The 134,123-nt window shown below is 37.9% G+C and overlaps 2 protein-coding genes across 2 annotated transcripts; both read right to left on the reverse strand.

The window, feature by feature from the left end:
• Window positions 1-10,881: 10,881 nt before the first annotated feature.
• On the reverse strand, window positions 10,882-77,563 carry ZCCHC4 (zinc finger CCHC-type containing 4). The gene is given in 21 exon segments (XM_043973175.1): window positions 10,882-11,222; window positions 11,225-11,251; window positions 11,254-11,270; window positions 19,866-19,910; window positions 19,912-19,937; window positions 19,939-20,011; window positions 21,964-22,003; window positions 22,006-22,018; window positions 23,127-23,159; window positions 23,161-23,203; window positions 23,458-23,506; window positions 23,509-23,563; window positions 23,565-23,582; window positions 37,261-37,361; window positions 39,859-40,009; window positions 51,947-52,019; window positions 66,597-66,677; window positions 67,276-67,551; window positions 73,178-73,260; window positions 76,050-76,168; window positions 77,427-77,563. Coding segments are annotated over 21 exon segments (1,545 nt in total). The 5' UTR covers window position 77,563; the 3' UTR covers window positions 10,882-11,136.
• A 35,418-nt stretch (window positions 77,564-112,981) lies between these two features.
• Window positions 112,982-114,706, reverse strand: LOC122731559 (ubiquitin carboxyl-terminal hydrolase 21-like). The gene has a single exon (XM_043971750.1). The coding sequence runs from the start codon at window positions 114,653-114,655 to the stop codon at window positions 112,982-112,984; it is 1,674 nt and encodes a 557-aa protein (XP_043827685.1). The 5' UTR covers window positions 114,656-114,706.
• Between the last annotated feature and the right edge of the window lie 19,417 nt (window positions 114,707-134,123).

Consider the following 134,123-nt stretch of genomic DNA (forward strand, 5'->3'; position numbering starts at 1 on the left):
GTTCTGTGTATATGTTTTCATATTGTTTCCTCATTAGTTTGTAAGCTCCTTGAGGATAGGGACTTTCTTTTGCCTTTTTTTGTGCTTAGCATAGTGCCTGGAACATAGAAGATGCTTAATAAATGTTGAATGAATGAATGAATGATACCACCATTCACAAACTTAAATGTTAAATGCCTTGCATGTCAAACTCACAAAGTGTGGAGAATTATTATGTACCTATAAGCCTGCTGAAAGAGGTGCTTTTTTCAAAATAACAAAGTATATGAGCTGACAAGTTACTGCTTTTGGAAATTCCATACAACTGGTTAGCTACTGTACTACTGAAGTAGATTGTTTTTGTTACAACAATGAGTATGGGGATTAGGCATATGATGTTATTCTAGTTCAGAGATTCTTAACTTTTTGTGTGTCAAGAAAGCCTTTGGTAGTTTGGTGAAATCTATGGACCCCTTCTCAGAATAAGGTTTTTAAATGCATAAAATACATAAAGTATAAAAGAAACCAAATATATTGAAATAAAGGTGTAATTTTCCCCCATCCAAGGTCAAGGACTCCTTGAAATCTCAACATAGATTTTTTTTTTCGGGGCAATGGGGGTTAAGTGACTTGCCCAGGGTCACACAGCTAGTAAGTATCAAGTGTCTGAGGCCAAATTTGAACTCAGGTCCTCCTGAATCCAGGGCCAGTGCTTAATCCACTGTGCCACCTAGCCGCCCCCTCAACATAGATTCTTGATGGGTGAGGTCTAACAAAAGACTGCCCAGATCAAGGACCCCCAGAGTCAAGAAAATGTCCTTTCTATTGAAGTAATGTGGACTTTACCAAAAGGCTTAATTGGATGAGGCACATTGACAATAAATTTAACTAAGACAATACAGAAGCCAGAGTAATGAGGGCTGAACCCTACATGCAGCATATGTACCATGGGGGTGTCCTGTGTCTTGAAGGGAAGCAGAAAAGACATCTCTAGCCTCTTCTCCCACCCTCACCCCAAGCCCCCTTTCCACTCTTCAAGATAATTTTCAGTTCCTTCCAAAAGGGGAAGCAGGAAGCTGGGCCAGAAGCTTAGCTTACTATTTTCAGGTGATAAACTATACAAAGCACATTAGGAAGAATTGCATGGAGAGTGAGGTTTTCTTTCAGGAGAGAAAGCAGAAAGATTTGTTGTTACCTCAGAATCAATCAGTTTCTCCAAATTAAACAATCAAGAGCAGTTGCGAGACTTCTAGGACTATTTGCATGCTGGAAGAGTTGCACTGGGGAAAATATAATATAGGAGGATTTAAAATAGGTCAGGTTATCGACAAGAAGAATTGTGGATATAATAAAAGTTTACCTGTTTTGATGTCACTTTCATTCTTAGTATTTGTTTTTGTAGTCATAGGGTTAAACTGGTAGCATACTGAGCTGAGAAACATCAGTGAGTAGTGTTAGAAGGATTTTTATATTTTATATGGCTTTCTGTTAATTTGGGATGGAGGGTCAGGACTGTTTCTCCTAGGTAGGTTAATTGAGTTGAAAACTGTCCATAGGATGTGAAATTTTACTTAAAGCGTAAAACGTTCCTCAGATAAGCCAAAAAAGGCAGTCAAGGCTTTCTGGAAGTAATTTGACTTACCGTATTTGAGAGAGAATTCACTTGACACTGACTGTGGGCATGTAAAACTCTCCCCTCTCAATCAGCCCATTGTGAACCCTCTAAATGTGGTTTAATAGTCTGTTAGACTAGTTATGTTTCCTGAGGGACATATGAGAAATATAATTCTGCTGAACTGTTTGTTTAACTTTTTTTTTTTTTTGGCGGGGGCAATGGGGGTTAGAGACTTACCCAGGGTCACACAGCTAGTAAGTGTCAAGTGTCTGAGGTCGGATTTGAACTCAGTTACTCCTGAATCCAGGGCCGGTGCTTTATCCACTGATGCCACCTGGCTGCCCTGTTTGTTTAACTTTTATGACATTTCAGGAAGCATGGGATTATGAATATATATTTTTTAACTTTTATGGCTCGAGAAGATGTATGAGATTGCAAATATGTAAAAGAATTATTTCTCTGTCTCTGATGTAACTTTGTCTATAAAAAGCCTTATTAGAATCCTAATCTTTGTTCAGTGTTATTTTTTTTAAATCCTGAAACTGTGCTTAAACATAATAAAAGTAGGTTTTTACCTTTATAATTTCTGTATTATGGTAGATTTATTTCAGCAGCAATAACTTAGCCCATGAACTCAGAGGAGATATTTCTTGTGTAATAGAATGGAGTCAGGCTCCCCGGATATAAAAGGTCCTCACAATGATATTTGTAAAATACCTTGGTAGCTGTAGTTTATCTGGAGGGAGGGAGAGAGAGAGAGAGAGAGAGAGAGAGGGAGCGCGCGAGAGCGAGCAGGCACATTGGATAGAATAGCAAGCCTCAGAACCCTGGGCAGGTCACTTAACCTTGTTTGCCTCAGTTTCCTCACCTGTCAAATGAGCTGGAGAAGAAAATGGCAAACCACTCCAGTATCTTTACCAAGAAAACCCCAAATGGGGTCACAAAGACACAATTGAAAATGACTTACCTACAATCTATCTTTGGTCTGGACTTGCGTTTTCATTAGTGTAAGGAACTCGTCAGGAAATTCTAACTACCAATGTAGAGCTGCCACTGAATCTTTAGGACATTTTAGTCATTGAAAGTTGTTTGGGGGGCAGTAGGTGGTGCAGTGGATAGAGCACTGGCCCTGGATTCAGGAGGACCTGAGTTCAAATCCACCCTCAGACACTTAACACTTACTAGCTGTGTGACCCTGGGCAAGTCACTTAACCCCAATTGCCTCAAAAAAAAAAAGTTGCTTGGAGCACTAAAAGGTTGAGTGATTTTCCCAGGAACATGAGGTACCTGTCATACCAGGAAGAGTTATTGTGAGGATCAAATGAAATATTTGTAAAAGCATTTAGCACAGTGGTACAGTCTATACAAATGTGTATTCTCTTCCCTCTGCTGACCCTTAATGCAGTTTGAGTGAGGTTCAGGATCCCAAAGGGCAGCACAAAGAAACCTCCCAGTAGAACAAAATTGGCAGCGTGCAAAGCTTCTCTCTGAAACCAGGACCCAATTTTTTCAACGCCACAGTTCTACTTCTATATGGCAGCCAATGATGCTGCTTCTGAGGAGTTAAAGACAAAGGTCGCCCAAAGAGCAATGGAGAAACACCTGGTGGGTGTGAGTAGGCTGCGATTGGTTCTTCTCTTGGGAGAAGTGGTGTCAAAAATGCTGTTGAATGATAGGAGTAGGGCTGTTATGTAGCAAGATGGCCTTTGTCTTGTATCCAAGCAGTATCTGGCTTAGATAGCACATGTGTAGGGGAAGCCATGTAGTTTTCCTCTTCCAGTAGACTAGTTCTAGACTGGAAGTCAGAAGATCTAGGTTTGAATTACTGGATCTGCTGCTCTACTCCCTGAGTGAGCTTAGACAACTTCACTTCTCAGTTTATATATCCGAAGTGGAAATTGGACTAGTATGTACGACAGTGCATATAAGAAGCTAGGTGGTACAGTGGAGAGAGCATTAGGGCTAGAGTTAGAAAGACCCGAGTTCAAATCCAGATTCAGGCACTTGCTAGCTGTGTGACCTTAGGCAAACCATTTAATCTCCGTTTGCCTCCTTAGCTGTAAAATAATAACACCTAGTTTCCAGAGTTGTCGTGAGGATAAAATGAGAAAATAGTTATAAAGCACATAGCATAGTGCTTGGCATATAGTAGGTGCTATGTAAATGCTAGCTATTATTACTAATTAATGGCAGGCTTGTTTCCTAGAGAGATAAACTGAACCAAATTGGACTGAGCTAGCTTGGGATTCCTACCCTTCATTCTGGTCTCCCTTACCCTGGGGAGATGTTTGGGTGTGGCTTCGGCCTTTGCGTTCTGAAGAGGGATCTGTAGCCACCCCTCACCCAATTCCCCCAGCTACCACCAGTAGGGGATGGTCCTCTCTCACTAAAGGAACTTTTCACGGGCAGATGGTCCACCCCCATCAGTCCTCTATAAAAGTACCTTCCAGTCTCCTGTTCGAGGAGATTTGGTACCTCTGAGCCATGTGCTTTATGCCAAATCTCCCCATGAAAAGTCCAAGGATTTCTTTCATGGTTTCCCTCCCCCCACCCTTCCCTTCCCTTGCTCCTAAATAAACTATCACCTTATTCTAACTAAGTTTTGTGTGCAAGAGGGTGTAATTCTTTAAAGAGGAATTCCTAAGAACCCCAACTCCCACCAACCTGTACCCCATTTCCCACCATTACAATTACATAAAGTTGAAAAGGGTTTGCACAAATAAAACTAATCATTAAAATTTATTTTTTAAGATTTTTATCTATTCTGAAATTGAATGCCAAATCAAACAGGCATTTTCATCTACGTAGGTCCTGCTCCAGGTGATCATGCCCACTTACCTTGAGTGTCCCAAAGGGTTCGGTTCTTAGTTGTCTTCTCTTCCCCCTCTATCCTACTTTACTTGGTGACCTTAATCATCTCCCATAGATTTCATTATCATCTCTATGCTGATTCTCGATCCACCTAATCAGCTGACCTCCTTTCTGACCCCTTCTGTTGACCTCCAATTTCACATCTCCAGCTGCCTTTCAGACATCTCAAACTGGAAGTCTCAGACATCTTAAAACTGAACTTGTTATCTTTCTCCCTAAACACTACGTCCCACCCTCCTATTAGTGTCAAGGGTAATATCACCCTCCCAGTTCTTAGGCTCACCCCCCAAATCCAAGCCTGCCAATTTCCCCTCTGCAGCACTTCTCATATATGCCTCCTTCTCTCCTCTGACACTACCACCATTCTGTTACAGGCCCTCGTCACCTCAGTATTCTGGACTATTGAATATCATTGTTGGATCTACCTGTCTCCAGTGTCTCCTCACTCTAATCCATTCTCCATTCAGCTGCCAAAGTGCTTTTCCTAAAGTGTAAGCCTGATCATCTTACCCCCTATTCAGTAAACTCCAGAGGCTCCCTATAGCCTTCAGGATCAAATAGAAAATCCCATTTGGTGTCTGAAGCCCTTCAAACTGTGCCCCCCTCCCCACCTTTCAAATCCCCACCATCTACTCTCTGATACAGTGACACTGGCCTTCTTTCAGTTGCACCAACATCTCCTGGCACTCTGGGCATTTTCTCTGGCTGTCCCCCATGCCTGGAATGCTTTCCCTCATCATCTCCACTTAATGGCTTCCCTGACTTCCTTGAAGTCCCAACTAAAAGCCCATCTGCTACAGGAAACCTTTCCTAACACCTCTGAATCCTATTGTTTTCTCCTTTTAAATTATTTCCTGTTTTTCCTGTATGAAGCTTGTTTTGTGTTTGTTGTGTCCCCCATTAGACTGTGAACTCCTTAAGGGCAGAGACTTTTGCCTTTTTTTGTATCCCCAGTGCTTACATGATGCCTGGCACATAGTAGGTAGTATTTATGGACTGACATAGTAAATGAAACCGCAGATCTCTGTTATGTACAACTTACTTTTAAAAATATACAGATTATACATGACATATGATAAATTCAATATGTAATTTTCACAATTGTCCTATTGGTGATTCTGTTCTTCCTTTTCTTTGGGGCACTTTGCTTAAAAGATCCTTCAATGACCTTTTCTTTTTTGTGACCCTACCCTAATCCTTTTTCTCCCTCCTATTCCCTTCCCAAAGGAAAAGGAAAAGCATTTTGTAAATTGCTAAGCAATTTGCAAATGTAAAATGGTACTATGGGTAATGGACTCAATCAACAAAGTATGGTGTTTTTCAAGAATCACTGTTCTGAGCCAGATGAATGGATTGAATTTACCTTTCAAAATGTTGAGGTCAGATATGCTTGGTTTACATTGTTGTATACTTCCTACAATCTGTATCAGACCACAGTTATCTTGAATTGCAGGGGTTCAAACAGTACGAATAAGTAATTGTCTGGTCTCTGCAGTGACTCTTGGGGAGGAACCTTATGTGATTTATCCTAAACTGTCCTGACTTTCCAATTAAAAGCCTCTCATTTAAAAAATGAAGTTGGTTTTCCTTTATGTGAGAGATTTTCAAAGGGTGTGCCATGCATGAGTTATGTTAGTTGTGCTGTGAATTTGTGGATTTTGTCATATTACAAAAAGTATAAATAATTTTAATATAAATTTTACTTATCCAGCATACATCATAGGGTGAGAATAGTTTTCACACAACAAACAAAACTTGCCTATTACACTAACCTCACAAAACATCAGACCTTGAACTTACAAAGACCTCAACAAAACCAGCTGCTATTGTTGAAGGAAAACTGCAGATGTTCCAGTCTCATTATTCTCCCTAGCGTTACCAACTTAACTGTTCAATGTGCCGTGATTCCTTACTACAAAGAATACTGCACCATGAGCAAAAAGTTTGAGAACCATTGTTTTACATTCTCTCAAGTACTTGCTAGCAGAATTAACTTCCCCATTCAATTTTTTTATATATGTACAATCATGTTAAACATATTTTCACATTAATCATGTTGTGAAAGAAGAATCAGAAAAGGGGAAACCTCAAAAAAGATAAAACAAAGTGAAAGCTTCATCATTCATAGTCCATGAGTTCTTCTCTGGATGGTGGAGAATGGTTTTCCATCATGAGTCTTCTGGAATTGGGGCCTTAGATCATTGTATTGCTGAGAAGAGCTAAGTTTGATCACATTTGATCATCACAGTGTTGCTGTTACTGTGGACAGTGTTCTCCTGGTTCTGCTCACTTCATTCAGCATCAGTTCATGTAAGTCTTTCCAGGTTTTTCTGAAATCTGCCTGCTCATCATTTCTTATAGCACACTAGTATTCCACTACACTCATATACTACAACCAGTTCAGCCTTTCCCCAGTTGATGGGCATCACCTCAATTGCCAATTCTTTGCCATCACAAAAAGAGCTCTATAAATATTCTCGTATATGTGGGTCTTTTCCCTTTTCATGATCTTTTTGGGATACAGCCTTAGCAGTAGTATTGCTGGGTCAAAGGTATGCAGTATTATAGCACTTTGGAATAGTTCCAAATTTGCTCTCCAGAATGGTTGGATCAGTTCACAACTCTATCAACAATGCATTAGTATCCCAATTTTTCCACATCTCCAAAATTTTTCATTTTTTGTCATGTTAGCCAAATATGATAGGTGTGAGGTGGTACCTCAGAGTTGTTTTAATTTGCATTTGTCTAATTATAGTGATTTAGGACATTTTTCATGACTATATAGACAGCTTTAATTTCTTCATCTGAAAACTGCCTATTCATATCTTTTGACCATTTCTCAATTGGAGAATGTTCCCCATTCAATTTTTTTTTTTGTGAGCAATTGGAGTTAAGTGACTTGCCCAGGGTCACACAGCTAGTATGTGTTAAGTGTCTGAGGCCTAATTGAACCAGATCCTCCTGACTCCAGGGCTGGTGCTCTATCCACTGTGTCACCTAGTTGCCCCCCCATATCAAATTTTTTTTTTTTGCAGGGCAATGGGGGTTAAAGTGACTTGCCCAGGGTCACACAGCTAGTAAGTGTCAAGTGTCTGAGGCTGGATTTGAACTCAGGTACTCCTGAATCCAAGGCCGGTGCTTTATGCACTGTGCCACCTAGCGGCTCCCCCATTCAAATTTAAAGTTGTTAGGATTAAAATTTCCAAATTGTAAAAAAAAAAAAAAAATCAACAAATAAAACCCCAGAGAAACAAAACAAAAATTCCAAATCGTGTAATTTTCACAGAATTATAGAATTTCAAGTTATAAGGTACCTCCCAGCTATCTAGCCAAAACCATCCTTGACAAGAACCTCAACTCTGCTTGAAGACCTCCAGTAAGGAGGAGCAAGTTTCAGATAAGTATTTATATCCGAAAGCTAGTTGTTAAACATTCCCCAGCACTGGGGGGGTGGGGGGAGAAGCCCGTGGAAGGCAATCCATTCAGCTTTTGGACAGCTCTAATTGTTAGGATGTTTGTCGTTTTTATAAGTTTAAACTGCCTCATTTCCATGTGAAACCCCTTCAAATACTTGTATCAACCTTCTCTGACACTGTATCCTAAAGTACTCTGGGACTTACCACCTGCATTGCCCCTAACACACCTCTGGCTCCTGGCCACTGTCATTTGACCTGTTGATGTGCCAAAGGTCCCACAGTGAAGACTTCAGCATCAAATATGAAATCCTCTGGCATTTGAAGCCCATCAAAACCTCTCATCCCCCACCTTTCCAATCTTCTTATACCTTCTAACACCATCCCTACCATCTCCTCTTTGATCCAGGCAGCTTTTTGCCTTTTTATATGTGTTACCTCCCCAAATTAAAGTGTACTTCTTAGAAGTTCTTTTTTTCTTTATCAATCACCAGGGCTTGTCACAATGCTTGGGGCTGTAAGCATTTAATTTACATTTTATTTCAGGCACTGTAAAAGCCATTGGGGCTACAAAGACAGAAATTGAAAATTACTGGCTTCAAGGAGTTTACATTTATCCACATATCCATTCAGTTAGCACATCTTGCTGTTTTCACCTCTGACAAGCATTTCCAGCATCTACTCTCTACTAACAGAGCCAGTACCTTAGTTTAAGGATATTATCATTTCTTTACGGACTACTGAAATGGCTTCCTAACTGTTCCCTGCTGCAGGCCTTCTCTCACTCAAGTCCATCCTCTATGATTTTCCTTAAGCACAGATTTGACTATGTAGAGCTATTATACCATGGACATGTATAACCCACAAAAGAAGTGGGCTATTCATGAATGAAAATGAGAAATAAACATGCTGATGGGTAGCCTGCATTGGTAGCCAAAAAATTTTAAGTGAAACATAAGATGTACCAATGCAAAGACAGATCCTCTATGGACATTTTAGAGAATGGACAAGAATTCCACTGATGAGAAGGCATGGTAAGGAGTTATTATTGCAAAAAGGCATAACCATTAAAGTAAGCTCACAGAATTTCCATGAGAATATAAAATGTTGAGGAAATAAAATGTATGGAAAACTTGAATGAATCCTAGGAAGGTAAAATGATTTTTTAAACTGTTAACAGAGATACATTCAGCCATAAGTCTCTGGATTTTCTTCCATTGCCATTTAGCAGTTATGTTGTATATTTCTTGAAAAGAGTTCTATTCTGGTACCACATCATACAGTGGAAGAGGCTTCAGGTTTTTGAAGCCTATGTCAATAAGTTGCAAATTCTGGTGGGTCCTTCACCAAGTTGCAAAGGTTTTAAGTTTGTCCCTCTAGTCTAGCAAAGTTTATTAAGGCTAGTCATTAGACTGGCCAGTGGTTGAATTGTGGACCTATAGCAGCCCTCAAAAAAAGTTGCAGAACTGGGCAATCCTTTGGAGTGAGCACCTATTTTGATCATATCAAAACTTCTTGAAGCATGTTGCTTTGATATGCACAGTAACTGGGGGGAGGGGGGAGGTACCCAATTTCTTTATTTTCATCATGCTTTGCCCTTTCCATTCCTTTTAAGTTTTTGGTGTTCCTTGAAGAAAGGGGGAGACAAGGGCTATGGGGGACATGATCATAAATGGCTTCTTTTCAGGCATGAATGAATAAATGCATTTATTAAGTTCTTACTATGTGTAAAGTACTGTGCCAAGTGGTGTAGCTATAAATAGAAGTCAGACAGTCCCTGCTGTCAAAGAGTTCACATTCTAATTGGGGAGACAACCCTCCACATATGGAAGGTTTCAACTGCAAGTCAGATGGAAAGGTCCCTTAGTCCTTAAGGTGCAGTAGCAAAGAAGATGGCTATGCCTCTTTTTAAATTTCATTGACAGTTCCTAGGCCTTTAACGGTGAGATTCTTCTCTTCTGGGCCTTCAGTAATGTCACTGACAGTAGCTGTGACTGCAGCACCCACAGAAGCAATTGCCAGGCTGCATCTCCACAGGGGGCTGCTTCTCAGGAACTTGGCTGAGGGCACTGGGGCTAGAAGCGTTGTTATTCCCAAGGCTCTTAGTTTCAAGGTCCTGAGAAGTCTTTATTAGGGTCTACAGTGAGATGGTGGTCAAGATGGTGCCAATGGTGTGACTTGCCTGGCATATGCCATCTTCTGTCTCCCTATCAGGATGGTTTTGTTACTTTGCATATCCCTGTGGGTGGGTGGTAGGGATAGATGGCCTTTTCTACATCGGAGATACTTCCCTAGATGATGGATCCGAGGGCTGGGCTGGAGGCCTGACCAGCTGTCTAGGAGATATGGGCACTGCCGGGGCTCCTGGGTCTATTTATAAAATACGACAAAAATGCCTCAAATTGTACTACTCCTCAAGCAAATAAGTACTACTAACTACTACTTTTGGCAAGATAGCTGGTGGGACCATTATGTATAAGTTTGAAAGGAAGACGTGTTTCAGTACCAATATAGCAGACATCTAAAACCGTTTTGCTTTAAAAATGATATATTAACAAGATAACTACTTCAATCTTTACCATTTTTTAGAATTCTCATTCAAAATATTGAGTCATAACAGATACCATCCGAAAACAATGGTATATGCTCATTGTACTTTTCAAGTGAGCTTTTAAATGCATTGTTGTTATTGTTATTATTTCATGCTTTGGGTCAAAAATTTGGGGAGGGGGGGGAAGACCCAACATTCACTATTTCAAAATTTTATTATTACACTTTTAATGGCCATTGTGGACAAAATATTATAGGCTTTCACATTCATCCGTATATAGATTCTTCTGTACAGGAATGCTATATCAATCATGCCCAACTAAAGTAAGGGGGCTTTAAGTACTATGATTTTTGGAAATAAAGTGACCAAGAGAACCCAACCAAAGAAGAATCCATAGCCTTTATCTCCTAGTTGAAGTGTTCTTAACCAGGCATCTGTGAACTTAAAAATAAAAAATCTGATAACTATATTTAAGTATAATCAGTTTTTAAAAATAATTTAAGGATTTTGTTTTATGCATTTAAAAACATCATTCTAAAAATGGGTTCATATTAAGAACACCTATACTAGAGAGAACACTACCTGACAATATTAAGTTTCTCAAGGTGCACGTCTTTCAAAGTAACAGAATTTAAGTCCAGTATAGCACTTTCAGAAAATGGCTCCAAAGGTTAAGCTGTAAATCTTATTCTCAGGTCACTGGACATTTAAGAGCAAGGATATTGATGTCCTCTTTTCTTCTTTTTCTTTTTCCTTGTAACAGTTGCATGATTCATAGATTGTCCTTTAGTGTCTCCATTTTCATCTTGTTACTTTTTTTTGCTTCTGTTTTCTGACAGCCCTGCAAAACAAGGTGTTAAATTATGTTATAGAAAAAGCACAGTGAATTACAAATACGTTGCCATCCAATTAACCAGCTAACCAAATAAGCAAGTACAAGAGTTGAAAGAATTTACTGTACTATATAAGCCCATAAAATTCTAACAGTAATAACAAGGAGTTAGAGGCCTGAGCAAGCAAAACGTTGTTTGGGAAAACAAATTTCTTTGAAAGATGGTTACTAGTGATTCAGATCAGTCTACCCAGGACAAACAGCACAGAGTTAAACAGACAGGCCAATGAAAAACTATTTTGAACATCCATACTGCTCAGCTCAGCACTTCAATCTTCAAATCCTTGAATTACATTTTCTTGAAAAAGGACTAAGACTTGGGAAGTTAGCAGAGTGAAAAAAAATGCAAAAGCATAACAGATGGGGATGACAATTGAAGGGCCTATTTTATAAGCTCTCTAGTTAATTTTCCATTCCTTATTAAATCCAACAACTCTGACAAATGCTACACAGAATGTATAAAATACATGGTCACTGTCTCCTAGAAGCTTGCCATTAGTTTTAAACAATGAATAATGAATACCAATGACCTAAAAAAGAATTAACTTGAAACGTGCCCTATCAGAATATGAAACCACAGTAAAGAATACTGAACCCCTTCACTCTAGTATTCCCTGAATTGACATTAGATTGTTAAGCCCTTTGAGGGCAGGGACTGTCTTTTGCTTCTTTTTATATCTGGCATAGAGTAGGCAATTAATACAGGTTTATTGATGGACTGACATGAGCCAATTAGTGGCTAAGAAAGATCTCACACAAACACAAAAGAACTTTGTAGCTTATTATCGTATTTCTAAAGAAACTTGTATATTTATGAATTTGTCACTAGCACAGTCTAAGAGCAATGTTCCACTTCCATGGCTATCCTATAATAAAAAGAATTGGATTCACTTTTCACAAAACACAGCAAGTCCCAAGATAGCAAAAGCGAAGCCTTTTCTGGATGTGTCCAAGGTGGTAACACCTACATCAAGGACTCAAGTATATTTAAAGACTTCACAAGCTTGTCAGCTACTCCAACTCAACTCTGTATCGGATTCCTTTATCTCCTCACTGTGGTTTTTCCATCCTTCCTTAGAAGTGACGTGCTTTTGTTTGAAAGGGTCTAGGTCAATGATAGAAGGTAAGTGAGGAAAAAGGAGAAAATGAAAAAAAAAATAGAAAGGAAATAGCATCTTTTACTTTAAAACGACTTAAGATTTCTTAATAGTGTAATTTTTAAGCAAACGCAAAATTTTATGAATTGCATTCTAAATGTATATTAACAGACCTTCTACCTATCCCCCAAATCTGAATATGAGCCTCAAGAATATACCAGTGAAGATCACTGCTATAAACTGCTAGGGGGAACCCCAAACATTCTGCCGAGCCAATGTTTTCTGCTCAGGTCATCTTTGTTACAGGTCTCCAGGAACATACAGAGGGTTCTTACTGCTGTGCTGCTCGATTTTTAAAAACACCTTACTGCATGCAAAAGCTTTTTAAGCTTAGAAACTTTTATCCTAAAACACTTTCTTCTGTTGTTGTCGTTCAGTCATTTCAGTCACATACAACTCTTGGTGATCCCATTTGGGGTTTTCTCGGCAAAGATGCTGAAGTGCGTTGCCATTTCCTTCTCTAGCTATTTTACAGATGAAGAACTGAGGTAAACAAGGTTAAGTGACTTGCTCAGGTTACACAGGTTAATAAGTGAAGCTGGATTTGAACTCAATCCCAGCATGGTGTTCTTTCCGCATCACCACCTAACTGCCACAAAAAATTTTCTATTCTAGTGAATACAATGAATGTCCTGAAAATGCCTAGCAAAAATAAACAAAAATGTCTAGCAAGTACCTATAAAAATCACAGCTAGTCCTCCTCCCATTCATTTGCGTAATACTCTGCCTCCTGGAAGCACACAGAGGCAAACAAAAACCATGGCAGTGGAATAATGGTGAGTTTGGTGCTCCAATATTGAAAACATGTTCTTCCCCTTTAGGGTTGGTCATTGCCATGGAAAATAAAGGATCAAGAGAAGGAAAATGTTAATGGACTGGATCCACTGCATGGTACACAGTGTTGGCCTTGGAGTCAAAAAGACCTTAGTTCAAATTATGTCTTGTGAAACTTACTAGCTATGTATCATTGGTTAAGTCACTTCATCTCTTGAGACTCGGTTTCCTCATGTAAAAAATAAGATAAAAACTATATAGTACCTACATAATAAGTCTGTTGGGAAGCTCAAATAAGGTACGAGATGTCAAAAACTTCTGGCAGCTAGGTAGTACTGTGTATAGAATGCTGGGCCTAGAATCAGGAAGACCTGAGTTCAAAACTGGCCTCCAATACTTCCTAGCTGTGTGACCCCGGGCAAGTCACTTAGCCCTGTTTGCCTTGGTTTTCTCATCTGTAAAATGAACTAGAGAAGAAAATGGCAAACTCACCACAATATCTTTGCCAAGAAAACTCCAAAAGGGTCACAAAGAATCAGATACAACTGAAATGAATGAATAGCAACAACCAAAAGTTTTGTGAATTTTAAAGAAATATATGTCAATAGATATTATTTTCTTATTGTTGCTCTCCTCATCCACTATCTGAGGAGTTCCGATAGAGGCAGCCCTATGACAGGTTACTATCTTACTTTTGTTCTTTTGTATTTAATGTTCAAAAAGGTAGATAAATGATTGTGGTTTGTAACTGGATAAATGTATTGGACGTAAGCTTATCTTCTGCAGGATCACCGAAAATATCTTCAAGATATTTCGACTTGCAGAGAGAATGACAGCAGAGTTTTATACTTCATCGTCTTCCCAAGTGGTTTTAATTTCTTCCAACAGGTCATTTATATTGAGAGCTTTTCATTCCCTTTAGTTTAGAAATTATGAGTATTTGGTATAGCAATATTTATTAAAAACATTGTTTTTCTTTATAAGTTGATTTTATTAGTTCCCCCCACTCCCTGCAGGACAATGAGGGTTAAGTGACTTGCCCAGGGTCACACAGCTAGTAAGGGTCAAGTGTCTGGGGCTGCATTTGAACTCAGGTCCTCCTGAATCCAGGGCCGGTGCTTTATTCCACTGTGCCACCTAGCTGCCCCCAAAATATTGCTTTTCTTAATAAATGCTCCCCAGAAGCTAGTGGGTAGTTAGGGAAGATTTAAAGAATGGGGTTTGAGATAGGAAATGTGTCTGTTCAAAAGAAGAATGGGCCAAGGTCATTGTCAAATTGCCTAACATCCAGTTTTCATGTTGTTGCTGTGTGTTCCCATAAACAAATGATTTTGGGTGCATTGTGTATGGCTAATGGTGATACCATTGTATTAAAGTATTACCATTTGATCTAAAAAAACCACACACAAAACCCAACCCCACAGCATTTACTAAAAATACTAGCTTTCCTTAAACTTTTAAAGGTCAATGTTATGTCCAAGTGACTGTGGTTTAACAATGCTGTCTGACTGTGCTCTAGTTCCAATGTTTGCTAACTCTCAAGGCTATTTGGGGTTTACATTTCATGGAATCAAGAATTTCAGAGGGAAGAGCCCTTGGTGGCATCTCGTACCCTGACACAAGGAATCTTCCCCTAGACCATACATCTGAGGTGGCCACATCTGGTCTCTGCTTGAAGACCTACAAGAAAGGGGACCCACCATGTCTCCCAACAGGCAGCTCTGTCTCCACATGAAGCCTAACTCTGCCTCTTCCCAATTTACACTCACTCCTCCTGGTTCTGACTGCTGGAGCTAAAGAGAACACGTCTGATCCTTCCTCCTCATGACAGCCCTTTGGGTACTTGTACACGGCTTTCATCATCCCTTCCGTCTTCTTTCCAGGCTAAAAAAGTCCAGTTCTTTTAGCCAATCCTCATATTGCATGGATTCAATGCCCTTCATCACCCCAGCTGCCTTCTTCTAGATGTCTCCTAGTTTACGAATATCCTTCTTAAACTGGAATGCCCAGAAATGAATGCAACACAGACAAGAGCAGAGTTTAGAAAGCCTATCACTCTTTGTCCCTAGAAGCTATACCTCCCTAAATTCAGCCTAAGATTCAATTAGGTCTTTTGGCTGCCACATCATACTGCTGACTCATATTGAATTTGCCATGCACTGAAACCCCTCTATTTTTTTTCAGATAAACTGCTATCTAACTCTTCTTGTACTTGGTAATTTGGTTTTTGTGTGCATGCCCATGTATAAGACTTCCTATTTATCCTCCTTGAATTTCATCTTATTAGATTCACTTTAATGCTTGTATGTCAATTTTTTTTTTAGAATTTGCTTATCTAGAGTGATAGTTGGCACACCCATTTAGTGACACCTGTAATTCTGATGTGTCCAGAGTTTTAACAACTCCACTCTATATTTCCTCATATTTACATTTCATAGTAAAGTTCAGGAGAAAAAAAACCTCTTTAAGGTTTTTAATGTCAGTTATATAACCACTGTCTTGCTTATTTTTTTTAAACAAAATAGATATAGGACAATTTTCCTAATTAAAAAGTAAAGATGTGGGGGGCGGCTTAGGTGGCGCAGTGGATAAAACACCGGCCCTGGATTCAGGAGTACCTAAGTTCAAATCCGGCCTCAGACACTTGACACTTACTAGCTGTGTGACCCTGGGCAAGTCACTTAACCGCCATTGGCCCATCAAAAACAAAAGTAAAGATGTGGCAAAAAAAAAAAAAGTAATGTTTTAGCAAACTCAGTGATACACTGGAAAAAAAAAAACTCAATACAAAATTTATGTGCAAGGTAACAAAAAAAAAACCAAAAGCAGATCAAAAAATTTATTTTAAAAATATGCCTAGTAAATGGCCATCAAACAATAAATTTACAAGTGATAAAACAAGATTTTTCAGAAATAATTATGGAAAAAAAAGATAACAAATAAGCTTATATAATTAATCTTTTTTTCCCACATATCCTAAGAATCAATATATATTCAATATTTCTTTCACATTCTATGATTTTAGGGGTAAAGTTTAAAAAATTGGATAGATAACCACAAGAGGGAGTCAGTCTCATTCCAGTTCATCACAAAAGAACTTAGTAGCTGTAAAAATGTGTTTGCTTTTTAAAAAGTATAAGGTTATGTTCATAGTAAAAAGGCATGAAAATTCTTGCTAGAATGACAGAATCTTTTAAAAATGTTTCAAAAACAATCGCTTCCTGTTTTAGTCTAGAAATCACTAAAACTCAAGTCAAGAAACATATATTAAACTCCTACTATGAAGAAGGCATTGTAATTTCACTATAATTAAAATACTCTGAAAGCAATACTTAGGGTTAATTGGGAACAATAACATAAGCAGGAATCTTCAGGGAGAACAAAAACATAAAGTACTATTTAGACTTATTCAAGCATATCACTTCCCACAGGATTAATTCTTTATATCATACTGAGATGATGAAATCTCCAGCAATGAATAAAATTGAGTAATCTGAGTTACTAAATGATGTACCTCAATTAAAGTGCTATGTACTATCATCAAACAGGCCACCTGGGAGGAAATTCAGAGAATAGAATGATTTATAAGACACAACAAAGAATGAAAATTTGTTGTTAATATATATATAGTAAATTTTCAGGCATCCTGTTGCTTAGAGAATCACAGAGTTGGAAAAAGTGCAGACCAGTCAGCCTTCATGCAGGACTATGTTAAAACTATCAGATAACAGAATGTGTATCTTATTCTTAAAGAGGTCCAAGAAAAATATTCTAACGTCGTTTTGTTCAGTTATCCTGAAGTTATCATGACTGTGTGACAAGAACACGTTACTTAATCTCTCCAGGTCTCAGTTCCTAATATGTAAATTGAGGGACTTCTACTGGATGACCTCTAAGGATCCCTTCAAGCTCTAGTTATGATTCTGTGTTAATTTAACAAAAGAAACATTAAAATGAGTGAGATGGGGCAGCTAGGTGGCGCTAGTGGATAGAGCCCTGGATTCAGGAGGACCTGAGTTCAAATCCAGCCTCAGACACTAACAATCACTAGCTGTGTGACCCTAGGCAAGTGACTTTACCCCCAATTGCTCACCAAAAAAAAAAAAAAAAAAAAAAGGTGAGGAGTAAGAACTATTAATGGAGGAGATGAAGGAAACTAAAGAAAGATAGCTCACATATATAGAATGCTTTTAGGGATACAAAGAAGTTTCCCTGGAACAACCTGTGAACTAGGTTAGCATAAAGGATACTTCAGTACTTCAATGAATCAATGCTGTCACTTATGAAGGTGTTCTTTGAATGATACAGATTGCAACTGATCTGTATATGTCTATCACATGGCACTCTCTTTACCGTCCTCCCATAAATTTGCCATAGGAAGCCCCCCCAACATTCTGAGAACCTTTCTTAAGTTCTTCTGATACCCTGATACAAGCTGTCAGTCAGTTAGGGTTGTACATTTCTTTGATGAAATCTTTTATGCTATTTCTTCTTCATAACTCTTGCTTATGATGTATTGCATAACTGCTCATGCCAACCAAGTACCTCTCCACTGCCCTCAGGATGATGTTCAACTTTAATGACTCACAGCCATGAAACAAAATCAGAATATGGATGTTAAAAAGATGGGGAACTGGGCAGCCTAGGTGGTTGCAATGGATAAAGCACCAGCCCTGGATTCAGAAGGATCTGAGTTCAAATTTGGCCTCAGATACTTGACAGTAGCTGTGTGACCCTGGGCAAGTCACTTAACCCTCGCTGCCAGCAAAAAAAATTAAAATAAAAAGATGAGGATCATTAAAAGAATTTAGCAATTTCCTAAAGGCAATCTAGTAAAATTATCCTCCTTCTGTTTAATTCTGGGCCTGACTCATTTATACATTTGCAGTGTCTTTGAAAGAGATTGATAGATAATTAGATATAGACAGATGTATCTCTCTAGAGAAAGAGATATCTACATACATAGATATAGCTACTTCTCTAGAAATAATCTTGCCAAATACTTTTAGATGATTATGAATTTCATTTAAGGAAGAGGATCAGCAATGTAAAGGGATTTGATAACAATCAACATAATGTCAACTAAAACCAGGAGCATCTGGAAGACTTCACCATGTACAGGGAATTCCTCTTTGATTTGAACTCTGATGCATTCTCTTTTGCGAAAATGATGAAGACCTTTAGTGAGCATAAATCAATAAATCAACCTACCAAAGTGGTAGGTACTATGCTAAGCACTGGAGATAAAAAAACAAAAAACAAAAACAATCCCTGCTCTCAAGAAACCTTATATTCCATCAGGGGAGACTATATGTACAATTACAGAATTAAAACAAATAAGTACAATATAAATACAAGGGGGTTGGGGCGGGTAGTTTACTGGCAGTTCAAGGATCAAGAAAGACTTCTTGTAAAAGTGGTATTTGGGCTGAACAATGAAGCAATGAGAGGAATTTTTATGAAATAGAGATAATGAGATTGCATTTCCAGGCATGGGGAATGGCCGGGCTAAAGGAACAGAAATAAGGCCAGTTTGGCTGAATTATAGACTGGGAAAGGAGTAATGTATAATGAGAAATCCACAGGAAAACCATGTTGGCAGCCAGATAGAGTATAGATTGAATTGCTAACAGACTTCAGGAAGGGAGACCAATCAGGAATCACTGAAAGGCCAGAAGAGGGGTGATGACGGGCTCGAACTAAGGCAGTGGCCTTGTAGTACAGGGAAGCAGACAGGCAGAAGTGATGTGATGGAGGTAGAACTTTCCAGAAGACAATGAGGAGTTGAGGATAAAATGGAGCTTACACACCTGGGAGTCTGGAAGAATGATGGTGTCCTCAAAAGAAACACAGATATTTAGAGAGAAACCTCTTCCTGCTGGACATTAATAATCAGAGCGGGGCAGCCAGGTGGCGCAGTGGATAAAGCACCAGCCCTGGAGTCAGGAGGACCTGGGTTCAAATCCGGCCTCAGACACTTACTAGCTGTGTGACCCTGGGCAAGTCACTTAACCCCCATTGCCTCACTTAAAAAAATAAAAATAATAATAATAATCAGAGGGTGTGCAAACAAGGTCAACTCTGTGGTTGTATCTCAAGAAACCTTTCATAAGGGTGAACATCATGACCTCTATCTAAGGTCCCTTTCAGGTCTAAAACGTTCATGTTCCCAGAAACTAAGATGTCAACTTAGCATCTACTTCATCAGGCTGCTCTAAAGCAGTTTATGGTATTACTATAATATTTACTGTTAAATGGAGGGTTGGAGAGAAGGGCGAGAAGAAGCATTTTGTGGGGGGCTGGGGGGAAATAAAAGGAAAACTAGAGAAAGAATAAAAAATAAACTTACTTTAAAAATCAGTATATATATTGTAAGTTTTTTCTTAAGCTTGCCAAAGGCACAACCACATTTTCCCCCTCCCTACTATGTAGTGATTATAATAAAACTACATGAAAAAATATTTAGCATCTTCTCATAAATATTATAAAATAGTTGATTTAACATGTCTGTTTCTTTGACCACTGAATAATTTTTTGCTATCCTCTTACAAAATTACGTGCGAAAAGTATGCATTGTTATTTTAGTTCAAGTAAACAACATAATTCAACTAACTTGTTAGCTCTTTTAGATGCAGAGAAATTAGGACATGTAGTACGTGTGATCTGCTTCACCACATATAAAGCAAACCATCTTTAGCACCCGCACACGAATGATTTGGAAGTGCACAGTACTTGCAAATGCTGCAGTGAATCCAAGCGCTGCAAAACAAAATTAGATTTAGAATACAATTCTAATTTAATACATTGCTGAATTTTAATACAGTGTGGTATCTTACTTATAAGCAACATGATGACCAGATCATGATTAACTTACTTAAACTATTATTAGTGCTGAGGTAATAGATTAAAACTCCCATGTGGATAAACTGGTTTTATCATGTTCTATGGCTATGTACTGTATGTATCCTTAACCAAGCCAGCAATATTCCCTCCAAAGTAGTCACAAGGGATACTAAAATGCTATTAACTAATACAAATATATCACTACCACTGAAATGAAAACAAATGTCCTACTGAAAATAATCAGTTGACTTTGTAAAATGCAGAAGATGAAACATGCAGACATTTATGTATATTCATGTGTTGTTGTATATATATATGTATATGCATACATGCTGCACACACATATGTACACACACCATACACACATAATAAACATCTGTTAAAAGGGAGACTAGTATTTGATGGGAGAGGTTAGTGGGTAGTGAGAGAGATCTTATGTAATGGCATCGTGAAAGCATTTTTTAATGTTACAGAAGCAAAAAGGAAGGAAGAAGGGAACATAAATATATAGAACAATTTTTACTACCTTATAAATTACATAGAGATTATAATTACATATTTTATACGTGTGTTATATATAAAACTACCTGTTATATACTTGTATATGTTATATATAATTTATTATGTCATATGTCACAATTATAATCTATAAAAATCTGTACAGAAGTTAAGTTCCTTATTACAATACTCTTTCTAGTTCTTTGTATATTGAAATGTTTGAAATTGTTAAATTCACAACAAAAAAGAAAATAGTAAAAAGAATTTTTAAAAAATTAAAGAAACCATATTTTTGGTTTTTATCAAAATCATGTCAAATAACAGAGGTCTTCAAGCTCCTAAGTTACTTTTAAGTTAATATTAAGTTACTTATTAAATTACTATAAAGTAATATAATAAGAAGTAGCATAGTGCTGGTCTTTAATTCAGGAAGACCTGGGTTCAAGTCCTGCTTCTAATTTATACTAGCTATGTAATTATATGTAAGTAATTTAATTTTCTCAGTTTGTCAAGCAAAATCTCTAAGACTATAAGTTTCAAACGTTGCCAATCAGCAACAGTGGAGGATAGTTATCATTCCAGAATTTCACTTCGTCTGATGAGTCATGGGTTACTCTCCCTTCTACCAACCCACCATACAAAAAATCGACTGTATTGTCAAAATAAAGCAACATATTTAACACTTTTCCACTGCATCAAGCCCTTTAAGTTCTTATAAATAATTACACTGACAAAAAACTATTTTTTTCATTTAATAATTTCATCATGGGTCAACGTTACTAAAAAACGCACAACTTTGCTGTCTAACCTTCTAATGATGAGCCTGTTGGTACTTAGCTAAATTGGTCTTCATACAGCAATCTGTTGCTATGCCTGCCTTGAAAGGGTTTCCAGCTAAGCAGACTCGGCCAAATGCTGGGGTCCAAAGGCATAGGTTTTCAGAAACCAGGGTCATCTCCCTGGATAACTGTAATGAGGTAACAAAATAGGTCTTTTGTGCTCTCAGTTGCTAACTCCCCACAAATAGATAAAGGCTTCACTAAAATTCGACTCCAATATCTCAAGGCAGCCTTGAATATATATTCATATCCAAATATATTCAAAACTATCAATACACATTGGAACCTAATTTTTCAAAATTTTAATATGCACTTCAAAAAAGGATTTACCTTGGGCTCAGTCTAAAATGCTCATTATACCAGACTTGACCACAGAAACAAATAAATCCACCTTCACGGCGTCCTAGAGACAACCAAAGGAAGCTTATTTACTTAATTTAAATTTTTTTCAAGTGAATATTTTATTAATCCTAGGTAAATATCAAATTAAATACAGTTATAATCTCTCAAAGAAAAAATTTTCTCCAGTACTTACAGGGCTTGACACATTTTATACAAAGAAGGCAATGTTCCACCTCCTGCCATCCTACCAAAAATATTTTTTCAAAAAGATGTTATTCTCGTTAGTATATGTCCAAGTTAACAAATGGAAATCAAAATAAATCTTACAAAATACAATGTGTCTTCTTATTCCATATTGTTAAACTTTCCTAGTATTTACAATGAAATAATGCTTGTTGGCTGACTAATCAATGTATGATTATAACAATAACATCTATTATATTTTTTTTTTTTACATTATGAGATATTTTATTTTTTCCGTTACCTGTACAGATAGTTCTCAATTTTTGTTTATACATGCTTTACAATTTCAGATTTTTCTCCCTCCCTCCCTCCCCTCCCTCCCCCCCCTCCCCTAGACAGCACATCTATTATATTTAAAAAATAAAAATGAGAGGGGGGCACCTAGGTGGCACAGTGGATAAAGCACCAGCCCTGGATCAGAACGACCTGAGTTCAAATCCAGCCTCAGACACTTGACACTAGCTGTGTGACCCTGGGCAAGTCACTTAACCCTCACTTCCCCACCCCACCTCCCAAAAAAAACAAATGAGAGGATATTATGTATACAACATTAAATATACCATAGTCTATTCTGCCCCCCCCCCACACTTCAGTTATTGGAATTCAGAGCCAATTAAAGAATATATATTCTTGTGAAGTACATGTTATACTGGTAACATATAATGACTGACTAAAAGCTAAATATTAACTATATAAGTGAAAGTTTCAAAGTTCCTAAAGGTGTATTCTACCAGTATTATAAACTACTATTCATTTTGGAGAGGGTCAATGTGCTTATTGTGTCTTTACTACACAATCCTGTTTTTCTTGTTATTTTTAAGATGCAATTTAAGATCATGCTAAATTCCTAAAGAAAACAATATTTCACTTAGAGCACAGACATCATCATTATTATCATCAGCTACCAACCACTTTGAATATAGTACTATAATGAGTTCTACAATTGGTGTCATTGCTATTAGGCATGTTGTAAAATTCTGTTGCCTTCTTCAAACAATACATAACAAAAAAAGAGTTTCTCAGCTAACCAAATATAAAATCTTACATGTTTCAGCTACATATCATACACATATGTCAAATAAACACTTAAATTCCATGAAATACCTTACCTTAGATGTACATGAATTGCAGATCTCACAGTGTTTGGTTCTCTAAAGAAACATAACGTTGACATACAGTACAAAACCTAGAAAGAGACAGAATTAACTTGGACAGTCAGTTACAAATATTTGATATCTATAGGGTGTGTGAGAGCACTGTATGAAACACTATTCATACCAAATGAGTAGTCTAAAATTCATTTAGAGAAATGAAATTACATAAGAAATTTAAGTTTAAAAGGATAAATCCATTATCAATGAGTAGGCTGCCAAAAATATCTTAAATGTGTAATTTAATTGCAATGGTTCAAGGAAACTTGAGTCCCCTTAGCACCCTTACCTGTATCCTACTTCTTCTGCTGGAAGAATTATTTTGTTGGGAGGAATATGGTGAAAATACGCACAGGAGTCTGTTTTCGACCTGTTTTTCCATGTTTGTCAAGTGCCATGATTATCATAATCTACCTAGAAAGTTAAAATGTAATGCATTAAAACATTTATTTTAAATAAAAGAACATACATTGCTGCTGAAATGGACAAATGAGTGTAAAAACAGTTAAGTACAACACTCATTAATGGTAAAAACTTTAAAAAAGGCATTAAGCACAAAGGAGCTATTTCATAAAAAGTATCTATCTGGGGCAGCTAGATGGCGCAGTGAGTTAAAGCACCGGCCCTGGATTCAGGAGTACCCTGAGTTCAAATCCGGCCCTCAGACACTTGACACTTACTAGCTGTGTGACCATGGGCAAGTCACTTAACCCCCATTGCCTAAAAAAAAAAAAAAAAAAAAAAGTATCTATCTAAAACTCAAAGCTAGTATTATTTATAAAAGGAAAGCACTAGATTCTGAGAAAAATGAAATTATTGAAATTAGGACTAAGGTTTTTCCCCTTTTCTACTTCCTCATTCAGAAATCAGCCTCAGTTAATCAGGCAACCTTTGAAGTACAGCTTGGATAATGAAAAGGAAAACTCAGATCTGTTCAAAAGTAAAGAAATTTTTGGTTAGGTGAATTGCTGGCCCCATTGTGTTTTACTCAGGCAGGTCTAGGGAAAAGCAGATTCTCCCTTTTGTTTAGAATCCACTAGGTGGGGTGATATGGATATGCATAAGTCTCTTTGACCAAGATAGAGTATTCAGGATCATGTCCCCTAGCCCCTCATAAGAATAGGGTCCACCTCTCAATATAATATTCATTCTTCTCATTTTGTTAACCAATCCGAGTTTATTGTCACCCTCAGGAACACCTACTCGTCCAAGGACATAAAGCTTTGATTGGGTTCCATGAAGGGTCTTTGGCATTTGAGAGTGTCACTGACTCTCTTTATTAATGATACACAAGCATGATTAATAAAATGATTAATTATCCAGAAGCTACACCTCTTGATATTTTTACATGTCACAATTCTTTCTCAATAAATAAAGAAGAAAAGTAGGGATGCCTCTTCTATCACCACTATTATTTGATCTGGTTCTAGAAATGTTAATAACATCAATAAAACAAGATAAATAAAATAAAAGCATACACTTTGGCAGACATGTTGGTTTATTTAGAAAACCCAAAAAGCATTAGCAAAGAAATTAAGAAAGACCCAGTAATAGCTTCAAAAAAGTAAAAGAATAAAAAATCAGTCCACAAAAATTAATAGCAAGATTGCTATATAGCAATAACAAAATCCTAGAGGAAATACAAGAAAGGGAAATTTTATTCCAAATAATTATAAATATGCATAAAATATCTGGGAATCAATCAATGTATACCAGAACCTTAAGTAAAAAAAAATACAAAATATTCTTTAAAGAAATAACTCAAATAATTGAAGGAATAGTATCACTTATGTTTGAGCTATCTCAGTATGTAAAAATCATTATGAATTGTACATAGACAGGTAGGTGGAAACAGTGGCTAGAAGGCTGGACTTAGAGTAAAGAAGAACCAGATTCAAATCTAGCCTTAGACATTTACTAGTTGCGAAAAAGTAAATAAGTCACTTAATCTCTGTCTGCCTCAGCTTCCTCATCTATAATGAGCATATTAATTGTGTCTCTTTAAAGCATTTTATAAGTATTAAAGCACTATTTAAATGCTAGCTATGATGATGATGGCGGTGGTAGTGGTGGTGATGATGATATGGTGCAGATTTAATTATAGATTGAGTGCTGTACTTAACTACCAAAGGGGTACTTTATATACAGCTAGGATTCAGTAACAGTGAAATTATTTCAGAAGAACAAAAACTCTAGAATCTCAAGAGAAACAATGGAAATAGGGGAGTAGAAATAGAGGGATAATAGCACTTTCAAAAATCAAGTTATATTATAAAGGAGTAATGATCAAAACGATTTGGTAGTGTTTAAAAAATTTTAAAGTAGATCCATAGAGGAAATTAGAAAAGTGAGAATCAGAAACAAATGAACTCAATAACTCAATGTTCAGCAAACTCAAGAATATAAAACTATTTGGGAATAACTTTCAACTTAACAAAAACTGCTGGGAAAATTGAGAAAGTGATTTGGGAGAAATTAGGTTCAGACCAGCAACTTAAACCATATGTGACAAAAACTCAAAACATCTAAGAAAACTGAAAAAAACAAGATCAGCTACCTTTTACTACTATGACTACAGGGAGAATTTCTTAACAAAGAATTGGGGAAAATACAAATGATAAAACAATTTCACTCACATATAATTGAAAAGCTTTTGCACAAACAAAATCAATGCAAACTAGGTTAAGAAAGAAACTATCAACAGGGTGAAACATTTTTGTGTCAAATATCTCTAATTTGATATCAAAGATATATAATAAGGTAATATAAAAATAGTAACCAAGAACCACGAAGTAGACAAAGAAGGGAGCTATTTACAATCCAGGTCAAAAATTGACCATGTATTAGGGCACAAAAACATCATAGTCAAATGTAGAAAGGCAGAAATAGTAAATGCATCCTTCTCAGATCATGATGCAAAAAAAATTACATGTAAGAAAGAGCCAAGGAAAAGTAGAATGAAAATCAATTGAAACGAAATAATTTCATTCTAAAGAATGAATGGGCCAAACAACAAATCATAGAAACAATCAATAACTATATCCAAGAGAATGACAATAATGAGACAACATACCCAAAATCTATGGGATGCAGCCAAAGCAGTGCTTAGGGGAAATTTATAGCTCTAAATGCTTACATGAATAAAAAAGAGAAAGAGGAGATTAATGAATTGGCATGCAACTAAAAAGCTAGAAAAAGAACAAATTAGAAATTCCCAATTAGATACTAAACCTAGGGATCCTGAAAATTAAAGGAGAAATTAATAAGATTGAAAGCAAAAAAACTATAGAATTAATCAATAAAACTAAGAGCTGGTTTATGGAAAAAAAATAAAATAGATAAAATATTGGTTAATTTGATTAAAAAAAAGAAAGAAGAAAACCAAATTACCAATATCAAAAATGAAAGGGTGATATTACCACCAATGAAGTGGAAATTAAATCAATAATTAGGAATTATTTTGCCAATTGTATGCCAATAAATTTGACAATCTAAATGAAATGGATGAATATTTACAAAAATACAAACTGCCCAGGTTAACTGAAGAGGAAATAAATCCTTAAATAAACCCATATTAGAAAAAGAATTGAACAAGCCATTAATGAACTCCCTAAGAAAAAATCCCCAGGGCCAGATGGGTTTACAGGTGAATTTTACCAAACATTTAAAGAACAATTAATTCCAATATTATACAAATTATTTGGAAAAATAGGTGAAGGAGTTCTACCAAATTCGTTTTATGACACAAATATGGTGGTGATACCAAAACCAGGCAAAGCAAAAACAGAGAAAGAAAATTATAGACTAATTTCCCTAATGAATATTGATGCTAAAATCTTAATAAGATATTAGCAAGGAGATTACAGCAAGTGATCACCAGGAATAATACACTATGACCAGGTGGGATTTATACCAGGAATGCAGGGCTTGTTCAACATTAGGAAAACTATTAACATAATCAATAAGAAAACCAACCAAAATCATATGATTATCTCAATAGATGCAGAGAAAGCTCTTGACAAAAATACAGCACCCATTCCTAATAAAAACACTAGAGAGTTTAGGGAATAGGTGGAGCTTTTCCTTAAAATAATAAACAGTATCTACCTAAAGCCATCAGCAAGTATTATATGCAATGGAGATAAATTAGAGGCCTTCCCAATAAGATCAGGTGAAACAGGGATGTCCACTATCACCCCTATTATTTAATATTGTACTAGAAATGTTAGCTTTAGCAATCAGAGAAGAAAAATGAATTAAAGGAATTAGAATAGGCCAAGGAGGGAAACAAAACTATCACTCTTTGCAGATGATATGATGGTATACTTAGAGAATCCTAGAGAATCAACTCAAAAATTACTTGAAACAATTAACAACTTTAGCAAAGTAGCAGGATATAAAATAAATCCACATAAATCATCAGCATTTCTATACATGACCAACAAAGTCCAGCAGCAGGAGATAGAAAGAGAAATTCTATTTAAAGTAACAGTAGATAATATAAAATACTTGGGAGTCTACTTGCCAAGACAAACCCAGGAACTCTATGAACACAACTACCAAACACTCTTCACACAAATCAAATCAGATCTAAATAATTGGAAAGATATCAATTGCTCAAGGATAGGCAGAGCTATATAGTAAAAATGACAATTCTACCTAAATTAAATTACTTATTCAGTGCCATACCAGTCAGACTACCTAAAACTTATTTTATAGAGCTAGAAAAAAATAATAACAAAATCATCTGGAAAACAAAAAATCAAGAATATCAGGGAAATAATGAAAAAAAATTCACAGGAAGGTAGATTAGCTGTACCAAACCTGGAGCATTACTATAAAGCGGCAGTCATCAAAACTATCTGGTACTGGCTAAAAAATAGAGTGGAGGATCAATGGAATAGGCTAGGCACAGGAAACGCAGTAGTAAATGACACTAGTAATGTAGTGTTTGATAAACCCAAAGACTCCAGTTTCTGGGATAGGAACTCAGTATTTGACAAAAACTGCTGGGAAAACTGCAAGATAGTATGGCAGAAATTAGGCATAGACCAACATCTGACACCTTATACTAAAATAAGGTCAAAATGGATACACGATTTAGACATAAGAGGTGATACCATAGGTAAATTAGGAGAGAAAGGAATAGTCTACCTATCAGATCTTTGGAAAGGAAAACAGTTTATGACCAAACAAGAGATAGAGTATATTATAAAATGCAAAATGGATGATTTTTGATTACATTAAATTAAAAGCTTTTGTACAAACAGAAGCAATGCATCCAAATTAGAAGGGATGCAGAAATCTGGGAAACAATTTTTATGTCCAGTACTTCTGATAAAGGCATCATCTCTAAAATATATAGGGAACTAAATCAAATTTTAAGATCCAAGTCATTCCCCAATTGAGAAATGGTCAAAGGATATGAACAGGCAGTTTTCTGATGAAGAAACCAAAGCTATCTATTGCCATATGAAAAAATTCGCTAAATCTCTAATGATTAGAGAGATGCAAATTAAAACAACTCTGAGGTACCACCTGACACCTACCAGATTGGCTAAAATGACAAAAAAAGGAAAATAATAAATGTTGGAGAAGCTGTGGAAAAATTGGAACACTAATGCATTGTTGGTGGAGCTGTGAACTGATCCAACCACATTCTGGAGAGCAATATGGAATTATGTTCAAAGGGCTATAAAGCTGTGACCCAGCAATACCCTTTTGGGTCTTTTTGCCCCAAAGAAATCATGGAAAGGGAAAGGGACCCACATGTACAAAAATATTTATAGCTGCTTCTTTATGTGGTGGCAAGGAATTGGAAGTTGAGGGGATGGCCATCAACTGGAAAATGGATGGACAAGTTGTGGTATATGAATACAATGGAATACCTATTGTACACAGTATCATCAACGATTGAGTGTTGATCTCCTGTGATGGACTATATTCTTCTCACCAATGCAATGGTCTAGAAGAGTTCCAGGGAACTCATGATAGAAGAGATCTCCAAATCCAGGAAAAAAAAAAAAAAAAAAAGAACTGTGGAGTAGATGCTGAATGAACCATACTATTTCTTTTGGTTTGGTGCTGATGTTTTTCTATTTTGAGGGTTTTCATCATTGCTCTGATATTTTTCTCTATAACATGACTAATGCAGAAATATGTTTAATGTTTATTATGTGTATATAATATATACATATATATACATTATACACACTATATGTATATATTATATATACACACACACATATATACATATATATACATATACACACACACACATATATAAAAAACACCTAAATCAGATTACCTACTGTCTAGGGAGGGGGGAGGGAGGGAGAAAAATATGAAATTGGAAAGCTTGTATAAACCAAAGTTGAGAACTATCTTTACCTGTAATGGGAAAAAAAATAAAATACTTTATTAATTAAAAAAAAAAACAATCCAGGAAGAAATAATATAAAGACAAAGTTCATTTAAAGTGACTTTCATTTCTAATGTTGACCCAATGCTATTTAGAAAAACGATCTGAAATGCTAGGGCCAAAGTGGGGAAAAAGAGGAAGTAACCACATTTCAACCACTGTTTCTCATTCCCCTCAAACACTGCCAGAAGGACAGTGGCCGAATCAATGTCTACAGATGGGAAGGAGAGAAGGGAAAATGTATCCAACACTGACTACATCTGCTCCTCCATACCACATCTCTTAACTACTACTCCCTTCCCCACCATTACCTACAGTCCCTCCTTTTCCTTGCTTTTCTAACACGTCCCACTATTAACCCCCAAATCTTGACTTCCCCACCACACTGTTTCCTATCCAAGCCCTAGTCCAAAGGCACAGAAACCACTGTCAAAGGGCTGGAACTAGTAGCCCATGTTCCTGAGGGAGATGTATTGCTGGCATTCCATGATTCGACAGGAAATACATTTTCCACAGGAAAACAGTGGCCGTTCTATAATAGGGTAACAAAAGGGTCACGTTCTATAAAAGTATAATTCTAACCTTTAGGCCACATTCTATTTTTGCTTGTAGGCCTTGCAACGTGTATACATAGAGATACATGTATGTGTATATACAGTACATGTGTACACATGTCACCCATGACACATACTGTATAGTTATACACGTGTCTGTATATGTATAAATGTGATACATATATGTAAACACATACCCATACTCTCAATATACATATAAACATACACATACAAAACATTGGTCCTATGGTACTCTAAGAAATGATTTACAAACGAAATTTTAGAAAACAACCCATTTGTAACTATGGGACTTTATTCTATGTAGTTCGCATTCCATCAGCGTTTTTACAGCACAAGATTCCACATGTTACATGGCTGAATGAAAAATTACTAAACCTGTAATATCCACAATGTGATGGAATGGGAATGATAATGGATTTGGAGGCACTGGGTGCATGACTATAGAAAATGCTGTTTATCTTCTCTAAGCCTCAGTTTCCCCATCCCTGAAATGAAAAGCTTGGATTAAATCACCCCTAGGATTTCTACCAGCACTAAATCCTCCAATCCTACAAAATGTTTCATCTCTTTATGAAAAGGTTTTGGGGGAAATGGTGATTCTATCAATACCAGTTTAATACAGATGTTAAAGCATCACAATTTTCCCCTATCTGATTACAAGAACAGATTTTCCCCTTTTTTTTGAACAAACATCCAAAGATTAACATATATTTTAAATAAGGCCAACTAATTTCAACTCTTAGAGATGAAAATGAAAACATAACTATCTCTCAAAAAATATTTGACTAAATTAAAGAATTTTACTTCAGAATACATATACACATAATCAAAAAGTTTAAAATCCAAATCATTTTCCTTTTAAAAGTATTTAAATTTATAGGAGGCCTATAGCTCTCGACTAGCTCATCTCAAATCCCTAACTTGTTTTGACCACATATACATATCTAAAAGAAAAAAGAAATGGTCTTCCTAAGAAGGTTTTGAAAGCATTGGAAAAATGAAATTTTAAAATGATAGTAGTTCCTGGTATATGACAAGTTCTATGCATAGAAAAGAAAGCAGATGGAAGAAAGGGGGAAAAAGAGGGAAATTTCTTTATGATTACCCAAGGAGTCAAAGAATGTAGTGTCTGGAAAGTAGTTGATTGCACAGTTTTTGCATAACCTAATTGCGATTAATTATTATTTTAAATGTGGTGTTGTTTTACTAATTAACCCTAACATATGGAATGTAAAATTCATGCTGCTACAGAAAATTAATGTACCTCTAACATACATCCCATATTCATAGCCGAGCTACAAAAATGAGCCCCTATGGAAGGTCAGGAAGCAGACACAATTTTACAAATGAATATCACTACTGGTGATGCTGATAGGCCATTTTCTCCTCCATTATCCTTGACATTTCACTCACAGTGATGATGAGAGGCTTTTACAAAAAGAAAATTTCACCCAATGGAACCAATTAATGTGATGAAGTTCTATTCAAGAATGAAAACATTGAAATCTCTCTGACTCTTAATTTTTAATTCTACCTTTATTCAGATATTTTTTATTGAAATATGCTCCAAATTGGATTTACTGAAATCAAAGTTTTACCCTCTCTCTTTCTATAATACCTTAGACTTTTAAGGTCTTCAAAGGATCTCAAAGTATTACGCTAGAGGATTACGGAATGACAGCAGCATGTTAAGAATTAGAAGTTCTCAGATCTTCCACAAACATCCCAGAAAAGGTCTAAAAAATGCACTAAAATGAACAATGATGAAGAAAACCAAAAACTTCTCTATCTAGTCCAGAACTAAACAAAAGATAGCCAGAATTCTACAGGATCCCTGAGCAGACATGAGCCAGGCAGGTAAAAGGCAAAGTTAGAAGCAGCCTGGTGAACAAGAGATGGGGCCAGAGCAGTGTCCAAGGATCCCCAGCATGAGCCAAGATCCAGGCAGACCCATCCCAATCCAAAATGCAGCAACCTGGGTCCAAACCACAGGAGAAAGTGACAAGACCAGATAATTCCTGCATACATCCCAGCCTCATTTTACCCAACAAATTCAGGATCAAGTAGGGCCTATACAATCATCCAGGAGTAGGGGGAGTAGAGTTTTGTCCAAGAAAAGTCCCCAAACTTTATCCCAACATTGAACTCTCTGAACACAAGAAATGAGACAAACAGGAAACGACTCAGTGAGACAATAAGAAATATCAAGACAGAAAAAAAAAAAAAAGATATATTTTCAAAAACAACTGACCGAGGAAAGATAATCAAAGAATTACTTAGAGGAAAACTAATGAATAAATTGTCAGCCATTCTGGAAAAACAATTTTGGAACTATGCCAAAAAAGTTACTAAGCTATCAGACTCTGACCCCTACTGCAAGCCCTTAACCCAAAGAAAGAGTAAAAAAAAAATGTAAAAAAATATTTGCAGAACTCTTTTAATAGTGGCAAAGAACTGGAAACAAAGATAAATAAACAAATTATGCCATATGGATGTAATGTAATATTATGGCGTCAAAAGAAATTAAAGAGAAAATCTTCAGAGAAACCTGGAAAGACTTGTAAAAAATGAATCTGGGCAATTGTTGGTGGAGCTGTGAACTGATCCACTATTCTGGAGAGCAATTTGGGAATTATGCCAAAGGGATATAAAGCTGTGCATACCCTTTGACTCAGCAATACCACTTTTGGGTCTTTTTCCCAAAGAGATCATGGAAAAGGGAAAAAGGACCTACATGTAAAAAAATATTTATAGCTGCTCTTTTTGTGGTGGCAAGGAATTGGAAATTGAGGGGTTGCCCATCAGTTGGGGAATGGCTAAACAAGTTGTGGTATATGAATGTAATGGAATTCTATTGTGCTGTAAGAAATGATGAGCAGGAGGAGTTCAGAGAAACCTGGAAGGACTTGCATGAACTGATGATGAGTGAGATGAGCAGAACCAGAAAAACATTATACACAGTATCATCAACATTATGTATTGATCAACTGTTATAGACTAGATTCTTCCCATCAATCCAATGGAACAAGAAAGTTCCAAAGGACTCATAATGGAAAAGGCTCTCCAAATCCAGGAAAAAAAAAAAAGGAACTATGGAATATGGATGCTGATTGGACCATACTATTTCTTTTGTTTTTGGTGCTGTTGGTTTTCTGTTTTGAGGTTTTCCCTTTTTGCTTTGATTCTTCTCTTATAACATGACTAATGCAGAAATATGTTTAATGTTATTATGTATATATAACCTATATCAGATTACCTGCTGTCTTGGGGAGGGGGGAAGGGAGGGAGAAAAATTTGAAATTGGAAATCTTATATGAACAAATGTTGAAAACTATTTCTACATATAACTGGAAAATAATAAAATATTTTTTTAAAAAAATGAATCTGGGGGGCAGCTATGTGGCGCAGTGAATAGAGAGCACTGGCCCTGGAGTCAGGAGGACCTGAGTTCAGATCCAGCCTCAGACACTTGACACTTACTAGCTGTGTGACCCTGGACAAGTCACTTAACCCCAACTGCCTCACTAAAAAAAAAAAAATGAATCTAGGAGGTGAACATAATAAGGAAAATAATTTATAAAATAACAACAACATTGTACAGACAAATAAGCCGAAGGTCTTAAGAACTTTGATCAAACTATGATTCCAAAGCACTGATGATGAAGCATGCTACCCACCTCTTAACAGAAAGGTGGGCGATGATTTCAAGATACAGAATAAGACGGTTTCAGATATGGCCAAAGTGAGACTTGTTTTTCTTGTCTGTAAGTACTTTTTACAAGAGCTTTGTTTTGAGTAGTGATTGGGTAGCAGAGAGACAGAGAGAAAGAGAGAGGTAAGGAAGAAAGGAAGAAAAAACAGAAAGAAAAAAAAAGGTCATTGAGACTTTTTTTTAAAATACTGAGCAAAAAGAATTAGAGCCAAACAGGACAGCTTTAAAAGCTACAGGTTGTATACTTTATTTAAAAAAAAAAAGATGTTACAAATAACAGAGATCTGCAGTTTCATTTACAAACACTCTTTTTCAGTTCTACTATGTAGATGGAGTTGTCCGTTTTTTTTTGTTTTGGGGTATTTTTTTTTTTTTGGTGCTTGTTAAATTCAGAATAAAAATAATTAAATTAAAATGTAAAACTTCCCAAAGTTCACAGAAATGTTATTTTTTTAGAGGCCTTCTACTTCTATCAATCATTTTAAATTTATAACAACATGGTTTATGATTCTATTACTTATGTCAAATTAAACTAACTCATTCTTTACATGATTGTAATTTACATGTCCCCTAAATTTATACCCTTTTTACCATAAGAATTGAAGAGGACAGAGGGAAGCTGGATTACATTTGGAAAACTGCAGTGCTTTCAGTAAGCTACAACTGCCCTTTGGACAATTTTTTTAACTAAATGTTTTATTAAAAACTTAATAATATACATAAATATAATTATCTAAATTTCCTTAATAACTATTTACCTTTAAATTAATTAATTTCAAAGTGTAAAATATTATAAATTTTCAGTGACTCTCTTTAATATTCCCAACAAGACAATGTCCTTTTTTTTAAAAGAATAACTATAATACCTGGCGTTTGGCTCTAAGGATTGAAAAGCTCTTTATATTATCTCATTTTATCCTCACAATAACCTGGGCAAGTAAGAGCTATTATGTCTGAGAGAGATTAAGTGACTTGCCCAGGATCAAAGAGCTAGTAAATATCCAAAGCCAGATTCGTACTACAGTTCTCCTGACCCCAGATCCGGCACTCTATGCACTGTGTGACATTTTATATAGTTTCTAGTTAGTATCTTCCTTTCTTCTGATCCTTTTGTGTTTGTTTGTTTTACATTATTTCATAAAGAGATTTCTAAATTTCTTTGCATTTTTCATTCATACCAATCTTAATGGCATTGCAATATTCTATTACATTAACTGGAATAATTAAATACACAAAGCATCTATTAAGTACTTTCTATGTGCAAAGCACTGCTGTAATACGCTGCAATTTAAATTTTTTTCTTTTGTTGGACAGTAAGGTTGCTTCCAGTTGGCTTTTTTTTTTTGGGGGGGGGTTAATCATTAAATAGAATACCACTATATAAATCTTTAAACAGAAAACTCTTTTTCCCCCTTTTGATAATACTTTTAGGATATATGCCCATTAATGAAATTACTGGGTCAAAGGGTATGCTAGTTTGGGGGTCACTGGCAATTTTGATTCTTCTGAGAATGTAATATTTTATGATATGCAGCCATACGGCATCAATGGGAAAATAATGATGCTAAAAAAGATGGGCTTGAGCAGCAGTGAGCAGCTTGTGATCATGGAAAGCTTGCACAATTTTCCAAATGCAATCTGTCTCACCATGCTCCTCATATTCAATTCTGGGCCCAATTCACTGCCCATCTGCAGAAGATGTCCAAGATGTATGTGTATAATAGTTGTGTACACACATATATGCACATATGTACACACACACACACACACACACACACACACACACACACACACACACACACTTTGTTGGGCTAGCTCACCTGATTGTCTAGCTAGCTAAAGGCCAAAAATGGGCCTTATGAATTTTTTAATACATATTTCATTTTTCCAGTGTTGATGGCTAAATCTTGCTGGTATTTGCATTTCTAACACTTAGCACAGTTTCTGGAACGTAGTAAGTAATTAATAAATGCTTATTCCTTCCTTCCTTGCTTTCTTCTTCTCTCCTTTCCTTTTTTCCCTCTTTAGGATACTTATGGACTTCACTAAGGAGACTTTGTAGTGTTCTGGGGGTTGATGTAACAAGCTATTAGTAAAGAGGAACCAATCCTTAGACAGCAGATGCAACTAGCATCAGCTTTTATGCAAAGCCTTTCCAGCTTCATAGAAACTTTCAGAGCTTGTAGACTGATGGCATAGGCTTTGAGAATTTAAGGTTACCTGTATGTCACAATTAGTTGTAAGACTAAGCTTTTAAAAATAATATACTAGAAAAAAAGAAATAACAAAATCAGTTTTACTATGTTAATGTTATTGTGGGATGGGAGAACTACCTCCTTTTAGTTTTGTTTGAATTAAGTTTTACAGTTATCTTTAAAATATCACATATTTTAAGAATGTAATTAAAAAGAAGGTGAGAAGAGTTTGCCCCATCACTGGGAATAATTGAATGATGAGTCATCAAATAATAGAATCTGGGCAAGTATGTGATCCAGGTAACCACAAATCTAGCTTAAGTATTCTGGGGGAAGAGTATAGTCAGGACTCCCTCTGCTCCATGAAGGAGATGAAAGTGGTAGGCATTTCACAAAAAAAGAAACAGGAATTCAGAGAAAGTTTAAAAGGGAAAATGAGATTTGAAAAAGGAAAAATTAGAAAATAAGATTCTGGCTGTATCTTATCATTAATGTGATGTTAAGAAGTTCTAAGTAAAAGGAACATCTGCCACTGAGACCACATGACTCCTAGAGATGCCCTGAAGCCCAAGGTAGGAATCTTTGCAGATGAGTCTAATTAATCAGAACATGCTGTCCTCATTCAGGGATCTGGAAATGCAGGGCACACGGCCAGTCTGGAGAGTTCACAACAGCCTGAGAGCTAAGCCCACTGGATGTTATGGCAATGCACACTATGGTACTGATCTTCTTCTAGAACAGGAATAAATACCCCACCATTCATATCACTGAGCCACCTCTCCAACATGAGCCATAGCTCTTGTATATACCTCCCCTTACCCTTTAACAGCTGCCAGGAATAATAAATAAAGGATTCACTTGGTGACTAGCCTATCAACCAGAAATTGCCATTAACTTTGCGCACATAAAGTATAATTAATAACTGAATTCCACAATGAACATGATGTGGCAAGGTAATTTCTGGATCATTATGGATTTTGTTCTGGATAAGTTTGGCATTGTGTGTACATGACATTTATATTATATTTATAAACACGACATAACAAATAATAGTATAGCATAGTATAATATTTCAACATACCAACAGATATAGATATATAGATATATATCACATTGCTATTAATCAAATATTTATTTTATCAGAACACCTATTCCCTGACCGAACTAGGAAATATAGGTTTCACTGTACCTGGTAATCCAGCATACTGAAGCTTGGAAAAAACTGAAGAATTCGAGATTCGAAAAAATAGGGGAAAATCCAAAATAATGGTAGTTCCTTGCTATTATTATCTAAGAGCAAGAAGGGAAAAAAAGTGAACTTTAAAGAGCAAAATAATTGAGTCAGTTAAAAAAAATATTCATCAAGAATCTACTATATGACAAGCACAGTGTGAAGTCCTGGACAGACAGCTAGGAAAACAGCCAGATGTTCTATGACCTTTATCTACAGGATCTAATGTGTCAACTTGTAGAAGGCACTTGAGGGATGAAGTGGATCAGCCAATCAGTAGTCACATAGATTCTTTTTTTTTTTTGCAGGGCAATGAGGGTTAAGTGATTTGCCCAGGATCACACAACTAGTGTCAAGTGTCTGAGGATGGATTTGAACTCAGGTCCTCCTGAATCCAGGGCCAGTGCTTTATCCACTGCACCACCTAGCTGCCCCCCACATAGATTCTTTTTTTTTTTTTTTTTAGTGAGGCAATTGGGGTTAAGTGACTCGCCCAGGGTCACACAGCTAGCAAGTGTTAAGTGTCTGAGACCGGATTTGAACTCAGGTCCTCCTGACTCCAGGGCCGGTACTCTATCCACTGCGCCACCTAGCTGCCCCTAACATAGATTCTTAATAAGATCAAAACAGTCCCACATAAATAGGCTGTGTTATCATTTACTGACCTAGGAATTTTGGCTTATACCCAAACACAGTTGTAAAGAATGCATGGGGGCAGCTAGGTGGCGCAGTAGATAGAGAACCGGCCCTAGATTCAGGAGGACCTGAGTTCAAATCCGGCCTCAGACACTAAACACTTGCCAGCTATGTGACCCTGGGCAAGTCACTTAACCCCAATTGCCTCACTAAAAAAACAAACAAAAAAAGAATGCATGAATAGGATCTTGGTAAGATAGAGTCGTTCTTTATGAAAATTGACAAGATACTTTAAAAGGAAAACCACTTGAAATGCTTAGTTGCATTATGAAAAGTATGGCATATGTAAAACATGATCAGTTATAGAAAATTTAAAACACTGTTCAAAAAGATGATTTGATTCATTTTTATAAGCATATGTAGGTTTGATATAGCCCTAATGCATTTTCTTCACGACTCAAAATTATATATTTAATTTTTAGGAAATAAACATTCGAAAGAAGTGATTTTTTTTTTGTAGACTGCAGCTCCATCATTAAAACAGATACAAATTTATGTATCTGTTAGTTATTATTGCAAGAGATTCATGTGAAGGCAAGTAGGAGGTGGTCAAAAGAGTCAAATGCTGTATAGAGGTCATAAAGATGAGGAAGGGAAAAAAGGCCTTCAGATGTGGTGATCTCTGGTGACTTTGAAAGAACATTTTAAGTTCAGTGTTAGTGAGAAAAAGCCAAGTTACAAGAAACTAAAGACAGAATGAATGGTGAGGCATCAAAGGCATCTGAGGAGAGAAGAAACATTTGTAAAAGTATATGCCCATGACATCAAGTCCTAGAGGAGACAGTAAAGGATATGATGGATGAACAAAGCGCACAGGTAAAGCAGACTTTGGGAATCCATTGAGAATATTTGTACATAAACAACATCCAACCAGAAAATTATTTCTCTGCCTGCCTATCTTCAAGTCTTTAATCATGTGATAGCCATGTTAAGGCTCCTAAGGTAACTTCCATTCACCCCCAAAAATTCCACAAGCTGTTTTTAAATAAGATCAGGATGGCACTTTTTTGAGTGACTAGAGATCTCATCCAGGCAGAGTGGACAGAGTTAACTTCAAAGCCAGGAAGCCCTCCGTTCAAATGCTGCCTGCCACCTATTGGCTTTGTGACCTTGGGCAAGTCATTTAAACACTTAGTGCTCTAAGCAGCTCTAAGAAAAGGAAGAAAAGAGTTAGCTAAGAGGAATTAGAGAAATTCTGTAGTGCTATTAAAGAGCTAAGGTTCTCCCTGAAACAAAGGTCTATTTTTTAAAACAAAAATATTCTTCTGATGATCCTGAATGACTTTAAGTCATGAAATATCACAAATTTCCAAAGATCTTAAGTTGATAATCCTCCCACAGCACAACGGAGATGGATGTGGTTAGTATGAATCAACTGGTATAAGAGATTATAAATAAAGATTTGTGCAAGAGATTGGTGGGAAGGATGATCCCAAGAAATGAATGACTGGGAAAAAAGTATGTATTGAAAATGAGTAACTGGTAGTGAGTCCATACATTCTCCTGGTATGCAGACAATGTTGAGAGATCTAGAAGAAGGGCTTTGGCATATTAAGTGAGGCTCCTATAGCAAATGTGCAGGAGACATAGGCATGAGTCATACAGATCAAAAAGAACGGCTGAGTTGCCACTGGAGAGAGTATTGACTCATACTGATGAGATCACAGAACCATCGAATTATCAAAGTACAGACAAATATAAAACATTCACAGGACAAGTCAACATCAGAAAAGCATTTTAAGGGGGTAAGAACTTAAAAAAAATTATTCATAGTTTGTCAGTGACATCACTGGGCTAAATTTATCTTTATGAAATGGAAGTAGTTATGTATTTATTCAGCAGTTGATATAAATTACATACCTGGGCTTTGTTCCTCTTTCCACATATCCATAAACTTCCTGAAGGTAACAGCCAGTGATTCTACTAAGCCTCCAAAAGGAGGATCTGTCACCAGAATGAGTCCTCCACCTTTATCTTCCTGTAAGAATTTTCTACAAGTTTCAAGAGCAGCCTACAAAAGATACAAGTTCATTTTAAAAATCAATATTTCAAATGAGTACTTAATCTTACTTGGACAAGTATGTGCCCAGAATAAGTTTCAGTTACCTTGTCATCAAAGACCCACACTTGCCATCTCAGCATCCTTGAGGCAAAAAAATTTTCTTATTCATTCTCCATATGGTATTGCCTTTGACTTCTACTGGCAAACAGGTGTTTTGTTTGTTTTGTTTTTGGTGGGGCAATGGGGGTTAAGTGACGTTGCCCAGGGTCACACAGCTAGTAATGTGTCAAGTGTCTGAGGCCGCATTTGAACTCAGGTACTCCTGATATCCAGGGTGGGTAACTTTATACACTGCGCCACCTAGCCCACCCCCTGTTTTATTTTTTTAAAGCAAATTTAGACAGTTCAATATTCTAGCATTATAACTATCAAAGGGCAAAATATTTCAAGCAATAACATTCAAAAATTAAATTTAATTACCCATACAGAACACCAAAAGCAATTTTCATTCCTCACTAGCTCATCTACTATCATAATATCAGTTTAACATTTATAACTAGCATCTCTATTTGTCAAACACAAGATCATACCTGCTCCTTTTCAGGTTTTCTTTTATTATATTTAGAACATTTTCAATGCCATATACATTATAATCATCTTAACACACACGCACAAAATATGTAAATATACAAAAATTCTCTCTCCATTAAATTGTCCCAGAAACATGGGTTACATCATTTTCTGAATGTGTTACCTAGAAGCCCTCTCAATGCACAGTTTCTATGATGTGTGAGGTATATGTGGGTATATATATATGTGTATATATGTATATATGTGTATATGCTGTGTGTGTATGTGTATATATATATATATATATATATATATATATATATATAATACTTTAACCCTAAAGGACTACCAGATTATAGTAAGCCTTTCACTCTCTTTGTGCATGAACAAAGGGGGGTGGCTTCTGGAGTCCTGACTCAGTCACTGGGGGGCTAACCAACGCCCTATAGCCTACTATTCAATTCAGCTGGACCCTGTAGCGGCTGAGCGCCACCTTGCCTTAGAGCAGTGGCGGCCACAGCCCTTTTGGTAGAAACAGCCTCTGATTTGGTCCTAGGTACCCTCTAACTGTTCAATGCCCTCACGAAGTGGAGGCTCTCTTACTACGTCACAGAACACAAGCCTTTTCAGATCAAAGGTAGGCATAAGATATAAATAACCCTGTTAGGTAATGAGAATATCACTTTAAAACGCTGCACAGTTTCTTAATCCAGCAACACTACTCCCTAATTGACCATTCTCGGGGGGGAACCGTTTGCAACGACTGTGGCTTACTTTAGTTGATATGGCTGAAAAACCCCGTGACGATCTTTTTGATACACCTTTAGAAATCCCGATCTTGTTCTCTATACAGATGGTTCTCATTTATGAGAGAGGGAACCCGTTTTTACTGGGAGCTGCTGTAGTTTCTGATTATGACACCCTCTGGGCAGCTTCTCTGCCTTCCCATTTTAGTGCACAGGCTGCTGAACTTGTGGCTCTTACACAGGCCTGTAATATAGCCAAAGATAAGAGTGCCACCATTTTTACTGACTCGAAATACGGCTTTGGCATATGCCACTTTATTGGTATGATATGTCAGTCTTATAATCAGTATGCTTTTAAGGCCAAAGCTTATGGAGGGCGTCCCCTAGCATATACACCTTTTGAACACTTACAAATTGATTATATTACTATGCCAAAAGCAGGACATTATAAATTTTGCCTTGTTATAGTTGATCAGCTCACTCGGTGGGTAGAGGCATTTCCCAGCCCCCGAGCCACAGCTGCTTTTGTTGCCAAAATTCTTCTTAAAGAGATAGTACCTTGTTTTGGCCCACCAGCCCGCATCGATTCTGACAAAGGCACACATTTCACTGATTCGATTTTATCCCAAATCTACTCTTTCTTGGGAGTGACTCCAAAATTCCACATGCCCTACCATCCACAAAGTTCAGGCCAAGTCGAACGTATGAATAAAGAGCTTAAGAGTATGATTGGCAAATTATGTACTGAAACCCATTTGAAATGGCCTGATGTTCTACCATTGGCATTATTCTATCTACGCAGTAGACCAAGAGGAGAACTTCATATATCTCCTTATGAAATGCTTTTTGGTCACCCTCCTATCCAAGCTAAAACTTTTTCCCCAGTTTATACATCACTGGTGGGAGGTGATACTTCTGTTGCCTCCTATGTACAGGAATTACAGACCAGGCTACGTGAACTCCATGAGGCAGGAGCTGTGGTCCAGGCAGGACCATTAGACTTTTTATTGCATAACTTCAACCCAGGAGATAAAATATATGTAAAGAATTTTCAGAGAACCAGTGGAACCCAACCTGCCTGGGAAGGACCTTTTCAGGTATTATTGACAACTCCTACTGCCATTAAAATTGGTGAAAAAGACTCATGGATTCATTGCTCTCATGTAAAGCCTGCACCATTCACAGGTGAAGAGATTTCAGATAGACCTGAGGTAGACGCTAAAAAGCTAAAAACCCTAACGATAGCAACTGTTAAAGAGCAAAGAGAGTTCAGAGGAAATAGGCAGTTCCCATTTGATAATCCCACTGATCAGTTAAATGCTTTGGGACTCAGTCTTCGTAAAGTATCAGGAGATGGAAATTGCCTTTTTAGGGCCTTAGCAGATCAGCTAGAAGGTCACTGTAGGAATCATCTCAGACACAGACAAGAATCTGCTTCTTATATGCTTAACCATAGAACTGATTTTGAGTCTTTTACAATGACTGACTCTCCTTTTGAAGAATATGTTAATGAATTGAAACAACTTGGAAAGTGGGGAGGAAATGATATGATTGTAGCATTTGCTAGACATCATCAGCTGAATGTGGTAGTTCATCAGATGAATCAGCCCCTATTGAAAATCAGTGGCACAGACAAAACTGATGCTAGAGAACTCCACATTTTCTACCATAAAGAACATTATGATAGCATTAGAAAAATTAATGACAATTCAGAAACCCCTGCCACTTTGACATGCACAGAATTGGAGAACCAGTTGAAACAATGTGGCATACCCCAAATTCTGACTGCTTAAATACTATTAACCTTAACAAGCTTTTCCTTCTACATGTCATTGTGACTAGTACATTGTGGGTATGGTTTGGAATTATTGTATATATTACAAGCACATATCAGTTATGCAGCATAACATGCATTTTTACCATCATACTGTCTTTGGTGAATTAATATGAGATTTATGAATTATGGAAACTTATCATCTCAGAGACATAACTGCTCTTACAATGAGTTTGATATAGGCCCTGTAGAGAATATATGTACAACAGGAGGAGAGACAGGTACATGTAAGTCTATGGTTTGCTTATGATGGCAACTATATAGATCACAATTGCTGGACACAGTCCAGTTTCTTCCTCTCTCCCTTCTAAAAGTTTTCTTTTTCTTTCACTAAGTCTGATGGCATAGTCAGAATCCATCCACCTATGGCCTACTGGATGTCTCGAAACCATGAGATGTGGTATGATAACCTTTCCATAACATTTTCAGGTGACATAAACACGTTACTAAATTTGGCTTTGATCCAGACACATGGTGGTAAGAAGTGTTATAGATTGCATAACTACCTCAACCCTCTATTATATAAAGGAGGGAATGTAATGGAATGTACTAAATTTGATCATTGACAACGCTATGCTAAGGTTTAGTAAAAAATCCAGCAATTCAGTTAAAGAAGAAGAATCCAGCTTTCCAGACCAGAATCCAGCTTCCTCCTGATGACATCTTACCACTCCAAGAAGACAAGAGAACTGAGAAAAGACTTACAAAGACTTAATTATTTTTACTGTTTCATCTAGGAACACCTCTTCCTAGAAGAAACAAAGGGGGGAATGTGATGAAATAATGGGATTTTAGCAGATACTCGAAGACCCACCTGTAGATTAATCTATACTGATTGAATCAAGTGAGAGTGATTGACTGCTGATTAAGCCTACTTCAAGTTAATTGGATTGTAATCACACCTGGCTATCCCTTAAGAAGGTATTGTTCTCAGAAACTAGATTGTGAACTTAACTTGAGAACACCTTCAAAGACAATGGATTTGGATGACGCCAACCAATCACCTTGAAGCAGGGTGTAAGGACCGCCTCTGTTCCAGATGTATAAAAAAGCTTCCACAAACAGCTTGGAGAGGATTGCTGATTAAAACAGCTTGAAAGAGGGTGTTCCTGATTAAAGCAGGCTCGTGGAGGAGGACTTCAGGAAGAACCCAACCAGGCTGGAACTCTAGGCTAGGTAGGACTTCTTTTTCATAACCTTCTGAACTCTTTGTAAATATCTGTATGCTCTAATAAATGTTTAATGCCCAAAGACTGGTACTGAAGCCTTTTAATTTTTGGTGACCACAATTAAGATTTTAAACATCACAATATATATATATATAAGTTGTTTGGGGAAAACAAAGCTATAAAATTTCTAGGCTACTGACTTTACAGCACATTTCAAGAGGATTCCTGTGAGGGTAAAGCTACACTTTAAGGACACAAAATTATAACAGGTTTTAGAATTTAACATATTTATATATTTTCTTTATAATAAAATGTACAGTTCTATATTTGGTTCAATTTAGAAGAAACACGCGATAGACTTTTAAAAACTTCAATACTTATATCCTTTTCCCCCCAGAAGAGTTTTTATAAACTTCCTAAAGGAACTCCTATAGCACAAAATGGTTGGGTTATTCATTCATCCATTCACCAAGAAGGTTCATCACCATTCAGTTCAGCTAAGTCATTTCTTCTGTTTTTCCTCTTATGTGAAGAACTAGGAACAAATAATGATGCTGAAATTCTTTCAAATTTTACATCCAATTCGACAAATATTTTTAAGCACCTACTCTGTGCAAAGTACTATAATAGGCACTGATAATAAAAAGACAAAAATGAAGGGGCCTATGTTCTACTCAGGAGATATGAAGTACACACAAGTAAATATATATGAGAATTGGAGGAGATAAAGAGCAGTGACCAGCTGTTAATGACAGGTCAGGGAAGAGCCCTCAAGTAAAAAGTAACACCTGAACTGATTCTTCAAGAAATCTGGGTATTCTAAGAGTCTGCAGTGAGGATAGAGCTCATTCAAGAACAGAAGACAGGCTGTGCAAAAGTACAGAGAGAGAAGAGAGAAAAGAGAATGTTGAGTTTGGGGACTAGCTAGTTGGTCCATCTGGTTAAAAAATATAGTGCAGAAAGGAAGATAATATGAAGTAAATCCAGAAAGGTAGGTAGAAGTCAGAGAGTGGAAGTGCTGAAACGCCATGCTGAAAAGTTTATGAAAATGAAATAGAGAAAGAATGAAGATATTCTGAGCAGGTGAGAGACATGGTGAGATCTGTGCTTTAGCAATATTTATTTGCCAGTTCTATAGAAGACAGATTGAAGAGAGAAAAGACTGGAATCAGGGAAACAAATTAGGAAGTTATCACAATAGTCTACGGGGAATTGATGAGGACCTAAACTTGTGTAATGGCTCCCTAAGTAGGGGATTGGCCCAGATGCAAGAGATGACATAGTGGCAAAATTGACAAGAACTGGCAAATGACTTGGTAAGTCAGGGTAAGAAGGGTCAAGGGTCAAGGGTAAGTCAATGGTTGCAAAACTGAGTTAGTGGAAAGATGGTAGTTCCTTCAACGGAAATAGGGAGATTTTTGAAGTGAAGTAAGTTCACAAGGAAAATATTGAATCCTGTTTTGGATGTGTTGATATGAAACTGGGTCAACAGGTGATGTCGTGCAGGAAGCTATAGATATATAGAACTGGAATTTAGAAGACCATCTAGGTCAGTTTGGGAGTCATCCTGAACCCAGGAGAGATGATATTACCCAGGGAGAAAGTATAAGGAGAAGAATTCCAGGACAGAGTGTTAAGTGACATCTATGCTTTGAGAAGAAAAGCTGAATAATGATCCATCAAAGAAGACAGAAAAGGAAAATCAAGTGAGAAAAGTCACAAAAACCAAGGAAAGAGAAACTACCCTGTAGAAAGGATGGTTGATGGTGTTAAAAACTACATAGAGGTCAATTAGGATGAGGATTGAGAAAAGGCCATTGGATTCAGCAGCTGTTAACCTTGCAGAAAGTGGTTTCAGTAAAGTGGCAGGGTCAGGAAACCATTCACAAAAGGTCGAGAAGTGGGAATTGAGGAAATAGAGGCAAAAAATACAGATAAAACTTTCTAGGAGTTGGGCTATGAAAGGGAAGAAAGATGTAGAATGACGAAATGAGAGGATGGCAAATTGAAGCATTTTAAGGTAAAAAGAAGATTTGGACATATTTGTAGTTAGTAAGGACAAAAACCCCAATAGCTTAGATAAATAAGACAGAGGGATCAAATGTTCAAAGGGAAAAGGGCCCAGAAGGAATGAAAAGGGGACTGGGTCAATGACACAAGTATAATCCTGTCAAGGTAAGAATGACCTCTTTGCTCAGAGATTGGAATAAAGAAGTGAAGAATGAGGAAGTGTATAGAGGGGATTTTTAGCCAGGGCAGGGTGACATGAGGAGAGAAGGGAAAATTTTGGAACAGCTTATGAAAGGAATGTGAGAAAGTCAATCAGGCAAAACAATTAGGATTATTGAATAGCAGTGAGTGTTCAGCAAGATGAGAAATAAATTTGCAGTAAACCCATCTGTGAGACGTTCTTGAGTAGTTTTCAGCAGTGTTCAAGTAGAAGTACAGAACAGTCAATGGTGGCAAATAATCCAGTGTTGGGATTTAGAAACATGTGAACATCAAGCAAAGGATGATGTCAAAAACATGGTCTGGAAGTAGCAGAAAGGAGTAAAAAATATGCCCACTCCTCCTCTAGGCCTAGTCACATACTCCCCAGTGAACATTCTCATCACGCCCATCCCACCAGAACCCTGCCTCTCTGCCAGGGACAGTGCCCTGCAGCCCCAGTCACTCATACTGCTCCCCTTTATGTGCTGTCTTCTCCCACTAAGCACCTCCAGGGTAGGGACCATCTTGCTTATCTTTGCATCACTGGCATTTAACACAGTGCCTAGGACAAAGTACGTGTTTAATCAATGTTCGATCTATATAATATAGTGTATTGGAAGTCATTAGAGAAGGAAGATCCAGTATTGGAGTGTCAGTCGAGATGCAGTGGCTTCCAAAGAAATGGTTAAAAGTAAATGACAATCAAGAAAATAATTTTTTAAGTTCTTTAAAAAAAATTAATGCTTCATGGTTTCCCAATTTTTAACCTTTGTTTTCTACAATTGATTTCCAAATTCTTTCCTACCCTCCCTCCCCTTCCCCATCATTGAAGGCAGCAATTTGATAAAGGTTATACATGTGCAGTCATGTAAAACATATTTCCATATTTGTCATGTTGTGAAAGAAAAAATAATTATTTTTTAACAGATAGGCTCAAGGTCAATTGGAATACAGTTGTTGAGCATCTGTAGAAAGCAAATGCTCATTAACAAAAGTTGCTCTCTACCACTGCTAACAGACCCTCTGGATTCCTTCCTTCATCCTTGACTATTGTTTTTTAGTATTCTCTAAACAGTCACAACCATCACCAGCTGGGTTTTCTATGCCTTACTCCTTGCAGTGGCAATAGCTATTCAACAACAAATTTATCATCCAGAGGCTGCTCCTAAAATAGGGAGGCCTAATGACACTTCTTTCTTCTAATGAAGATAAAATGGAATCTGTCACTCTCACAAGTCCACTTAAATAACTACATCTCCAATAAAAAATTAGAGATAAAAAACTTCCCAGCAAAAACGGATTAAATGATCACATACCCCTTTCCTTACTAGTCCATAGGGATGTTCAAACTTAATTTTATTTGTATTTGGTCTCTAATGTTCAAAATTAAAAGGCAAACAGTATAATGGATGTTGGAAATGTGTGTCTACTAAATTTCTTTACTATTTTAAATAACTATTATTCAGCTTTACTCTATGAAAATGATTGAGAAAGGTACATATAAAAGGATGAGTGCAAGGGAGTATTCAAAGAGGACCAAAGGGCATTATTATGGTAAGTACTGAGCATACAAAAAGAAAAGTAAGGCAGTCCCAGCTCTCACCGGGAGAAAATGGGAGGATGACTAATAAAAAGAGGGTAATCAGGAACATTTGAGATGACACTGGAACTGAGTGCTGAAGAAAGCTAAGGGTTCCAAGAGGCAGAAGTAAGGAGGAAGAGCATTCCAAGCATGGGAGGACAGGCTTTGCAAAGGTAGGAAGGTGAAAGGAGGTGAGATATTACAGACAGGAAACAGGTAGGAGGATAGTGTAGAGGATGTGAGGGGGAGAAGTGTGTGGTCACTGTGGGAAGATGGTCTACAGCAAGGGTATGATGGGGTTTAAATGCCAAAGAGTTTGTACTTAACCCTAAAGGCAATGGGAAATCGCGGATGCTTCAGATCTGTGCTTTGTTAACCAGAATATCTATTTGACCTCCAGGTGGAAAATGGCTTGGAGAGAGGGGAGGCTGGAGGGAGACAGGAAGACCAATTAGAAAGCTCCTGGAAGAGAACCGATGAGAGGTCATAAACTGGGGTGGTTCTGGTATGAGTGGAGAGGAGGAGAAGGATTTGAGGATGTTAAGGAGGTTAGAATAGAAAAAAACATCAGGGTGAATGAGAGGGAAGAGCAGAGGAGGATTCCTAGGGTGCAAACCTGAGCAACTGGATGAGTGATGGCGCTCTCAATGGAAAGAGCGAAGTTAGGAGGAACATGGATTTAGGGACAAAGATCACGAGTTCTGCTTTGGAAATAATGAATTTGAGCTGTTTATCAGCCAGCTGGACATACCAAGACAGAAAGGAATAGACAACAAAAAACGCATAATACAGCCTTACTGTAGGGAAACAGACATGCCATAATCTGTGGTATGATACACTCACACATATTATATCCAGAGTATCCCAAACATTTTAGGACAGCTTAAAACTGCACTAAGACATGGGGCAGCTAGGTGGCACAGTGGATAAAGCACCAGGCCTGAATTCAGGAAGACCTGAGTTCAAATCCTGCCTCAGATACTTGACACTTACTAGCTCTGTGACCCTGAGCAAGTCACTTAACACTCACTGCCCCACAAAAAAAAAAAAAGTGTGTAAAACTGCACTAAGACTTTTGGGACCATCTATATATGTATTTATCTTCTGTCTGTGTGTATCTAGCTAGCTACAGCTATATATTTTTATGTTTAGATACATGCAACACGCATACCTATATAAGTATATACACATATTTATATGTACATATGTGTATATAAAGACACACAAAGCCTGTGTGGGCCAGACACACACAGCATACATACATCTACAGGTTTTTTGTGAGTGTCTATATATACACATATATACATATATGTCTGTGTGTCTACATATAGAGACACACACATCCATCCATAGAAAATAGCAGTTTTAGAAAGAATGAAAAAAGGTTGTAATCCTCAAGAGCTTTGCTCATAGCGATGTACAGGTGAAGACATAAGTGGAGAGCACCCATTAACAAAGAAAAATGCTGGGGCACTTAGGTGGCGCAGTGGATAGACCACGGGCCCTGGAGTCAGGAGGACCCGAGTTCACTCAGACACTTTTGACACTTACTAGCTGTATAACCCTAGGCAAGTCATGTAACTGCAACTGCCTCACCAAAAAAAAAAAAAAAAAAAACCTTAAAAAAAAAGAAAAATGCTATTAAGTTACACAAATATGCATACCTTGTATACTGAGAGAGAAAGATATGGTATAATTGGAAATAAAGGTTAATGTAAACAGCCCTCATTGAAGGATTTACTCTACTGATTTAAATTCACACAGAAGGGGTAATGAGGCATTGAAGGAATATGGAATGAGTTTGAACCCTGACTCTGACCTTGAGCAAAATCCTTAACTTTCCTGGGTCTTCGTTCATGTTTGAGAGGTCTTGGAAGTCTATCCACTAAGAAGAGGAGACACTGTAGTGCAGTGGAAAGAGCACGAGTTCTGGAGTCAGAGGACCTGGGTTCAAATCCTAACCCCTGATGCTTAATATCTTTGTGACTCTGAATGGCCACTTAACTTCCCTGAGTCTCAATTTCCTCATCTATAAAATGGATGGCTCCTGTGGTTCCTTCTGGTTCTAGGGGCAAGCCTAAATCTGTTTGAAGTATATTCCATAGGTCTCTCTGTCTGTCTACCTCCCTCCCCACCTATACCATTGTTTGCCTCATGGCAGATACGTTTTTCTGGTGTCATGGATGAAATAAAATGTAGCCAAACATTTCCTAAAAGGAGATCTGGGGTAAAATAATGAATTTAAAATAAGATAGAACTCCTAGAATTAAAAGGTTTTATAGTCCACTTGCCTTAGAAAGCCATTACATCATCAAAAATTTATTCACAATTTGATCACCAAGTATAGGAATATTTTTTTTTTTTTTAGTGAGGCAATTGGGGTTAAGTGATTTGCCCAGGGTCACACAGCTAGTAAGTGTTAAGTGTCTGAGGCCGGATTTGAACTCAGGTACTCCTGACTCCAGGGCCGGTGCTCTATCCACTGCGCCATCTAGCTGCCCCAAGTATAGGAATATTAAAACTCAAAGCTACCTGAGCTACCCCTCAAACCTTAAAAAAGATTACAGAATAAAACAGGTTCTACATTATATGGTAATAAAGGCAGTGAACTGGTTTCTCCCAAGAGATAATGTTAATTGAAAATACAGAAAATCAAGAAGATTTTAGGGAAATTAATATAGGATATCCGTAAAAGGTATGATCGTAGAACAGGTTAGTACCAAATTTCAGAAGTGAGTGGAACCTCAGGAAAAGACACCTCATAACCTAACATGCTCATTTTACAGAGGAGACATCTGAGGCCTGGAGAAGTTAAAGGATTCACACACAATAAGCCAATAGTAAAATTCAGTCAAAATGGTACGGTATTTTTGACCATCAAGATCAACCATTCCAATAGATGACTACCTTCTGAAAAGTAATGGTTAAGAATCACAGTCACTTTTTCCAGTTATCTATAAGGGGATTAAATTTGTGGATTATCTATGGCTTGTGCCCATCCTACTCCTAGGAGCAAGCATTAGAGGTCAAGCATAAACACAGTCTGAGTCTGAGGCTTTAGGGATGGGCACACACACCGTGTTTTAATCTAAACATGTAACTGAATGTTTTTCCACAATAGAGTTTCAAAGGCAAATATAGATCATTTTTTATAATTCACTACTTTAAAACATCTGGACTTCTGTTCCCCTCAATTAGCTTTGCCAAATTCTGATATTAAGAGATTTTTAAAAAATAGCAATAGAGCCACCAATGCACTCAATATACTTTCAATACAATTCAGTTATTCAATTTATAATCATTCAAATTATAATCTAATACAATTTAATAATCAGAGGGATATCTAACTATATAGCTGTGTATTTTTGTGAAAATGCAATCTCTGTAAGGCAAAGATTAGCTTATCTGCTGCTCATGATACTACTTTAGAGAGGAAAAATCCCACAGACCTCTGATTTTTTAAAAGGTAAATGTTGGTATAAGTGATTACATGAAGTAACTTTAAAATCTCACTACGGTGTGGCGAACATAGACATTCCAAGTTTGTCTCTTTCTTTCCCGTTTTCAATAAAAAGGAAAAAACCCTTTAATTTGTTATTCTGAAAAGGGTGTGGATCTCATTTTGCAGTGCCAAAGGCATACTTTTTGGAGAAAAATTTCCCTTAAAAGACCATTTTTTGTTTTATTTTGTTTTCCTACAACTCTAGGCATAATTAGAATGCCAATAATGTTAATCAAATCATCTCATTCTTTCAAGATTTGGGTTAAAAAGCTTTACTTTATTAAATTAACAAATACTATGTTGGATTAAGTTAAAAGTAGTAATGTTCTTACCTTTCCATCAAAGAAATGATGATTAAACATGTTATAATGGCAGAAGATCTCTTCTGTATAAAATTGTGAATACCTAGAAAATAATTTGTTAGGTTATTTGAATAATGACAAATATTTTAGAGCAAACACTTTCAATCAACTCATTTAAAGGATTTGTGACAAATATTTTCGATATCAAAATACATTTGGTCTTTGGCTGGTTTTGATTATTTACCACCATTCTTTTATCTGAGGAAATCAAAGTGTTTTCCAAACATCAAACTAACTTTCACAATAACTAGAGATACAAAATATTGTCCTTATATGCTTCTGTTCATGTATTGTTTTTGTTTTTGTTTTTTGTGGGGCAATGGGGGTTAAGTGACTTGCCCAGGGTCACACAGCTAGTAAGTGTCAAGTGTCTGAGGCCGCATTTGAACTCAGGTCCTCCTGAATCCAGGGCTGGTGCTTTATCCACTGCGCCACCCAGCCGCCCCCCATATATTGTTATTACATATGGAAAAAAGAATTTACCCAAGTATAAGAAGTCAGTGGTAAAGCTAAAGAATAGTTGAGCATGAAACACAAATATTCCTTCTGCCTAGTAAGCAATTGCTGTATAAAAAAAATTATCTGGGTCATTCAATATACATATTAAAGTCAAGGTATGATAATGAATAAGAATGGAATTTTTTTTACATCATACATATTTAGCAACTTTAGAAAATACTGCATCAGTACATTTGATTACCATCAGTTAGTCATATTCACTTGTGATTAACAATGAAAAAATAAATATTCAACACCAACATTTTTATTTTCTAATATTAATCAGCTCAGCTTTATACTTAATGGCTATCAATACATACTATATTCACTGCAATCAGTAGCTAGAAAGGTTAATGTATTTTCTGACTAGATTATTTTATTTTCTGACAAATCCTCTAATTTATTTAAAGCATAATTAGAAGACCTTTTTAGAAAAGGATAACTGTTTAAGTGTTTATTGTTAATGAATAAAATATTGAGATATACTCTCACCAAAGGTATCAGAATGGGTATACTGGACAAGGTCCCATAAAAGGGGGAGACCCTATAGAACTGTGAGGTTCTCTGATGCTACAACTTACATCAGAGTTGTGCTGAGTGTAGCACATCACAAGGCCTCCTTAAAAGAAATCACCCTAACAATCCATGTAGGAAAAATTAAAAGGATAAAATATGACTATCACTCAGATACAATATAGTTAGATGGCTGGTTCACTAAATTAGTCCATTAATTAAAAAAAATATCTGGGCACTGAACATGAACAAAATTAAAAAGTAGCTGGAAAATGGACTAGATTGAATTTGGGAAGAAGAGCAAGTTATATCCAAGAGATGCTTCGGAACACAAAGACTTGTTTTTTTTAAATAAACATTCTCCGCAAGTGACAGTGATGTTGTTATGGTTGTGCATTTTGGAATGCTGCAATCTTCAAAGAATCAATTTGCATATGTCTCAAAGAACAACAGATAATAGATGGTGAAACATAAGCAACATGTTTTTAAATTTTTTTTTAATTTTAAAATTTCTTTTCTGTTTAGAATTTTATTTTCCAAATTAAATGTAAAAAACAAATTTTGACATTGGGGGGGGCAGGCAATGGGGGTTAAGTGACTTGCCCAGGGTCACACAGCTAGTAAATGATAAGTGTCTAAGGCCAGATTTGAACTCAGGTCCTCCTGAATCCAGGGCCATGCTTTATCCACTGTGCCACCTAGCTGCCCCAACAATCAATTTTTAAAACTTTGTGTTCCAACTTCTCTTCTTCCCTCCCTTCCAACCCCCACCGGCCCAAGAACTCAAGCAATGTCAATATAAGTTATGCATGATAGTCATGGTAAAACATCTCCACATTAGCCAGGCTGGAGAGAAAACAGACAAAAACAAAACTTCAGATTAAGGAACTATCAAAAAAAAAATTATGCTTCAATCTGTTTTCAGATGCTATCAGTTCTTTCTCTATAAATGGATTGCAATAAGTCCTTCAAAGTTAGATTGGATCACTGCATTGCTGAAAGTAACCATGTCCTTCCCAGCAAAACATCTTACACTATTGCTGTTCTTGTGTATATAGTACATTTCACTCTCTGCATTCATGTAGGTCTTCCCAGGTTTTTCTGATAGCATCCTGTTCATCATAACCTTTATATAGTACCTTAAACTTGACAAAGAATTTTCTTCACAATAGCCCAGCAAAGTAGGTACCACACATTTTGCCATTATAATCAATCATCATAATTATTTACCTCCATCCTATTCCCTTCCCATGATATTTACTTTATTTTCAATCTTCTTTTACCCTATTCCTCCTCAAAAGTGTTTTGCTTCTGACTGCCTCTTCTCCCGCTCTGCACTCCCTTCTTTCACCCTTCCCTCCTTATCCTCTTCCCCTCCTACTTTCCTGCAGGGTTAGATAGATTACTCCTCCCATTTGGGTATGTTATTCCCTCTTCGAGCCAACTCTGATGACATTAAGATCTTTGAGCTAATTCTGTGTTCTAAATTTTCTTCCTCTCTCCCTCCTCAACCCCCTCTATGAAATCAAGCAATTCAATATAAGTCATACATGATAAGCTACATGTTTTAAGGCATGATCTACATTCAAGAAGTGGCATATGGAATATAATCTGGGAAAGGGATTGTCAAAAAAGAAAGTGGACAGGACACAAGACAAAAGCAAGTGATTACATGTGGAAAAAGCAAGGGATATTCATCTTTTGAGGAACAGCCAGGTACCCTGGTAGGACCTATGAAATGTAAAAAGACTTAAGAGCATGTTGAGTGGAAACTTGGTTAGCTATACATGTAGAAACATGGACAAGAACCATAAAAGATAAGAAGATATAAATGAGCTGCAATATGCATTAAGGGAGGGACTACCCATATTGATGAAATTAATTTAATCAAATGTATTGAAGTTTTGAAGGATAACTCATTTACTTTTTTAGTAACCTTAAGCTAAATGTATTCATTGTTTTCCCTGGAAAATAATCAAGAATTACTGATGGAATGTTTAAGGTAATTACCTCCACTGAATTTTTTTAAAATTTTGAAAAAACACTATTGTTTCAAGTCTTTCCCTGCTCTAATCTATCCCTGACAAGTCTATTAAAGAGATTTAAAAAATTTTTTCCACATTATTTTAAATATTTTTTCCAATTACATGTGTAAAAACAAATTTTAACATTCTTTTTTTTTTTTAATTTTGAGTTCCAAATTGTCTCCATCCATCCATCCATCCATCCCTGAGATGGCAAGCAATTAGATATAGGTTCTATAGGTGCAATCATGTGAAACATATTCCCATTATTAGTCATGGTGTAAAAGAAAACACAAAAAAAAGAAAGAAGGTAAAAATAGTATGCTTCAATCTGCATTCAGATTCCATCAGTTCTTTCACTGGAGGGTGATAGCATTTTTCATCTAAGTCCTTCAGAATTGTCTTCGTCTTAGTATTGCTAAGAATAACTAAGTCATTCACAGTTGATCATTGTACAATATTGTTGTTTTCTTCTGGTTCTGCTCACTTTTTAATGCAATCAGTTTCATGTTATCTTTCCAAGTCATCCTGCTCATCATTTCTCAAGCACAATAGTATTTCATCACAATCATATACCACAACTTGTTGAGTCATTCCCCAATTGATGGACATCCCATAATTTCCAACCCTTTGCCACCACAAAAAGAGTGGCTATAAATTTTTTGTAAAGGAAGTCCTTTTCCTTTTTAAAAAATCTCTTTGGGACACAGATGTAGTATGGGTATTGCTGGGTCAAAGGAGCGCAAAGTTTGACAGCCCTTTAAGCAAAATTGTTCCCCAGGATGGTTTTTATCATTCACAACTCCACCAAGAGGGCATCAGTATCCCAGTTTTCAAAAATCCACCTCAATATTTGTCATTTTCCTTTTCTGTCATATTAGCCAATATGATAGGCATGAGGTGGTATCTCAGAGTTGTTTTAATTTGCATTTCCCTAATCAATAGTGATTTAGAGCATTTTTCATACGACTATAGATAGCTTTGATTTCTTTATATGAAAACTGCCTGTTCATATCCTTTAATTTTTTCAATTGGGGACTGATTTTTATATCCTTAAAAATTTGGCTCAGTTCCCTAGATTTGTGAGAAAATGAGGCCTTTATCAGAGAAAGTTGCTGTAATTTTCCCCCTCCCCCATTTTCTGGCTTTCCTTCTAATCTGGCTGCATTCGTTTTGTTTGTGTAAAACCTTTTTAATTTGATGTAATCAAAATTATCCATCTTACATTCTGCAATGCTCTCAATCTTTTTTTTAGTGAGGCAATTGGGGTAAGTGACTTGCCCAGGGTCACACAGCTAGTAAGTGTGTAAGTGTCTGAGGCTGGATTTGAATTCAGGTACTCCTGACTCCAGGGCTGGTGCTCTATCAACTGTACCACCTAGCTGCCCAATGCTCTCAATCTTAAGAGAGATTTTCTTAGAGCAAAGATAAATATGTCACTGCCCTCACTCAAGTGAACCCTGAGGATCCCTATTTCATTCTAGATTCCTCTGGAGTTTTAAAAGCTCCACAACTTGCCCCAAGCTACCTTTCAGACTCACACATCTATCTCCTTCCTTTTGTTTCTCAAAGAACACATAGCACCTTTCCTGGCACAGAACAAACAAGAAGCATAATAAATGCTTCTTAACCAGACTTCACAATTCAGTCAAACTGCCCTTTTATCTGTTCCTTGTATCTCTATTCAATCTCCCTTCTCCAAGCCTTGCACTGATGATTCCATATGCCTGGAATACCTCCTTCCTCACCTTCACCTTCAGGAATCCCGTCTATCCTTATAGAATCCTCTAGCATCGTTTTCTACATAATGTAGTTCTCCTGATTCCTCAACTTGCTAGTGGTCCTCACTAACTACCCTGTATTTATTCTGTCTATACTTCTATGTGTTTACGTGTTATCTCCCCCACCGACTGTCAGCTCCTTAAGAGGAGAGATTGTTTTCATTTTTTTTTTTAAACAGGGCAATGGGGTTAAGTGACTTGCCCAGGTCACACAGCTAGTAAGTTGTCAAGTGTCTGAGCCAGATTTGAACTCAGAACTCCTGATCCAGGGCCAGTGCTTTATCCACTGCACTACCTAGCCACCCCGATCGTTTCATTTTTAAACCTTTATTTCCAGCTATTGCTAGCATGTAGCACAATGCTTGGCATATAGTAAGGCGCTCAACAAATACCTGCTGATTGATTGATTTTTGTTTATCAAATTAATTCCCAAAGGCAACTAAATGTGAACTTTTACATTTTAATGACTTCATCCTCACAGTGGTGTGACCATGGCCTTGGTTTCTCAAAGTTTATGCCACTAAAGGGCAAACTCTAGCATGTTCAACTGAGCTTGAAATGCATCAAGTCCAAAAGGCAGACTGGGTCTAATTTCCAAGATTAACCAAATTAAGAATAGAGAAACTCATCACCAGTGGGTTAACCACTATGTGATGATTGTTCCTCAAGGCTTGTTGAAGAGCTCACCTTTCCTCTGTCACTTTCTACTTCCAGAAATGGTGGTAGAAGCAGCTTGTGAGGGTGGGTGGGGGTTGGGGGGGGCCTGTTGATCCAAAGAATCCCACAGTTTATACATCAATAGTCATTGAACTCTTGGTACTTGAAATGAGATACCTTTGTCCAACAACCAAAGAGGTGATATACTGCTGGAAGAACTGAACCACTTCAGTATTGACATTCTCTCTGAATAAAGCCAAAAGATATAAAGAAACACATCTAGATGAAGATATAGCTCGCAGATTCTCCTTGAATAAGCAAAAAGGGGAACTGATCATCATGCATCAAAAAGCATCATTTCATGAGACATCTGACCATCTCACCTTGCAGTATACATAACAGGCATAAGACAAAAGATTTCTGTGAAGATAACTGCAGCTTATGTACCATCATCTATTGCAAAGGATGAAGAAATTCTCTGAAGAACATGACAAGAACCTCTAAATCAAGTCAACAAAGACTGTGATACTTGGTCACACTGACATGAATGAAGGTGGGCACAGAGAAAGCAGCAAAAAATTTGATTAGAATTAAGAAATAAAGGCCAAAGGCTTGTAGACCACTCAGGAACCTCAAAGCAACCTAAAGAAGAGGGAGAAGACACCTCATGAAAAAAGCACCAAGCATTATTTTAAAAAATGGAAGGAAACTAAATAATTCAACAAACAAGAAACAACTGGTTATAAAGTAGGGAGCCATTTCTGAAACAGCTCTATGTGTGTAGTCAGAGCACAGACTACTCAGAGTGCTAAGGGCAAAATCAATACCAATTAGGATAAGGTGATACAAAGATACTGTCATACAATTATAACAGCTTCAATCAACCTATTCAAATAAGCTATTGACTGAAAAATGGTAAATGGCTGAAGAACATGACATCAACTCTGATTATCATCATTTATGATAGAAATTTAATCAATGTAAAATAGTCACTATCACAGGGGGCTGAAAGAGCCCAGGAACTGACTCAGCCAACAAACATTTAATCACCTTGCCAATGAGAGACGCATGGCCTGGCCTAAGGCAACACATAGCTTAGAATATAGAGTCATTTGTAAACTGTTAGAAGGTAGAACATTTCTAGCAACATTACCTCACATAATAGTTAAAGGCAATGAAGGGAAAAATAAGGTTACAGAAAGTTGACATCATACCTAATTTAAGTCAGAACCTAGAGTATTGGTAGATTAAATTGAAAGGACATCAAATGGATGCAAAACAAAACAGATCTTCCATAACTTCTGTAGTAATTTCATCTTCAATGGCAAATGAATCATCATATTTGGCTTTAGTCATATATGTCTCTCATATATATATATATGTGTGTGTATAATCATACATATGCTATATGAGGAAGTAGAAAAGGCAATTAAAAACATGAAGCAAGGAAGGGTAATTTGTCTAAACAGAGGTCAGAATAAATTCATGCAAGAAGTAACAATTTTGAAAACATCAAGGGAACAATTTTTCAAGATATCACAAAAGAAGGGTAAAATACCAACATGACTGGGATATTTTTATTCAAAAATGACCAAGAGGACATCAGCAATGAATGATCCATATCTATTTTCATTGCTACATGATATTTATGAGAATCATTTTACATATGACTAGAAAAGGAGATGAGTTAGTCATGCAATGAGACTGAAGGACAACTTAAGTCTGACACTGGTACCCATGAAATGTTAAAAGACTTTTTTAAAGGTCTTAAAAGGCAGACCTTCAGTGGGCCTAGGGAAAACCTGTACAAAAGATTTATGAGAGGATATGGAAAGAAATGCACAGAATGAAAAGGTATGGATAGGTTGTGAAATGCACCACTGGGAAGAGTATCCACAAGGATGAAATCACAGTATTATTAAAGTACTGAAGAAATTTTTTGAAATTCTAAATAGTTTCTTAAGTTCAACTTTTACCCCCTCAGATCAGTGAACAAAGGAATTTCAGGAGCGAAATTTTAGAATGAGGAATTTCAGGTAGGAAAATCCATTCTATCTCCTATTATCTTGTAGTTGCCTAGGTCACAAGTGATCAGCCATATTCACAAAGCAAGTACTAGTCAGAGGCAAGACTGTAAATCTAGGTTTTCTGAACTCCAGTGCCAGCCCTCTATCTATGCATTACATCATGCTGCTATTCTCAGTAAAACATACAAGCCTTTGAAAATAGTATCAACAAACTTAAATCATATTATTAGTGAATCATATCCAAAAAACCCCCCAAAACAACAACAACCAAAAAAACCCCTCTGGAAGCTACTGGATGGATCTACCTTGCAGCCTTGCTGAAGGGCACCTGAAATGATCCATATCCCATTCTAATTCAGTTCACCATATTCAATGTCAAAGCATCTTGCTGACTGGGAAGGCCCAGGTAGAAAATCTGACAAGATCAAAGGAAGTCTTTATTTACTTGATTTAAAACCAGAAATTGCTGATATCATGCCATAAGAACTTTTTGACTCCCCCTTTGCTACTAGTAAATGGGTCTCACACTAGATACCCTTGGTCTTTCCTAGTCATGCTAATTTAATGACATTATCGACATAGTGTCTTTCATAGTGTTTAACAGATATTCTTCTTATCATTATCTTATCATTATCATATTCTTATCATTAAAACCCACTTCCTCTCATTTTGTAGTCAGTAGAGATGCAAAGAGTTGGTCACCATTCTCTGTATTGATATCCTTTAACATTCCTGAATACAATGCTAATATACCTACTGATGATAAAAAGCTTGTATACTAATGAAATGAACAAGGGCCTAGAGAACAGGAAAATATTTAAAATATAGTTTAAGTAGACCTGAAGAAATAAACATAATGCCATTGTCAATTGCAACTACATGAACAAAAATGTTAATCTAATGTATATATATTTATAAACGTAGTATAATGATTTCAACTTATTTATTTTCAATCAATAGTATGCAAATAAAATAGGTAAGAGGAAAGTAATAAACAAAAGAAGCTATCCCAGAGCTCATAGTTTTCTGGTTCTAAAAGTCTACAAAAAGACAACTCTTTTCTAGTGCATCACCTCGTCCTTCTTTTCACTGTTTCATAGAAAGATTAATATCCTCTTTTAATAATATCCATTTGATCTTTTTAAAGTCAAGAGCTAAATAAAAATAGTCCCATAGGGCATCTGGACAAAATAATACAGGCAGCAGTGGAGAGAAGCAGCCACAATTTCAGTTCCAAGCTTTCATCAAGTTACAAACAAGTGGACATAATTATTCATATTTTAAATTATGAAAAATCACTCAACAATGCCCTCTTAAATGAAACTGGCCACAAAGAATTATTCTCCACACTGAATAAGGCAAACAAAACCAATCAGGGATGAATGCACCAGAAAGCCACTCAAAAGGACATTCATTTAATTTGGCCATTCATTCTCTTTAAATAAGAGTCAGTAACCAAATGTGAAACATGTACTATACACGGGAAATGTAATCAAGAACTGAATGAAATTAGTTCATGAGATCAACCTAAGAGATTCATTTTTTAAAAATAACTATATTCAGATGATAGGCTGCCAAATACAGTTTCATATTTTCTAAGCTAAATTTATAATTAAAGCTTGCAAGAATCTATCCTGTACCAAATATTAACTCTACTTTTCCAAAAAAAAAGAATCCTTATGCCATATGCATATAACCAAAATAAAATTGTAATTATTGGCTTTCTACAAAGGCACATAAACCAATGACTTGAAGCAAGAGCAAAAGAACTGCTTTATGCCACCCATACAAGGTATATCAAAACTCCAAGGATCTGTGATTTTATAGGTGTGGGCATTCACTCCTGCAATGCTACTCACAAACCCTCATCAATGGTCTTTGAGAGCTGCTGTGTCAAAAAATTCATGCCATTGTTGCCAACCTGGCGATCAGTCTCTTTCCATCTAGTCAAACTTACAATTGGACGACAGATATACTCCAACAATGACAAGCTTCACAGAATCTACCAGAGCTTGCTGCCTCCAAGGATTCAGCAGCACCATTGTGCCACCGTGATGAACTGGAGTGAAGCTTCACTCTGGTGGAAGAACTATGTAGTGGATGACCTTACCCCTCGTGCCAAACCCAGGCAATGGGGAATTTGGTGCAAAACCATATAAGACTACATACATAAATCAAAGAGTGATAAGATGAGACATAGTTTGATTTCATTTGTGGCTACAAATGTGTTTCTATTACTTGGGGCTACCATAAAATTTTAAATGACATCTATCCCGAATTAAAGCATTCACTGGCTGAAAAATTAGGGAAGGCAGAAAAGTTTATGAGACCTGAATCTGTTCATTTCTGACACATGAACATATAGTTATAACAATCTGATCATCTCTTTCCCCCTGCCTCCTTTTTTTGTTTGTTTGGGTTTTTTTGGCCGGGCAATTGGGGTTAAGTGACTTGCCCAGGGTCACACAGCTAGTAAGTGTTAACTGTCTGAGGCTGGATTTGAACTCAGGTCCTCCTGAATCCAGGACTGGTGCTCTATCCACTGTGCCACCTAGCTGCCCCCGCCCCACCTCCTTTTAAAAGAAACATTCATCAGAGAAATATGTCTTAACTAATAAGTAACACTTTCTCTGTGACTTAAAACAAAACCAAGTTTAGCCTATATTCTCAAAGAGGAAGAGTCACAAGGCAGGGGATTAAAGAAGAAATATCTACTACCTACAACATTATGTAAAAGTCAAATGCTGCTCTTCTGGATAAAAAATGAAATCTAAAAGCAATGGGAAAATTTAAGGTCCTTAGAATTTGATCAAGTCATCAACAGTGAGTGTTGACCTACTGTGATGGACTATATTCTTCTCACCAATGCAATGGTACAGAAGAGTTCCAGGGAACTCATGATAGAAGAGGATCTCCAAATCCAAGAAAAAAAAAAGAAAGAAAGAACTGTGGAGTATAGATGCTGATTGAACCATATTATTTCTTTTGTTTTGGGTGCTGTTGGTTTTTTTTTTTCTATTTTGAGGTTTTGCATCACTGCTCTGATTCTTTCTCTTGTAACAGGATTAATGAAGAAATAGGATTAATGTTATTATGTGTATATATATGTGTGTGTATATATATATATATATCTATATGTATATGTATAGAGATATATAGATATAACCTATATCAGATTACCTGCAGTCTAGGGGAGGGGGGAGGGAGGGGAGGGAGGGAGAAAAATCTGAAATTGTAAAGCATGTACAAACAAAAGTTGAGAACTATCTTTACATGTAACGGAAAAAATAAAATACCTCATACATTAAAAAAAAAAAAAAAGAATTTGATCAAGTTGCTTGACCATATTTATGCTCGTAAGCCCTTAGGATTCCTTCTGTTTCTTTCTAGAATTCTGCGACCTACACCACACCACCCACCACACTAAAAACTACTAGTTATTGAGAACATTAAAGAAGAATCAGAATCCTTATCCCTCTTAAATTCAACTACAAAGGGGACAGCTAGGTGGCGCAGTGAATAAAGCACCAGCCCTGGATTCAGGAGGACCTGAGTTCAAATCCAGCCTCAGACACTTGACACTTACTAGCTATGTGACCCTGGGCAAGTCACTTAACCTTCACTGCCCACAACCCCCGCCCCCCGCAAAAAAACAGAACTACAAAAATAACATAGTATATTGTCAGTACTCAACTGATCCATGACCTCACTGAAGTAGGTGCTCCCTCCACCCATGAAGCCTGCAGCCTAGTCATCCCACCACATCCTCGGTGGCTCTTCATCACATTCTTCAAGGGAGGATCCAATCAATATGATGGAAGCCTTTTTCTAGGCATTTACATTTTATGTATGCACCAGAGGAGTACTCCAAGTGGATCTGTCATCCCTCATTCTCTTTCCAAGAAAAAACCCATTTCATTTTCTGGTCAGACATCTGCTTAATATTATTTATGCTTCTACTTAGCAACCTATAACATTACAACACTACAGATTCCAGAAGCCAAATCACTGAAATGAGGAACTTGAGTTCTGACCCTACTTCTGTTACTAAAGGTAAAAGATCATAGATTCAGAACTCGAAATGGTCCAAGAGATCATTTTTACAGATAAGGAACCAAGGCCCAGAGCAGTTAAATCCCAAGATCTCACAGCAAGAATCAGGCTCTGTATGTCATGCTCTTTCCACTAGAGGGAGGCAATGCCATAGAGTGCAAAGAACGTTGGGTGTGAAGGCCACAGACTTAGGATCAAATACCGGCTCCAACACTGGAGCTATCTTATACAAATCGCAGACATCCTCTCAGCCTCCTCCTCATCTGTGAAAGCAACTGCTTTCTAACAAACAGCTTTATAATAAAATAATTTATTAAGGCATTGTGCTAGGTGCTGGAGATAAAAAGATAAAATGATTTCTCAACATGAAGGAGCACCTCATTTTACTGAGGGGAAACATCCTGCACATAGATAAACAAATGCAAGATACATAAGGAGGAGAAAGGTTGGGATGAAAGACACTCGCAACTGAGAGGGTCAGCTCAGGCTTACAGCAAGTATTACTCGGACTGAATTTGAAGGAAGCCTGGGAGTCTCTGAGGCAGAAGGGAAAAAGGAGTGTATGCTGGCGATGGCCACCACAGCAAGGCAATCCTCCCTAAGTGATTCTCCACTGGAAGCTATTCCAGACCTCCTCTTCCCTGCTCAAGCCTCCCACGCTCCACCTCCCTGTGGTCTTCTCTTTGGACTGGGGAGCCCTTGGCCCAGACCACCATTCATGGTCAAGAGGAGCCCGAGTCCCACTCATTTGATTCCTGGCTCCACTCCTCCTTCTCCAGGCATCACCATTTCCTTGACCACATGTAGCTATCCTTCCTCCCATCCCATGCTTTTCAACATACCTTTAAGGGTCTTCCCCTATGAGGACATAAAGTACTTAGAGGTAAGGACAGTATTTTTTTTCGGTAATGTCAGAACCCATATGTTCAAATGTGATCTTTACGCAAGATTCCAAGGTCTATATATGAACTCAAGTTCCTCAGAAAGAGAGAGAAAGGAGGAAGGGAAAGAAGGAGAGGGGTGATGGGGAAGAGGCAGAGAAAGACAGAGTCAGAGATGGACAGGGACAGGGACAGGGAGTGAGGGAAGAAAGGAGAAAGAACACTTATTAAATGCTTACGACCACTGTGCTAAGTGCTGAGCATACACAGAAAGGCAAAAGCAGCCCCTGCTCTTAAGAAACTGACATTACAATGGGGGAAGGGAGAAACAGCATGTAAATGACTATTCACATACAAGAGCTATACCAAGCACGGATGGAAGGTGATCCTGGAGCGGAGGCACTTGTAAGAGGAGGAGACTGAGAAAGTGAGTCCTGAAGGGTCAGAGAACGGGAAGGAGAATATTCCCGATATGTGGGAGGACTAGTGAGGAGATCGATGACACTGGATTATAGCGCCTATACATGGGGACAAGTACTAGAAAAGTGCAATGCCAGGAAGGGGCCAGGCTGCTAAGGGCTTCAGATGCCAAACAAATGGCTTTCTATGTTATCCTAGAGGTAAGAGGGAGGCACTGGATCCCTGAAAAGCAAAGCAATGGGGTCAGACCTCCCCTTGAGGAAAATTACTTTGCAGGCTTGAGTGCAAAATGAATTGAGGTGGAAAGGGACTTGAAGCAGGAGCATCGACCAGAAGAAAGCCATTGAAATAGTCTCGCTAGGAGGTGATGAGACCCTGCAGCAGGTGGTGACTGTGTGACTAGAGAGATATACAAGAGATAATGGAAAGGTAGAAACAAGATTTGGCAATAGATTGGATATGTGGCATAAGTGAAAGTGAGGAGCTGAGGATGACATTGAGCTTTTGAGTCTATGTGACTAGGAAGAGGTGGTGCCCTCAACAGTACGAGACAAACTGGGAAGAAGAAAGAGCTTTAGGGGAAAGATAACGAGGTGGGTTTTAAATCTGTTGAGTTTGAAATGCCTACAGAACATCCAATTCAAGTTGTTCAATAGGCAGCTGAAGATGGATGACTTTAGCTGGGAATCAGCTGCATAGAGATGATAACTGAACTCTTGGGAGCTGATTAGATCACCAACTGAAGAGGCATGGAAGAAAAGGGGCCAGTAGAGGGTCCTGGGAGAGATGTGCAGTTAGCAGGCATGACCCGGATGAAGAACCAGCAGGGGAGACTGAGAAGACAGGTAGGAGGAGAAGCAGGAGAGAACAGTGTCATGAAAACTTAGAATGGAGATTATATCCAGGAGAAGAAAGCCATCGGCAGCGCATGTCTGTAAGTATCAGGGAAGGGGTCAGTATAGAGCAAGAGACTGAAAAATGGAGAGAATGAGGAAAATAGTGGCAGCAATCTACTACAGAAGACAGAAGGAGACAGATCAAATGTGCATGTAGAGGAGCTGGCCTTGGGCAAGAAGAAGGGCCAGCTCTCCTGAAGGAGAATGCATGATGACATGAGAAGGGAAGAAAAGAGCATTTAGAGAATGGGCTCAATATTTTCAGAGAAGTACATAGCAAAGTCTTCATCTGAAAGGGTGAAGGGAGAAACTGTCATGGAAGACTTGAGGAGAAACAAAAAGGTTTGCAACAGCCAGCAAATGAAATGATAGCAAATCAATTATTCTCTAGCTGGTCTTCACCTTCACTCCAATAAGCAGTCAATGGAGGGAAATAAACTCTTCTCCAGATGAAATGGACCAAAAAATTTATGTTTTGATATAACTTGAAGATTTGGTGATGAAGCAAAATTCTACAAATTCTTGACTAAGTAAGAAGGCACTCGGCATTCACTTCAGGATGAAATGACTTAGAAATTTCACTCAATGGGAAGCCAAAATATAACAAACTTTTCAAACAAGACAGGATTATGTTTTGCAGGTAGCTGATTAGGCAAAGCATAGGAATAGACTCTGTCTCCCAAGATAAATAACAGAATAGGCATCAGGTTCTTGTGTCCAATAGCCAAAAAGTTATCTTATAAACAACTACTGCCTTTGAGACCCATCTAGAGGGGAAAACAGAGATAATAAAAAAACGAAATAAAGAAAATTGCAAAAACTAGGAGATGTTGGGGGAAAAAGAACAAATATTATGTCTTGTAAACCTACCTAAAATCAATATCCAGCAGAAGGCTTTTAACGTCAGACTCCTTGTCGCCTGATGCTTTCAATCTGATCAGCTCATGCAGCCTGAAGCAATTAATGAAAGCAATTTAGTAAGAAATTACCAACACCACAGACAGCAAAAAACTGAAATGATCCATTTTTTTCTAATGTTTGAAAGCTCGGTTCCACAAAACTTTCAAAGAAATAAACAATGGGATTTGGGCAGGTTTTTCAAAATCAACTTATCAGTTTTATTAATGTTTAAAAGATAATGGCCCTTCCTTATCTGAAACATAAAACTGAAACTGCAAAAGCCAAGCAGAGACAAAAAAAAAAAATCTCAAAAATAAGATAACACACACAAGCCTTTCCAAGGAAAGGGAAGAAAAATCAAAACAAAACAAAACAAACAAAAAAAGAGTATTAAGTATCTCTTTCCCTTAATATCTTGATCCAATCTGGCAAGTATAGCTACATCAGAGAAATGATAACTGTTTGGCATGTACCACCCTGTTGTTCTAGAAGGAAGTCTATCTCCAGAAGGCAGACTAGGACTGCGATCACCTACTTGATGTCAAGAACCATGGTATATGTCTTGTACACCCTGTGGCTAGCAGTGTATTTGTGCATGTTCAATAAGGTCTGTTTCTAGTGACGAAAGTATTTTAGAAAATTAACATACCTTGGTGTTCCAACACACAGGACTTTTTTGAATCCAAGAGTGGAAATTAGGTCCAGTAAGAACTGGCAACTTCTGTCCGTGAACAAATACTGAGCATTTGTCTTCTTATTCTCCAGTGGATAAAGGAGTTGACTGGGTCTCTTCAGCTGAGCAATGGAGATATCACAAAGTACCTGGTGATCACAATGCTTTCCCCAATCATCTGGTAACAGCAATTGTTGACATCTTTGGCAAAATTTCCTTTGAGATAAAGGCAGTTCAATAAACTTCCAATACCTTCAATACACAATTCAACAAGACAAAACCAATTTAAGTCAGTTTCTAAGGAAGACACTGGATTATTAATATTTTAATATATGAAAAATACTTTTTAAAACCACAAAAAATTATTTTGAAAAATGGACAAGAAAAATATATTGGCTATAATTTATATCTAGTTGAATAACTACAAAGTAGAAAAGAATCAGCAATTTCATGAGAATGAAGATGCTCCAATTTAGCCAGTGAATGAAGATCAATATCTATTTCAAATGTGAATTTAATATATAACTCCAACTAAGGTCACTATTACAACTATAATGTTTAAACCTATTGACAAATCTATGTATTTCTGGCTTTAAATGTAAAACAGTCTTACTCAGTGTGTTAGTCATTACAAAATGAAAAGTTAGGTCATTCTTCAAGCTCTTATGGCATACTTAGCAAGAAAAATAACCTTCTAAAGAAAAGATATTTGCTATAAAGGAATTCTATTCTCAGCAGTATTGATGAAACCCAATTAAAAGGTGATTATTCCCCCAACCCTTCCTCCCAAAAGATAGAAATGGCTCATAATCTAGATCATGTTCAAAGTCTACCCTATGAAAGAGCTGACATGACTTTTTTTTTTCTTTAAGAGACTGTCAAAGGACTCAAATGAGATGTTTCCAATCATTTTTACATGCACTTCCAAAATCGGCAGTCCTTATAATGTATTGTTCTTATGTACAAGTAGGCTGAGGGGAAAACAACTAGTCACCGTCAATGTTTAAAAAATTTAGAAAGAAGCAATTATGAAGCACTCACTATGGGCCAGCCACTGGGCCTGAATTCAGGGTTCATTAATGAATGGGAGTAGAGGAGAGAGAGGGGGAGAGCAAATCCATTAGGGTCATGGCAGATGGTCAGACCCATCAAATGCTCCTCCAAAGGGTTCCTAGAGTTTGGGTAGTTTCTTATGATTTCAACAGAACTAACTACTGAGACTTAACCAGATACACAATGAACTAAACATAAAGTCAGTATTATTGGTTCAAATTTCACCAAAGTACCAAGTCTTATGTCAAACCACCTTTGGCATTGATGGAGCTATTCTAAAGCACTGATGTCAAAAAATTTAAAATCATAAATTCAGAGCTGAAGCTTGAAGATTGTCGAGTTCTTTTTTCCCCAATTACATATAAAAAAATTTTTAACATCCATTTTTAAAACTCTGTTCCAAATTCTCTCCCTTCCTCCCTCCCTGCCTGTCTAGAGTATCAATACCCTAATTTTAAAGATGAGGCAACTGAGACCCAATGGGGTAAAGCACCTTCCAACAATATTACAAAGGGGGGTAGATTTGACTGCAAATCTGATGCCTTTTTCCACTACACCAGTCTGACATGACAGTAATACAAATGTTTCTGTTCCTGTAATTGCCCTTTGCATAAACCCTATCCATATATCAGGACAAACTTCAGTAATTCAGAATCAAAGCAGAAGTAAGGAAAAGGGCCAGCAAGTAAAGGCAAGTGGGAAGTGACAATTCAGAGAACCAACAGTAAGTAGATCTCACCTACTATTTTACATTTTTGTTCACTAACCTCAAAGGCTTTCTAGTGAAATCTCAAAACTGATCAGAGGTCTTGGGATGAGCAATCTGTTTAAGGGTGCCATTCTCTAGTCACCAAAAAAATACACATTGGTCTCCCGTGACCTTACGTTCAACTTATGAGCCCAAATCTATGTAATAATGAGAATTCTAGGACCTCATTAGGTCAGACAGGAAGAGCAAGCTATCTATGGCAACATGGTATAGCAGAGAGTGAGAGACTTGGAGTCAGGAAGACCTAGGTTTAAATACTGACACAGATGTTTTATTTAGCTGTGCTACTCTAGGCAATATACATGGACTTAATCTCTCTGAACCTCAATCTCCTCATCTGTAGAATGAGGGACTCACCTTGATTTATGATCCTATGATCTACCAGGTCAAACGCAATTATATTTTGCTGATTCCAGAACTTATGTGGTCCAACAATGCTTGAACAAATATATGTCTCTATAGAGAAATTCTGAACAACCAGAAATTAATCTAATTTTCAAGAAATATTAGTATATTATCCAAATTCAATTCAGTTGTATGATCTTCAGTAATAGTTTATAGAGTGAGCACTTGCCTTTATTTAAATAGCTGTATCGCCTAGAGAGGCACTGTGGCATATTACACTGAGTTAGTCAATGTCAGAAAGATCTAAGTTGAAACCCACCTCTGACACACTGGCGATGTGACCCGAGGCAAATCACTCAACCTTGAGGGGTCACAAACAATTATGACCATATGTCGCAGAATAGTCATTGATCTGCACTGGGAGAAAGATTTTCCTAACTGGTAATTTCCTACAACAATGAAAATGCCAAAAGCTTTGTCCAAATATCTATCTGAGGAAAAAAACTGATCAAGTCTTTAGACAGCTTCAGTTTCAATATTTACACTAAAGTCCTGTAAGGGACATAAAATGATCATTTCTTTGAAGTGCATATCACCAAATCATGAAACTACTGGGAAAAAAAAATAAAACCTGGAACTGTATTCAAATCACTACCTCCATTAAAAAGGTTTTATTTTGATAAAATCTGTCATCAAAAGACATGGACTAATATTTTTATTCCAAGTTTAAAAGACATGGACCTTATTTTGCTTTTTAGGAAATATTTATCCCTATTGGCATAAACTTCACTTATTCCTATTGGCACTAATTTTATTTTTTTCTCGGGGAATGTTAATTGAGATTTCTTATGTATCTTTCTCCTCAAGATAATATAATCATTTGAATAAATCACTAAATTAAGATAATCAGATATAGGTTTTTAAAAATTTGGTTAGAAGAATGTGAAGATCTGAAGAAGTGTTGATTATTCCATTTTCCTTCCTTATTCATATTTACTACACATACCTAGGAAGGAAAAAAATATTCATTCTGCTGCTCAGCTCAGCATGATTCACAAATTGCAGGCTAGCATTTTGAAATGTCATTTTTATTGATCTCCATTTGATGTTCCATTTGCCTTTCCTGGAGTAGACAAATTATGTTTATGGTATTTCCCTAATAGCAGACTTTGAAAATCTGAGTTTAAATGAGCACTGAAAAAAAAAAAACACAACCAAATGAAATATCAACTAAACAAAGCTATCTGGATGCACATAAATTAATGCTGATTTTAGCATTCAAATATGTTCTCAGTAGGACTCTATAGGTCACAGTAGAATGTGTCAACATCTTTGGTAACAGCATAATGGTATACCTTCAAGAAGCCATCTGAAAACTAAAAGGAAAAGCTGATGCTTAACCACAAAAATAAATACATCAGTTTAACTTACTACACCTAAGAATTCTTCCCAAGAGAACAAGAGGTGAGAAGAATGATCAACTCTGTTCTGTGGAACCTAGAGAGGTAGACAATACTGTCAGTTCCATAACAAATTAGACAGGACAATCTTTAACTTTTTTAGTCACCATCATTCTTTTCTGACATAATTTAAAAATTAAATTATTTAGTTAAAGTACAACAAAATTTGTTAACTAAGAATAAGTAGAAAAACCAGTATTAAAGAACATTCTCCTACATAGAATTTTTTAAAAGAAATTTGGTTTTACTCCTTTCAAGCAAATAAATACACAAGGAGGCATAGATCAGTTTTTTTAAAAAAGAATTACAATTCAAAATCACAACCCCATTGTGATTATTGATGTTATCATAAGCATTAAAGCTGCATAATGTACTGACGAAAATGAATTACTGGAAGGAAGCAAGCCAAAGGCAAACTAAAGGAATCCTTCATTTCTTAAGCCTTAGAAAAAGCCAAAATTTTAGACTGAAATTTTTAAGAGGAAGAAACTATTTCCAAAAAACCCCCCAACAAAACAAACAAAAATTTTTTTAAAATAACAAAAAACGGAAGAAACTATTTCAAACTCTTGACTCATCATGAATCATGTATTCTACATCTGAATTCTTCAGTACTTCAGAAGAGTCAAGATTTCTTTCACTAATATGGGAACTTCCCTAATCTAAGAAGATTCCTCCATACTTTGGTGAAAAAGTACACAAACTGTTGTGATCAAAACAATCACCTGACAGTCAAACTTCTGGTGTTAAATTATCTAAATTAGCAAATTCCAAATTAGTGGAAACCAAATTAAGGAAATTATATCATCCAGAAACTTTTACATCCTTTAGAGTCTGCTGAAATAGTAACTCATCCTAAAAACCTTCCCTGATTTTTACCCACTCCTTTTTGACAGTGTCTGGCACAGACTAGGTATTTAATAAATGCTCGCCAACTGAATGACTATTCACATGGAATTCATGACATATTATCCTCAACTGTACTATCAATGTACATGAAGCTGAACACCAAAACTCTACTTAGCACAGAACAGGTGACAAGCAAGGGAAGAGCCAAAAGAGCCAGAATTTGGAATCAGAAGACTAGGTTTTGAATCTTGACTCTTCTGCTTACTATCTGTGTGACCCTGACCAAGTCACTAAATGCTTCTCAATTTCAATACCAGTGTCATAAGGGAGGTGAAAGAGATGCTCTAAGGTCCATACTAGTCTAGATCCTGGGATCCCAGGTGTTTAATAAAAAAGCTGATAGAAGTATTTTAAGTAAAAAGGTTATGGATACCACCAGTCATTAAGAAGGTCAAAACTACTCTCATGGAAGAACAGCTAAAACACTCTCATTCTGAGTCTTCTACTTCCCTTCCTCTCTTAACCAATATTTCATAACTCGCCAGAGCACTTTAAGTGAAAAAGAGGGCATCTAGTAATGCAAACTTAATCTAATCTCCTGTAATTCATTTTTCCCCTCAAAGAACAACATTCTGGGAGAAGTTTAAGAGCTCTAGCAGCACACCAAAAGCCTTATCACTGAAGATAATAAAACTGTCGAGATTTTTATAACCATTCCAAATTTAGCATTAACCTCTTTTAATCTTATTCTGCCTTGTTGTTCATTCGTGTCCAACTCTTTCTGACCTCATTTGTGGTTTTCTTGACAGAGATACTGGAGTGGTTTTACATTTCCTTCTCCTGTTCATTTTACAGATATAGAAAATGAGGCAGGGTTAAGTGACTTGCCCAGGGTCACACAGCTAGGAAGTCTGTGAGGCCAGAGATGAACTTTGTCAGGAAGATGAGTTTTCTTGACTCCAGACCCAACACTATTCACTGTACCACCAAGTCGCTTACTTTCTTTCCTGCCTAGCCCCAAATAAAACCCACTAATTCATTCTTTTCTAATTTTTAAATTTTATTTATCTTTTTTTTTAAAGTGAGTCATTTGGGGTTAAGTGACTTGCCCAGGGTCACACAGCGAGTAAGTGTCAAGTGTCTGAGGTCAGATTTGAACTCAGGTCCTCCTGAATCCAGGGCTGGTGCTCTATCCACTGCACCACCTAGCTGCCCCTCCATTAATTCATTCTTATTCACCAAGTAAAATATTTTATAGTCTCATGGTCTCTCCCCTTACTTCCCTAGCCTCAAGGCGGAAAAAATGATATTTTAATACTGTTTAAAAGTTTGGCCACAGTGGTAGTTAATTTTAAGGGCAGAGGTTACAGTTAAAGTAGTAAAAGCAAAACAATATCAGCACCTTTCTACATACTGCTTGTGAGACAGGGGAGGTTGGCAACGTCTGTTGTAAGTTTCTCGGGCAGCAAGTCTAGCTTCTGACAACTGTAAGAAGAGCACAGATCACATAAACAGAAATAATCAAATATTCTAAGACAAATGTAGATATATTTTTTTACATGAAGAAACATAACACTCAATTAGTGAAAATGCACTGCCTACTCATTTCAAAAAGAAATTTAAGAATCCAGAAGAATCTAATGAGTTTTAGGAAGGCCTTTCTTTTTAACTTTCTTTTTTTCCCAGAACAATGAGGGTTAAGTGACTTGCCCAGGGTCACACAGCTGGTGTCAAGTGTCTGAGGCCAAATTTGAACACAGGTCCTCCTGAATCCAGGGCCAGTGCTTTATCTACTGCGCCACTTAGCTGCCCCTTCTTTTTAACTTTTGAAAGCACTAAAATTAAGTCAAGGCAAGAATTTTTATTTGACTGGAGAAAAACAGTAAACAGGATTCACTTGCCTTAAAACAGTAATGCTGAAAACTTTTTCTTTAAGGAATTTTATCTTCTTCCATACTGCAAACATCCTCTCCATTATCTTAGTCCTGATATAACTAAAATTCATCATTCAAAATTCAGAAATGTAACATAGGAAATTAATCACAAGGCATTTTCAGAATAACTGAAGGAGTTTTTGTCGGCTGTGGTCATGACTAGCCCTTAATTTCTCTTTGGGGAAATAGCAGCCAATCAATTGAGTCAGTACATCAGTACATCTATCTATGACAGACACTGAAGAAAGACAATGAGCTGGGTCCAGAACTGAAGAGGAGAAAGAGAGCAGCTGGATGGCACTAGGGAGATTAAAAATGTGCTTTTAATGATCCTAAGCTGCTCCCCAACCCAAAGATGTATCTTTTTAACATCTGTGATGGCCCAATAATGATGTAGCTTGGAATACCACAATCTTGAAAAAATAAGCTACAGATTCATGCAATGGGGAAATTCATGGGCATAAATAAGCTGCATTGTAATTCCAACAATGACTTATATGAAGGAAGTAATGGAAAAGACAACATCCAGAAAATGTATGAGTCTTAAAACAGGTGGGCAAATTCATGTGGTGAGAGTGAGGGAGTAAGACGTGGAGAGTCAGTACTATACTGGAACTCACAAAATATAAAAAGACTTGAAGGAAGGCCTCCAGCAAATTCTGTGTACAAGAATACGATAGGTTGAAAAGGTGCGGATTCTTCTTAAATCTGATTCTTAACTCTCATGTTGTGGTATCCTTAAATGTTCTTTAACATGAATGAGTTTTTGATTCCTTAAGGCTGAATCCTATTGATGGAGACCTGTTTTAATCCTAGTTTTGCATATCCTGATTGTTTTGTCTTTTTTTCTTTCTTTCTTTTTTTTTTTTGGTGGGGCAATGAGGGTTAAGTGACTTGCCCAGGGTCACACAAACTAGTAAGCATCAAGTGTCTGAGGTCAGGGGCAGCTAGGTGGCACAGTGGATAGAGCACCAGCCCTGGATTCAGGAGGACCTGAGTTCAAATCCCGCCTTAGACACTTAACACTTACTAGCTGTGTAACCCTCGGCAAGTCACTTAACCCCAATTGCCCCACCCAAAAAAAAAAAGTGTCTGAGGTCACACTGCACCACCTAGCTGCCCCCATGATTGTTTTATCTTTCAAGGAATGACTGTCAGAATCTTACTGAAAGAAACAGAATCTCTATATGGCCAAATAGAGGGAAATACCAAAAGCTTTTATTATTTTGTATTATTGTATTATATGATTTTATATCTGTATCACATTATCATATAGTTACATATGTACATTATATCATCTATGGATTTTAAACCTTACTCAGGCATTAAAAGATGGAAAGAGGTCTAGATTTTCAAGGCAAAAATTTCACTGACCAGTAATTAGTATCTTTGTCAGTAATAAAAATTTGCCAACCCTAGTCTCTAGCAACAAAAGGTTATGGCACCAAGTTCCCTGTATAAGGGAAAGGGATGTATTTGATATGGAATCATAAGACCTGGATTTGGATCTTGGCTCTTCCTGTGCCGCCCTAAACAACAATAACAACAGCTGGCATTTAGGTAGTGCTTTAAGATTTGCAAAACACTTGACATAGGTTACCTTATTTGAAACACATAAGCTTGTAACACGTAGGTATTATAGGTATCATTGCGGCCCTCTAAGCTTTGAATTCTACATCTGTAAAATGAATGGGTTGAACCTCGTCACCTCAAACGGCCTTCTCAGCTCTAAATGCTAGGATTTTTTTTGTTTTGGTTTGGTTTTTTGTGGAATGCTATGATTTTTCTCAGACTTATCTTAAAGCACAAGTCAGTGAAAATGTCACTTAGACTGGGAATCAGAAACCTGAGTTCTAATCTTAACTCTGTTACTCAGTAGCTATGTTACTTTGAACAAATCACTTAGTCTCTATGGTTCACAAGTTTCCCCATCTTTAAAAACATGATTCATAAAACCCCGTGCAATGCTAATATTTTGATGTCCATATTCAAAATATATGCTATTTTTAGTTATTCTCAGTACAACTATATCACATATCAATACAACAAAGACCTATGATTTCATCCGTGTAGTACATCTCAGTATAGGAACTGATTTGTGACCCAGTACCTTCATCATAGCTTCCTAGGTATAATTTAAGGGTCTTAGAGAGTTGCCTGAAGCTCAGAGAGGTTGTCTGTCACATCATATGCCTATTAAGTTTCAGAAATCCGACCTCAATCCAGGTATTACTGACTGCAAATCCAGAACTCTTATGTGCTATACAGCTTCCTCTCTATAGGTACAATCTTACCATAACAGGAAACATGAAAAAAACCTATCTCCAAAGACTGTCATACCTTTTCATCTTCCCACTGAAAGAAATTACAGTCTTTTCTATCTCTACAAGCTGAGCAAGCATAAAATCTTCGAGCTTCTTCTTTACCTTGGTTGACCTTTACAAAGAGAAGAGTAGGACCTACAGAAGAAAAATTAACAGCATCATCAGTTTATGAACAGGAAAAATTTCTAGAACTCCACTTAAATTGCTAGTTTTCACTTTAGGGACAATTCTAGGGCTTTTTGTTTAAAGGCAGCAGAGGAAAGTAGAGCAACTGGATTTTAATACTATGAGTTGAAATCCTAGTTTTGCTATGTAAATATCTTATTCTGGGTAAGATCTTTAACCTCTCCAGATTACTGTTTTCTCACTTGTAAAATGGAGACATGCTGATTTCTACAATCCTTTTAACTCTAAATCCGATCACGCTAAATCTGTCATTGTGATTAATTTAACAAGGTATCTATGGAACAACTTTCAGGCATGAATAATTGAAATATGTAGTCTTTTGAAAACTGAACTCACTTAAAAATGAATGCCAGTCAGTGAAGCTCAGTGTGGTGGAAAGGTTCTTTATTGTAAAATGGTAACAACAATCCACATTTGTACAGCAGTTTCATGTTTACAAAACGCTTTCCTCAAAACATCACTTGAGATAGTGCCATTATCACCCTCATTTTGCAGCCCAGAAATCGGATGTTCAAAGTTTAGGTGACTTGCCAAGGTTCACACAGCTATAAAATGGCAGATGTGAATCCTCAGTTTTTCCTCTGACTTCTAAGTCCAGCACACCAGGGCTGTCTCTGAGCATATTAATGTCATTAAGGGCTGCTGTGAGAAGCACTTGTACACTGGACTGTACAATACATAAAAAACGTGAGCTACTCTCATTATGATGAGTCAGTGGCTCCAAAGGGAAGACTTCTCATTGTGTTGCCCCCATGTCTTCCCTCTTCTGTAGCCAGACAGGAGCAGGAATCCCTGGAGTTCTTGATACAGAGCTCAAGGACGTCACCAGCACCTACCTCCCCCCCCCCCCCCCGCCGCCCCCCAACCCCTTCTCCCATCCAGCTGGCTCGGCCGTGAAAGACCAGAAAGCTTGTCCAGCTCTGCTAGGACATCACCGGCATCTGCCGGGACCTTGTCCTCAGGCAACTGGGAACAGCTGCAGCGAAAAGCCGTCGGGACGAGGCGGGTTCACGAGACAAGGTTGGGGGGGGGGGGACGACCCGAGTTGTCCAAGTAGCCCGAGTATTACGGAGTCGGACTCAGGTCCTCACACTTAAGCGAAGGGCCCCGACGGAGAGAAGAAGGGGTTAGCCTGGAAGGCAAACCGACTGCCCAGACCCCTCCACGCCCCCTGAGCTGCACGGGCCCAAACGGCTCCTGGACCCACCATGGGGACACTGAGGAGCGGGGCGCGAGGTGTCCTGGGAAACCAGCACCTCCACCCCTGATCTCCTCCGCCGCCCCGCGCTCTCAGCTTCCTCCTCCGCCATGGTTGCTCCCTCCGCATTCCTGGGGGCCGCCATCTTCCCGCTACTATCCCGAAAGCCTCAGCTGACAACGACGATGTGTCTCTTGGGGCGGGCTAGAGCGTCGTCGCGGCCCGCGAAGACATCGCCCCCGCGGATCCTGGAGGAGTCATGACAGCTACAGGGGCTTAGGATAATGATCCTAGTTCCCCTTTTAAAAGGAGATAAGTATATTGCAGTAGTTTACTCTTTCTGGGTATGTGTCCTAAATATCCTTACATTTTACAGCAAAATGTATGTTAGAGGCAATTGGAGAGAGCACTGCACCTGGAGTCAGGAAGACCTGAGTTCAAATTCGGCACATTCCCCTGTAACCCTGGGAAGTCACTTCACCTACCGTTGCCTCATCTGTAAAATAGGGATAATAATAGCGCCTGCCCCCCAGTGTTGTTGTGAGGATCAAATGACATCATATTTGTAAAATGCATCGCAAACCTTAAAGCTATAGATGCTAACTAGTTAGTGGAGGTTTGGATACATTGTATAGTCCGAGGCACTAAAAAATCACAGTGTCTCAGAACTGGAAAACTCCTAGTTACTCGTGCCGTTTACCTCCTATGTGACCTCAGGCAACTTCCTTCTACTTCCTAGGACTCAATTCCCTCATCTGTAAAATGAGGCAGTTGTACTAGAAGGCCACTGAGGTTCGGAGGGCTCTAAATCTGTGGCCCTGCGATTTCCAGGGAAGCAATACCCAAAACCTCCCAGGAGAGTCAGTTTCACTTTTGAATAGCTCTCATTGTTAAAAAGCTCTTCTTGATATTAAGAAAGCTGACTGGGCAGCTAGGTGGCGCAGTGGATACAGCACCGGCCCTGGAATCAGGAGTACCTGAGTTCAAATTCGACCTCAGACACTTGACACTTACTAGCTGTGTGACCCTGGGCAAGTCACTTAACCCCCATTGCCCCCACAAAAAATTAAAAAAAAAAAAGAAAGCTGCCTTTGTAAATTCCACTCATTGCTTCTCCTTCTGGGGGCCAAAGAGGACAGATCTGATCCCCCTTCTATTGTAAGGCCATTCAAATGCTTGGACAATGATCATGTGTCCATCACCCACCCTCAAAAACACCAATCACTTCTCCAGCCCAAACTTGCCTGATTTCTTCAACTAATACCCATAGCATATAAACTCCAGGCTATCCTGCTGCTCTCCTCTGGACATTCTGCAGGCAATCAATATCCTTTCTGAGTTGTGGTACCCAGAATTGGGGACCATCGCCAGTCGTCCTGACCTATGTTTTGCCACTCGACTCTGATGACTCTGAATGACTTTGCACAGCTCTGCCTCACTTGAATCCAATTCACTTGCAAGTCAAGACATCACTCTCCTGATGCTTTAGTCCTCTTTGAGAATGTAGGATGAACAACAACCCAAAACTGAACCCAGTACTCCAAATGGGATGTGACCAGGGCAGAGAACAGGACTGTCCCACCCTTGGCCCTGGACACTATTCTTCTCTTAATGCACTCTAAGATGGTGCTACCTTTTTTGGCCACCATATCCCACTTTTGAGTCCTACTGAGCTGAGTGGCTCCCAACCAGTGGGCCCCTGGAGAATAATCAAAAGGAATATGTGAATCCATATGTATATGGAGCATTGTTATTTTGATCTTTATTTAGCACCAACAAAAAATGTTTGATTCATTATAATAAATATGCAAACATGCTTTCTGTGGACTAAATAATGCCCCACACCTACATGTATTTTACCTTTGATCTCATTGGTTTAGAGAGCCCCTGGTAAGTAAACTCCCTCTACCAATGCAGATAATTAGTATGTGTTAGAAACAATTCAACTCTAGGTCTTCTTCACTCCAAGGCCAGCTTAGTACAGCACCACTGTAGCAAAGCTGCCTCCGCTATCACTCCTCTATATTTTAGAAATGCTTATGAATTCTGTGGTGAATTTTTTTAAAATACAAATTTATTTTTTAAATTACTGAAATGCAGTAGCTTTTCATCATGTATTTTATCTAAGGATACTAATTTTTTTAAATGCACTTAATAGGTGCCTACTATATGCCATGAGTTTTACAAATATGTTTTCCTTTGGTCCTCACAACAATCCTGGGAGGAAGGTACTAATATTACCCCCACTTTAGTGTTGAAGAAGCTGAGGCAGAGGTTAAGTTTCCTGCCCAAGGAAACTGGTCTGATGTGGGATTTAAACTTGGGTTTTCCCATCTCTGGGGCAGCTAGTTTTTAGGGTAGATGGAGAGCTAGGCCTGGAGTCATGAAGACCTGAGTTCAAATCCAGACTTAGATACTTACTAGCTGTATGACCCTAAGCAAATCACTTAACCCTCTTTGCATCAGTTTCCTTATCTGTAAAATGAGGTAGAAAAGGAAATGGCAAAACCCCAAATAGGGTCATGGAAAACTGGACGTGACTGAACAACAATTTCCTATCTTCAAGACCACTACTCTGTCCACTGTACCACCTAGCTTGTTGAGAAATTCTGCACGTTCAAATGGCTTATAAACCAATAATTTAGACCCATCTCCTCATTTCAACAATAGAGAGGCCAAGTCTCATAAAGGAGGAGACAGCCAAGTTAATATGATGATAAGACTGGGCCTCTGAAGTCTCTGAGAACTCGGGCTCTGAAAATTCCAGTGTTTCTCAGATTCCCTGTGGGCTCTTTGGGGTAATAAGTTTTGCAAATCATAGTCCAAACCCCAACTCATGCAATTTTGTTTTCTATTTGCAAAGCATGCTGAGCTAATCCATCAGCAAGAACATTTCATTAAACAGTGTAAATAACAACAGGAAAGCAAGTAGAATAATATAAATGAGCTAATATTTGTAAAGCGCACAGCCCCCGTGCCTGGCACTTAGTACGCACTTAAATGCTTGCTAGCTTCCTTTCCCTTTCTCTGACCCCATGCACAAGGAAGTACAACCTCCTACATCTCTCAAGGTGGAGAATTGCAAAGAAATCTCTGAGGAAAACATGTGAGGAAGGAAAGGTGAAGTTATGCTTTGGGGTGTGGTGGGTAGGATGAAGAAACTATTTCCTCTCAGCATGCTTTCAGTGGACTGCTTTGGGGGTCTGTTACAGCCTTGGCTCCAGGTCTGGGCAGCCAGCTCCCTTGCACAGAGGTGATTTCATGGATAGATGTAGGCCCAGAGTCAGAAAACCGAGTTCAAATTTAGCTTCAGGTACTTACTAGCAGTGTGACCCTGGATAAGTCACTTAGCCTTTGTTCCTTCATCTTAAAATGGGGATGATAATAGCAACTACATAGCAGAACTGTTGTCAGAATCAAATGAGGTAAAAATCATAAAGTGCTTAGCACAGTGCCTGGCACATAGCTACATATATATATATATATATATGTTAGCATTATTATTATTGCTATTATTTTTCAAAGTAATAAGCATTTTTATAGTTTTGGGTTCCAATTTTTATCCCTCCTTCCCTCCCCTGCCTCCTCCCTGAGGCAATAAGTAATCAGATATAGGTTATATATACGATTATGTAAAACATTACCAATGTGAGAATTGGAATGGCACCCCCTGCTGGGAGGGACATTGTGAGCTCTGGCCTGAACAGAAAGCATGTGACTTTAGCTTCCAGAAGTGACTTTTTCTGGGGTTTCTTGGCATCAGGAAGTGATGTTTGCCGCCTGCGGGTCCTGCCAATCAGAGCTACCAACAATTAGCTTGGAGCTCTGTGTGTGGATGGCCCTGTTTCCTGTTTCACAGGAGGCTTCTGGGAGGAGCGACACCTTTTGTTGAGGGACCTCAGCTTGGCAGGAAGACAGATGCTGGGCTCTCTTAGATAGTTAGATGAAGTTTGCTTTTTACCTCTTCTCTCTCTCTCTCTCTCTCTCTCTCTCTCTCTCTCTCTCTTCACTAAGTTCTGATGCACTTTTATAAATCCTTAAAAGTCTAAACTCTTGCTAAAGCTTCTAATTTAAGGCAACCACTCATTAGATTATAGACATCATAGCTAGAATTTTAGGCCTTTACACCATATTGGTCATTTTGTATGAGAAAACTTGAATAAAAGAAAAATATGAAAGAAAGTGAAAAATAGCATGCTTCAGTCTGTCTTCCATTAATATCAGTTCTTTCTTTGGAGGTGGAGAGTATATTTCATCAGTAGTCCTTTGGGATTATCTTGGATCATTGTATTGTTGAGAATAGTTAAGTCTTTCACAGTTCTTCATCAAACAATATTGCTGTCTCTGTGCACAATGTTTTCTTGGTTCTGCTCACTTCACAATACATCATTTCATACATGTCTTTCCAGGACTTTCTGAAGTCATCCTGCTGGTCATTTCTTATAGCACAATATATTATTGCTATTATTAATCCTCTTCTTCTTCTTCTTCTTCTTCTTCTTCTTCTTCTTCTTCTTCTTCTTCTTCAGGTATAACTTCCTCTTAGTGTAGCTGCAGCATCACTGTTTCCTGCTCAGTAGACCCCCTGGGGTCCAGGACTTCCAATGACTCCACTTTGGCACTATGCTTATGGTCACTCCCCTTTCCCTTCAGCTCACAACTCCTTACTTCTGTCTTTTCTCCAAGAAACAAAACCTCTCTTTTCATCCTTGTCTGCTGATGCAATCTCTCCTCAATCTCTCAATAAGAAGCTGTTCCTTTAGGTTGGCACCTGAAAGACTGATGGACAGTTCCTACAAAGAGTATTCCCCCCTATTACATGAAAAGCCATTGACATAGCCAGGACCCAAACACATCATCTAATGTCAAATCCAGTATTGTTTCTGTAACAATTGGAGTGACACCACCTGCTGGAGTTACTGTAGGAAAGCTCCGCCATGAGGAGAAGGCATCTGAGGGCAAGCCATGTGGTTTTTCCTTGGTGTCAGGAAGTGACATTTGCTCGTTGGTACTGTCTATCAAAGCTACCAGCCAATTAGCTTGGAGCTGTGTGTGCACGTGTAGACAGGATGTTCCCAGTTTCACAGGAGGCTTGTGGGACGAAGAAGGGGCGAGGCTGACTCTGTTACTCTTTTTTCGCTAGGACCTGGGGGGAGCAGAGCAGTAGACACTGGCTCTCTGAGATAGATAGCTGAATCTAGGCCTCTTTCTCTCTCTCTTCACCAAATTCTTATTTTCCTTAAAAAAATGCTTAAAAGTCTAAACTCTTACTAACGCTTACAATTTATTGGTGACCACTCATTAGATAATTTTAAACAGTATAGCTAGAATTTTAGCCTCTTACATTTCCATTACACCTTACTGTCTTCCTGTAAGCATTTTCAAAAGTACAACTATAACTCAGGAGTCAAGCCTAGGTATTTGTGAAATAACTCTCCTTATTGGTGGAGAGAATGATTACTGGATACTCCATGCCTGTATGATAGGTGAAATTGGTATAAAAGACTGCAAGCTCTCACCAACTCTGACTCAAAGTACTTTCTCCACAAATAAAAACAAATGTCTAGGGGGCAGCTAGGTGGCAGCTAGGTGGCGCAGTAGATAAAGCACAGGCCCTGGAGTCAGGAGGACCTGAGTTCAAATCCAGCCTCAGACACTTAACACCTACTAGCTGTGTGACCCTGAGCAAGTCACTTAATCCTCATTGCCCTGCAAAAAAAAAAAAACTGTCTAGGCTTGAACCATGAGTTCAACACTCATAAGGACTGGGGTGGCCTCTTTGAGCAAAGACTTCAGCCCAACTACGTTGGCAGGAGATAGTAACTGATAACAGTTGTAGCTGCAACGAGGGAGAGCTTTTCAATGCATACAGTAGAAAGGAGTGTCAGCTTCCCTTCTTCTTCCACCCCATCCACCTCACACACCCTTTCACTTTCAGGAACACTCTCACTGATTCTCCAAAGACACTGGCCTAGGAACATAATGTAGTTTTCCCAATAGTTGCTCAACTATTGCTGGTCATAGGCTTTAGAACAGGGGGGCACTTAGAAACTGTAGCTCAGTGTAGTGAAGGGACTTACCCCAGGTGATATAGGTAGACTAGCAGGTCAGCTTCCATGACTCCTAACCCAGAACTCTTTCTACCACCCTCATTTGCTTGACTCTCTTCAGCACTCTGAATCCCAGTTTTCTTCCCTGTAAAATAAGGGCACTGGAGTAGATGATCACCAAAGTTTCTTCTACCTCTTCAAGGTCAATCATTCTATGATTGTGATGATGGAGATCAGATAAAGAGAGAAACTGGGGTCCCAGAAAAGCTAGACCTTTGGAATTTCCTGTTCTTGAACTTTTAACTCAGAGTTGCTATGCCATATTTGCTAAAGTTGGCCCTGGGAATCTTAAGAGTTTGTTGGTTTTAAATGCTCTTCCAAAAGGAGCTTTCAGTTACTGATTCTACGTCACCTTCTTTCTGCGGCATTTACCACAATGCGTCAGGCAGGAAGGTACTGAACAAAAGCACCTGGTACTATATTTGTTCTGGCTGGGTGATGCCTACAGTCTGGTACCGCCCTTTATGACTTTGATTTGACCTGCTTGGATGAGGTTGTCCTGTGAAACCTGGAATCAAAGGATATTGCCTAAGCAACAGCATTGTTTTTACTTTTAAAGTCACTCTGTGACATTACAACAGCAGCAGTTAGCAACTTTAACTTCAGTTATAAATTGTCAGTTTTTAAATTAGTGATTTCCCTTCCATATTGATGGGAGGGAAAGGATAATCCAGAAAAGATATTTCTCCATTAACAACTGACAACAGCTTCTTTTGTTAAAGGGTTGCTTTTCCTATATGAAGGTGGGAAAATTTTAATTTAAGTCATCACATTAAAAGGCTTCTATTCATATGATGTGCAGATCATCTTAAAAGTATCCTTTTTAGTAGTAACTCTTTGTTTTTAAGGGAACAAATATTTATAAAGTGCCTACTATGTGCTAGGCACCGTTCTAAGTGCTTTACAGATATGATTTCATTTGATCCTCACAAGAATCCTGGGAGCTGCCTCTTTAAATCTTGATGTGGGTAGATTTCTAATATCACAAAAACTTAAAAGTTCTTTTGAGCTCTCATCACTGTTATGGGGTTTTTACATTAATTTTGTGTTTCCATCCTTTTCACACTACCATAATTTCTAAAAGGAAATAATGTTGGCAAATTCTACAGAAGAATTACAGCTCTTAAAAAAAAAGGTAGCTAAATAGATAGCATAGTGTATAGAACACCATACTAGTACTTGAGTTCTAATCCTGCCCCAGATACTTACTGCGTGAACATAGGCAAATCACTTAACTTTTCTTGTCTTCAGTTTCCTCATCTGTAAAATGGGGATAATAATACCTACCTCACTGTGAGAATTAAAAGAAACAATATATGTAAAACACTGTGCAATCCTTAAAGCACTATATAAATTAACTATTATTGTTATTTTAAAGTTATAAACTCTTGGCAAGAGAATGGATGAGCTGTAGGAAGAAAAATAGTTAGACCTTCCAAGAAAACAAAATTCTCATATATCTTCACTAGATTGTAAACTCCTTGAGGTCAGAGACTGATTTTGCCTTTCTTAACATTCCCAGCACTTAGCTCAGAGCTCGGCAGATAGAAAGTGCTAAATAAATACTTGTTGATTTGACCATTTTTTTTTTAGGGCAGTGAGGGTTGTGACTTGCCCAGAGTCAAACAGCTAGTAAGTGTCAAGCGTCTGAGGCCGAATTTGAACTCAGGTCCTCCTGAATCCAGGGTCAGTGCTTTATACATTGCGCCATCTAGCTGTCCCCTTTACCTTTTTTAAAAAGGGAAAAGAAAAAAAACCAGATTCCTAAAAACTCATTAAAAAAAATAATTAAGATCTATCAAAATAGAAAATGATCAAAGCAAAAAAGAATGACAATATACTTTATTTTTAAAACATACTATGGAATAATTGAAAAAAATTAAAATAATAGAAGCAATGCAGATGAAAAAAGGAAAAAATCCCTGAGGTGGATGACACATTTAATGAATTTAAATAAGAATTAATATTGGGGAAAACAGTGAAATAAAAGTAGAATAATAATAGTAAATAAAAGAAAAGCTTGTGGACATGAAAAAAAATCACAGGAGAAAATGAATGTTTAATGAAAAGATATCCACCTTCCAAATTGGGGAAAATCATGAAAAAAAGACTAACATGGAAAATATAACTGAAAAAAATTCATAAAAGCAAAAGACTTGCTATCATGAAAAACAAAATTACAGACATCACAAAGTAGAAAAATAAGTTTATCAAATACAACTTTATTGAAAGAAATGGAAAACATACATACACAAGGGGCAAATATAGAGGGTAGATTAAGGTATAACAACAAAATTTCTGACATCCCAGAAAATTTAGAAAAACAAAATAATTGGGAAATGGCTAAACAAGTTGTGGTTTATGATTGTTATGGAATATGATTGTGCTATAAGAAATGACAAACAGGATGATTTCAGAAAGGCCTGGAAAGACTTATATAGTGAAGTGAGTAAAACCAGGAAAATGTTGTGCACAGTGACAGCAATATTCTTCTATAATGAACTGTGGAAAGTGGGGGTGGAGCCAAGATGTCAGAGGAGAGGCTATGACTTCCACAAGCTCCAGATAATGAACTGTGAATGACCTAACTATTTTCAGCAATACAATGATCCGAGACAATCCCAAAGGACAAATGATGACACACACTTTCCATCTCCAAAGAAAGAACTGATATTGACCGAATACAGACTGAAGCATGCTATTTTTCATTTTCTTTCATTTTTTTCTTTTATTCAAGTTTTCTTATACAAAAGGACTAATAGGGTAACATTTTACATAAATGCACATTTGTAACCTATATCTGATTGCTTATGGCCCCAGGGAGGGGGGAGGGAAAGAGGGATAGAATTTAGAACTCAAAACTTTAAATAAAAATGCTTATTATCAAAAAGAAAAAAGGAAGGAAGGAAGGAAGGATGAACAAAATAATCTGAACACTAGTCCTGGAAATGATTGAAGAAAGATTTTCAGAATTTACAAAGACAGGGGCAGGTAGGTGGTGCAGTGGATAAAGCACTGGTCCTGGAGTCAGGAGGACCTGAGTTCAAATCCAGCCTCAGACACGTGACACTTACTAGCTGTGTGACCCTGGGCAAGTCACTTAACCCCCATTCCCCACCAAAAACAAAAAACAAAACAGAATTTACAAAGACAAATGACAATAAACATTTTTTAAAATCTACAGTTTCCCAATGTGGAAAAAATTAAAATTTCAACTTTCCTAGATATATTTTAGTTAACCAAAGACCATGAATAAGGATCATGGTAGATTTCTCAAGGAAAATGAAGCATAATTGGAGAGATTGAAATATGACATACACAAAATTAAGGGGCACAAGTTAAAATGTGGTTTGTTTATTAAAATTGATTTCCTTAACTATGTCTGTCAATAATAGTAGTAGTAGTAAGCATTTATAAACATTTTAAGGTTTGCAAAAGCACTTTACAAATATGATCTCATTTGATTCTCACAATAACCCTGGGAGATAGGAGCTAATATTATCCCCATTTTGTAGATGTGAAAGCTGAGGCAGGAAGAGCTTAAATGACTTGGCTGGTTTCACACAGCTAGTAAATGTCAGAGGCCAAATTTAAACTCAGGTCTTCCTGATTCAAGGTCCAGTGCTCTGTCCATTATGTCATCTAGCTTCCCTGGTACATAAGAATCCGATATATTTGCACATACTGGTAGAGAAAATACAGTGAGCTTGTGAAGTTAGAGATATCTTGGGGCCCATTTTTACAGGTGAAGTCATTTTTAAACCTTACCTCAAAAGCAATGTTCTGAAATGGATGAAGTGCTGTCCAGTGAGCCAAAAGACCTGGGTTCTAGTACTGGCTTTGCAATTACTACTCATATGATTAAAAATCTGGGCCTCAGTTTCTTCACCTGCCCAATGAGAAGATGAGGCAAAACGTTCTTTAAGTAACTTCCTGGTACTACAATTCTATGACACAATCTAATTTAATCTCCTAATTCGCCCAACATTTACTGAAAATTCCTATAAGGGATTGCAGAAGGCACCAGAGGGAGATAACCCCAGAAACAACTACAATTCTTATTTATATCGAGCTTCTAACAAAAATTTTCATTTTAATTGATTAAATAAAGCAAGCATTTTTCATAACAATACAATAAGAAAGATCATAGTCCACAAAACTGCAAATCTACTATGTACAACTTACTTTAAGATTTACAAACCTCTGAGGCAGATACATAGCTGCCCTGGATTCAGGAGGACCTGAATTCAAATCTAGCCTCAGACACTTGACACTTACTAGCTGTGTGACCCTGGGCAAGTCACTTAATCCTCATTGCTCCACCAAAAAAAAAAGATTTACAAAGCTCTTTCCTCACAATCTCATGAGGCAGAGAGTAGAGTATTATTATCCTCAACTTGCTTATGAGGAAATTGAGTCTCAGAGAGGAGAACTAAGTAGCACAGAGATCCCAAGAGTCAGAACCAAGGTAAATTGTCAGAACCAGTAAAATTTGTTCAAAGGCAACAAGCCTTTATTAATTGCCTTGTGTATGCACAGAAGGCATTGTGATAGGTAACTAGGGATAAAAAGAGAAAACAAAAAGTAGTCTCTACTGGTAAGGAGGCTTCATTCTGTAAAATGCACAATAGGCAAGGTCCCTGCCCAGGTGAAGGCCACAATCTAATAGAGAAGAAATATGTGAAAAATCTGTTTAAAATGCAATATGTAAGAACTGTATTCCTACTTTTCTTCCTTATCAGGAGGTCTACCACATTTCACTGTTTATTTAAAGATTCAATATGAGGGATGAAAATTAAAAGTGACTGAAAAGTACTTTGATAATGTAGAACCCTATAAATGGAATGGCTAAGGAAAAAGTGGTCTGTTTGGCAGTGAGATCTTCCAATTTCTGGGTAGCAATTCAAAGGAGTGGGTGCTAATCATCAGGAGAAAAGAGAAGGAAAGCTCACAAGGTCAATGGAAAGGAAGCTGATGTCGGATAGAACTCATTCTCTTTTCAAAGGGCTATTGATTGCAATGGGGAAGAAGGAAATGGAAAGTTAGAATGGCGATTCAGGAAAACAGAAAAGTCCTTGGCCCACTTAAAAGCAAATGAGGATGAGGTAAGAGGCCCTGTTGTCAGCAACTCAGTTTGGTGACCAGAGGCATAAAATATGTGAGTCACAGAGGGTAAACAGGTTATGGAACAAGGACACACAAGAAGCATTTTTTAAAACCACTTATTTTCAGAGAAAGATGAGTCTCTCTTTTTAAAAACCCTGCCCCAATAAGATCCTCTCAAATCTCAAGCGATATATTCTTTTTAGATCTTAGCGTCAGTCCCACTGAATCTTAGAGCTAGGATCAAGGGATCCAAGATTTAAAACTGGGCAAGGACTGATAAAAAAAAAAAGATGAAAGATAATTTAGTCTAATCTCATTTTACAGATAAGGAAACTGAGGTTCAGAGCATTTAAATACGTAGTTCAATGACAGAACCAGAATTTGAAGCCAGATTCTGACTCCAAAACCAACACTCTGAAGATTGTAAATAATGAGATAACTAAATAAAGGTCTCTACTTTGTTCTTTCCTTACTTCTTTTTCTTCTTTCAATCCACAAATACTAAGCACCTTTCATGTTCAAGGCATAGTCCTAAACTCTATAGATACCAGTGATTGAGTTTGAAAATATGCTTCATCTGAGAATAAATTGTAGAATGCAATTTGGAACTAATCAACAAGTATTTAGTAACTAAGAATATAAGAAAAATTCCTATACTCAAGGAGTTTAGGACTTAAATGGCATGGATTATAGGTGGTTGTGTGATGTCAAAGAGGAATGAATAAACATGTCACGTTTTCCCACTAAAAATATTTGTGATTTTACTATTGATTAGAGAACTGCAAATTAAAACAACTCTAAGGTACCACCTGACACCTACCAGATTGGCTAATATGGCAAAAAAGGAAAATAATAAATGTTGGAAAAGCTGTGGGAAAATTGGAACACTAATGTATTGTTGGTGGAGCTGTAAACTGATCCAACCATTCTGGAGAGCAATTTGGAACTATGCCCAAAGGGCTATAAAGCTGTGCATACCCTTTGACCCAGCAATACCACTATTAGGTCTTTTCCCCAAAGAGATCATAAAAAAGGGAAAAGGACCCACATGTACAAAAATATTTATAGCTGCTCTTTTTGTTATGGCAAGGAATTGGAAATTGAGGGGCTGAACAAGTTGTGGTATATGAATGTAATGGAATATTATTGTGCTGTAAGAAATGATGAACAGGCAGATTTCAGAGAAACCTGGAAGGACTCACTTGAACTGATGCTGAGTGAGATGAGCAGAACCAGAACATTGTACCCAATATCAACAACATTGTGTGTTGATCAACTGTGATAGACTTGACTCTTCTCAGCAATACAATGGTCCAAGATAGTTCCAGGGGACTCATGATGGAAAATGCTCTCCAAAATTCAGAAAAAAGAACTGTGAAATCTAGATGCAGCTTGAACCATACTATTCCCACTTTTTTTGTGTGTGTGGTTTTTCCCTTTTTCTCCTGATTCTTCTTTCACAGCATGACTAATGCAGAAATATGTTTAATGTGATTGTACATATATAAACTATATCAGATTGCTTGCTGTCTTGGGGAGGGGGAGGGAGGGGAGGGAGGGAGAAAAATTTGGAACTAGAAATCTTATAAAAACAAATGTCGAAAACTATCTCTACATATAACTAAAAATAATAAAACACCTTTATGATTAAAAAATTGTGGGGGCAGCTAGATGGCGCAGTGGTTAAAGCACCAGCCCTGAATTCAGGAGTACCTGAGTTCAAATCCGGCCTCAGACACTTGACACTTACCAGCTGTGTGACCCTGGGTAAGTCACTTAACCCCCATTGCCTGCAAAAACAAAACAAAAAAAACCAAAAAAATTGTGATTTCAGACCAATTTTCACTTTAAAACATAAAACATATAGCTTTCCTTCACTTCATCCATTTTTAATGAATGGGTGTTTCCTGTCTCAAATACTCAAATGGATCTGTGATTTCATTGATTTAGGAATTCCCTCCAATGATGCAAATCTCAACTCATCAATGTTCACCTATTCTATGTGATTTTCATCCATGTCCTCCCAAAAGTTTTCAATAATAGGTCCACCTAACATGCTGAAGGCCTTACTGACTTTCTTTTGATATCACAAGAGTACCAGTGAAGCACTTTGGACATAGACCCATCATCCTTCATTCTCACTAGGTGACTGACCCATCTTCTCTTTTCAGCATATAATTCTTTGATGACATACTTTACTCCTTTTCTTCTTCAGAGTTCCTTGTTGATTCTATGTTGTAGTCTGATCAAATTTATCATGCTGCTTTCCATGGCCTTCTATGTGATATGGTTTCATGGAACCAAGATTAAGAATCCCTGTTCTTAGAAAAGTATAGATCAATTTCCCTAATGAATATTGTTGCAAAAATTTTAAATAAATACTAGCAAGGAGATCACAGCACTATAACACAAAGATCATATACTATTACAAGGTGAGATTTCTACCAAAAATGCAGAGCTAGTTCAATAATAGGAAATCTATAAGCATCATTTACCAATATTTATCAATAACAAAAACAATAAAAATCATATAATAATACCAATAGATTCAGAAAAAGCCTTGGACAAAATATAAAATCCATTTCTATTTTTTTTTTAAACTAGAAGGTATGGGAATAAATGGAGTCTTTCTTAAAATGATAGGTCGTATCTATCTAAAATCAAGAGCAAGCATTATCTGTAATGGAGATAAGCTAGAAGACTGCCCAGTAAGATCAGGGGTGAAGTAAGGGTGTTCAGTAGCACCACTATTATTCAATATTGTATGCTAGCTATAGCAATAAGATGAGAAAAAGTGAAGGAATAAAAATAGGCAATGAGGAAACAAAACTATCATTCTTAGCAAATGATTTGATGGTACACTTATAGAACTCTAGAGAATCAACTGAAAAACTAGTTGAAACAATGAACAACTTCAGCAAAGTTGTAGGATATAAAATAAATCCACATAAACCATTAGCATTTCTATATATTACCAATAATGTCTAGCAAGAAGTGATAGAAAGAGAAATTCCATTTAAAATAAATGTAGACAATCTAAAATACTTGGGAGTCTAACTGCCAAGACAAACCCAGGAACTATATGAAAACAAATACAAAATGCTTTTCACACTAATAAAGTCAAAGCTAGGGGCAGCTAGGTGGCTCAGTGGATAGAGCACCATCCCTGGAGTCAGGAGTACCTGAGTTCAAATCCGGCTTCAGACACTTAACACTTATTAGCTGTGTGACCCTGGGCAAGTCGCTTAACCCCAATTGCCTCACTAAAATAAAAATTAAAAAAATAAAATAAAATAAAAAAGTCAAAGCTAAACAATGGGAGAAATATTAATTGCTTATGGGTAGACCGAGACAATATAATAAAAATCATAGTTCTAGGGGCAGCTAGATGGCACAGTGGATAGAGCACCAGCCCTGGAGTCAGGAGTACCTGAGTTTAAATCCGGCCTCAGACACTTAACACTTACTAGCTGTGTGACCCTGGGCAAGTCACTTAACCCCAATTGCCTCACTTAAAAAAAAAAAAAGGTGTTGATGATACAGATACACAAAACTTATCTAAATTTACAAGTTTTTTGCCTCTCTCCTTGATAAAGCCATCTATAATCAGTGCCTTTTCTTCCTTTCATTTCACACTCTGCTAAACCCTCAACAATCTGGCTGCCAACCTCATCATTCAACTCAAACTGCCCTTACCAAAGTTACAAATGACTTCTAATTGCCAGATCTAATGGCCTTTTGTCAATCCTAAACTTCCTTGACACTGTTGATCACCTTCTTCTGGATGATCTCTTCTCTCTACATTTTCCTGACACTGCTCTCTCCTGGCTCTCCTCCTAGATGTCTTTTTCAGTGTCTTTTGTTGGCTCTTTGTCATGTCATGCCTGCTAACCTTGGGTTTCCCCAAAACACTGTCTTGGACCCCCTTCTCTTTTTGCTCCCATATGTTCAATTATCATCTTTATGCAGGAAATTACTAGATCTATATGTCCAGCCCTACTCTCTCTGTTGACCTAAAATCATAATGTCCAATTTCTTTTAAAATCAAAATACAGAAATAAATTCAGTGTGGAACCAGATTTAAGACTGTGTTTGTAGGGGGGGCAGCTAGGTGGCGCAGTGGATGGAGCACCAGCCGTGGATTCAGGTGTTCCCGAGTTCAGGTCTGGCCTCGGACACTTGACACTTACTGGCTGTGTGACCCTGGGCAAGTCACTTAACCCCCATTGCCCCCCCCCCCAAAAAAGACTGTTTGTCTGGTGTTGAGCCAAATATTACAAGACTTTCTTAAATAAAAAATCCAATACTGAAATTAAGATTATATGTGATTATTATATTATGTTAGCTATCTTCCAAGTGGTAACTTATTTCATTTAAAATATTATTTATATTGGAACACTAATGCACTGTTGATGGAGCTGTGAACTGATCCAGTCATTCTGGAGAGCAATTTGGAACCATGCCCCAAATGCTTTAAACTGTGCATATACCCAGCAATATTACTACTAGGCCTACATCCCAAAGAGGTCATGAAAAAGGGCAAAGGACCCACATGTACAAAATATGCACAGCTGCTCTTTTTGTGGTAACAAAGAATTGGAAATCGAGGGGATGCCCATCATTTGGGGAATGGCTGGACAAGTTGTGGTATATGAATGTAACGGAATACTTTTGTGCTGTAAGAAATGATAAGATGGTTTTCAGAAAAACCTGGAAGGACTTACATGAACTGATACTAAGTGAAGTAAGCAGAACGAAGAGAACATCGTACACAGTATCAACAACATTGTGTGATGATCAACTGTGATAGACTTAACTCTTCACAGAAATACAATGATCCAAGACAATGCCAAAAGACTTATTGTGGAAAATGCTCTCCACATTCAGAAAAGGAACTATCCAAAGCATACTATTTTCACTTTTGTTGGGTTTTTTGTTACTGTTCTTGTTTATTCTTTCTTGCATTTTTTTCCTTTTGTTCTGATTAATGTGGAAATATTTTTCACATGATTGTAATGTATAACCTATATCAAATTGCTTGCTGGCCTCGGGAGGGGGAGGGAAGGGAGAGTGGGAGAAAAATTTGGAACTCAAAAAATATCTTTACATGTAATTGAGAAAAATAGATAATAAAAATGAAATAATTTTTTTAAAAGAAAGATTGAGGGCCTACTATAAGGGCCCAAGATAAGAACCTATTTAATCTAATTATCTCCATTTGATTTAGGTAAAATATATTAATACATTGTGATGTTTAAAATCTAAATTGTGGTCGCCTTAAATCAGAAGCTTCAGCTCCAGTCTAGCCTAGAGTTCCAGCCTGGTTGGGTTCTTCCTGAAGTTCTCCTCCATGAGCCTGCTTTAATCAGGAACACCCTCAAAAGCTGTTTGTGGAAGCTTTTTATAGATCTGGAACAGAGGCGGTCCTTACATACTGCTTCAAGCTGATTGGTTGGTGTCATCCAAATCCATTGGTTTTGAAGGTGTTCTCAAGTTGAGTTCACAGTCTAGCTTCTGAGAACAATACCTTCTTAAGGGCTAGCCAGGTGTGATTATAATCCAATTAACTTGAAGTAGGCTTAATCAGTGGTTAATCACTCTCACTTGATTCAATCAGTATAGATTAATCTACAGGTGGGTCTTTGAGTATCTGCTAAATCCATTATTTCATCACAACACGTTTGTTCTTTTAAAAAACTAAATAAATAAATGATAAAATATTATTTCAACAAAATTTGTAAAATAACACTCTTGCAGACAAAAGTAAGTACATAAGATCTTTCTGAATTACTCTTTCTAATTCATACAGAATGTCCCACTAAAATATTTGTAATTATTTTATAATTAGTGTTTTATTTCATAATTATATGTTATAATAATGTAAATTTTAATTTGAAGCTTTTTTGGACAAAGGTTATCATTGTAGTTATTGTGAGCACTTAATGAACACATTTTCTAAAAGAATACCAAGGGGGCAGCTAGGTGGTACAGTGGATAAAGCACCAGCCCTGGATTCAGGAGGACCTGAGTTCAAATCCTACCTCAGACGCTTGACACTTACTAGCTGTGTGACCCTGGACAAGTCACTTAACCCTCATTGCCCCCCCCCCAAAGAATACTAAATTAGTATAGTAAGTAATATATTAAATTACTTTGAAAGTGAGTTACAGGGGCAGCTAGGTGGCACAGTGGATAGAGCACCGGCCCTGAAGTCAGGAGTACCTGAGTTCAAATCCGGCCTCAGACACTTAACACTTACTAGCTGTGTGACCCTGGGCAAGTCACTTAACCCCAATTGCCTCACTAAAAAAAAAAAAAAGAAAGTGAGTTACAGAACAAAAGAAATTTGGAAACCCTGGACTATTTGATCATGAAATCATAGATTTAGAACTGAAAGGGTCCTCTGAGGCTACCTCCATTTTTTTTATAGTTGAGGAAACTGAGGCCCTTAACTTATTTGTCCACGGTCATATAGGTAATTATCAAAGGCATGTTTATGTGCTGGTCTGGCTCTAACATTCTAAAAATGTATGTAAGTGCCATGAGAACAAGGGGCTATGTTTTAAGTATATTCATATTTATCACTCAGTATCTCACAATATTTTGCACTTTGTAGATGCTTAGTAAATAACTGTTAAATGAGCCAATCAGTCAGTCCCCTGAGGGTCATTATCTTCCCATTTGAGAACTACTCTCATTAACTAATGTTAATACCATAGTAATAATAGCATCCATCTCCCCCTTTCTTCTCCCATCATCCACCTCAATAAATAAATAAAGTAATGGCATGATAGACAAATGAAAATGTGCTCCCCAGAGAGACAGAGCTCCAACCCAAAATTTATACAACTCAGTATAAGCAGAAAGCAACCACTAGACCTTTGAATGAAATCTTTGGAAGGATTTGGCAAGAAATGGAGAAAGGGATTCTGTCCCTCAGTGAAAGGGATAAAGAGGACACGCTGGGGCCACAGGTTTATTGAATATAGTATCTGGTAAGGAGTAAAATATGTCCAATTGACCACTGTGAGGTATGAATATTGGTAAGAAAAACCTTTGAGTGTATAATGGCTGACATTTCAATGGAATTTAAGGTTTGCAAAGCACTTTGCAGAGATGAACTCATTTTGTCTTTATAAGAACTCTCTCTGAGAGAAGTACAATCAATGCTCTCCTAAAATACTCCCATGGACCTTGCCCTCATAGGTTTGGATGGTTCCTCTAATGGCCCAATTAACAATCCATCTCTGCCTGCCCCTCCTGAGGAGCTCTTTTCTAGCACCACCTTAGAAGCCTCTCCTATCCATATAAGCATGAATATACCTAAAGGTTCTCTCCTGGGCTCTCTTTTCCATTCTCTCATTTAGTGACCTCATCAACTCCCATGGATTTAAGTATCATCTCTATGTATGCAGTTACCATATTTATATATTCAACCCTAGTCTCTTTTCTTTGCTCCATTCCCACATTACTAGCCCCTACAGGCATCTTGCACTCAACGTGTTAGAAACAGAACTTATGTTTTCCCCAAATCCATCCCCTTTTGAACTTTCCTATTTCTCTCTCTCTCTTTTTTTTATTTTGTGAGGCAATTGGGGTTAAGTGACTTGCCCAGGGTCACACAGCTAGTAAGTGTCAAGGGTCTGTGGAAATTTATTTTGATTTGGGGACCCTACCTTTAGGCTGAGATTAGAAAGCCTTAGGCCCTCAGGGTCTCTTCTGTGTGGGAGGTGCTGGAGCCCCTCCCCATCAGCTTCACCTGAGCCAAAAAGCCCTCCGACCTGAGCAGAGGTATCTGAGAGATGCTGGGTTCTGGCGTAGCCTGTACTGAGGGACATGAGGCTGGAGCACACCCCACACACACACCAGCCGCAGCCCTGGCTAGTGGATTGGCTTGGTGTGTGGGTGCAAGAAGCCCCGAGATTTGAGTGGAGAGAAGAAAAGGTATATATAGACCTAGGAGTTAGGCTCAGGGGGACGAGATGAACAGTAACACAAGACTAGGAGCAAGGAGGAAAGGCCAGTGGACAAGATTAAGAGAGGCAGACAAGATTAGAGGGGCGGCAAAGGTAGCAGAGGGCAGACTGACCAGGAGGCAGTGGAGAGCACAGAAGCAGTCAGCACAGGGTATAGGTTGGAGAAAGTGAAGATTAAGAGGAGTTTGAAGAAAGTAGCTGAGCAGGGAAAATGTAAGTGCCCTGAGGCAGGAGGCAGCTAAGGCCCTTATTGTACTAAAGAAGGTCCAGGCCAGCAGGTGGGAAAGAGATGCTGTGGAAAGAGATGCACCACAATGCAGTCAGGTTGTACATTTTATTTCCCTGTATTCTTAATTTTAAATAGTATCTCATAAATAAACTCTGCTTTGATTATTTAGTTAAGAGGCTTCTTAATATTTTGCTTATCAATTTGGGAGTGGAACAGTGTGGTGGAACTTTATAAACGGCCCACATTAAATTAATAGCAGTCAGATAGCCAACAGTCAAAAGTCCCAGATTAAGTACCCCAATCAGATTAGCCCCAAAATTAGGCTAGTCAGTAAAAATATTTTCACAGGTCTGAGGCCGGATTTGAACTCAGGTACTCCTGAATCCAGGGCCAGTGCTCTATCCACTGCACCACCTAGCTGTCCCACTTTACTATTTCTCTTAAAGGATCCACAATCTTTTTACTCACTTAAGATTCAAACCTTCGCATTTTCCTTGACCCCTCATTCTCCCTCACCCCACATAACCAATTAGATGCCTAATCTTGCCATTTTTACTTCCACAACATCTCTCACATCCTTTCACATTCACATTCACATTCACCAGTCACCAATAGTTCAGGCCCTCAATACCTCTTGCCTTGACTATTCTGATATCTATAAAATGATGTTTCTTATTGCTTCTAGATATTGCCTCTGTCAACTCCTTTATTCGCCTCTCAACAGAGAACCTGTAAGGCAATCCTTCTATTTGGACATAAGTGCCTTCTTTCTTCTCAATTAATTTATAACAAAACTGTCAAGATGAATATAATCCACTTCCTCCAGTAAACAGCACATCCATTCATTGGCCATTGGAAAAGATTCTCCAATTTAGAGTTCCAATAGCCAAATTAAAGTCTATAGATGTCCCAGAATCTTGATTCTTAACATTCTCTATTTCCTTTTCCATCACTGGCGCCATCACTGCAGAATTGGAAAGGGGCAACATTGGAGTCAAGGCCATTCCGTGTTTTTCTCTGTTTCCTGGAAAATCATCACTACATGACCAGTTGATCTATTAGTATTGAGCCTCTCCATATTTAGCCAGATTGGTCCTTGGAAAATAGACATGGTCTGTTGTTGAAACCATGCTTGATGCTTTATTGGCATGGCAGAACCTGCAAGATCACGTACTCTGGAAGAACTGGCAAAGCTATATTCTATATTCTATGTAATATTCAATGGAATGTTATTTATAGCCATTTTACAGATGAGAAAACTAAGACTCAGGGAGGTTAAGTGACTTGCCTGTGGTGACATAGCTAAATTGCTCAAGGTTTGATTCAAATCCAGGGTCTCCAGAGGATGAGTCTGGGGTTCTTTCCACAATTCCACAATTATGCATTATTTAAACTATTGGCAAAGGTAGATACTTCTTTGTCAAGAATAGATATGGGTTGGGGAAGTAGGAACCTGAGTCATGAGTACTCCTAGCAACCCTTCCCAGGATTGTTGACTAGATCCATTCCCATTTTAGCATATGGATCCTGAGTAGGAACCATACCACTGTCTGTGTACCACCCTCTGACTCCCTACAGTAAACTATCTCTTTTCCATAACAGTATAAATATTTTTTTCAGTGATATGCTTAATCTTATTTCATCCTTGCCAAAAACTGCCTGAAGCATATGCTTAGAACATAACTTAATAATGAAATTGGTAAAATATTATTTTTCTTGGTTGGGTAAGAACAAGGTATAGAAAATGAAAGAATGTGTCTTTTTCTTTATTGTTTACCCTAGGCAAGGATTACTAACAGTTTAATCGATGAGGTTCTTTCATATAATATTAGATGTCTATGTAGCAGGCCCAGTGAAGTTGATAATATGATATAGGAGCAGTCTAGTCCATAGAGACCTACTGATTTTTCCTATATAATTACGATTCTTATGAAGATTTTAAATTACATCACAATAATACAAATAATTCCAAAATAAAATGCTTTGTAGACTGTAAATCATCATATTAACATTAATTATTATTATTATCACTATCCCTAGAAAAAGATTATTAACATGAATAAAGGAGAGCAAAGAGGACCATTATCATACTAAATCATTTGGTTTTGTTTTTGTTTTTTTGCAGGCAATGGGGGTTAAGTGACTTGCCCAGGGTCACACAGCTAGTAAGTGTCAAGTGTCTGAGCCCAGATTTGAATTCAGGTACTCCTGAATTCAGGGCCGGTACTTTAACCACTGTGCCATCTAGCTACCCCCCCCCCATACTAAATCATTAACTCAGAGTAATATCTCTAATGCTTAACTCTAATTATGACGCTCCTTTGCTCTAGAACATCCAATAGCTAACTATTACCTTAAAAAGTTCAAAATTCATAGCCTAGCATTTAAAACTAATTCTAACCATTTAAGCATGAGTTTTCCATATTCCCCTTCACTCATTTCATTGGATTAGGCTAATGCAATTTTAGAGTTGAAAGGGATTGGGAGCTCCACTGTCTTCTAAGCCTTTTTGAAGTCTGATTGAGAGATTATCAGGGCAGCTAGGTGGCAAAGTGGATAAAGCACTGGCCCTGGACTCAGGAGGATCTGAGTACAAATCGGTCCTCAGACACTTGACACTAGCTGTGTGACCTTGGGCAAGTCACTTAACCCTCATTGCCCCGCCAAAAAAGAGAGAGAGATTATCAGTTTCTCTGTGTGTTAATAATTTCCAGAATTAATGTTTAATTATGGATGTATAAAATGACTAGTTTGAAACAGGGTTGATAAATGGCTTTGCAATATTGTGTATACAAACTTTTCTGTGCCTGGTTCATCTGAACAAATTTATATTTTTTAAAAAGTTTGTTAGCTTTCCAGTTGACTGTTTTCTCTGTCTGCATTTGAATAGGTTTAATTTTTAAAATTTTGCCATCTTGGTCAAGATTCTGAATAAAGTAAAAGAAAAAACTACAGAAGTCATGCATATGTGGAAGAATGGACTAAATAACTCACTTTATTAGAATTAACTTATTTTGGAAAGAAATACAGCTTCAACTTACTAATGATTTCATGTTCTGATACACTCAAACCAAAAAAACCCTACCCTCAAACACACAGAAGCACAGTAAATACGTAAAGCAGAAAGAAGTTCAATAAAAAGTTAAATCTTGATTAAAAAAAATTACTATGAGTGTTCTTTTATTTAATGCAGCAGAAAGAAGGTATTCATTACCAAGAAGCACTCAGATAAAACCCATCATACCTCAAGACTGTATTTGCCTAAATTGCAATTGTTTCTTTGACTCATGTGGCAAATGTTATAATACCATCTCTAATCCAATCCTGATTTGGATTGAAGGGCAGGGTTAATTCCCTTCCAAGTTAATGACATTCACCTAAAAGACTAGCCCAAGGCAATCAGTAACAAAACCAGAATTAACATTTAGATAACCCAATTCCAAGACCAAATCTTTTTAAAAACAGTATCTTTTTAAGTCTCTAGAAATACTTTAGCTGGTTTGTGTCAATCCCTGGGGATAAAGAGAAGGTTTTCCCACATTTTCTCAACTGCTGCATTCGGTTAGCTAACTTCTAATTTCTTTTCATGGACTAAACACTTCCTTATGAACTCATGAAAGTTTATAATAAAATTATAAATCTTTAATCTCAAAGCATTCGAAAACATTTTTTCTGGACTTTAATATGCTGTTTTCATCTAGTAGAAGGAAAAACCATTGGCCTGCAAAAACAAAACAAAACAAAACAAAACAAAACAAAACAAAACAAACAAACAAAAAAGAAAAACCAAAGCACTGGGATGATGAAAGCAGAGATTATAAAAGATTTGACCATGACCTTGAAGGAAGGCATTGTTGTCGTTGTTGTAAACAAGGTTGCCGGAGCAGTTATCCTAAATTTCAAAACAGACCTTATCAAACATGATGTGTTCATTAATCCCACTCATCCAGTTCTAATTCAGTTATCTCCAGTTAGGGTGTACTATGAAATCATCATAAACATATCTCTTGCCATGAACTACTGTGGCAGGGGCTGGACTTTCCTTTCTTCTTTGCCTAGGGGGAATGCAGTTGGAGCTGAAACCAACAGCCCATGAAAGCAAGATTCTTATCTCAGCAAGTATCCTTTCTAAAGATGCAGAGAACTGTGGAACTACCTCTCCAACCGGATGTAAAAGTGGATCCCTAAAGCAGCCGGGGAAGACCACCCCACCTTCATGGACCTTCAGCTGGATTTCAGCTAGCTTCGGGTTAATATTTCTCTGATCCTCGCTGTTGCATCACAAAGAAAATGTTCACCTCCAGTCATACGCTCTGGTTTATTTCATTCAGAATGAAGTCTCAGAATTTAGGTTTAAAGATTAGAGCAGATGAAAAACTATGAGCAATGGGTAATCAGCTAATCAATGTTTCAAAGGGCAGTGGTAGCAGATAAAATTCTGAATACTATAAGCCAATTGTGAAGGAGCAAGTCAAATGAACAACAACAACAAAAAGTTAGGGGGCCATCACATATATGAAAAGCTAGAATGATAAATGATTATAAAAAGATAAAGGAATTTTGAAGTTTGTAAAACTGGAAATGGAACACTGTTGGTGAAGGCAAGGTAAAATGTGTGACCATCACACCCTGAGATGGGAGTAAGAGTAAGTGTTGGAATTGAGTAGATCGAGTAAGTGGGAAATTATTCATAGAGCATTTTGTTTTATATAGCAAATTATTTATGTAGTGTTATGAGTACTATAAGGTTTGCAATATCATTTCATTTGATACTCATAACTTTATGACATCAGTGCTACATATATTGGTTCCAAAGGTTGTCATGCTGGGGTGGGAGTGGGGATAAGCTCCCACTCTCTATAAAATGCTCCAATGGCATACGTCTCAAATAGCCTCTGACTGTGGCCTGTGGCTCTTCAAGGCGCTGATCCATGGTTGTCCGTAACTGGTGGAAGCCTACTACTAGTGCTAGATATATTATTGTCACCATTTTATAAAATTGTCTCAGAGAAGCTGTGACTTGTACTTTTTCCACTACATATTTTTAATAATTATTATACTTACTAAATGATATTTTAAACCATCTGTCTTTTTACAGGGCTGTTTTGGTTTTTTTTTTACAGTTGCTTTTTTTTTTTTTTTTTTTTTGGTGAGGCAATTGGGGTTAAGTGACTTGCCCAGGGTCACACAGCTAGTAAATGTCAAGTGTCTGAAGCCGGAATTGAACTCAGGTCCTCCTGAATCCAGGGCCGGTGCTTTATCCACTGTGCCATCTAGCTGCCCCTGTTTTGGTTTTTGGGGTTTTTTGTGGGGCAATGGGAGTTAAGTGACTTGCCCAGGGTCACACAGTTAGTAAGTGTCAAGTGTCTGAGGCTGGATTTGAACTCAGATCCTCCTGAATCCAGGACCTGTGCTTTATCCACTATGCCACCTTGCTACCCTCATATGTCTTTTTAAAAACAAAATTTTATTGATATATTTATTTCATTGCCTAAATATCTCCCTGTATACTTCTGCCAACCCTCCCCTGGGAGGCATCCTTTTTTTGGTACTTAGGTGGAATAGTGGATAAGAACCCTGACTTTGGAGTCGGGCATATCAGAGTTCAAATGTGACCTTAGATACTTTCTAGCTGTGTGACCCTGGACAAGTCACTTAACCTTGGTTTGCCTCACTTTCCTCATTTGCATACAATGAGGACAATAGAACCTGCCTCATAATTGTTGTGAGATAGTATTTGTAAGGTGCTTTGCAAACCTTAAAATGCGATATAAATGGTAACTATTCTATATAACAAAGAATTTACCAGTTACTAATTTAAAAACCAGGTAAATTAAAATAGGTCTATAAGGAAGAAGAATAAATATAAATCAGTTCCTTTCTGTAGCTCAAGATATTAAGATATATAAACCATGTCAAACAGTGGAGCATGTCCCAGCTGTTCTCCCACCTTGACATTCCATCTGCTGTAGCTGTCTCTCAGTTGATTAGGTAGGCAGTGTCCCAAAGATCTTGGTGCAGTCTTAAGGGTACCCTGAATACAGATCAGGAACCTTTAGTCCCCCCAAAAAGGTTCTCCACTTTTGCCCTAAAGATTCATTTACTTACATCTGTAAAATTAAGATTTGGGACCAGATAATATTTAAGGTCTTATTTAGCTCTAAATCTTTGCTCTATGACCATCTGACTAGCTGAGCAGATGCACAAATTATCTCCCTTGTGATTTTTTTTCTCATTCAGATGGTAAACATTAAGGCAACAAGTTTATACTTTAACCTGGCCCAAATGACAGAATTTTAGTGTTGGAAGGAACCTCACAGGTCATTAAGTTGGACCCTCAACCTGATGCAGGAATCCCCACTACAACACCCCTGACAAGCCGTGAGTAACTCAGACTTAGTTGCACACTCCTGGGCTGGGCTCAACTCCTCTGACATCCCCTATGAGAAACCTAGCTGTTAGAGTTCTCTCTCTCCTTCAACTAACCTGCATACAGTCATTTGTTTATATGTTGTATCCCTCAGTATATTATGTAAGCTCCTTGGTTTGGTTTGGGGTTTGGTTTTTTTGGAGAGGCAATTGGGGTAAGTGACTAGTCCAAGGTCACACAGCTAATAAGTGTCAAGTGTCTGAGGTCAGATTTGAACTCAGGTCCTCCTGACTCCAAGGCCAATGTTCTATCCATTGTGCCACTAAGCTGCCACAGGACTGTTTTTCGTTTTTGTCTCTATCCCCAGCATTTTTTATACATATTAAACTCTTATTAAATGTTTATTGCATTGGGTTAGGTTGGATGGGAAGTCGCTACTTAAGGAGATAGCGCATTTCATGCCTTTTTTTTTTTTTTGGTGAGGCAATTAGGGTTAAGTGACTTGCCTACAGTCACACAGCTAGTAAGTGTTAAGTGTCTGAGGCCGAATTTGAACTCAGGTCTTCCTGACTCCAGGGCCGGTGCTCTATCCACTGCACCACCTAGCTGCCTGCATTTCATGCTTATTAAGCCCAAATCAGCTCCCCTGAAACTTCTATCTGCTTGTTCTAGCTATCTCCTAGTGCTACTCAGATTGTTTAATTCTTGTTACATAAGACTGCTTTTCAAAGACTGGAGTAAGCATGCCCCAACCTGCCTTCTCTTCTCCATGAGGATCGTTCTCAGTTCCTTGTATGATATGGTTTTGAGTCCCTTTGTTAGTAAGTAATTTACAGTGGAAGATCAGGTGGTTAATCTGACCAGTAAACTGCCTGGGCCAGCCTCAAGTCCAGAAGCCAGGAGAGGGCATCAAGGCCCTTGACAGAAACATAACAGTAGCCTCAGGCTAGCAGGCCATCACCCATAGCTGACAACTAAGGGAGCCAAGAAAAAAATTTACTATCAGGCATGTTTCCCTAAGAGAGAGAAAGAATGGAAAAGTAAATGCCTGGTTAAGTTTAGGGGGCAGGAGGGGCAAAGGCATTAGCTTTAAGGGCAGGTAAGAACGAAGCCAAGTACCAGAAGGCAGGTCAATGAAACCAGAAAAAACTGGCCAAGGAAGAATGAACTTCCGGAAATAGAAGAACTCTAGAACAGAATCGTGATGGAACTGGGCCAAGGATTGTGGCCAAGAATAAGACAAATTGTTCAGGAACAGGGCTGTGGGGTGCTTGGACTCCTTTTGACCAGGTTGGGTCAGAAGTCACTGGAGTTATATAGAAATCTATTAACACTCTTTTGGTATGGTCATTTATCTTCAAGGATACAATGAAAAACTGTCAAATGTCTGTTGGTGCACTATATTGATTGTATTCTCCTTCTGAAAAAGAAATGATGGACTCAGGGTGTAGAATAAGACATATAGGATGTTACAAAAGTCATATTAAGGCTTACGACTACTCTAAGCCTCTTGGGAGAGCTTGTATTTTTTTTTCAGACATTGACAATGTAGGAATTTGTTTTGCTTGACGATGCATATTTGTTACAAAGGTTTTGCTTTTCTTTTTCAATGAAGTAGGAGACAAAGAAAATCAATTTTAGTTCACTGAAGAAAATTTTAATTAAAAATTTAAAACCTGTTGGCATAATTTGAAACAGTATTGTAGGGAAAATGGGTTTGGATTCAGACCTCACTGTATAAACTCTTACAGGACAGATAACTTAAATATTTCTAAAATAGTAAAAAAAAAAATGGAAGAAAAAACTGGTGATAAAATTGGTCTTGGGTCATAAAAATATTAAGTCTGGAGAGTTTGGAATCATTTTAAGGGGTAGGAAACTGAGACCAGAAACATTAAGGGAATTGCTCAAAATCACACTGCTGCTAATGGCAGAGAACAGAACCTCAAATTCTGTATATTTTCTACAGAAAATATTTTCTGCCCTGAATTTCTAGGTAATCCAGCCCTACTGACATTCCTGTGACTCAGCTGTTTCCGCCATAACATAGGGGCAATAAGACTTGTCCCTGAATGCATTAAAACGATAAACAAGCACTTCCAGCTACAAAATATTGAGATGTGTGAACTCATGTCAGACTTTTTTTTTTTTTACCACAGGTGGAATATGTTCCAGCTGTTCCCCCAACTTGACACTCCATCTGCTGTCTCCCCATAGGCCCATTAAACATTTTCCATGCCTGGAATGTGTTCTCTCCTCATCTCTGCATCTCTGAATCTTTTTCTCAAGACTCAGCTCAGGCCCTACCTCCTGTGAAAACCTTTTTCTGACTGCTTCCCTCTCCAGCTGTTAGTAGTCTCCTTCCTCAGCTTACTTTGTATTATACTTGTAATACTTGTGTTATACATGTAACACTTGTATACTCCTCAACAGAGGAACCTCTGATCCATTTCCTAGAGTCCCAGCCAATCAATCTGATGAGATTAAAGGGTCTGGACTTTTGTACGAAGGGCAACTCCTACAGAGGTGGGTGTGTAGCTCTTGCGCCTTGCAGAGAGGGTACATGGGCTTTTCTTTTTTCTTTTTTTTTTTTTTTTTTTGCGGGGCAGTGGGGGTTAAGTGACTTTCCCAGGGTCACACAGCTAGTAAGTGTCAAGTGTCTGAGGCCGGATTTGAACTCAGGTCCTCCTGAATCCAGGGCTGGTGCTTTATCTACTGCACCACCTAGCTGCCCCCATGGGCTTTTCTGTTGTTCCTCAGTGAATGGATCTACTACTACCTAGATGATTAGCAACTAAAAGGCAGGGAGGATAGACTATTCTTGGAAGACTAGGGGGTCTAAGAAAAGGAATTGGAAGCATTTTGGTCTTTTTCTTCTGTGGTTTCTTGCAGCAAAGTGAGATGTGGGGCTGTGAAATTCTCTCTTCCATGGGAGCTCACAGTGGCCAAGTTCACGAGAAACATAGGACCTGTTTACCTGGGCAAGCCTGAAAGGGAAGGTCCTGGACCTTCAGTTTCTGGCTGCCTCCTTCTGATTTTCTGGGGTTTTGTTTGTTTGTTGGAGTGTAGGTGATCCTGAGAATAGATATTTCCAGCCTAAGAGGGGTTTGTAACGATTGGAATAACGCCACCTGCTGGATACTTACTGTAGAAGAGTTCTGCCCATGAAGGGAAGGTCTTTGAGGGCAAGACCAGGAGTCAGGAAGTGACGTGGGCTAGTGGGAGGAGGAAGGAAGAGACTGGCGCTCAGGCTCTCGCTCTTTCCTCTGGACTCTGGCGGAGAAGGGAGCTAGAAATCCCTTTAATAGATAGGAATCTAGGCCTTTTTCTCTCTCTTTACCAAATTCTTATTCTCCTTAATAAATGCTTAAAAGTCTAACTCTTGCTAAAGCTTATAATTTATTGGCGACCACTCATTAGATATTTTAGACAGTTTAGCTAGAATTTTAGCCTTAACAGATGGCTGACCACGAAGAGGAAAGCTAAACCTCAGTCTTCTGATCTTCTGGTTGGGTAAGAAATTTCCCCTACTAAGTACTGGTGTACTGGCTGTGTTTTCCCTTTAAATTTTTTCGAATGGACCTTTTAAACTCCCTAATTACCCTATTTTTGATTTTAGTCTGTTTAACCAGACAAATGGGAGATAAGATCATATTAATGCTTTGTTTTTGTGGATTTTCTATTTTTCTTTTTATTTTTGTTAAAAGAGCCAGCAATTTACTCACACAAGGAAATATCTCTCCCTCTCCCAACCATGCTTTTTCAGAGAAACCTGAAGAGATTCCTGCAGCTTTTCCCAGTTCTAACACTAATTGTTGCTCTAATTTTGCATGCCTGGAGGCAATGACCCACCCTCTAGAAGCTTTTAATCCCCTAGCACCTGGAGGCAAAGTGGGGGAAGAGGAATCCAGGCCTGAGTTCAAAATCAAGTCTGATTCAAATTGCTCTGGTCCCTCCCCTCCTCTCCAGACCCCACCCTCTACTCCTCCCATGGCCAAGCCCATTGCTTCCCTGGCCTGGGAAGTCCAGAAATCTAATGCTCATGCGCAACTTTCTCTAACTACATTTGCAGCTTCAGGCTCAGCCCTTCCCCAGCCTGGCTGTGCTTCTGAGACAACCTTAGAAAGCCCTTTAAGTTCCACATATGCCCGTTTTGTTCGTAATTTTGCTAACCTGCTTTTGTCTTTAATTAGTAATATTATAAAGCATTTGTATGGTGAAAAGACTGACAGACAATATAGAGTGGTTAAAGAAGAAAAACTTAAGCTGAATAAGAATGACAATCATCACCATAGTTCAAGACTCCGATTCTTTTGCCATGGAAGGGTATATATTTTACAGAAATGTAGAAGTAAGCAGCAAGGTATTGATATGAGTATTGGGGATTTTAGATATCGGAATCAAAAGTGTTCTAACTTCACTCAGATTATTAATGTCAGTTCAGAGGTTACATAGGATTTCTATGCTATTACATCTACATTTTGAAATTAATGGTATGGGTTTATTTTTATAGAGATTTTCATGCTTTTGAGATTGTATTTTATACTTAGTTTTTAAAACAAGGAGAATATTTGTAAAAGCTTTTTAGTCATGTGATCAAGTTTATATTTTATAATACTCTTATTAAGTTCATATTCATTTAGATTTCCCTAGTTTGAATTTCATTGTCTTTTATTGTTCCGTGTGTATTTTTTTTCTATTTATTCATCTCTCTAATTTTGAAACATTGCAAGATGGTTTTGATTTCATAATACAATGTTAATTCTAGGAGTATTGTGCTCCCATATTCTGAGTTGTTTTTTTTTGTTATTTTTTCTCAACTGATTATTTGATCAAACTCTTTAAAGTATTTCCTTGGCAAATTGGTTGCCATGGCAAGTGTAAATTGATTCTAGAAGTATTATTTTTGATAAGCATATTTTTAAAAAAAGAGGGGAATGTTTGTAAAAGTTTTTTTTTCAAAAAAAGTTTTCTTTAGGATTGTGTTGTGCTTTAACTTGTATTTAAATATGTTCTGATTTTTCACAAAAGTGATTGTATACTAAGTAAAAAAAAAGGGGTATTATTTGAAATTGTTGCATAAATATATATTGTGTCAAGTCAAGATGTATTCACATTTTTTGCAATCATTTATTATCCTCAATTTTTAAATCCATATGAGACTTGGATTATGGGAACTTATCATTTAAGACATTAATTGCCTTTATTCTGAGTTATCAGATGCCAGTTGGCCAAGGTGCCATCCAATCACAAGAGGAATACATGCAAGAGCAGACACTGAACTGTCACATGAGGGGAGACATGCATGAAGTCAAGGTATGGCTGAGAGAACGGCTTTTGACAAATGTTGAGGTTGGATTCTCTTGGTTTAATATTTTATTTTATTTTTCCCCACAATATTGTACAGATGGCTGGAAGTATTCATCCCACCCATCTCACTCCTACACCTGGCTTCTATGCTCCCTCCTATATGCCTGATGCCATGGACATCTCAATCCCATGCATCTGATTAAGTCTGACTCAGTTTCCTCCAATATGTTCGGTGGCATGGACATATATTCCATCCACCTATTTTAGACCTGGCATACTGCATGGGCAGTATATATTGCTCAAGTGTGGGAATGCTCATATCCCATCATTTCTCTGTTCTTTTATGGTAACCCCCATAATTATCTCAGGTGTCATGATAAATACAGTGTTGAATTTGGCCTTGACACCTGTTACCAATTATATTAGATTTTTTAATTTCTCATAATGGCATGAGGATAATTAGGCAGATGATGCAAAAAGTGATAAAACAAAGATAAAAATTATTTTTATTAATTAATATTGCAGCAATTGTTTTCTCAATTACCCTCCATAAGGGGGGACTATAGTAATATTATAATTTTAAAGAATGTTTTAATTTTTGTTTTATTATATGTTTCATGTGTAACAACTAAGATTCTGAATTCCCTTAGACATGTTTTTGAGAACTTTCATTGTTTGATTTGATTATTGACAAAGCTATTTTAAAGTTGTGTTAAGCTCAATTTTGTAGGAAATTTTCCTGGCTGATTACCAGCATCCACACATCAACCCCTGAAAAGACTTCGATTCTACGACTACACCTAGAGGACATCTGAGAAAAGACTTTCAGAGACTTTAAATGAACAGTTTTGATTTGTTGTTTTTGTTGTTTTTTTTCTCTTTCTGTTATAATATACACCATCTGTAACATGTATTCTCTGCAGAGGCCCTCCCTTTGCAAGACTAATGTCAAAGCGTCGGTTCATGAGGAAAAAAAAAAATCGCCCCTCTGGACAAAACTTTCCTCTCTTCCTTTTCTATATTGTTGTTCACATATTATTAGTTAGCAATAGTTATTATATTCTTTTTACTGTTCCGTCAAGGAAACATTTTGTTTCTTGAGGAACAACAGGGGGGACTGTAACGATTGGAATAACGCCACCTGCTGGATACTTACTGTAGAAGAGTTCTGCCCATGAAGGGAAGGTCTTTGAGGGCAAGACCAGGAGTCAGGAAGTGACGTGGGCTAGTGGGAGGAGGAAGGAAGAGACTGGCGCTCAGGCTCGCGCTCTTTCCTCTGGACTCTGGCGGAGAAGGGAGCTAGAAATCCCTTTAATAGATAGGAATCTAGGCCTTTTTCTCTCTCTTTACCAAATTCTTATTCTCCTTAATAAATGCTTAAAAGTCTAACTCTTGCTAAAGCTTATAATTTATTGGTGACCACTCATTAGATATTTTAGACAGTTTAGCTAGAATTTTAGCTAGAATTTTAGCCTTAACAGGTTCTATCATGGGTAACCCTTTGTTTAAGAGTCCCCCCCAAAAGAAAAAGTTCATGAATTCAAGTGTTCAGGCCTTGGAACTTTTAGAGGAAGATTTCCTCAACAGGGTGCTTGGAGAAGGAAGAGGATCATCAGCAGAGCCATCTGACAGTCAAGGGACTTGAGTCATGCCATGGGATTCAGGGGGCAAGAGAACTGATCTTTATAAACCTTGCTATTGTTGCATGTTGCTTGGCCAATGCAGGTCCAGGATGAATGGAAAGTATTAGTTCAGAAATAGCCCTCTGTATAATTACCTTCCAGCAAGTTTAATGGACTCCTTGACTGCATCAGGTTTCTTTATTTGTTCATGAACGAACGCCTGTGAGTCCTTCCTGTAGTCTCACCTCTGTGGAGGGTAAAATAAAAGTTGCCCCATTTCTGATTCCCATATTTTACATTTTAGTACCTATGTGAGAGTGAGAGGGTACACTGTTACTCACCTTTGGAGAAACCTAGTCAAACTATGCCTAAATTTCAATTTGGAGATGATTGCAGATTAATTCAGGGACTGTGGTAGGAGCAACATATACTAATATACTCATATACTAAGATCCCTGTCACAAAGGCAAGGATCATTTTCCCCTAACAGGCAATGAAATTGTCCTCAAGATTTGATTAGTGCAGAATGCCCAAGGTCATTCATACAGCTCCCTGGTTACCTCAGTGCAGAAGTAACTATACTATGGCATCCTCAGGCTTGGCACAGGTTGCAGACTAGATAGGCAATCATGGCAAATGTTAAGAATAGTTTCATCCTGGCAGCTAGGTGGCACAGTGGATAAAGCACTGGCCCTGGATTCAGGAGTACCTGAGTTCAAATCTGGCCTCAGACACTTGACACTTACTAGCTAAGTGACTCTGGGCAAGTCACTTAACCCTCATTGCCCCACAAAAAAACAGCTTCATCCAAATGAATCAATGCTATATCCTTGCTATCTGTTCTTTCCATGTTATTGTTAGCCATAATTCTTTTTGTTCAATGTTATATGGTCTCTGAATGTTTCATTTCATGTGAGTCCTGAACCTAAGCTAGCCTGACAGGCCTGCCTAGATTAGAACAGCTACAACTTAATATAGTGAATGGAGCATTGACTTTGGGACTCACTCTTCCAACCCTCACTAACAGGTCGGGTCCCCAGAGCATGATCAGCTACGTCAGGGCTTTAGGTTGTAGTTTTTCTAAAATTAAAGCAGTTGAACCCTCATTTGGTTCTTTCTTCCCCCACTCCCATATTAATTGCCAGCTAACATCTCTACAATATCAGGGAAAATCAATTAGATTTTACAAAGTAAATTTTTTACTGAGAAGATACGACATCCCAAACTGGGACGAGCACACTCTCCCTGGAAAGAGTGGGTTCAAACGTCAAGAAGTTGCTACAAAGCAACTACTCACCGAGTTCATGTTATTCCTTTGCTTCTAGGACATATAAATTGCTAGATCAATTCACTGTTGGGCTGAGTCAAGCAGGTTCCTCCTCAGGGCTGGCTTCTCCCTGGACTTGGCTTTACCACCTACAGTTGCCGAGGGAACCTTGGATGGCCCTCCCAACCTTTCAGAGCTCACAGGGTCACAGCCTGGTCCATTGGACTTCAGATGCTAATTGACCTCTGATCAGAAAAGACTGGCATACAACAGAGACAGAATGAACAGAGGTGCCATCTGTTTGTGACTATGTGGTGAATAAATCAGGAGAGAGGGAACAAAAGCCACTTCATACCTGGAGGCTTACCAGGGAAGACAGAGCTGGTCTATTTGAATTTTTTGTTCATCTACCCAATTGTGGTTCAAAAGCCCATTCAGAGTCTCTATATCATCCCAGATATGTGTACCAACTCTGAAGTAGGGGGGGAAAGGCCCCTCCATCATGTTTCTAGAAGCATGTTTACTGAGCTTCCACGGAAAGCTTAGGTGGTGCAGGATGTAGAGAACTGGGCCTGGTGTCAGGATAGACTTGAGTTCAAATCTAGCTTCAGATATATACTAGCTGTGTGACCCCGGGCAAGTCACTTAACCACTCTTTGCCTCAGTTTCCCCAACTATAAAATGGGAATGATACATCATTTAACCTTTTGGAGCTACAGTTTTCCCAAGTACGAGATGGAAATAATAATATCTATAGAACTTATTTTACTGTGATGCTCAAATAATAACAGCAACAGTCTTGCAAGGTTGTTGAGAGGATCAAATGAAATAATGTTTATAAAGTGCTATATAACAAGTCTATACATATGTAGGCCTAAATGTTGTTTTTCCTTCATCTTCAAAAAGGACCAATAACATCACGAGGGGATGTTTTGACTCTTGAGTGAACTGAATTTAAGTGAGGCAAAGTTGCACAAAGTCACCAGCCTTGGTCTCTCTTCCAGAGTCATTGAAGTCCCATGCCAAGACAAAAGTCAGGATGACTGGCTGTGGACTGGGATGCAGTAGATGACCTTGGGGTCTTCTGTGTCTGACCAGAGCAGGCTTCAGACACCTTCACAGCTGTGAAGACTTCTCTCAGAGGAGTCCTTCCCTGTGGGAAGTCAATATTATGGCCCGGGATGCAGTGGATGACCTTTGGTGACTTGACCAAGCTCTAAGCGCTCCACAGCTTTTTCATCTGGCCATTCTGCCAGGGGAAGTCTTCACATGCTCGGGGTAGATGCTCTTTTTTTTTTCCTATTAAATTTATTCACAAAAAGTGAGACCGCAGCGGGAACGGGGACTGTACATGGGCAAAAGGTCGGGCAGCTCTGTACACGGGTCTGGGAGGCCGGGAAGCCTCCAGGGGTCAAGGGGTTGTTTTTGTTTCTGTTTTAATAAAAAAAAAATACAGGGGAGATAGCCCCTCCCTGATTAAAAAGACACAAAAATAGACGTCTCTGAGGTAAATGGGAGGCCTGGGATTTATGGGCATCAAGAGGGCTTCACAGGTCCTGGGACTTGGAGGGGGGTCACAGGCACCGCGCCGGCTCCTGCATCAGCTGGTAGAATAGCACGTAGCTCTCACTGGATGCCACTTGTTTTTCACTGACAGGGAAGACACGAGAGTCATTGTAGACATGCCAACCAGTCTGGCCCCGGCAGAGGGCTGTGTAGTGACCATAGTGGACACTGCCCGAGTGGTTGCAAAGGGCATACAGCTGGTACACAGGACTCCCAGCTTTATCACTGGCAAAGTCCCCTAGGCTCAGTCGCTGTAGGGGGAAGTCAACACCAACAGAGCTTTTTTTAATAGAGCCTCGAGATGCAGAAAACCGATTCAGGTGAAGCACAAGGATCCGAGGGAATCTCTGCACAGTTAGCTTCTTGGTGCTTCGTGTTCTCTGCCGACATCTGTCACACACCGGGGCATTCTCTGACTCCAATTCTTCCTCCTTGGTGAAGAGGCTGAAACAATTCCCCCCAGCAAACCCTTTCTTAGGGATAGGCAGGGACAGGTCGCAAAAAACCTCAAAGGTCGTGGATCGATACCCACAGGCCTGGCACTTGAGGCAACTTTTCAACTGGCCAACAAACAGGTCCACGATTTTGCTGTCCTCTCGATCCAAGTAACGCTTCCACATGAGATTGGCTCGCTCGTCGTCACTCAGCTCAGGCTCTTCAAGGAGGGCCCCCCCTCGTCGAGAGGGGGCTGGGGTATCAGCCAAGATGGGTGGGGCACGGCGGCCCCTCCGGTTGATCTCTAGATGTAGCCGCTCCACGAGGAGCTTCAGGAACTCCTGGGCATCCTGCTGGCTGTATCCGGAGAAGGAAGGGACATATTTCTGGAAGACGGTGCGGAAACGTGTAGGGTTCACAGCTTCACAGGAGTCAGGATGCCACAGAGCTCCCAGCACATCTGCAAAGGCTTCAGTAAGTTCTTGTTGGGCCCGGCCCCCACCAGGCACCTCTTGCCGAAAGTCTCTCCGAAGACAAAAGTCTCGAAGTGGTCGTGTGCCGCTCAGACACTGTAACACGGCATTCAGGAAGCACGTATTACCCAGGTTCCGAAGACCAACACGGCCAGACCCCAAGAGCAGTGTGTGATGAGCCATCTTGTCATCAGGGTGGACAGACTCCAGGGGCCGGGCAGACGTGAGAAAGGGGCCATGCGTGGGATGGGGCTCTGAGCGAATGGTTATCAGGGTAGGGGGGCCAGCGAAGCCGCCAAGTCGACGAAGAATGGTGCTGCGTCTCAGCACCAGGGGTTCAGGCCGGAGGGTCAGGCGGCTCAGCGCGGCCCCGAGCTCCCCGCAGCCTCGATGTCCACCCAAAGCCCCTACCGGCCGCAAGTCCCCACTGCTCACAGACTTGGAACGAGCCAGGTTAGTACGGGACGGCAGAGGCAGGGCCACAGTGGGAGGTGGTGAGCCGGGCAGGGGCACTCCATGATCAGCCCGGAGAGGGCTCCTGGGACGCGGGGTTGAGTTTCTCCCTCGCCCCAGCTCCAGCTTCTTGAACCTTTCCTCAGGGGGTCTGGGCCGAGGGGGCAATGGCCTTAACATGGGGTTAGGCGCAGGCGCTGGGCTTCGGCGCTCCTTGCTCCTCGCCCTGGAGCCGATGGGTAGCTTGGCTCCCGCCCGAGGCTGGACACTGATGGGCTGTTCACGGGCCCGGCCCAGTCGGTGCTCCGAGGCCTGGGGCATAGTGGAGACCCGGGGCAGGCCCTGTCCCCAGCGAGGCGGCAGGGGGCCAGGCGGGCCCGGGCCCCAGTTCAGGGCCACCCCCTCCTGCCCCAGAGACCCCCCCCCCCCCGCGGGCCCGGCTGCTGGCCCTGCCCGCCGCCGAGGCCGCTCCCGCCGCAGGCGCCACCGGCATCTTTGTTCCTCCCGCCCGGCGCCCGGTAGATACTTTTCTAACTCACCGACAGTTTTGAGGCCCATCGGTTACCTTCAATTTGGTTTAGCCCATTTGCCAAGATGGTTCACTGGGGTGTGGCCGCTGTTCATGCTACAGCTTCTTGAAGCCACAGGTGAGAGCTTAGTGTCAGGGAGACACCAAAGGTGGATGAGCTGCCCTGAAAGGGGCTCGGCAAACTCGCACCAGAGTGCCAGTCCTTCTTGAATAGCCCGTATACCCCATATGTTAAGCCTATATAAATACTTATTGTAAAAGCAATATCTATGTAGACACTCTATACTTATTCCCTTCTCCTTCCCCTTCCCACATGGATACCACACATGTTCTAAGAACTGGGTCCTTATAATCCTTTATGGTCAGATCCCAGGTTCTTACCCAGATGCAGGTGAACTCATAGTCCTTAGAGGATGGAACCTTGGCCATGAGCCACTTACTTATTTGTATACCTGCTATGTGGTACCCTCTTCTACTTCCTTAGGAGAATGTAAGTACTTGGAGGGCAAGGACTGTTGGTTTTTTGTCTTTCTATTCCTAGCTTAGAACACAAGACATCACAGTATATACTTAAAAATGTTCACTGAGTCATTTGTTGAATTTTATGCTGTGGAATTCAGAGTGCTATGCATTCTATTAGGTTGATGCGTTGATTTGTTTGGCTTAACTATTTTGTCTGAGGAAGTGACAATGACATTAAAAATAACAAAAGTCATCAGTAAAACATTAAAGCCAAATTTGTATTATATATAGACTCTCACCAAACACAGTTGCAACTAATATATTGGTTAAATGCAATTAGTGATTCACTTTTAAGTATCGCAATTTAAAGAAAACAATTGCATCGCCTAACAGCTTTCTATTACTGCACTGTTCCAGAATCTGCCACTCAATAAATGTACCTGCAATGAACAGAAGCCTTTTCCTTCCTGGCTGAAATTCAATTGTAAACATCAATGAATCTTGATAAACCAGTTGAAGCAGGTATATAATCTACAATAGATATTTACTTTTTTTTCTTCTGAGTGTTATTATCTCCTCTTTGGGAAAGGCAAAAGAAACCTCAGTTAATTTCTTCAGGCCACTAAAAGCTTTGTAAGCTTTAGAGTCACATATGAACTATGTAAGCATTGCTGCTAGATAGTACATAGACCTCAGGAGAGGAAAAACACACAATCTTTATTTGCAGGCTGCTTCACCAACTATTCCTAGATTTATTTTAAGTAATTTTATGATAGATCGAACAACTTTGACAAAAAATGAGCAAATAAGTGAACAAAAATGGGAAATAAAATCGAGCATAAAACCATAAACTCCAAACTTTTACATTCTCTCTCTCTCTCTGTTGCTCTTTCTCTTATTAGCAGGAGGCAGTACAGTGTAGTGGAAAGTACTAGACTTTAAATCAGGTAAGACCTGGGTTCAAATTCCACCTCTGACACCCACTGGCTTTGGACACATCATTTAACCTTTCTGAGCTTTAGTTTTCTCATGTGCAAAATGGAGATAATAACTATAGAACTTACTTCATAGGGCTGCTGTGATGCTCATATTAGATAAGTTAAATAAAAATTTATGTACATTTATTAGTGTCATATTATTGTTATGCTGGTTATTATGGTTTACATAGTTTTTAGTCAGCAACAAATTTTGCTTTCTTCACTCTACATCACTTTATATTTCCCCATGTCTCTTTGTATTATTCACGTTTTCCATTTCCACGGTGTAAAAATATTCTATTACTTTGCTATAGCATAATTTATTCAGCTATTATCCCCCCCCATTTGATCCATAGGTTGTGGGGAGAGGTTCATTAGCATTAGCAGTCATTAGATGAATGATGAATTTGGGGGTTATTAGCAGTCTAACAAGTACTTATTAAATGCCTACTATGTGTCAGACACTGCTAAGTGCTAAGTGAAAAATAGCCTCTTCTCTCAAGGAACTCACAGTCAAAAGCAACTAAATCATAGAAAAGTTGAGATTTGGGTTGCTGGAGGAAATGTTGTTGTTTGTCCTTCATTCTCAAAGAGGACCGTGACATGCCATTACTTGCAGTGAATTGGATTTAAGTTTAAGGAAGGCTGTGCAAAATCACCAACCTCACTCTCTCTTCCAGAACCATCTGGGTCCAGTGGCAAGATATGTATTAGGATGACTGGAGAAGGCCCCAGATGTTTATGGCGATTGAAGTTAAGTGACTGGCCCAAAGTCACACAGCTAGTAAGTGCCAAGTGTCTGAGGCTGGATTTGAACTCATGTCTTTTTTTTCCTCCTTTGGTGGGGCAGTGAGGGTTAAGTGACTTGTCCAAGGTCACACAGCTAGTAAGTGTCGAGTGTCTGAGACTGGATTTGAACTCAGGTCCTCCTGAATCCAGAGCCCGTACTTTATCCACTGCGCCACCTAGCTGCCCCTCGTGTCTTTTTTTAATTATAAAAGTATTTTATTATTTTCCAGTTACATGTAGAGATAGTTTTCAACATTTGTTTTTATAAGATTTCTAGTTTCAAATTTTTTTCCCTCCCTCCCCTCTCTCCCCCCCTCTCCAACACAGCAGGTAATCTCATATAGGTTATATATACATAATAACCTTAAACATATTTCTGCATTAGTCATGTTATAAGAGAAGAATCAGAGCAAATAGGAAAAACCTCAAAAAAGAAAAACAACAGCACCCAAAACAAAAGAAATAGTATGGTTCAATCTGCATCCATATTCCACAGGTTTTTTTCCCCCTCTGGATTTGGAGAGCCTTTTCCATCATGAGTCCTTCAGAACTTTCTTGTACTGTTGTATTGCTGAGAAGAATCAAGTCTATCACAGTTGATCAACACATAATGTTGATGATACTGTGTACAATGTTTTCCTGGTTCTACTCATCTCACTCATCATCAGTTCATGCAAGTTTTTCCAGGTTTCTCTGAACTCCTCTTGCTCATCATTTCCTACGGCTCAATAGAATTCCATTAAATTCATATACCACAACTTGTTCAGCCATTCCCCAATTGATGGGCATCCCCTCAATTTCCAATTCCTTGCCATCACAAAAAGAACAGCTATAAATATTTTTGTACATGTGGGTCCTTTCCCTTTTTTATGATCTCTTTGGGAAAAAGACCCAATGGTGGTATTGCTGGGTCAAAGGGTATGCAAAGCTTTATTGCCCTTTGGGCAAAGTTCCAAACTGCTCTCCAGAATGGTTGGATCAGTTCACAGCTCCACCAACAATGCATTAGTGTTCCAATTTTCCCACAGCTTCTCCAACATTTATTATTTTCCTTTTTTGTCATATTAGCCAATCTGATAGGTGTCAGGTGGTACCTCAGAGTTGTTTTAATTTGCATTTCTCTAATCAATAGTGATTTAGAGCATTTTTTCATATGGCAATAGATAGTTTTGATTTCTTCATCAGAAAACTGCCTGTTCATATCCTTTGACCATTTCTCAATTGGGGAATGACTTGGATTCTTAGAAATTTGATTTAGTTCCTGATATATTTTAGAAATGAGGCCTTTATCAGAAGTACTGGCCATAAAAATTGTTTCCCAGATTTCTGCATCCCTTCTAATTTTGGATGCATTGCTTCTGTTTGTACAGAAACTTTTAAATTTAATGTAATCATAATCATCCATTTTGCATTTCATAATATTCTCTATCTCTTGTTTGTGAACTCAAGTCTTCCTGGCCCCAGGGACAGTGCTCTATCACCCCTTGGAACAAATAGCATATTGAAGAAATCAAAGATTACTCAAGTATTTAAGTGAGGTGAGTCCTTAATTATCCTAAAAACAAAACAAAACAAAACACACCCTTAGGTTATTGCTGTAATAATGTGATCAGAGATCTTGGTCAGTATTGTTAATCTTACTGTGTATTGCCAGATTATTCTCCAGAAAATATTTCAACAGTTCACATCACCAACACTGTAAGAGGATGCCGTTCATTCTTTACTTCCCTGCCAACCATAAATTTTATCATATTTAACTATCTTTGTCAATTTGATGGATGTAAAACAGAACCTCAAAATTGTTTAATTTAGATTTTCCTGCATACTAGAAAACAATCAGACTAAATAACTCCAATATTGCATCAGCATCGCCTCAGTCTCAGTTCCTGTGACTTAATCCTCCACTCCACTTAGTTACACTGGGAAATGCTCAAACCCTTGACCCTGCCATTGCCTTCACCTCTTCTACTTCCATATATATGAACTCTGAAATTCTTTTTCAGATCATCATCTTTTATCATTCCACCTTTTCCTATACTTTATAACCCCTTATTCTGATCTTCATCTTCATCATGACCTCTAATTTCTCTACTCTCATTATCCCTGAAATGGCTATATTCCCATCCCTTTCCTATCTGTGGCAAACCAACTCAATTTCATAATATCCTTTGAGGCCCTTGTCCTTTTATCCTAATCCCTATCATTTTTGCCAAGCTCCAATCCTGGCTTATTCCCACCATTTGTCTCTTTCACTGCTATTCACTAGAGGGAATCACAAAACAATGCTGAATGAGTACACTTCAAATTCTGGTTATCTGATCCAGGGCTTCTTAAACCTTTTCCACTTGCAATCCCTTTTTGCCTGAGAAATTTTTAAGTGACCCCATGTATATAGACATATAAAATAGGTATACATAACCTTTTACTATTGCCAAATTTTACACAACCCCCACATTCAGGTATGTGACCCCATATGGGGTCACAATCCACAGTTCAAGAAGCTAGGATCCGATCTAAAAAGAATGGTGGTGCTTTCAATAGAAACAGCGAGGTTTAGAAGGTGGGTATATTTGGAGGGAACAATAATTAGTTCTGTTTCAGGAATGTTGAGTTTGAAATACAGAGCATTCAGTTTGAAATGTCTAATAGGCAACGGTGGTATTTAAGCTTAGGGCAGAGGTTAGGCTAACAGATTTGGGAGTTATGTGCAAAGAGATCATAATTAGACCAGTGGGAGCTGACATGGGAATCAAAATAGATAGGAGGGTCTAAGATAGAGCCTTGGGAAACACCCACCATTAGAGAGTATGATCTGGATGATGAGCCAACAAAGGAGACTAAGAAGGAGCAGTTAGTCAAGTTGGAGGAGAACCAGAACAGAATAGCATCATGCAGACTCAGAAAAGAGAGAGTGTCCCAGAGAAGCAGATAGCTCAAGAAGGATGAGGACTGAGAAAAGATCTCATAATTAAGAGATTGTTGATAACTTTGGAGAAAACTATTTTAGCTAATGAAGTTGGAAGTCATTATGCAAAGGGTTGAGAAATTAATTGGAGGAGAGGAAATGGAGATAACAAGTATAGACAACTTTTTTTTCCCTAGAATTTTGGCTTATAAAAGGATGAGAGATATAGGAGGATGAGGGGATGGTAAGGTCTAATGAAGTCTTTTTGTCACTGGGGCGACTTGAGTATGTCTGAAGGCAGTAGGGAAGGAACTAATGGAAAAGTAGAAGTTGAATATTAGAAAGAGAGAGTTTAATTAAAGGGAGCAATCTGCTGGAGAATATTGTAGAACACAGAATAAAGGGCACATGGAGAGGGAGAAGGGAAATGGAATATCCTGTGCAAGGAACAGCAAGAAGACTGATTTGGTTGGACCAAAGAGTAGAGGAAGGGAAATGGTATACAATAGGTAGGGAAAGGCAGGCTGAAGCAAGGTTCTAAAGGGCTTTAAATATCAAACAAAGGAGTTTATATTTCATTCTAGAGGTAATAGGGATGTAACGATTGGAATGATGCCACCTGCTGGAGACTCACTGTAGGAAAGCTCCAACATGAGGAGAGGGCCTCTGAGAGCAGGATCATGCGTATTTTCTTTGGCGTCAGGAAGTGATGTTTGCTTGTGGGAGAAAGAGGGGGAAAGGCAGACTCTCTCTCTTTCGTGTGGACTCTGGCAGAGAGCGGAGCTAGAAATGCTCTCTTCCGTTAATAGATAGATGAATCTAGGCTTTTCTCTTTCTCTTCACCAAATTCTTATTCTCCTTAATAAATGCTTAAAAGTCTAACTCTTGCTAAAGCTTATAATTTATTGGTGACCACTCATTAGATATTTTAGACAATATAGCTAGAATTTTAGCTCTTACAGGGAGTTGTAGTTTATTGAGAAGAAGAGTGACATCGTCTAGCCTGTGCTTTAGGAAAGTCATTTTGGTGGCTGTGTGGAAGATGGATTGGACAAAGGAGAGATAAGGTAGGGAGATTCATTAGGAGGCTATTGCAACAGTCCAGATGAGAGGTAATGAAGATATGAACTTGCATTTAAGTGAAGGAAGACTGTGCAAGACTAAAGGCAAGCAAGGAAAATGATGAGAGAGATACTTTGGAGGCAGATGTTATAAGACTTGGCAACTGAGAAGACTGAAAATAAAGGATGAAAGAAAGTTGATATAATCTACATCATTAGTGGGAGGACCCATATTGATATGATTCCAGATCCTGTCACATGCATTGGAGTATTGGAAGATACCTATGTCATGTAGTTCTGGGGAGGGTCAAATGAAACCATGAGCCTACCACTTGGCAAACTTGAAAACACTCTATGTGGGGGCAGTTAGGTGACGCAGTGGATAGAGCACCGGCCCTGGAGTCAGGAGTACCTGAGTTCAAATCCGACCTCAGACACTTGACACTTACTAGCTGTGTGACCCTGGGCAAGTCACTTAACCCCAACTGCCTCACAAAAAAACCCAAAAAAAAACCCCACTCTATGGGTCAGTTATTGTTATTACAAAGTCAAATAGAAAGATGAAATATAAAGAAGATGAAGAATTGTACAGAATGCTGGAAAAATTAGTATCGCTAAATTTATAGTGAATTTATTAGAATGAGTTTATGAGACAATTTACTTTTTATTCAATGTGCACTGGCCATTTAAAATATTTATCTTTCCAACAGCATAAAGAACTTATAAATAAAAGCAGAAAAGCTTAAATTCTAAATACTATTTTTATGGATCATCAAACAATTAGAAGAGTAATCCATAAGGGAAATGTGATTAAAAGATGCAAGGTAAAATTGAGACTAAAAAATACTGACATAGGAGTGATCAGGACAAAGATTAATTTACAGAAACATTAAGATTATATAAAAATAATGACAATAAAAATACAATATATAGAAATGTATTGGATCCAGCTAAAGTATTTATTAATGTAATAATTAATTTCCTTGAATATTGCATTTAAAAAGAGAAAAGAAGATTAAAGTATCACGTAGAAATTTAAAAATCATAAAATTAATAAACCTAAAAGAAGCATATAAGAAATTATTGAGATCAGAGAAATTACCAAAATTTAAAATGAAAACTAGAGTTAATAAACCTTATTTAAAAAGAATTAACAAGTATTCATTTTCTCTCCTTACCATCCTCACCCTGCTCCTGCCAAATGAACAGAGAGAATAAGAAAACCCTTCTTAGTTAAGGAAAGCAAATTTCCACACAATTAAAAAACTCATCCAGATCATTGCAGCTTTTGGTGACATCAGAGCTTTCACAGAAAGGACAGCTTAGTTGGTAAGGTTAGAAGCAATAAGTCTTTATTATAGGTGAGTTTCAATTCACACAAAGGAAATCTTGTGATCTAATTGAGAAACCTGGGGATAAACAAAAGCAATCAAGAATAATCAAAGGCACAGACAATCAAAGATAAACCTGGTGGGGAGGTTGGGGGCAATTAAAGATTCACAAAAGGATAAGGGACAATTAAGAATAAACCCAAGGAAGCTGCTATATCATTGGTCACAATAATCACCAGCCTATATCATGAAGAGGAAAAGAATAAATGCTATATATACTACCTTGATTCAAAGGGCCACCCACCTTTATTGGCACATCTGAGCTAGACCATGATCTCATCACTCCTTTAAATAATGGTTGGGAGCCATGGGTCCTTCATCCTTTGAACATCAGGAAAGCTAAAAATCCTAGGAGATTCCACACACAAGGATTGCTGAGAGCAGCAATGATAGGAACAGGAACATGGGTTTTATAGGGAGTAGTGGGGTCTCTAATAGGCACATATGAATAGTTTACTGTTTCTGTTATTAAAGGCAGAGAGATTGGCTGGGAGGGTTGTACCAGAGAAGTTTCCAGCATTAAAGACTCTAGCAGAGAAACTTTTCGATACAGAAGATTCCAGAAAAGGGATGGAAAATGTATATGTGCCAGTTTGAAGGATGGAGTATGTCTAAAACAGATAGACTTTCACACACACAAAAGCTAGAAATGTAAGAAATCAAAAGTTTCTTAAATTACAATGGTGTGATTATTAGTGATATTTGGATATACTTTTCTTAGATATTTTGAACTAGATATTTTATAGAATCTGATAGGTATCTCAAATTCAACACTTCTGAAAAAGAGGTCCTTATTTTCCCTCCAAAATCTACCCCTCTCTCAAACTTTATATTTTTATTCTATTTCTATTGAGACATCACAATCTCTCCAGTCAAGGTTTACAACTTAGGAGTCATCCTGGACTCCACACTCTCCTTCACCCCATACATTATCATTTGACTGGTAACTATTGTTGATTCTATGTTTATAGTATCTTTCCAGAATATTATCTTCATTCTTACACAATAGAGAGAACATTGAACTTGGACTCAAGAAGAACTGAGTTCAAATCCTCACACTTATTAGCTGTGTGACTCTGGGCAAGTCACCTAACAGCTATCTGTCTCAGTGTTGACATGTGTAAAATGGGGATAATAATAACACCTATATACCAGGGTTGTTGTGATTATAAAATGAGTTAATATGTTGTGAGATTTGCCAACACCCAAAGGCCCCAACCAGAGGAGATTGACCTAGATTGATTGAATTAAGTGAAACTGACTGGGAGTGATTGACTAACCCATTAAAGTTAATTCAGTTGAAATCACACCAGGCTGGCCCTTAAGAGGGTATTGTTCTCAGAAGCTAAGGGCTTTGAACTCAACAAGGAGACCACCCTCAAGTCCAGTGAACCAATGGATTTGGGTGATGTGGTGGGGGGGAGGGAGGCAGGAAGTAGGAAGTACTGATGGTTCTCTGGATCTTTCTCTTTCATTGCTGGAACCTCATGTTGGTGGCAGAAGGGAAGGAAAAGAAGGAGGCCAAGCTGAACTCTTAGGGTAGATAGGCTTTGCTATCTTTCTGAACTCCACGTGTTCTCTCTTTACTCTTTAATAAATGCTAAATGCCAAACTTGGTGCTAAGGCTTCTAATTTATAAGTACACCCTAGCTAGTTTTCCCTAAACTGGGGCCAGAAAAAATGTGACCACACATTAGATTTTAAACGTCACAATGAAAAATGCTTTGAAAACCTTAAAGTAATTTATAAATTCTAGTTCTTATTACCATTATTATTAATGCAGACTCTCATCACCTGTTTCCTAGACTATTGCAATGGCCTAATTGTTCTCTATGCCACAAGTTTCTCTTCTGTCCACTCATTCATTCATTCAATCAATCAATCAATAAACATTTATTAAGTGCAGCTATGTGCCAGGTATTGTGCTAAGCTGGGTATACCAGAGATACAGAAAGAGGCAAAAGACAGTTCCTTCTGTTAAGGGTTAAAATTTTAGCTAAACTGTCTAAAATATCTAATGAGTGGTCGCCAATAAATTATAAGCTTTAGCAAGAGTTAGACTTTTAAGCATTTATTAAGGAGAATAAGAATTTGGTAAAGAGAGAGAGAAAGGCCTAGATTTCTATCTATTAAAGGGAGAGCACATTTTTAGCTCCCTTCTCCACCAGAGTCCAGAGGAAAGAGCCCCAGAGTCAGCGCCAGTTTCTTCCTTCCTCCTCCCACTAGTCCGCGTCACTTCCTCCCGCCAAAGAAAAGACTCCTGGTCTTGCCCTCAAAGACCTTCCCTTCATGGGCAGAACTCTTCTACAGTAAGTATCCGGCAGGTGGCGTCATTCTAATCGTTACAGTCCCCCCTGTTGTTCCTCAAGAAACAAAATGTTTCCTTGACGGAACAGTAAAAACAATATAATAACTATTGCTAACTAATAATATGTGAACAACAATATAGAAAAGGAAGAGAGGAAAGTTTTGTCCAGAGGGGCGATTTTTTTTTTCCTCATGAACCGACGCTTTGACATTAGTCTTGCAAAGGGAGGGCCTCTGCAGAGAGTACATGTTACAGATGGTGTATATTATAACAGAAAGAAAAAAAACAACAAAAACAACAAATCAAAACTGTTCATTTAAAGTCTCTGAAAGTCTTTTCTCAGATGTCCTCTAGGTGTAGTCGTGGAATAGAAGTCTTTTCAGGGGTTGATGTGTGGATGCTGGTAATCAGCCAGGAAAATTTCCTACAAAATTGAGCTTAACACAACTTTAAAATAGCTTTGTCAATAATCAAATCAAACAATGAAAGTTCTCAAAAACATGTCTAAGGGAATTCAGAATCTTAGTTGTTACACATGAAACATATAATAAAACAAAAATTGAACCATTCTTTAAAATTATAATATTACTATAGTCTCCCCCTTATGGAGGGTAATTGAGAAGACAATTGCTACGATATTAATTATTAAAAATAATTTTTTATCTTTGTTTCATCACTTTTTGCATCATCTGCCTAATTATCCTCATGCCATTATGAGAAATTAAAAAATCTAATATAATTGGTAACAGGTGTCAAGGCCAAATTCAACACTGTATTTATCATGACACCTGAGATAATTATGGGGGTTACCATAAAAGAACAGAGAAATGATGGGATATGAGCATTCCCACACTTGAGCAATATGTACTGCCCATACAGTATGCCAGGCTTAAAATAGGTGGATGGAATATATGTCCATGCCACCGAACATATTGGAAGAAACTGAGTCAGACTTAATCAGATCCATGGGATTAAGATGTCCATGGCATCAGGCATATAGGAGGGAGCATAGAAGCCAGGTATAGAAGTGAGATGGGTGGGATGAATACTTCCAGCCATCTGTACAATATTGTGGGGAAAAATAAAATAAAATATTAAACCAAGAGAATCCAACCTCAACATTTGTCAAAAGCCGTTCTCTCGGCCATACCTTGACTTCATGCATGTCTCCCCTCATGTGACAGTTCAGTGTCTGCTCTTGCATGTATTCCTCTTGTGATTGGATGGCATCTTGGCCAACTGGCATCTGATAACTCAGAATAACGGCAATTAATGTCTTAAATGATAAATTCCCATAATTTAAAATCTCATATGGATTTAAAAATTGAGGATAATAAATGATTGCAAAAAATGTGAATACATCTTGACTCAGAACACAATATATAATTATGCAACAATTTCAAATAATACCCCTTTTTTTTACTTAGTATACAATTACTTTTTTGAAAAATCTGAACATATTTAAATACAAGTTAAAGCACAACACAATCTCAAAGAAAACTTTTACAAATGTTCCCCCTTTTTTTTTTTTTGGAATATGCTTATCAAAAATAATACTTCTAGAATCAATTTACACTTGCCATGGCAACCAATTTGCCAGGGAAATGCTTTAAAGAGTTTGATCAAATAATCAGTTGAGAAAAACAAAAACAAACAACTCAGAATATGGGAGCACAATACTACTAGAATTAACATTGTATTATGAAATTAAAACCATGTTTCAAAATTAGATAGATGAATGAATAGAAGAAAATACACGTGGAATAATAAAAGACAATGAAATTCAAACTAGGGAAATCTAAATGAATATGAACTTAATATCAATAAGAGTATTATAAAATATAAACTTGATCACATGACTATAAAAAGCTTTTACAAATATTCTCCTTGTTTTAGAAACTAAGTATAAGACACAATCTCAAAAGCATGAAAATCTCTATGAATAAATTCAGAACACTTTTGATTCCGATATCTAAAATCCCCAATACTCATATCAATACCTTGCTGCTTACTTCTACATTTCTGTAAAATATATACCCTTCCATGGCAAAAGAAGCAGAGTCTTGAACTATGTTGATTGTCATTCTTATTCAGCTTAAGTTTTTCTTCTTTAACCCCTCTATATTGTCTGTCAGTCTTTTCACCATACAAATGCTTTATAAGATTACTAATTAAAGACAAAAGCAGGTTAGCAAAATTATGAACAAATCGAGCATATCTGGAATTTAAAGAGTTTTCTAAGGTTGTCTCAGAAGCACAGCCAGGCTGGGGAAGGGCTGAGCCTGAAGCTGCAAATGTAGTTAGAGAAAGTTGAGCATGCGCATCAGATCTCTGGACTTCCCAGGCAGGGGAAGCTATGGGCTTGGCCATAGGAGGAGTAGAGGGTGGGGTCTGGAGAGGAGGGGAGGGACCAGAGCAATTTGAATCAGACTTGATTTTGAACTCAGGCCTGGATTCCTCTTCCCCCACTTTGCCTCCAGGTGCTAGGGGATTAAAAGCTTCTAGAGGTGGGTCATTGCCTCCAGGCATGCAAAATTAAAGCAACAATTACTGTTAGAACTGGGAAAAGCTGCAGGAATCTCTTCAGGTTTCTCTGAAAAAGCATGGTTGGGAGAGGGAGAGATATTTCCTTGTGTGAGTAAGTTGCTGGCTCTTTTAACAAAAATAAAAAGAAAAATAGAAAATCCACAAAAACAAAGCATTAACATGATCTTATCTCCCATTTGTCTGGTTAAACAGACTAAAATCAAAAATAGGGTAATTAGGGAGTTTAAAAGGTCCATTCGAAAAAATTTAAAGGGAAAACACAGCCAGTACACCAGTACTTAGCAGTTTAAAGGGTAGGGGAAATTTCTTACCCAACCGGAAGATCAGAAGTGAGGTTCAGCTTTCCTCTTTGTGGTCAGCCATCTGTTAAGGGCTAAAATTCTAGCTAAACTGTCTAAAATATCTAATGAGTGGTCGCCAATAAATTATAAGCTTTAGCAAGAGTTAGACTTTTAAGCATTTATTAAGGAGAATAAGAATTTGGTAAAGAGAGAGAGAAAGGCCTAGATTTCTATCTATTAAAGGGAGAGCACATTTTTAGCTCCCTTCTCCACCAGAGTCCAGAGGAAAGAGCCCCAGAGTCAGCGCCAGTCTCTTCCTTCCTCCTCCCACTAGTCCGCGTCACTTCCTCCCGCCAAAGAAAAGACTCCTGGTCTTGCCCTCAAAGACCTTCGCTTCATGGGCAGAACTCTTCTACAGTAAGTATCCAGCAGGTGGCGTCATTCCAATCGTTACACTTCCCTCAAGGAGCTTACAAGTTAATGATGGTGACACCAAACATTTACAGGATAAGTAGGAAATCACTGAGAGGGAAAGCACTAGATTTAAGTCAGGTTGGGAAAGCCTTCCTGTAGAAGTAGGGAACAATTGCCAAAATTAATTTCCCAATGAACAGGCTTGATCTTGCCACTATTCTACTCAACTAAATCCCTATATTACACTTGAAGTCAAATCGAAACTCTTCTATTTGGCACTTCAAGTCCTGCGTAACCTGCATTCTATTTATCTTTCCAAAATTTTTCCTTTCATGTATTCTTTGGAATAGCCATATGAAACCTTTTTCTACTCCTTTTACATAGCAGTCCATCTCTCATTTCTATATCTCTGCATGGCATTTCTCCAATGCCTAGAATGCAACCTCTGATCACTTTAATTGCTTTTTTTGAGGGTGGGGTGGGGCAATAAGGGTTAAGTGACTTGTCCAAGGTCACACAACTAATGTCAAGGGTCTGAGGTCAAATTTGAACTCAGGTCTTCCTGAATCTAGGGCCAGTGCTTTATCCACTGTGCCACCTAGCTGCTCTTGATCACCTTAATTTCTTAGAACCCCTTGTTTCCTTCAAAGCTCAGTTCAGGTTTTACTTTCTGCATAAGATTTTTTTAATGATCTCCTTGGATGCTGGTACTTTCCCTGCCCTAATTTTATGTTGTGTGTATTTTACACACATATATATATGTGTGTGTGTGTGTATACTATATCTATATATGTATAATATGTGTATCTTATATCTATATAATATATATCTTATATATGTATAATATACATATATTATATATAGATATACATTCTATTGGGAAATATATACATACAGAGATATAATTTCCCAATAGAATGTAAAATTCTTGAATGTCAAATGTAGAATTCTTGAAGTACTTCTTTATTTTTTTCATCTTTGTATCCCCAGTACTAGACAATTGATAAAAGCTTACTTGATTAATTTTTCTGCTTTATACATCCATGGTTCTACTAACAGAACCATATGGTTTCCCAGGAATTTGTTATGGTAATTTCCTTTATCTATTTTTGTAAACTATTTATAAAGCATAGGATTTATTTGTTCTTTAAATGTTTGATATAATTTACTTATATATCCTTTTAGCTTGATTTCTTTTTCTGACTTTGACTTGTTTAGATTCTTTATTTTCTATTTTGCCAATTTGATTATTTCATATTCATTTTACTTCTCTCCCTCTTCTAGTTTTGTTGGATATACTTGAGTATGATAGTCGCTATTTTTCCTTATTTCCTCTTCATTTGGGGGGAATTCTGCCTTTTCTTTTTTCTTACTAATGTTGATTAGCTTAAAAAAGTAAAATTAACTAATTGTTTCTTGTTTACATTGATCTTTTTTTGTGTGTGTGTGAGGCAATTGCTCAGGGTCACACAGCTAGTACGTGTTAAGTGTCTGAGGCCAGATTTGAACTCAGGTCCTCCTGAATCTGGGGCCAGTGTTCTATGCACTGTGCCTACATTGGTCTTTTAAGAAGCCTTGTGGTTTTTTGGGGGGGAGGGGCAATGGGGGTTAAGTGACTTGCCCAGGGTCACACAGCTAGCAAGTGTCAAGTGTCTGAGGCTGGATTTTAACTCAGGTCCTCCTGAATCCAGGGCGGTGCTCTATCCACTGTGCCACCTAGCTGCCCCCAAGAAGCCTTGCTTTTTAAGTTTGACAGTCTGTTTTAAGTTTTATATCTGATTTTTCAGAACGTTAACTTTTATGCTTTGTGATAGTTATTTCGATGCTTTTAGTTGCATGAACAATTCCTTAGATTTCTTTCTTTTATTCATGTGACAATTTCTGAACTATAAATTCCCCTTCAAGGACTGTTTTAGTAATATACCTTAAATTCAGGTATATTGTATCATTTATTTTCTCTAATATAATAATTTGATTTATTCTTTTACTTACTCATTATTTAACTAATATGACTTAAGTCCCTATGTAAATATTTTTCTTTTGTTCAATTTTCCTTATTGATAACTTTTTATAGCATTATGATCTATAAAGCATGATATTTCTACTTTTCTACACTTGCTGGAATTTGTTTTATGTTACAGCATATGATCAATTTTTATAAAGAAACTGTCAAGCTAAAAAATACAATCTATTCCTTAAACATGCCTATCAAATTATCACCAAAGATTTAGTAAGTGTACTTTTTTCCTAGCATTGAGTTAATGTTTATAATTTCTTGTTTAACTTTTTAACTTTATCTGAAATATGCTGTTAAAAACAATCTGAATATCTGAATATTTACAAATATATGAAATAAAGGTATGTTGAAGTCACCTATAATTAGTTTTATTATATAGGGGTTTTTTATCCTTTAAGTACTTGGATGCTATGTCATTTGGTGTAACATATTTAACATGGATAAATTTCATTATTATGGAGCCTTTATGTATAACATAGTTTCAGTATTTGTCTTTCTTGATAGTATCTATTTTCATTGTTCTCTTATCTAAACTAATGATTGACACTCCAGCAGGATTCATTTAAAACAAAATAATTCTACTCTAAGCTTTCATTTAACTTTATATAAATCTTCCTTTTAGGTGTTTCTTGAATAAAGCATGTAGCAAATTGTCTTTTTTTCTCACCTAATCATCTTCCATTTTGTGGATGAGATCATCACATTAACATTCAAAGCTTGAATGACTAAGTTTGTATTCCAGTTCAAATTCATATTACTTGAGATCTTCTCACTCTCCCCTCACCTCTCCACAATTATTTTTGTAGTCTATCACCCATTTGCATGCCTTTCCATAGGCTGTCTCCCATGCCTGCAATGTACTCCCTCCTTACCTCTGCCTTTTAAAATCCCTGTTCCTTTAAGACAGTTCAAGAACCATCTTCTACAATGAAGTCTTCTTTGATCTTTCCAGTTGCTAATGTTTTTCCTCTCTGGTACTAATAGCCTGGTACTGATTTTGTATATATTTGTACACATATGTACATGTTGTTTCTTCTATTAGACTGTAAGCTCCTTGAAGCCAGGGACTATTTCACTCTGAATACTCAGTGCTTGGCAAAATGCCTGTTGTTGTAAGCAGTTAATGATTTTTTTAAATTGATAATTTCAGTAGCTTCACTTTCTTTTGTCTAAAGTTCTTTCTGTCATCAGACTCATAAATACTTCCTCCACTTGTTTAGTCTAGTCCAGTCCTGTGATCACACTATTTTAGTTTCACTGTTGTTTTTTATACTTTGTTCGCCCTGCTCAGATAAGAATGTTTTATGAGCAATCATCTCTCTGTTACCTCCACCTCTTTTTTTTTTTTTTTTGGTGAGGCAATTGGGGTTAAGTGACTTGCCGAGGGTCACACAGCTAGTAAGTGTGTAAAGTGTCTGAGGCTGGATTTGAACTCAGGTACTCCTGATTCGAGGACTGGTGCTCTATCCACTGCGCTACCTAGCTGCCCCCAACCCCACCTCTTTTAATGGTTTTCATTCGACTGGTCAAAGGGTATGCACAATTTTATTTATACCTCTTTGGGCATAGTTTCAAATCGTTCTTCAGAATGATTAGACTAGTTCACAACTCTATCAACAATTCATTGGGTGTATTTCATTGGAGTAACCTATTTTTCCACATCCCCTCCAGCATGTATCATTTTCTTTTTCTGTCATGTTAGCCAATCTGATAGGTATGAGGTGGTACATTAGTTATTTTAATCTGCATTTTTCTAACCAATGGTTTCATGTGACAATTGATAGATTTGATCTCTTCTGAAAACTTCCTGTTCACATCCTTCGGCCATTGATCAATTGGGGAATGGATCTTATTTTTACAAATTTGGCTTGGGGGGCAGCTAGGTGGTGCAGTGGATAAAGCACTGGTCCTGGATTCAGGAGGATTGAGTTCAAATGTGACCTCAGACTCTTGATACTTACTAGCTGTGTGACCCTGGGCAAATCACTTAACCCTCATTGCTCCCCTCCCCCCCCAAATTGGCTCAGTTCCCTATATATTTGAGAAATGAGGACTTTATCAGTGAAACTTGCTATAAATCTCGCCCCCACTTCTCAGTTTCCTTCTTCTAATTTTGGCTGCATTGGTTTTGTTTCTGCAAAACATTTTTAATTTTTTGTAATTAAAATTATCCATTTTACTTCCCATGATCCTCTCCATATCTTGTTTGGTCATAAACTTTTCCATTATCGATAGCTCTAAAAAATAAAGTTTTTCCATGCTCCCTTAATTTGTTTATGATATCACCTTTTATGTCTAAATCATTTACCCATTTTGAATTTATTTTGGTATATAGCATGAGATGCTGGTCTATGTCTAATTTCTGCCAAACTGCTTTCCAGTTTTCCCAGCAGTTTTTTTTTTTTAATCAAATGGTGAGTCCTTACTATGGCTACATGATATTTGAATATTTCTGGCTGCTTGGAATATTTTCTCTTTCACTTAAGACTCTGGAATTTGGCTGTATTTCTTGGAGTTTTCATTTTGGAATCTCTTTTAGGTGGTGATTGGTGGATTCTTTCAATCTCTATTTTATCCTTTGGTTTTGGTAATATCAGGGTAGTTTTCCTTTATAATTTTTTGATATAAGATATCTAGGATTTTGTTGATAATGACTTTCAGACTGTCCAATAATCCGTTATTTCTCTTCAACCTATTTTCCCAACAAGATATTCACATTTTCTTCTATTTTTTCATTCTTTTGACTTTTGGTTTTTCATGTCTCATGGAATCATTATGAACCTCCACTTGCCCAATTCTAATTTTTAAGGATTTTCTTCAGTGAGTTTTTTAATCAGTGAAATTTTGTACCTCTTTTTCTATTTGGCCAATTCTGTTTTTTAAGGGGGTTTTTTGCCCTTTTTTTTTTTAACTAAGCTGTTGTCTTTTCATAATTTTCTTGCATTGCTCTCATTTCCTTTCCCAATTTTTCCTCTACCACTCTTATTTAATTTTAAAAGTACTTTTTAAAAGCTCTTCCAAAAATTAAATTTGGCCTTGTGTCCAATTCAGGTTTTTATCTTTAAATTTTTGTAGCTGTTTGGACATCATTGTCTTCTGAATTGGTGATTTGATTTTCCATTACCAAAGCAGCTTTTTATGGTCAGGTTCTTCTTGTTGTTTGCTCATTTCCACAGTGCATTTCTGAACTTTGAACTCTATGTTAAAGTTGGGCTCTGTTCACATGCTGGGGGCACTGTCAAATTTCAGGCTTTTCCACATTGCTGTTTTCAGATATGTTTGGAAGTTTCTGGTGCTTCTATGATAGTGTGATCTGAGGAGAGGTGTGGTCTGCCTTCTAGTCCCTACTAAGGGCCCCTGTTCTTTTGGGAGCAAAATTGATGTTGCTCTTAGGGGCCCCTGACCCCTTCTGACTGCAAAGGATGTTGCTCCTCAGGGCCCTCATTCCTTCATTACTGCAAGACCTTCTCTCAGCTTGAATTATGACCTGAAAGTTAGTATAGATAATGAAGTTGCCAAACAGCACCCTGTCCTAATGTAAGGGTCTCTTATAATCTCTTTCTGAGTAGCTGTCAGATTCCTTTACCATCTCTTAGTCTTGGGAGCTCTCAAAACTGCAGCTACTGCTATTGACACCTCCAGGGCCCACAGCTGGTTCTGCTGCCAAGTGGGATCGAGGTGGATTCCCAGCCCAGTGCTGCAGACCTCTCCAATCTCCTAAATTGTCTTGTGCTGGCAAAAATTTCTCACGATGACCTTTTTTTGGCTTTGCTGTTGTATTATTTTAATGTTGGGAGACCTCAGTTGCTTCCTCTACCCTGTCATCTTGACTCTGTTCTTTTCTAGATGAGGCAGCATGGCATAGTGGAAAGCATACTGGTACTGGAGTCAGATAACTTGGGTTCTTAAGAATAGACTTTATTTAGGTTAGTATCTTCTTTTTTATTATTTATGCAGATAGTAACATAAATTTGCCTAAGAACTATTCTGATTATATCTTGTAGGCATTAATAAGTAACATCAGAAAGGCAACATTTTGGAGTGGAAAGTATACCCTGAGATCTTTTTAGGGGGTTAGTAAAGTCCAAACTATTTTTGTAATAATACT

The sequence above is a fragment of the Dromiciops gliroides genome, chromosome 6 (genome assembly GCF_019393635.1).
Source record: "Dromiciops gliroides isolate mDroGli1 chromosome 6, mDroGli1.pri, whole genome shotgun sequence".
In the NCBI taxonomy this organism is placed as follows: domain Eukaryota; kingdom Metazoa; phylum Chordata; class Mammalia; order Microbiotheria; family Microbiotheriidae; genus Dromiciops; species Dromiciops gliroides.

What these genes read in the sequence shown, in the direction of transcription:
- LOC122731559 (XM_043971750.1), bottom strand. Translation starts at nt 114,655, where the DNA reads ATGCCCCAGGCCTCGGAGCACCGACTGGGCCGGGCCCGTGAACAGCCC.